Here is a 144,179-nt window from a genome sequence, read left to right as displayed (position 1 = left end):
AAACTGTGAATCTGTGGAGGGCATGTTGTTATATACATACATTCAGCTATTGATCACTTTGGAGCATTAATGAGTGTTATGTCTTCTGCAGTTTAGTACATCTGTATTTCTACTCAGTGATGTTTCATATCATTTGGTAATCCAGTTTTTGAGTATTGCTGAAAAAAACATAGAAATGTGGAAACATGGAAGATAGGAGCAAAAGGAGGCCATTCAGCCCTTTGAACCTGCTCTGCCATTCTTCACGATCATGGCTGATCATCCAACTCAACAGCCTAATCCTGCTTTGTCCCCATAACCTTTGATCCCATTCGCCCCAAGTGTTATATCTAACCGCATCTTAAATACATTCAATGTTTTGGCATCAACTACTTCCTGCAGTAGTGAATTCCACATGCTCACCACTCTTCGGGTGAAGAAATGTCTCCTCATCGCTGTCCTAAATGGTCTATGAATCCACATACTGTGGTCCCTTCTTCTGGACACACCCATCATCAGGAACATCCTCACTGCACCTAACCGGTCCAGTCCTGTTAGAAGTCTCTATGAGATCCCCCTCGCATTCATCTGAACTCCAGAGAAAACAATCCCTACCTCATCAATCTCTCCTCATATGTCAGACCGGCCATCCCTGGAATCAACCTGGTAAAGCTTTGCTGCACTCCCTCAAGCAATAGCATCCTTCCTCAGAAAAGGAGACCAAAAATACACACAATATTCTAGGTGTGGTCTCACCAAGGCCCTGTATAACTGCAATAACACATCCCTGCTCCTGTACTCGAAACCTCTCACAATGAAGGCCAACATACCATTTGCCTTCTTTACTGCCTGCTGTACTTGCATGCTTACCTTCAGCGACTGGTGCACAAGGACACCCAGGTCCTGCTGCACATTCCCCTCTCCCAATTTACAGTATTCTGGGATGTAGATTATCAGGCCCTGGGATTTATTGGCCTTTAATCCCAACAATTTTCCCAGCACCAATTCCCTACTAATATTGATCTCCCTCGGTTCTTCCCTCTTACTACATCTCACCTTCTCCAACAGTTCTGGTATTTGATTTGGTCCATCTTTAGTGGAGACAGAACCAAAGTATGTATTCAGTTCCTCAGCCATTTCTTTATCCCCTATTATATATTCCCCCATATTTTTTGCTGAAGGTTTTTATCTTGTACTTATTCCTTACAAGAACAGTGAAATAAAGGGATAGAGTCATCAGCATGGTGAATAATGTGATTTACAGTTAAATGCCATGCCCTTTTGATAGACAGGCTTTAACTGGTTAGAGCATTATCCAGAGAAATGATCCCCAATGCAGTTGTCACCAATTTTGTTGAGTTGAAACATGTACAGCGTGGGTACATGCTCCTCTTACCTGCAAAGAATTTAGCCCCCATGTATCCAAACATCCGTAAGGAGTCCCAGGATGACATCTAAAGAGTATCCTAACTCCCTAAAATAGTAGCTACCTCTTCAAAAAAGTACCCTTCCTATTCAAGTGACTTCACAAATTTAAAGCTATTCCTAAAATGTCTAATTAACACACACTATAGTTCAATCTCCTGACTGATGAAAGTAAAACAGGACTGAAAGCAGCTTCTGCTTTATACAGAGAAAGTTAGAACTGCTGATGCCAGAGTCAGAGTGAACACAGTGTGGAGCTGGAGGAACACAGCAGGCCAGGCAGTATTAGAGGAGCAGGAAAGTTAACGTTTCAAGTCGGGACCCTCCTACAGGATAGGATCTTTGGAAGTCATTTTCTGCTGAAGTTGACATGAAGCGTCAGCTTACCTGCTCCTCTGATGCTGCCTGACCTGCTGTGTTCCTCCAGCTCCACACTGTGTTAGCTCTTGCTTTATATGTGTAGCTGCCTCCTAGAAATGAGCTGTACAGTTTTGCAACTGCCCATGCAGACATCACCCTTTTGAAAATAGTCAACGCTGTGTTTTGGGGTGTTGCGATTTATTGAGTTTGACCCCTGAAACTGTTTTTATATTGTTGTGAACATTGAGACTTGGCTGTTTAAACTGGTAGCCAACTATTGGAATCTTCAAACCATTGGTCTCACAGGAATGTAGCTGATTTAGTCACACAAATATATTATGCACAGCGATCGCCAACCTCTCATCTGCCAGCAATGATGATGATCCTGCCATCAGAACTTTGGAGAGGGCAGGCAGGGCTTGTTTTTATGGTCGAGCCAGTTGATTATGGAAAGGCACAGTCTGTAAAGGTAGAATAGAATAGGAATAACTTTATTGTCACGCACTCAGTACAGTGAAAAGTTTATAAGTCGTCACTTATGGTGCCATCTTACATTCAAAGGCACCCAAGTGCAGGATCGAAAGAACAGAGTCCTAGGGGAAAAAAAATAGAAAAATGAAGAAATAAGAAGTTCAGAATAACAGGCCTGCTAATGCAGCCCTCACTGGAACCAAGCCTCTAGTCCATGATGGGCCTTGACTTCACACCTTACCAGTCTACACCTCAAAGCTTTTGGGGCTGGGTGAAGCTGGGGGTCCACACTGAGGCCTTTCTGGGTCACAGAGAGACTGACACACTGTGCTGGATCACAGAGAGACTGACACACTGTGCTGCGTCACTGAGCGACTGACACACTATGCTGGGTCACAGAGAGACTGACACACTATGCTGGGTCACAGAGAGACTGACACACTGTGCTGCGTCACTGAGCGACTGACACAGTGTGCTGTGTCACAGAGAGACGGGCGCACTGTGTTGGGTCACTGAGAGACTGACACTCTACGCTGGGTCACTGAGAGGTGGACACACTGTGCTGGATCACTGAGAGATGGACACACTGTACTGTGTCACTGAGAGATGGACACACTGTACTGGGTCACTGAGAGATGGACACACTGTACTGGGTCACTGAGAGATGGACTCACTGTACTGGGTCACAGAGAGACTGACACACTGTGCTGGATCACTGAGAGATGGACACACTGTACTGGGTCACTGAGAGATGGACACACTGTACTGGATCACTGAGAGATGGACACACTGTACTGTGTCACTGAGAGATGGACACACTGTACTGTGTCACTGAGAGATGGACACACTGTACTGGGTCACAGAGAGATTGACACACTTTGTTGGGTCACTGAGAGATGGTCACACTGTGCTGGATCACTGAGAGACTGACACACTGTGTTGGGTCACTGAGAGATGGACACACTACACTGGGTCACTGAGAGCCCGTTATACAGGGTTACCAAGAGATTGCAGGCCAGCTTGCCGGGAGATAGCTACGTCTAGATAGAGGCCAGGAGTTGAGGACGTCATCAAGGAGAAAGAAGAAAATCAAATAACAAAAGGGAAAAGAAATGCAAAAAAAGAAAAGAAATGGATAGAGCAAACCAGCTGTACATGAGGTGTCCTACTGTGCCGCCATCTTGGATCTGAATCTTCATTTGAGCAAAATGCAGCTGCTTCACAAATTCTAACAGAGCTTGCATGCACTATGTGCAAGTATTATTACACACATGCTGGGTCACTTTCCTGGAACTTCCTTCCTAACAGCACCCTGTGTGTTTCTACACTCCATAGATTGCAGCAGATGAAGAACAAGCTTCGCCTACACCTTCTTCAGGCCAATTAGAAATGGACATTGCCCCTGTATCCCACGGATGAGTAACGAAAATATGTACATTTTTCCTGAGCATTTCAATATCACCTGACTTCCTATTGTAATGTTGTTGCCTCTATTTTTTCTTTACATTAAACCATAAGGCATAGGTCCGGAAATAGACCATTCAGTCTATCATATCTGTTCCACTGAGGAAGGGTCACTGGACTGAAATATTAATTCTGATTTCTTCTTCCCAGATGCTGCCAAACCTGTTGAACTTCCAGTAGCTCCTGTTTCTGTGCCTGATCTACAGCATCCGCAGTTCCTTTGGTTTTGATGTTGCTCCACTATTCAATGAGATTGTGATTGATTTGACAATTTATACCTCCTGCCTCTTACCCATAAGCCTCGATTTCCTTTCTGATTAAAAATCTATTTCCGTCTTGAATGCGCTTAATGGATATTTACTCCATGCATACCCCTTGTGGTTTTATAAACCTCTATAAGGTCAACGCCCTGCCTCTGATGGTCCAGGGAAAATAACCTCAGCCTATTCAACCTCTCCTTATAGCTCAAGCCCTACAACCCTGGCAATGTCCTTGTAAATCTTTAGGAGAACGCGGGGATAGCGTTATTATACGCTCCTTGTATCATAAGGTCACATGTTGGGTTGTTTGATGGCCACACAATATTGAGCACCATTCGCTGTCCCTCCAATACTGGAGCCCTCCACATCCAAATGCAGCAAGATGTGGTTAAATCCAGGCTTGGGCTGACAAGAGGCAAAACGGCACACAAGGACAAGTCTTTAAAGTTAATTAAACAAAGCCCAGTTTCATTGGTGCAAAGAGAAAGTTGGGCTAAGATTGGTTGAGTAGATAGACTTCACAATATGGTGTTGAGGAAGCAGTGTGAAACACTAAAAGAAACTTTTTTTTTACCAAAAATACATCCCATTGAAAACCAAAAGCTCAGCGAGTTAAATCAATCCTTCTCTGTAAAATAAAATTATAGATGACTATAGGGTGGAAAGAGGAGAGTTACAATGTAGCAAAGAATAATAAGTTTGAGAATTAGAAGTCTTAGAAACCGACAAAGCGTAATCAAAAAGTTAGAAGATAAAGGAAAGGCACTAGCCCATGAGAAATGCTGAAATCTATTATGAAGGAAGCCTATTTTAACAATGCACTTAGAAAGTCGTTGCCTCATCAGACAATGTTATTTTGTTTTACAGAAAGTAAATCATCATTGACAAATTTATTGCAGTCTCTTTACACAGAGAGTTGTGAGAGCATGGAATGGGTTGCCAGCAGCAGTTGTGGAAGCAAGGTCATTGGGGTCATTTAAGAGACTGCTGGACATGCATATGGTCACAGAAATTTGAGGGTGCATACGTGAGGATCAATGGTCGGCACAACATCGTGGGCTGAAGGCCCTGTTCTGTGCTGTACTGTTCTATGTTCTATGTTCTATGTTCTATGTTCTTGGAGGTGTACCCTGCCAGGAAAGTGAACAAGAACCAGAATATCTGCTTTAATTCTGCTAAGCAAAACAGAACTGTAGGTCTGTTATGAAAGCAGAAATTGCTGCAGAACCCCAACAGATCTAGCAGTGCCTGTGGAGAGAAACGCAGTCAACATTTTGGGGCCAGTGACCGTGTCAGTGGTTATCGAGGAATAGATGGAATATAATGTGGGATGTATGAGGTTCTAGCACTTTGGTTCTAGCAATTAAAAAGCAGAACATTTCTCGTGAAAGGCACGTAACTTGCAAATGTGGATATTCACAAGAACCTGGGTGTACTCAGGAAAGGAATGCCATTTGCAGGCGGGTGCAGCAAACAAATAACAAAACAGAGAGTATAGTTGTGTTTCTTGCAAAGCAGCCAGAGCACAAGAATAAAGTCTTTCTATTACTCTTTGTGACTTTTGTAAATCGTCTCCTGGAATACTCTGTGCACTTTTGATCTCTGCAACTATGAAAGGAAATATTTGTATTGGAGGCAGCACCTCAAAGTAATTTGGTCTCTAGGATTAAACAGTCGTTTCATTATGAATAAATTGAATTTATATGCTCTGGAGTTTATGAGAATGTGAAGTGGTCTCATCGAACAACAGAAAGTTCTGAAGGGATTTGATAGAGTAGGTACTGAGAAATCGTTTCCAAAAGTGGAGAATCTAGAGCGACAGGGACCATAGCCTCAGGATGAGGCCAGTCCGTTAGGACTAAGATAAGGATTTTTTTGTGCCTTCGAAGTATTGTGAATCTTGTCAATTGTATACCAGAGCCTCCAATAAGAATATATTTTAGATAGATATTTAATCTCTGAAGGAATCAAGGGATATTGAGAATGGGCCATAAAGAATGGCCATAAGACCACAAAACAAAGGAGCAGAATGAGGCCATTTAGCCCATCGAGTCTAATCCGCTATTTGATCGTGGCTGACATGTTTCTCAATGCGATTATCCTACCTTCTCCCCATAACCCTTGATCGCCTTTCTAATCAAGAGCCTCTCCACCCATGATTATTAGGAATGAAGGAGTAAGCTTGAGGGGCAGAATAGCCTCCTCTTGCACCAATTTCCCATGCTCCAATGGTCCAGCTTTCAGGGTGATTCCAGGAGGAAATTCTAATAAAGTTTGCAAATGGCTCATCCCAGCCCAAAGTCTCAAAATGGGGCCACATGAACTTGTACAAAGGTTTTGGGAGAAGGGCACAACTTGATACTTATTAATTATGACAACAGTGCCATCTGGTGACCAAAATAGAGATGACATGAATGTAACTCCCAGAGAAAAGCCATAAAGTGGAGGTGTCAGTTTTGGACTGGGGTGAACAAGGTCAGAAATCATGCATAAAGCCACCTGGCGAAGGGGCTACGCTCCAAAAGCTTGTGTTTTTGAATAAACCTGTTGGATTATAACCTGGTGTCGTGTGATTTCTGACCTTATCCACCTGAGAAAGAATATCTGAACTAGATTTATACGATTACAGCATTTTACAGTACAGAAAGAAGTCATTTGATCTATCCTGCCTCCATTGGCTCCTGAAAGAGTCACCCAGCTAGCCCCATTCTTCAGCTCTATCTCTAGAGCCCTTTAAATTCATCACTAAAATCGGGAAATGCTGGAAACACTCAACCGCTCAGTGAGCGGCTACAGACAAAGATACAGAACTAACTCTTCAGGGATATAGCCTTTTCATGTATGAGGTCTGGCCCGCTGAGGTTTTCCAAGAGTAAAAACCCACTGTGTTTGATTCGTAGTGCAATGCAGCAGTGAGTCACTGAAGGAAGAGGCTGTGGGCTTGACAGTCAGTCAATGAATGGTGACTAACATGATCCATGTCTATAGATTGAATCGTACTTGGGATAATGGTTAGTCTGCCATAATCATCTACCTCTGCTGTCAGCATCTTTGTATAGAGCCTGTGGCAGCCATTAAACCAATCATTTGAAACAATGAATCACAGAATCACCACATTATTACGGTGCAGAAAGAGGCCATTGAGCCCATCATGCCTGCACCGATTTCTATTATCTAGTGCCAATCTTCTGCCTTTTCCCTGTATCTCCACTCATAATTTCAGTCCAAGTAGTCATTCAATACCCTTTTGAATGAGTTAACTGAACTGCACCAATTTCAGTGCATTCTATACCCCAACTAATTGCTACGTGACAAAAGTTTTTTTTTCGCACATCGCTCTTGCTTTATTTCGCAAATCATTTTAAACCTACACCGTCTTGCTCTTTTTTCTTTCATGAATAGGACAGGATGTTGCCTGGAATGTAGGGTTTGAGTTATAGGGAGAGGCTGTAAAAGCTGGAACTTTTTCACTGGGGCATGGGAGGTCGAAGGGTGACCATATAGAAATTTGTGAAATCATGAGGGGAATAACTAAGATGAATAGCAAGAGTGTTTTCTCTAAGGTGGGAGAGTTCAAAACTACGGGCATGTTTTTAAGATGAGAAGAGAAAGATTTCAAAAGGACATGAGGGTCAATATTTTTACAGAGTGTGGTTCGTGCGTGGAATGACCTGCTGGAATAAGTGCTGAATGCGGGTACCTTTAAAATGTTTAAAACACATTTAGATAATTACATGAGTAGGAAATGTTTGGAGAGACATGGGTCAACTGGCCAGGCATGTGGGACTAGTTTACCTTGGGAACAGAGTTGGTGTGGACGGGCTGAGCCAAAGGGCCTATTTCCATGCTGTATGACTCTATGGCTCTATCTAGGCTGTCCAGCCCACTCATGAATTTGGAAATCTCTAACAGATCTCCTCTCAGACTTCTTCTCTCCAAGGAGAACCATCTCAACTCCTTAAATCTATTCTCATAACTGATATTTTTCATTCCTGGAACCGTTATTCTATATCACTTTCACACCCAGTCTCCAATCCATTCCCACCCCTCCTATAATGTGGTGCGCAGTGCTGTACACAATACTCCAGCTGAGATTCAACAATTGTCTTATACAAGTTCAGCATTACCGCTTTTCTCTTATACTTTTTGGCCCTATTCAAGTCGTCACCATAGCCCTACCATACATAGGGCTGGTCTCTCATCAGAGAGAGAAATGACCATATCTCACCAAGCAGAGAGTTTGAGAAGGAAAGTACTTCATGGTGACCTTGGGAATTGAACCCACGGTGTTGGCATCACATTGCTTGGCAAACCAACCATCCAGCCAACTGAGCCAAACCAACACCCATGACCCTATTAATAAAACTCAGGACACTATTACTTTGTCCACCCGTTGTGTTATCCTCAATAAACTGCACATATACACCCTTCTGCTTCTGCTGACTTGTATGTCCTAGAAAAAGATACAATTGAAATACCTGAAGTCAAATATATTCATCATGCACTGACAGAGAAAAAAAATACTTCACCTACGTCCTGACAAAGTGAGAGCTGTGGTAGAGGTGCAGTAACTAATGAGTGTGAAAGCAGTGCATCTTGTGGTACACACTGTACTGACATTGTGTGCCAGTGATCGAGGGAGTGAATGTAGAAAGTTGATGGATAGGGTATGAATAAAGGCCGCTTTGTCCTTGATGGTGTGCAATATCTTGAGTGTTGTTGGAGCTTCAATCATTCAAGGAAGAGGTGACCATTCCATCACACTCTTGTCTTGTAACTTGTATATTCTGCGCAGGCGCTGGGAAACAGAAGGTTAGTTATTTGCTATAGAATACCCAATGCCTGACATTGTGTTGCAGCCACTGTATTTATCTGGCTCTTCTAATTTTATTTCTGGTCAATGGGGATTCTGTGTTGGCAATGTCATTTAAAATCAAAGACAAATGGCTTGATCTTCTTACTGGAAGTGATCAATATTTACATGTGCATGCAGACATACCTGTTAGAAGGAGGAGTAGGCTGTTCAGCCCCTCGAGCCTGCTGTGCTGTTCAATAAAATCCTGCATGATATGATTGTAACCTCAAAATACCATTCTTGTCTACAAATGATAATCTTTCAAGTCTTTGCTCGACAGGAATCAACCTAGCTCTGCATTAAAAATATTTCAGCCTCCACCACCTTTTCAAGAAGTTCCACAGACTTGGGGACCTTTGAGGGAAAATATCTTCTACAAGTGCAGGTCAGATGCTCAGAATATTGCGATGAGTATCTCACCTCCCAACTCACCAGAGCCTATCCACCACCTGCAAGTCAGGACTGTGATGGATTACTCTGCAGTTGCCTGGATGGCACAGCCCCAACAACACTTAAGAAGCTTGACACCATCTAGGAAAAAGCAACTAACATGATTGGTACCACATTGTCAAGCATCCTCTCCCTTCGCCACTAATGTTCAGTAGCAACAGTGTGTATTATCTACAAGATGCACTGCAGAAATTGATTTAAGATCTTTAAGCAGCACCTTCCAGACTCACAACCACCTCCATCCAGATGGACAAGGACAGCAGATTCATGGGAATGCCACCACCTGCAAGTTTCCCTCTGAGTCACTCACCATCTTGACTTTGAAACGTATCACTGTTCCTTCAACGCTGTTTGGTCAAAACCCTGGAACTCCCTCCCGAAGGGCAATATGAGTCAACCTACAGCGTGTAACTGCAGCGGTTCAAGAAGGCAGCTCACCACATGCCTTCTCAAGGGCAACTAGGGATGGGCAATAAATTCTAACCGAAAGTAAGGCCCATGTCCCATGAGTGAATATAAGAAAAAAGCAATGTCCAGCAAATCCACTGGTTCCCTGTTATCCACAACCATCATTAAAAAACTTGATTAGGTTGGCCAAACATCATTTGCCTTTTGCAAAACTCTGTTCGCTATGTTAATTATCCAAGTACTCTGTTTTAACTGCTTTAATAACAGCTGGCAATGATTTCTTGATAGCAGACATTAAGGTAACAAGCATGCTATTTTCTGTTCAGAGATAATGGGAATTGCAGAAGTTGGAGAATCCAAGATAACAAAGTGTAGGGCTGGATGAACACAGCAGGCCAAGCAGCATTTTAGGAGCCCAAAAGCTTTTGTGCTCCTAAGATGCTGCTTGGCCTGCTGTGTTCATCCAGCCCCACACTTTGTTATCTCTGCTATTTTGTGTTTTCTGTTCGTCTCTTTTTAATAAAGGTGTTACACTCACTGTCTTCTGGTTTATTGGGACAGCCCTTCTAGATCAAGGGTATTTTGGAAATTTAAAAATAATGCATGGGCTATCTCACTATCCACTTTTTTGAAGACCCTAGGATAAAGTTAGTCAGGAACTGGGCACTTACTGTTCCAACAATTTATTCAGTACCACTTCTCTGGTGAATTTCCTAAGCTTCTCCCTTCCTTCCATTTCTGGATTTATCACTGCTTGTGGGATATTCCTGTTCACCTGCAATTTCTTTATTTTTCAGCGTTAATTTTCCAATCTCACTTTCTATAGGAACAGTGCTCACTTTATTAACTCTTCTTCATACATTTTTAGAAATTCTTCCTCCCTGTTTTAATGTTTCAAGCTAGCTTTCTCTTCCACTCTTAACTTTTCTTCCTTCCTAATTTTTTGGTCAGTCATTGTTTTTTCTATGTTTTGTCCAATCTTCTGACGTGGCAATTATCTTAGAGTCATAGTCGTAGAGACGTGCAGCAGAGAAACAGATCCTTATGGTTCAACTCATCCATGCTGACCAGATATCCTAAATCAATCTAGTCCTATTTGCCAGAATTTGGCCCATAACCCTCGAACCCTTCCTATTTCTGTACCCATCCAGATTTTTGAATCTTGTTATTATAGGAGCCTCCATCATTTCCTCCAGCAGATTATTTCATACATGCACTGCCCTCTGCATGAAATAATTGCCCCTTAGGCCCCTTTTAAATCATTCCCCTCTCACCTTAAACCCATGCCCTCTAGTTTTGGACTCCCTCACCCCAGGGAAAGACCTTATCTATTCACACTACCTGTGCCCCTTGTGACTTTATAAATTTCTATAAAATCACCCCTCAGCCTCCAACACTCCAGGGAAAATAACCCCAATCTATTCAGCCTCCCCCTATAGCTCAAACCCTCCAACCCTGGCAACACCCTTGTAAATAATTTCTAAATCTTTTTAAGTTCCACAACATCTTTCCTATAGCAGGGAAGCCAGAAGTGAACACAATATTCCAAAAGTGGCCTAACCGAGGTCCTGTACGGCTGCAACATGACATTCCAACTCTTATACTCAATACACTGACCAATAAACAAACATCCTCTTCACTATCCTGTCGACCTGCAAATTTACTTTCAAGGAGCAATGAATCTGCACTCCCCAAGGCCTCTTTGTTCAGTAATACTCACTAGAGCCTTACCATGAAGTGTAGAGGTCCTGCCCTGATTTGCCTTTCCAAAATACAACACCTCACATTTATCTAAATTCCATCTGCCACTCCTTGGCCATTTACAATAATATGTTTTTTCTCTTTGTTTGACGCTATCTTTGTCATTTCTATTTAACCACAAAATGGTGAGTCCATCCCTTGGAATTTTTATGACGCATTAGATTATTTTTAGAAAGTGTATGGAATATATCTGCATTTCAAAAAAACCAAAAGAACTTCCGATACGTTAAATCAGAGAGAAAAATAGGAATTGCTGGAGACGCTCATCAGGCCTAGCAGCATCTATGGGCAGCAATCAGAATTAATATTTTGACTTGAGTGACCCTTCTTCATTACTGATGGTAGCGACGAAAATGTCGATTTGTATGCAGAAGACAGGGTGGGGAGTGGGCATAAAGAATAAATGATATGTGGGGTAAAGCCCAAACAGAGAGAAGTGCAGTTACACAAAGGAGTGGATAACATTCTGGCTAGGAGGGTGGTAGCTATTGGTGTAGACTGTTAGTGACGAACAATGTGTAGCGTGGAATAGCAAGCTATATGAAAACAAGGCCTGGTGCGTGGGGTAGAGAGCTAGGACATGGGACAGTTTAGGACCTAAAATTATTGAACTCGATATTTATTCCGGAGAGCTGTAGGGTCCCCAAGCAGAAAATGAGGTGCTGTTCTTCTAGCTTGTGCTGATCTTTGCTGGAGCCCTGCAGAAGGCCTGAGACAGAGATGTTGGCTACGGAACAGGGTGACATGTTAAAGTGGCAGGCAACAGGAAGCTGACCATCTGTTTTGCGAACAGAACACAAGTGTTCTGCGAAGCAGCCACTCAACCTATGCTTCGTTTCCCCAATGTAGAGCAGATCACGTGGTGAGCAGCGAACGTACTCGACTAGATTGTCTGAAGTGCACACAAAGTATCTGGAAGATGCATTTGGACCCTTGGATACTGAGGAGGGAGGAAGTAAATGGGCAGATGTTGGACATTCAGCAGTTACAGAGGAAGGTGCTGTGAGATTGTAGGGGGCTGTTGGGAGTGAAAGAATAGTGGACCAGAATTTCCCTGAGGGAACAATCCCTGTGTAAGGCTAACAAGGGAGAGGAGGGAATATGTGCCTGATGGTGACGGAATTAGGAAAAAATTCGGTTATTTGGCACTTCAAGAGAGCTGTAAAGTTCAAGAAAATCATGATGGATCTGTTTGTGTTCTCGCTTTCATCTCCCCATGTAACTCCAATGAACTTTGATTCTATTGTCTAACAAAAACCTATCCACCAAACAAAAATAAAGAGCAAAGAATGCCAGGAAAAAAAGAAACTAAATCAGAAATTGCTGGAAAATCTCAGCAGAACTGAAGAAGGGCCACTGGACCCAGAATGTTAACTCTGCTTTCTCTCTACAGATGCTTTCAGACCTGCTGAGACTTTCTATCTATTTCTGACTTTGTCACTAAAATCCTCCCCACCTCTGCTTTAAAAATATTCAATGACCTGCCTACACAAAGGTCAGATGCAGAGAGTTTCAAAGTCATGCAATGTATTTTAAAAATTTACTTCAACTTGTTTCGCAAAAGCTCTGAGTTCACCTGTAGAGGATAATAAAATATGAGGCTGGATGAACACAGCAGGCCCAGCAGCATCTCAGGAGCACAAAAGCTGACGTTTCGGGCCTAGACCCTTCATCAGAGAGGGGGATGGGGTGAGGGTTCTGGAATAAATAGGGAGAGAGGGGGAGGCGGACCGAAGATGGAGAGAAAAGAAGATAGGTGGAGAGGAGAGTATAGGTGGGGAGGTAGGGAGGGGGTAGGTCAGTCCAGGGAAGATGGACAGGTCAAGGAGTTGGGATGACGTTAGTAGGTAGGAGATGGAGGTGCGGCTTGGGGTGGGAGGAAGGGATGGGTGAGAGGAAGAACAGGTTAGGGAGGCAGAGACAGGTGGGGCTGGTTTTGGGATGCAGTGGGTGGAGGGGAGCCGGCACCTTCCCCTGCAACTGCAGGAAATGCTAAACTTGCCTCCACACCTCCTCCCTCACCCCTATCCCAGGCCCCAAGATGACTTTCCATATTAATCAGAGGTTCACCTGCACATCTGCCAATGTGGTATACTGCATCCACTGTACCCGGTGTGGCTTCCTCTACATTGGGGAAACCAAGTGGAGGCTTGGGGACCGCTTTGCAGAACACCTCCGCTTGATTCGCAATAAACAACTGCACCTCCCAGTCGCAAACTATTTCCACTCCCCCTCCCATTCTCTAGATGACATGTCCATCATGGGCCTCCTGCAGTGCCACAATGATGCCACCCGAAGGTTGCAGGAACAGCAACTCATATTCCGCTTGGGAACCCTGCAGCCCAATGGTATCAATGTGGACTTCACCAGCGTCAAAATCTCCCCTTCCCCCACCGCATCCCAAAACCAGCCCAGTTCGTCCCCTCCCTCACTGCACCACACAACCAGCTCAGCTCTTCCCCTCCACCCACTGCATCCCAAAACGAGTCCAACCTGTCTCTGCCTCCCTAACCTGTTCTTCCTCTCACTCATCCCTTCCTCCCACCCCAAGCCGCACCTCCATCTCCTACCTACTAACCTCATCCCACCTCCTTGACCTGTCCGTCTTCCCTGGACTGACCTATCCCCTCCCTACCTCCCCACCTATACTCTCCTCTCCACCTATCTTCTTTTCTCTCCATCTTCGGTCCGCCTCCCCCTCTCTCCCTATTTATTCCAGAACCCTCACCCCATCCCCCTCTCTGATGAAGGGTCTAGGCCCGAAACGTCAGCTTTTGTGCTCCTGAGATGCTGCTGGGCCTGCTGTGTTCATTCAGCCTCACATTTCATTATCTCACATTTTATTATCTTGGATTCTCCAGCATCTGCAGTTCCCATTATCGCCTGTAGAGGAAGTGGGCGTCTGGATGTACCAAATGCCTGTCACCATGACTCTCTGAAGAGTCTTTAGTTCAAAGGGTCAGTGCAATTGACCTGGATGCTGACCTCAGCTATCTGCACATGTCTGCAATTCAATTCCATGACGGGAGACAGCGCCCTCCTCCATGGATCTTTCAAAGGCATATGAGCTGCTTACTATTCTGCTGTTTTTGATCCTAATATTAAGGGTACAACCTTAGTTTATTTGTGAAGAAAAAAAAGAGTTAATGTTTTGGGTCGTGTGACTCTTTCTCAGAACTGGTCACTGGATGCTGCTAGACCTGCTGAGCTTTACCAGCAACTTCTGTTTTTGCTCCTGATTTACAGCATCTGCAGTTCTTTCGGTGTTTATTTATTTGTATTTGTCTTGGGTGTGTGCTGTGTGATTCACATCTTGCTAGACATTCCAGGGTAAGTGTGTGAGTAAATAATTTCCCTTGTTTTAACCCATAGCCTTCTGCTTCTGCTGTCTTTTAAATGGACTACTTAGTCAGGGTTTCTAGAGCGCAAAGACTAATTTTTCAAATTTGAACTACACTGATTATGGACAGAAGGGAAGGGGAATTGAGTGTTTCAGTTTATCTCTCTTCCATCTGTAACGCTAACTTTTAAATCATCCTTGAATAAGCTGTCGGTTAATGGTTTCTCTTCCTTCTCCTGGACTGTTTCCTGTGGTATCCCTCAAGGGTTTATTCATGATCCTTGTCAGTTATATTCTTTTGCTTGCAACTTCAGTCAAAAGCACAGTGATAATTTTCATCAATAACTTCTCCAGAAAATTCTGATCATCTTTATTTTCATCTGTAGGCTGATGACACCCAGTTCTACCTGCTACTCTAACATTCGAACATTACGTCTAATTAACCATTCAGAAAACTGAAGTGATTGCTTCTGAACAGTAATGCAAACTCTGTTTCCTAGCTACTGACTGCATCCCTTCACCAGGCAATAGTCTGATATTAAGCCAGTCTGTTCACAACTTCTGCCACTTTTGATTCCAAAATGAGCTCCATCACTAATATGGCCAATTTCCACACCCATTAAGTCTCACAGTCTTGTCCCTCCCCAGCTCATGACCTGATCAAATCCTCAGCCAGGCCTTTCTTCACTCCAAACTGACCTATGCTGATACAGTCCTTGCAGACTTTCTACATGTATCATCTACAACTTGAGGTCACCTGAAACTCCAGTACATTCATAACAATGCATATCACTGTCACAATCAACCCCCCAATGCTTTCTGGTCTGCTTTGACTCCCACTCAAACAGAACCTCTAGTTGAAAATTCTCATTCTGCTTTTCGTGTCACTTTGACCTTGCGCCTCCCTTATCTCGTGTGATCTCCTCCAGGCCAACAAACTTCCAAGATATCCATGCTCCTTTTATGCGGGACACTTTGTGCTTTCCTGGTTTTTAATCACAACACTGTTGCAGTAGCTCCTGAAGTGAACACTTTGAAATACCCTCATTACTCTTCTACTCCTCAGTTTCCTCCTTTTGAAGAAATTCCTGAAACCTTCCCTCTTTTTTGAAGCTCTCAGGTATCTACCCTATACCCATTATGAGTTCAGAGATATACCTAATATTATAATGCACCTGGAAAGTATCTAGGGTTGACACAGTGTGGAGCTGGAGGAACACAGTAGGATGGGCAGCATCAGAGGAGCAGGAAAGTTGACATTTCAGGTCAGGGCCCTTTTTCAGAAATTCATTATTTTCTTCATTTTTTATGAAGAAGGGTCCCGACTCAAAATATCAGCTCTCCTGCTCTTCTGATGCTGCCTGGTCTGCTGTGTTCCTTCAGCTCCACACTGTGTTATGAACAAAAACAAAGTTGCTGGAAAGCTCAGCAGGTCTGGCAGCATCTGTGGAGGAGAAAGCAGAGTTAACGTTTCAGGTCTGGTGACCCTTATTCAGAACTGATGGTAATACACTGTATTATCTCAGGCTCCAGCATCGGTAGTTCTTACTATCGCAGGATGAAGTATCTAGGGATGTTTTGTTATGCTCATAGAAATATCTCAATATAAGTTGTTCTTATTGTTATCCCTAATTGCCCCTAAAATGTGTTGGGAAGTTACCATCTTCCATATGGCAGCGTCGTCTACTCGTCCATCCAAAAGAGTGACATGGCGTATGACTGAAGGTCACAAGTTTAGAATCCCTACAGTGTGGAAGCAGGTCATTCAACTCATTGAGTCCACACTACCCCTCTGAAGAGCATCCCACCCAGACCCATGCCTCTAGCCTAGCCTTGTCGGCCCAAATTTCCCATGGCTAGCCCAACTATCTCTGTACACTATGGGCAATTTAGCACGGCCAATCCACCTAGCCTACACATCTTTGGACTGTGGGAGGAAACCCAAGCAGACAGGGGAGAATGTGCAAACTCCACACAGACAGTCACCTGAGGGTGGAATTGAACCTGGGTCCCTGGTGCTGTGAGGCAGCGATGTTAACCACTGAGCCACTCTAAGCTGGAGCTGATCATTTCAAGGTGTCATTAACATCATCCCAACATGTCGGAAGTAGGCTAGACTGGATAATGATTCCTTCCCTGGTGGGCATTAATGAACCAGATGGAATTTTACAACAATCTGGCTGTTTCATGTTACTGTTGATGATGCCTTTTCTGTACTTCCAGTTCTAATAGTTTATTGAATTTGAACTCACCGCTGCTGTAGGGAGGTTTGACTTTGTAATAATAGGATTTTTGTCACGTCCAGCAGCATAGCCATAGATTACCAGGCCAATGCTTCCAATGAAAGGTATTGTCCTCGTGTGGTGGAGTGTGAATTGAAATCAATGCTATCAGAAGCTATGAAAATGCAAACAGAGTAGATAAGCAAAAGAAATGATTGCAGAATCAGACAAGGAAGTGGCTCCTTACTGGTGTAGACATCAGCACAATAAATTCATCATTCAATCTTTCTCACAAACCTGTGTTACAGATGGAATATTTAACATATAGAACATAGAACAGTACAGCACAGAACAGGCCCTTCAGCCCACGATGTTGTGCCGACCATTCATCCTCATGTATGGACCCTCAAATTTCTGGGACTATATGCATGTCCAGCAGTGTCTTAAATGTCCCCAATGACCTTGCTTCCACAACTGCAGCTGGCAACGCATTCCATGTTCTCACAACTCTCTGTGTAAAGAACCCACCTCTGACATCCCCTCTATACTTTCTTCCAACCAGCTTAAAACTATGACCCCTCGTGTTAGCCATTTCTGCCCTGGGAAATAGTCTCTGGCTATCAACTCTATCTATGCCTCTCATTATCTTGTATACCTCAATTAGGTCCCCTCTCCTCCTCCTTTTCTCCAATGAAAAGAGTCCAAGCTCAGTCAACCTCTCTTCATAAGATAAGCCCTCCAGTCCAGGCAGCATCCTGGTAAACCTCCTCTGAATCCTCTCCAAAGCATCCACATCTTTCCTATAATAGGGCGACCAGAACTGGACGCAGTATTCCAAGTGCGGTCTAACCAAAGTTTTATAGAGCTGCAACAGATCTCACGACTCTTAAACTCAATCCCCCTGTTAATGAAAGCCAAAACACCATATGCTTTCTTAACAACCCTGTCCACTTGGGTGGCCATTTTAAGGGATCTATGTATCTGCACACCAAGATCCCTCTGTTCCTCCACACTGCCGAGAATCCTATCCTTAATCCCGTACTCAGCTTTCAAATTCGACCTTCCAAAATGCATCACCTCGCATTTATCCAGGTTGAACTCCGTCTGCCACCTCTCAGCCCATCTCTGCATCCTGTCAATGTCCCGCTGCAGCCGACAACAGCCCTCTATACTGTCAACGACACCTCCAACCTTCGTGTCGTCTGCAAACTTGCTGACCCATCCTTCAATCCCCTCATCCAAATCATTAATAAAGATTACAAACACCAAGGACAGAGCCCTGTGGAACCCCACTCACCACTGACTTCCAGGCAGAATATTTTCCTTCTACTACCACTCGCTGTCAGCTGTTGGCCAGCCAATTCTGTATCCAAGCAGCTAAGTTCCCCTGTATCCCATTCCTCCTGACCTTCTGAATGAGCCTACCATGGGGAACCTTATCAAATGCCTTGCTGAAGTCCATATACACCACATCCACAACTCGACCCTCATCAACTTTTCTAGCCACATCCTCAAAGAACTCGATAAGGTTTGTGAGGCATGACCTGCCCCTCACAAAGCTGTGTTGACTGCATTTGATCAAGCCATGCTCTTCCAGATGGTCATAAATCCTATCCCTCAGAATCCTTTCTAACACCTTGCAGACGACAGATGTGAGACTTACTGGTCTGTAATTGCCGGGGATTTCCCTCCTTCCTTTCTTGAAGAGAGGAATTACATGTGCCTCTCTCCAGTCCTCAGGTACGACTCCAGTGGAGAGCGAGGATGCAAAGATCTTCGCAAGTGGCAAAGCAATTGCATTTCTCGTTAACCAAAGCAGCCGAGGACAAACCTGGTCCGGGCCTGGCAACTTGTCAATCTTAACGTTTGACAAAATTTTCAGCACATCAGCTTCCTCTATCTCTATCCATTCCAGCATGCACACCTGCTCTTCAAAGGTTTCATTCACTACAAACTTTGTTTCTTTCGTAAAGACAGAAGCAAAAAACTCATTTAGGGCTTCCCCTACCTCCTCAGACTCCACACACAAGTTCCCTATGCTATCCCTGATCGGCCCTACTCTTTCTTTAACCATTCTCTTATTCCTCACATAAGTGTAAAATGCCTTTGTGTTCTCCCTAATCTGTTCTGCCAAGCCTTTCTCGTGCCCCCTCCTGGCTCTCCTCAGACCATTTTTGAGCTCTTTCCTCACCTGCCTGTAATCTTCTAGAGCTGAGTTTCACCCTAGCTTCCTCCACCTTATGTAAGCTACCTTCTTCCTTTTGACGAGAAGCTCCAACGCTCTCGTCATCCAAGGTTCCTTTATCTTACCCTTTCTTGCCTGTTTCAGAGGGACATATTTATTCATCACTGGCAACAACTGTTCCTTAAACAGTCTCCACATGTCTATAGTGCCTTTACCATGGAACAATTGCTCCCAGTCCATGCTTCCTAACTCATGTCTAATCGCATCATAGTTTCCTCTTCCCCAATAAAATATCCTCCCATTTTGCCTAATCCTCTCCTTCTCCATAGCTATGTAGAATGTGAGGCAGTTATGGTCACTATCACCAAAATGCTCTCCCACCACAAGATCTGATACCTGCCCCGGCTCGTTTCCGAGCACCAAGTCTAGAATGGCCTCTCCTCTCGTCGGCCTGTCAACATACTGCGTTAGGAAACCCTCCTGAACACACCTTACAAAAACAGCTCCATTCAAATCTTCTGCTCGAAGGAGGTTCCAATCAATATTAGGAAAGTTAAAGTCACCCATTACAACAACCCTACTACGTCCGCACTTTTCCAAAATCTGCCGACCTATGCTTTCTTCAATCTCCCTGCTGCTATTGGGGGGCCTGTAGTAAACCCCTAATGACGTGACTGCTCCCTTGCTGTTCCTAATTTCCACCCATGCTGACTCAGTAGGCAGATCTTCCTCAATGATGGAAGCTTCTGTAGCTGTGATTCCCTCTCTGATTAGTAGTGCTACACCCCCTCCTCTTTTTCCCCCCTCCCTATTCTTTTTAAATGTTCTAAACCCTGGAAGATCCAGCAACCATTCCTTCCCATGAGAAACCCATGTCTCTGTTATGGCCACAACATCATAGCACCGGGTACTGATCCATGCTCTAAGTTCATCACTTTTATTCCTGATACTCCTTCCATTAAAGCAAACACACTTTAACCGATCCCTTGGTTCCTTCCCACTAGCTGGTCTACCTCTTGCTACTGCCTCACCTGCATCAACTCTCACCTCCGGTATACAGCTCAGGTTCCCACCCCCCTGCCATACTAGTTTAAACCCTCTCGAACTACTCGAGCAAACCTTCCACCCAGGACATTGGCCCCCTTCCAGTTCAGATGCAACCTGTCCTTCTTGTAAAGGTCCCACCTTCCCCAGAAGGCATCTAGAACATAGGTGCCTTATTCTTGAAAAACTTCAATTACAGAGAAAATGTGGCAAAATTTATCAGGTATAAGTATCAGGACTCAAAGGGCCACATGGCCTGCTATTTCTTTGAATTCATAGGGCTGATGCTCAGGTTCCATGCTTATCATTAACGAGGTGGTAATGGTCTCAAATTCACATTGACTTTATGACCTCATGGTGACGCAACACGGCCATTTTGAAGCAGGTCTATCACCCTATGTTTAAAGCATTTACCTGTTTCAGGATGTTGACACAAAAATCAAGATCCTTCTTCTTCAACTCTTTGACTGAAAGCCATTCTTAATCGCAGCACCACCATATTCACCATGGGTAGGTGCAGGAAACAGGTCTTAAATCCATCTCATTCCCAGAACAGATAGTGAGCTCTATGCAATTGACATCAGTCTATTGACCAGTCAACTGAACCAATCAGACCCTTGAGGAGCCAATTTGCCAAAGGCTTGTTATAGTCTGGAGCTTGGGACAGCGATGGTAGAGGTTCCAACTTCTTCCAGTAGCATTGTTGACCAAAGATGTCCTCCTATTCAGGTGCATTTGAAAGATTTACATGTTGACATTCAATTTATATATGAACACACCTCCCTTGGCCATCAAGTCCTGGAGTGGGACCTGAACCTGGGTCATCTGTACTACTGACAAGGATACCACAAGATTACACGGAATCAAACACTCCATTGTCATTTTAAGTCAGAAATAATCAGAATGCGTGCTGTGCAAACTGCCTCAAACAACCCTGTAACTCATTCATGGCAATGGAGCTACTATTTAGAATGTTATTGCAGAGTTGACAAGGGGACCAAATATTGGTGGGCCTTAAACCAATGGGCTGCATCGCCATGACCCGTTAGGGCATTGCAGCTCTTGAACTCGATTTAACTAAAGCTGGGGCCTCAAACTCTTCATTTCACCTCAGGTCAGTTAACTGAAACTCAGAAATCAATCCTGTTTCCTGAAGATATTAGCTAAATAAGTCAGGTGCATAGCAATATCTGGTTCACCATGCACTAAGCTGAAAATTGCCAACCGAATTTTTAATGCCTGATGTGTCTTGCATACAACGAATCAGGCATTACTGGTTGGAGTGCTGTGCTGACAACGTACATTCATCGAGGAATCACAGGAATGTAGACTGATGCAACATCATAATTATTGTTGACACCGTATTGAAACTTAAGTCGAAGAAAGGCTTTCAATCACAATGGAATGTACCTTTCTGCTCCCTGTTTCATTGCTCAACAATAAACTTTCATTCAGCTTTTTATTTTTACATTTATTCATTTATTCTTTTCATTCTTTCTTTCAAATCTGGAATTAAGAGTCTAATGATGACCATGGATCTGTTGTTGATTGTCAGGAAAAGACCATCTGGTTCACTAATGCCCTTCAGGGAAAGAAACTGCTGTCCTTACCTGGTCTGGCGTACGTGACTCCAGACCCAGAGTAATATGGCTGACTCTTGACTGTCTTCTGGGCAGTTAGGGATGGGCAATAAATGCTGCCCAGCCAGCAATGCCTTCTTCCCATTAATGAATAAAAAATAAATGTGATGGGCATCTCTGGTAAGAGCCAATGTTCATTGCCAGTTCCTAATTGCCATTGAATAGAGGGGCTACCTAAACCAGTTCAGAAGGTACTCAAGGTTCCAGTGAGTTTGCAGTCAAAAACAGACAGAGATATGGTAAAGATAGTAAATCTGCAGTTCCCATTATCACTGATACAATTTTAACCTCACTGCGAAGCCTCTTCCAGGGATGCCTAACCTGAAGAAGTTACCCTCCTCCCTCCGGACCAACCTCAGGGAATCTCTCTCCCACTGCAACTCTCTTGTAATCTCTTCAGCCTTGATACCGCTCGACCATGTCCCTGGACTGACCTATCCCCTCCCTACCTCCCCACCTATACTCTCCTCTCCACCTATCTTCTTTTCGCTCCATTTTTGGTCCGCCTCCCCCTCTGTCCCTATTTATTCCAGAACCCTCACTCCATCCCCCTCTCTGATGAAGGGTCTAGGCCCGAAACGTCAACTTTTGTGCTCCTGAGATGCTGCTGGGCCTGCTGTGTTCATCCAGCCTCACATTTTATTATCTCGGATTCTCCAGCATCTGCAGTTCCCATTATCACTGGTAAAGACAGTAGACTGCTTTCACCCAAGGGCATTAGCAGAGTTAGTGGAGAAGATGGCTCAAGCTGCCTTCTAGAACCACTGCAGTGCATGTGCTATAGATAAATCTACAGGGCTGTGAAAGAGAGAGTTCCAGGTTTTAACCCAGCAACACTGAAGGAGCAGCAACAGATTTCCAAATCAGGATGGTCAGTCACTTGAAGGGGAATGTGCAAGCGGAGGCATTCCCATATATCTACCACCCTTGTCAATTCCTTGTGAAGTCAGAGAATGTAAATTCTACCAGCGGACCCTGCAGGAATTGAGCCCGTGTGCCTAAACGCAAGGTCTCTGAATTACTAGCTTAATGACATCATCACAAAGTAACCACCTCCCTAACTCTCCTCATAACTAAAGACCTTCAGTCCAGGCAACATCCTGCTAAACCTTCTCTGCATCCCCTCCAAAGCCACCAAATCCTCCTGGTAGTGTGGTGACCAGAACTGTAAGCAACATTCCAAATATAACCTGCGTAAAGTTTTGTACAGCTGCAACATAACTTGCCAATGTTTATAGTCGATGCCCTGGCTAATGAAGGCAAGTGTGCTGTATGCTCTCTCGAACACCTGCCTGACTCTCTCAGTTTTATACATTAGAAGTCATAGAATCCCGACAGTGTTGAAGCAGGCCCTTCAGCCCAACAAGTCCATACTAACCCTCAAAGCATCCCACCTTGACCAGTCCCTTTGTAACCCACCTAATCTTCACATCCCTGGACACTATGGGCAATTTAACATGGCCAATCCACCGAGCCTGCACATCTTTGGACTGAAATCAGAGCACCTGGAGGAAACCCACGTAGACACAGGGAGAATATGCAAACTCCATGCAGACAGTTGCCTGAGGCTGGAATCAAACCTGGGTCCCTGGTGCCGTGAGGCTGCAGTGCTAACCACTGAGCCACTGTGCCACCCTGGCATTTATTTTGCTTTTATCCCTTCAAGCTGTGTTGTGCAATTTTGGGAAAGCCTTCACAAGCACAATAATTTGAAATTTCCTTTTGCAGTTTTGCCGGAAGGCACAATATATTTGAAATAAACATCACGTTTGAGTGCTGATGCTCTGTATTCAGCCCTGTTGTCTGCATTCCCTCAAATCATTGGTGAATTCTGAGAGGAAGCTGTAGGAGGGGAGGAGGTACAGAGGGCGAGGGGCAAGTACTGAAAGAGGAGGGGGTGAGATGAATGGTAATGCTCAGCCTATCACGCACTCCATCTGATGTTCTATCCCACTGATCTCATGGTTTTGCTTATCTGCTCACTGCTGTAAAATGAGAAGCCTCTTCTTTCCAAACGGCTTTATGTTGGTGATGAGAAAATAATTTCTAGATTTAGCAAATGCAATAAAAGTTGTGCACGGTAGTGAGCCTGCTTGAACATGTGCAAGATTAATGCTTTGTTAGTCAGATACTAGCTAAATGTTAACACAGCGACCTTCCACAAACAGTGGTGTGATAATGACTGATCTGTTTAAATGGTGCAGCAATATTAGCCAGGACATTCAGGTAGCAATGTGATCAGCTGCTTGGAAATAGTATCATGGAACCATTTAGGATCAAATGGGAGGGCAAACAGGACCTCGGTTTAATTACCCATTTGAAAAGCAGCACTGTCGTCTAACAGTGCTATGCTCTGACAGTACAGGCAGACCTCAGGTCCCATTCCTTACTCCGTTTGCAAATGTATTTGTACACAGGAACAAAAACAGAAGTTGCTGGAAAAGCTCAGCTGGTCTGGCAGCATCTGTGAAGAAAAAAAATCAGAGTTAATGTCTCAAAACTGAGGAAGGGTACCCCGTCCAGCAACATTAACTCTGATTTTCTCTTCACAGATGCTGCCAGATCCGCTTAGCTTTTCCAGCAACTTCTGTTTTTGTTCGTGTCCATTTTCTTCCCCACTGATTCATCCTACCCTTTGCGCTGATCAATCCCCTCTACCCCCACCTGCACTCACCTATCACCATCCCACTTACCTTTCCCCAGCCCCACACCTCCTCCCTCTATTTATTTCCCAGCTCCCTTTCCCTCCCCCATATCTTAAGAAGGATCCTGATCCAAAACGTCAACTTTCCTGTTCCTCTGATGCTGCCTGGCTGGCTGAATTCTCTTCCTTCTTCTTATCTCTTCCTTTGAAGTTTGATTTTTTTTGAGGTTCCGCACCCGAGTCTTTTTTTAAACAAAATTCTTTCATTTAATAGAGACATTACTGGCAAGGCTGGCATCTGTTGCCCATCCGTAACTATCCTCGAAGTGAGTGGACTGCTAAATCCTTTCAGAGGACACGTTAAAGCCAAATAGATTGCTGTAAATTTGCAAATTAAGAGCTAGATTTCTTTCCCTAAAGGAAGTGAGCCTATTGGTTTACTTGACATTCCATGATAATTTACAGTACCGTTACTGAGATGACCTTGAGACCACACTCAGAAGATTTATTAATTGTATTTTAATTTCCCTTTCTGGGGAAGGGTCATCGGACCTGAAACGTTAACTCTGAATTTTTCCTTCACGGATGCTGCCAGACCTGCTGAGCTTTCCCAGAAACTTCTGTTTTTGTTCCTGATTTACAGCATCTGCAATTCTTTCGGTTTTTAAAAAGATGGACAGGTTGTGTCTGGTCAAGGAAGTGGAGATGAGAGGGAGAGTTGGTCATGGGATGATGCCGGCAGTGGGAGATTTTAAAAAGTGGTGAATTCCATGTCTAGGCCATTGGGCTGCAGGTTCCCGGGGAGGAATATGGGGGGCTGCTCCTCCAGGTTCCGGGTGGTGTCATTGTGGCACTGGAGGGAGCCCAGGATGGACATGTCATCCAGGGAGCGGGAGAGGGAGTTAAAATGGCTGGCCACCAGAAGATAACAAGGTGTGGAGCTGGATGAGCACAGCAGGCCAAGCATCATCTTAGGAGCAGGAAAGCTAACGTTTTGGGCCGAGACCCTTCATCAGAAATGGGGGAGGGGAAGAGGGTTCTGAAATAAATAGGGAGAGAGGAGGAGGCGGATCGAAGATGGATAGAGGAGAAGATAGGTGGAGAGGGGACAGACAAGTCAAAGAGGCGGGGATGGAGCCAGTAAAAGTGAGTGTAGGTGGGGAGGTAGGGAGGAGATAGGTCAATCCAGGGAGGACGGACAGGTCAAGGGGGTGGAATGAGGTTTGTAGGTAGGAAATGGGGATGCGTCTTGAGGTGGGAGGAAGGAAAAGTGAGAGGAAGAACAAGTTAGGGAGCTGAGCTGGTTTTGGGATGCACTGGGGGAGGGGGAGATTTTGAAGCTTGTGAAGTCCACATTGATACCATTGGGCTGCAGGGTTCCCAAGCGGAATATGAGTTGCTGTTCCTGCAACCTTCGGGTGGCATCATTGTGGCACTGCAGGAGGCCCAGGGTGGACATGTCATCTAAAGAATGGGAGGGGGAGTTGAAATGGTTTGCGACTGGGAGGTGCAGTTGTTTATTGCGAACTGAGCGGAGGTGTTCTGCAAAGTGGTCCCCAAGCTTCTGCTTGGTTTCCCCAATGTAGAGGAAGCCACACCGGGTACAGCGGATGCAGTATACCACATTGGCAGATGTGCAGGTGAACATCTGCTTGATATGGAAAGTCTTCTTGGGGCCTGGGATAGGGGTGAAGGGGGAGGTGTTGGGGCAGGTATAGCACTTCCTGTGGTTGAAGGGAAAAGTACCGGGGGTGGTGGGGTTGGAGGGGAGTGTGGAGCAGACAAGGGAGTCACTGAGAGAGTGGTCCCTCTGGAAAGCAGCTAATGATGGGGAGGGAAAAATGGCTTGCGTGGTGGGGTCAGATTACAGATGGCGGAAGTGTCGGAGGATGATGCGTTGTATCTGGAGGTTGGCGGGTGGTATGAGAGGACTAGGGGGCTTCTGTTTTGGTGGTTATTATGGGGATGCGCTGTGAGGGATGAGTTGCGGGAAATGCGAGAGACACGGTCGAGGGCTTTCTCGACCACTGCAGGTGGGATGTTGCCGTCCTTGAAAAATGACGGCATCTGAGATGTACAGGAGTGGAATGCCTCATCCTGGTAGCAGATGCGGCGGAGGTAAAGGAATTGGGTATAGGGGATGGCATTTTTGCAGGAGGGTGGGTGGGAGGAGGTGTATTCTAGGTAGCTGTGGGAGTCAGTGGGCTTGAAATGGTTATCAGTTTCTAGGTGGTTGCCCGGGATGGATACAGAGAGGTCCAGGAAGGTGAGGGAGATGTTAGGCATGGCCCCCGTGAACTTAAGGTTGGAGTCGAAGGTGTTGGTGAAGTGGATAAACTGTTCGAGCTCCCCGTGGGAGCGCGAGGCGGTGCTGATACAGTCATCAATGTAACTGAGGAAGAAATGGGATTTAGGGCCAGTGTAGGTACGGAAGAGGGATTGTTCCACAGAACCTACAAAGAGGCTGGCATAGCTTGGGCCCATGTGGGTGCCATGGCCACCTCCTTTGTCTGTAGGAATGGGAGGAATTGAAAGAGAATTTGTTGAGAGTGAGGACGAGTTTGGCTAGATGGATGAGGGTGTCGCTGGAGGGGGACTGGGTGGGCCTGCGGGAGGAAGAAGTGGAGGGCCTTTAGGCCATCTGCATGAGGAATGCAGGTGTATAGGGATTGGACATCCCTGGTGAAAATGAGGTGTTGGGGACCAGGGAATTGGATGTTCTGGAGGAGGTGGAGGGCATGGGTGGTGTCATGGATGTAGGTAGGGAGTTCCTGGGCCAAAGGGGAGAAAATGGAGTCCAGATAGGTGGAGATGAGTTTGGTGGGGCAGGAGCAGCCGGAGACAATATGTCGGCCAGGGCAGGCGGGTTTGTGGATTTTGGGAAGGAGATAGAAGTGGACAGTGCGGGGTTGGGGAACAATGAGGTTGGAGGCTATGGGTGGGAGCTCACCTGAGGTGATAAGGTTGTGGATGGTATTGGAGATGATGGTTTAGTGCTCGGGGATGGGATCATGATCCAGGGGACGGTAGGAGTAGGTGTTGGAGAGTTGGTGTCTGGCCTCGGCAATGTAGAGGTCAGTGCGCCATACTACAACTGCGCCTCCCTTGTCTGAAGGGTCTTTCCTGCTCCTAAGATGCTGCTTGTCCTAATGTGTTCATCCAGCTCCATACCTTGTTATCTCGGGTTCTCCAGCATCTGCAGTTCCTATTATCTCTGGCGACCAGATGATGTTGTATTTGTTGCGTACGGAGTGCAGATGCTGGAGAATCAATGTGGAGGAGGACACATCAGGAGGAGCAGATATGGTAGATCATGTTGATGGACATATAGGTGAACCTCTGTCTGATGTGGAAGGTTTGCTTTGGGCCTGGGATGGGGTGAAGGGGGAGTTTAGGGGCTGGTGTAGCCCCTCCTGTAGTTGCAGGGAAAGGTGCTGGGTATGGTGGTGCTGGTGGGGAGTGTGGAGCAGATGAGGGACTTGCGGAGTGAGCGGTCCCTATGAAACGCAGACGGGGAGGGGAGGGAAATATCTCTTCGGTGGTGGCGTCAGATTGTCGGTGCCGAAAGAGGCAGAGAATGTAACGCTGGAAGCAGAGGTTGGTGAGATGACACGTGAGGTCCGGAGGATTCTGTCTTTGTTTTTGTTGGGGGGAGGGTATTTGAGGGCAGAAGTGTGGGAAATGCAAGAGATGAGTTTGTTGCCATTTTTGATCACCGGAGGAGAGAAGTTGCGGTCCTTGAAACTTCAAAGAAAGCCCGTGTAGCAATGAAAACAATTATAATCTAGTGTTGTGTTCATAAACTCGAGAGAGACTGATTGCTCAATCTGTTCCTGATGAACTGAATGTGCGAAAACCTGCTCTTTAAAAATGATCTAAGGTGCAACTCATTTCCTAAATGACTTGAGGAAACTATTTCTGTTCACTTTGTCAGAACATGTCATGCAGAAGGGGTGGCCAGAAAGCACAGTGCGTTCATTCTAAATGGCCCCTCAGGATATACACATTGCAACCAGCAAAGTTTCCAAACTGGCAAATGTGCCTTTGCCAGAAAACTGACAAGAGAATTGGCCACATTCTATAACAATTCTTACGAAATAAAACATGAGACTCTTTGACTGTGGCACCTGGGTGGGGAGACGGTGTTGGTTACTATAAGAATGGAAGTTGAGTTGGGACAAGTGTGAGGGGGTGCTCATGCATAGATGAAAAAAATGTGGCAAAAAGAAGCCCCTTTGAGTAATAGTGTCATCGAGTTGTACAGCATGGAAACAGACCTTTTGATCCATGCTAACCAGATATCCTAAACTAATGTAGCCCCATTTGCCAGCATTTGGCCCATCTAAAATCTTCCTATTCATGCATCCATTCAAATACCTTTAAAATGTTGTAATTGCACCAGCCTCTACCATGTCGTCTGGCAGCTCTTTCAATGCAAGCACCACCCCTGCATGAAAAGTGTCCCTTAGGTCCCTCTTAAATCTTTCTCCTCTCACCGTAAACCTATTCCCACTAGTTTTGGACTCCCCCAGCTCAGGGAAAAGACCTGGCTTACCTCATGGTTTTATAAATCTCTGTAAGGTCACACCTCAATCTCTGATGCGCCAAGGAAAATAGCCTTAGCCTATTCAGCTTCTCCTTATAGACCAAACCCTTCTACTCTGTCAACATAGTCAAGAAATCTTTTCTGAACCCTTTCAAGTTTCACAACATTCTTCCTAGAGGAGGTAGGCTGGAGTTGCACTCAATACCCTAAAAATGGCCTAACCAATGTCCTGGACAGCTGCAACATGACCTCCCAACTCGTGCACTCAATGCACTGAACCATAGAGGTAAGCATACCAAACACTTTCTTCATTATACTGTCTACCTGCGACTCCACTTTCATTCGTGTTATCTTTTATTCTTCCATGCTTTGCAAATGGCTGGGCCTGCATTTGTTGCCCCTTCCTAACTGGTTTTGAAAAGGTGATGATGAGCCATGGATTTGATCTGCTGCAGTTCAGACGGGGTGTTACACATGTAGAGCTGCTGGAAGATGATTACGTGATATTATTCCAATTCAGAATGACGTGTGACTTGGATGGGAGTTTGCAGATGGTGAAATTTCCAAGTGCTTGCTGCTGTTGTCCTGTTAGCTGGCAGAGATAATAGGTAGCATTTTCCCTGCCCCTGCACAAGGTGGGCAGTGATGAGTCAGTTGGGAGAATAGGGAGCAGCATTGGGAGAAAAATGAGATTCCTGCCATGAAAGAAACAGTTTGATTTTGCACTTAATGTTTGAATGACGAGACAAGTATCTCATTAGTGAGTGCCAAGAGGCCAATTTTTACATTAATATTCGTATTAAGGTCTGATTATTACCTAATCTCGCCTCAAGTTTATGCAGTTTGCTATTCTGCTAAGTGGCATAGAGAAACCAAATGGTGAAAATTCCCAGCAAGGTGCCTGGCAGCTCCAGCTCACTGTTGTTCCTCCAGACTGCATTCTTGGGCAACAGTCCCCAATGTCTCAAAGTAGTCTCCATGAGTAGTGGCACTGTCCACAGACATTGGCATTGGGTATGTACCAGCCTCACCACACCCTCTTGGATCATCTCTAATCCATTTATTCACTTCAATACTGTACACTGGAATGCATCGACATCCTTCGTGATATTCCCACTCCCACCAGGCTGCTTTGCATGTAGGGACAAGCACACATCTCATGAGTTACAGCACAATCTGCCTCAGGGCCCCTTGCTTGCTGCATTCATTCATTCATTCTGTTCTCCTAAGGCAGTCAATCAGACGTGTAATGATATAAAGTAGCAGGATGTTTATGAGTGCGGGGTTCTGTTTCCAATGAAATGTCACCTTTGTCACCTATTGCCCGCAGAAGGTTTGCTTTTTTCTGTTTCCCTCACACTATGGGAACTGGGAATGACTAGCCATGCTGGCAGTGATTGACGTGGTGAACAGTTGACCTTTATTTGTTGGGTCTGTGGTGGAAATCCCAGAAAACCCTGGCAGTGGTGTGTACGTCTGCTGCAGGTGAGCACGGGATAACCAGTGCAGAGCAGTAGAGGTGTAGTGCATGCAGGATCAGGCGGGCAGTGGAGGGTAGCATGAGATAAGTTGGTAAAGGCTGCTGAGGGAAGCATTTTATGAAACTGGCTGAAACGGACACCTAGCTGTTCTGGTAAAATTAAGAACATAGGCCATCCAGCCCCTCAATTTTGTCTTTAACCTTCCTCAAAACACAAAAGAACATTGTTTATTGTGTCAAAACTTCCCCCTTGACTTTAAACCAAGACCCAGGAGGCACTCATTTCCATAATGTAGACATCATTTGCACAGTAATGAAGCACATTATATACTAAGCATTAGGGACCTTATTATAGACACAAAGGAACAGAAATGGACTGCTCACTCCCCTCTCAAGCTTGTACATCAAATAAGCAGAACACACTAGGGCTCAGCTGGCTGGAGTCCCAGTGAGCAATACACACCGCTGCCAAACTTGTGGATTCAATTCCTGTACCAGCTGGGCTTACCATGAAGATTATCTTCACAGCCTCACCTGAGGCACGGTGACCCTTATGCTAAACTCACCGCCAGTCATCTTTGTCTGTGTGCGGCTCTGTCTCTAGTGGGAGAAAGCAGTCCTCTGGGACTCCAGTGATTTTACATTTACTGATCTGTGCCTCAGCCCTAATTGCCTGGCTTTGATCCACATGCCTTGATACATTTTAATCTACCAAAATATTATCAAACTCAGTTGAAATGATTCAGTGCATACAGTCATTTCTGGAAAGGATTCCAGACAATTTTATGTCTTTGTTGCAAAGCAGCTGCTTTCAGACGTCCGCCTTGAATGGCTCAACTCTAATCTTGGTAATTTTGCCTCAGCCTCCTCATTCTGGAGTTGGTCCCATTCCCTTTGCCAAGGAAAGCGTCTCTCCTTGTCTGCTCTGCAGAATCTTTCCTTGATATTGAACATTGCGCTAGTTCGATAAGTTGATGCAAAGTGCTTTTGACTTTGCATTGATATACATTGCATTATGTAATTCAGGGATTGGGCGATTCAAGTTCAACTTTGGCAAAAAATATAAAACTGCTGTTAAAAGATATAGCCATCTGCCAGTTCAACTTTGCAGAGATTGCAAATAACAAAATTCAAATACCAAATAGCAAATAACAAAGATTCTGCAGAACAAAATTTAAAAATTCCAAATGGACATCAATCAAACACATTGCAAAAGCGCGATATTCTTATGTTTGAACGGAGCTCTTCCAGACTCAGAACACTCTCAGTAAATCCTGAATCTGGTGCTGAAAGAGTAGGGAAATAGGTACAGTAGGCCATTCAATCTATTGAGTCTGTTCCCCCACTATTCAATGAGGTTATGGCTGATCTGTGACCTAACTCCATATTTCTCCCTTTGGCCCACATCCCTTGATACCTTTGATGAACAAAAATTTGTCTATCTCAGTTTTAAAGATTAACAACTGATCTAGAATCCACTATCATTTGTGGAAGGGAATTTCAACCTCTCCCACCCTTTATGCTTCCTAACATCTCTCCTGAAGTATCTGGCCCTAATTCTCAAACTATGCCCCCGATTTCTAGAATTATCAACCAGTGGAAATCATTTATCATTACCTTCCCCGTCTTTTTCAGTTAATATCAGGAAGACATTGATCAGATCAACCATTAGCTTTTAAATTTTACAGAAAACGGGCCTAATTTCCTCATATCTCCTCATAACTTAAATCCTGAAGTCCAGGTATCACTCTTGTAAATCTACATTGTACTCTTTCCAAGACCAATAAGATATCCACTGTAATTAACTTCATTGCATCTGGAAGGTATGTTTCAGGGATATTGCTATGATAGCTGTATGTTTTCGCAAACATACACAGGATGAGGAGCACACCTCAAAGCCAAAGCTCCAAATATACAAACAGCCCTTCTGATGGTATCTGTGGGTGCAATTTTCCTCTTTATTGAGATGGTGGGAAGGAAGAATAATGAGGCAGGTTCACCTTAAAGAGAAAACCTCCCTCTTTTCATCAACTCAGCAAATGCGAGATGATCTATTGGGCAGTTTCTCAACTTGTGTGCAAATATAGCCCTCCATGTTGTAAATGAATTGGCACTTGCTGGCCTCAGCACTCCCCAAATACTTACCACTCCGGCAGGTGTGGCTAGCTTTCTGACAAGGAAACCATGGTAGTTTGCTTGTTGGTTAGGGGGGGTCTCTAATTGGCACAATATGGAAGCAACTGACTGTATGGATGGGAGAGCAAAAGGGTGGTCTGCTGAAGGGTAAAACAAACAGCTCTTGTCTTTGCCTCTGACACCTCAATCCATTCTCTCTGAGCATCTCACCCTGTGACCTGAAGGTGGTACTGACTCAGCATCATAATCTGGACCTTCCGATGAGTAGGTCTCAACTGGCAGGTATCAGGGTCCAAAAGGCCAGCAGTGTCTGGCATCCAGATAGCAAGGGTCAAATCCAGTGACCAGGCAAAATACTCATCCTTGCTTCCCTGTCTGCATCTAATGGGATGATTCGTGGGTGATTGGATAGATATCTCACTAGTATGGGCTATGAGTGTTGGGTGGTATGTGTTATTTACCAATAAACATGCTGGCCCTCATACTTCTAAAAAAGTGGGAGAATTCACGACCTTATGTCTAACAGCTATAACATTTGAAGCTATATCATCGTTAATGACTTTTAGGTTCAAGCATCAATGCAAGAACTCATGCACAAAATCCAGGTAACATTCCACTGGAGCACAATGGAAGTGCTGTACTGTGAGCAGCAGTATCTTTTGGATGAGATTTTAAACTAGTGAATGTGGATATAACATATCTCTTTCTGAAAAAGGCAAGGGGAGACTTCCTGGTGCCCTGGGTAGTTATCCATTACTAAATGAACAGGCTATAGTCATGGGGACTTTCTTTTTCATTAAGACTGAACAAATCAAATCAGACAAATTAGTTTGGAAGCTCAATTCATGGAATACATGCATTTGAGTTTTCCAAAGTGTTGGATTATGAAATCAATAAGAGAAGATGCTACTTTATGTTCTGTGCAATAAGGCGGGTTAATTAATAAACTCAGAGTAAGGGATTCTCTTGGAAAGAGTAATCTTAATACATTTAGCTTCATATGGATTTTGTGAGTGGGGTACATAAAATCTGAAACTAAATGAGTGAATATTAATAAAGTAGATTATATAGGTGTGAGGAGTGAGTTGACTAAGGTGGATTACAAAATTAGATTAAAAGGCATAACTTTAGTTGAGCAATGGGAAACAATTAAAGAAATATTCCAAATTCCTTATAATATGTTCTGTTGAGAAATCAAAATGAGTAGGTATGATCTAATAACCCTTACAGAGATATGGCTGTAAGATGCCATATTGAGAGCAGCATGGATCTTGCTGCTGCTCCTGAGATTGCAGGCTTACTTCGTGGTTTTTTTATTGTTATTACATTTAAGTGGTATAAGGCTATTTTATTTTGATTTATTTTTGATCTTTTACATGAATAAGAAATGTTTTGAAGGATATGAGCCAAGCACAGGCAGGTGGGACTAGTTTCATGTGAGATTATGGTCAGCATGGACTGATTGGACTGAAGGGTAGGTTTCCATGCTGCATGATTCTATGACTCTATCTGAATCAGTCAATGGTGAGGCCACATCACCTTTATTCCTTTCCATGGGACATGGACTATGCTAGAAGTACCAGCATTTGCTTCACGTTCCTAATTGCCCATGAACTGAATGGTCTGTTTGACCATTTCAGAGGGCAATCAAGAGTCTACTGCTGTGAGTCTGGAGTCACAAGTAGGACAGACTTTGTAAAGATTACAAATTTTCTTCCCTATCGGATATTTGTGGACCAGACAGGTTTCTCCAAAATTCAACGGCCATTTCACCATTACCAATTCAGAGATTAGATTTCAAATGCCAATCATATGACAGTCCCAGTGCCTTTATTACTGGGATTTGAGCCTGCGTTCCTAAAGCATTAGCCTGGGCTGCTGGATTGCTAGTCCAATGGTATTGCCATTATACTGCAATATCCCTTTAAAGTAGTTTATATAGAAATATAGAAAATAGGAGCAGGAAGGCGCATTCGGCTCTTTGAGCCTGCTCTGCCATTCATCATGATCATGGCTGATCGTTCAAGTCAATAGTCTAATTCCGCATTCCCCCCATAACCTTTGATCCTATTTGTCCCATGTACCAAATCTAGTTGCCTCTTGAATACTTTCAATGTTTAGGCATCAACTACTGCCTGTGGTAATGGACTACTTCAGACAATAGTAGTCGCCTATTTTAACTCGGGAAGGACAGGTTCCCTTATGGGGAAAGATTGCCAGCCATGGCTTTTATCTGCTGGAGTCTGGAAGAGCTTTCCACTTGTGGGAGATTCTAGGACCAGGTGGTCACTATTCAAATATAAGGGTCACTCATTCAGCAAGGAGATAAAGGGAATTTTTTTTCTCTCAGAGGTATGAATCTTTATAATTTTTTTCATAAAAGGTCATGAATGCAGAACGTTTAAATATTTGTGAAGACAGAAATAGATAAATCCTTTCTAAACCGGGGATGAAAGGTTATATGAGATGGTTAAATTAAACCTTGCTTCTGCAATCTAGATGAGAAGGACTAACTGCCCCTTTATTTTGAAGTTGAATAAATCTGTTGCTAGCCTTTCCCAAGACCTTGCTGGAAAATTTTGAGGAAATAAATGAGTCTTTTGGCACTTGACTGTTTATGGCATATGCTTGATTCAGATGGCTTTTTCTATTTCTTCCCTCATGCTTGGCCACCATTCTGCGTGTAGAGCTCTCGTTTTGCATTTTGGGATGCCTACATGTTCCGCAGGGAGTCCCTCTAACATCCCTTTTTCATCGATATCAGTATACTTCGTCTATGTTCTCAACATAACAGATTTTGCATTGTTAAATGCTGTGTTTGTTCATGATACCCTTTGAGTACTTGATCTTCTGGGCCATATTTTGGCCAACTTTTCAGACAGAAATATCTGTCCTACTTGCATTCCTGATAGGTTTTCGAGTTGCAGGATTTGCTCAAAGCTTCCCCACAGTTGTTAGTCATGAACTGGCAAATGCAATAGGCTATGACTCCACTTCTTTGGTAAGAACTAAATGGTATTTGTCTGCTTGATCCACTGCTGCCCATGAGAGTGCACCAGTCATTACTTATGCATTGTTGGAATATACACTATTATGTAATAGTGCCTCGTCAGTCTAAGTCTGAATCATTGTATCAATGATAGCACCATTTTTCAATTCTAATACTGCTATTAATGACATATATTTCAGCTTATCAACTTACAAGACAGATCCAGCAGAAGGAACGGCACAGGGCTACATAGTTGAGAAGGAGCTGCCCTCGGACTTGTCAACGTTGATTCTGGAAACCATTAAATCATCTGACATCAGGTCAAATTAGCAAGAAAACTTCCTGCTCATTAAGATGTGCCAAGAATGGCTCAGGAGCATCACCAGTGACCGAAGCGGTCATGTCCTAAAGAACATAGCTGCCAGTTTGCGTCTTAGTCATGGTGAAGAAACCAACAAGAGGGAAAAGCAAACTTGACCTTTGTTCATGAGATCAGAGATAATGGGAACTGCAGATGCTGGAGAATCCGAGGTAACAAAGTGTGGAGCCGGATGAACACAGCAGGCCAAGCAGCATCTCAGGAGCACAAAAGCTGATGTTTTGGGCCTAGACCCTTCTGATGAAGGTCTAGGCATGAAATGTCAGCTTTTGCGCTCCTAAGAGGCTGCTTGGCCTCTTGACCTTTGTTCACGATGGTATCAGTAAGACCACTGCATTGTGGAGAAGAAGCTTCACCTTCAAATTAAGAATACCCTCAGTCATGTTGTACCACTGTGCTAAATAGGGCAGACTTTGAACAGATCTAGCAGCTCAAGTATCAGCATCCATGAGGCGTTGTGGCCCATCAGCAGCAGCAAAATTGTACTTCAACACAACGTATAATATCAAGCCTGACATATCTCCCACTCAACCACAACCTTCAAGCCAGGGGATCAATGCTGGTTCAATGGAGAGTGCAGGGAGGCACGTCAGGTGCGACACCAGGCATACCTAAAAATGTGGTGTCAAAATGGTGAAGCTGCCAAACAGGACTACTTGTGTGCCAAACAGCATAAGCAGCATGTGATGGACAGAGCTAAGCAATTCCGTACCAATGGATCAGTTGATCAGTTCTAAATTGTGCAGTCCTGCCACATCCAGTTGTGAATGATGGTGGATAATTAAACAACTCCCTGGAGGAGAAGGATGCTCCAAAAGTATTCCCATTAGGGAGAGCCTAGCACAAAAGATGGACAAAATACAAGGTTGAAGCATTCGCAACTTTCTTCAGCCAGAAGTACTATGTGGATGATCCATCTCAGGCTCCTCCAGTGGTCCCAGTAGCACCAGTGTCAGTTTTCAGCCAATTCAATTCACTCCGTGTAATGCCGAGAAACAGTTGGAGACACTGGATACTGAAGGGATTCTGAGTTCTGACAACATTCTGACCATAGTACTGAAGATATGTGCTCCAGAAATTGTTGGCCTAAACGAAATTGTCTCAGCACAGCTATAACACTAGCATCTACACAATCATGTGGAAAATTGTCCAGCTATGTCTTGTACATAAAAAAAACAATAAAAATCCAACCAGGCCAATTATTGTGCTGCTCTTGATTATCAGTTAAAGTGATGAAAGGTGTTATCAATAGCGCTATTAAACAGCACTTGCTTAACAATAACCTGCTCACTGCTGCTCAGTTCAGGTTCTGTTCGGGCCTCTCAGCTACTGACCTCATTACTGCTTTGGTTCAAGCATGAACTAAAGAGCTGAATTCCGGAGGTGAGATGAAGTGACAGGCCTTGTCAGCAAGGTCACATTCAACTGAGCGTGGCATCAAGGAACTCTACTGAAAGTGGAGTCAATGGGAAAGAGGAGGAACATTCTCTGCTGTTTGGAATCATACCTGCCACAAAGGAAGATGGCAGTGCTTGGTGGAGGTTAGTCAACTCAACTCCTCACATATCATCCCACCAACCTCCGCATCCAACGCACCATTCTCCGCCACCCACAATCCACCCCCACAACCAAAGATATATTTCCCTCCCCACCCTGATCTGCCTTACATAGGGACATTACATGGAGTGAATTTTGAGAAGATTTGTGGCTCAGGTTGAGGTTCTGGATGTGAGTTTGGTCGCTGAGCTGGAAGGTTAGTTTTCAGACGTTTCGTCACCATTCTAGGTAACATCATCAGTGAGCCTGCAATGAAGCGCTGGTGTTATGTCCCGCTTTCTATTTATCTGGTTAGGTTTCCTTGGGTTGGTGATGTCATTTCCTGCGTTGGTGATGTCATTTCTTATTCTTTTTCTCAGGGGATGGTAGATTGGCTCCAAACCAATGTGTTTGTTGATGGAGTTCCGGTTGGAATGCCATGCTTCTAGGAATTCTCGTGCGTGTCTCTGTTTAGCTTGTCCTAGGATGGATGTGTTGTCCCAATCAAAGTGGTGTCCTTCCTCATCTGTATGTAAGGATACGAGTGATAGAGGGTCATGGAGTGAATTGAATTGGCTGAAAACTCCTTGGGAGCCTACAATCCAATGGTCTCAATGTGGACTTTACCAGTTTCGAAATCTCCCCATCCTGGCCTCATCCCATGACCAATTCTCCCTCTCATCCCCACTTCCTTGACCTGATACAACCTGTCCATCATCTGTCCTACCAATCCGCTCCTCCCACCTCACTGACTAACTCCACCACTCCATACCTGCACTTACCTATCACCATTCCACCTATCTTCCCCAGCCCCACTCCTCCTCTCTCTGTATTTTGCAGCTCCCTTCCCTCTCCCCCATTTCTGAAGCAGGGTCCCAACCCGAAATGTCAACTTTCCTGCTCCTCTGATGCTACCTGGCCTGCTGAGTTCCTCCAGCTACACAGTGTGTTATCGCTCACTCCAGCATCGGCAGTTCTTACTGTCTCTTAACTCCATGAAATCTGCAGGAGTCCCTCAGGGTAGTGTCCTAGGCCTAACCTCAATGACCTTCTCTCCATCATAAGATAGTAAATGGGGTTATTCACTGATGATTGCACAATGTTCAGCGCCATGCTCAACTCCTCAGATATTGAAGCAATCCACATCCAAATGTACCAAGATCTGGACAATATCCAGGCTTGGGCTGACAAAGTTGCAAATTACATTCACGTCACATAAATTCCAGGCAATGACCATTTCTAACAAGAAGAATCTAACTACCACCCCTTGATATTCACTAGTGTCTGAATTCTCCCACTATCAACATCCTGGAGATTATCATTGTTGTATGTGAAGTATTTTATACAGATGCTTCAGCAGTTAATTATTCGTAAAATGCATTTCCCCATGTGCTCTTTCTGTTTGAGGCCTACAAAGGACTGCATTTTAACCTTACTTTTAATAAAATAGTCGCAGGTTAAAGAAACAAGTCTTACACAACAAATTAAGTTAACCTTCCCACAAACTAGGCTTCATTTGAATAATTTACTACCTTTTTATCCTTCCTATCAAATTTTTTACTCACTCACTTATTCTTTTGCAGTCTTGCTATTTCCTCTTTATTTACTTTCCATCTATTTTGGTGTCACCAGTAAATTGATACAGATTGTAAATAGTCGAGGACCAATACTATGGTATTCGTCTGAGTGACAACTTACCAATCAGATAAGGATCCATTTATGCATATTGTCTGAACTTAAACAAAGAACAGCAGATGCTGAATATCTGAAATAAAGTCTGTAAAAATGACCCTGATCTACCAAATTCCTGCCACTTCAACACACCACCCCATTCTCTGGCCAATGTCTCTGTCTCAGGTTTCTGCAGTGTTCCAGTGAGGCTCAGTGCAAGCTGGAAGGACAGCATCTTACTTTCCATTTGGGGACCATGCAGCCTTCAGAACGCAATACTGGTTTCAATAACATTAAGTATCTGAACACCTATCATGTCTTTTATCCACATCCCAGGTCCCTTCATTATGGGCTGCTACAACACAGAAAATCCATTTCCACCTACTCAATATAGCCATTATCAGTTTTCTCCTTCCTCTGGCTTACTACCAGCTATTTTTTTTTGGCTTAACTTTCTGTTTCTCTGAGCTCCAACTCCACTTCTCCATTTACTCCTTTTTCCTCACACCTGCTTTCACCAACACATACATCATCTTTTCCTAGTTACTATTAGGTCTGAAGAAGGGCCACTAGACTCAAAATGTTAAATCTGCTTTCTCTCCACAGATACTGCCAGAGCTGCTGAGTTTCTCCAGAAACCATTGTATTTGTTCGTGCCTATCATTTGTCATAAAGTGGCTGAGTCATACAGCATGGAAGCAGACCTTTCGGTTCCACCAGTCCTTGCTAAACTAGTCACATCTGCCTGCTCCTGGCCCATAACCCCCCAACCTTTTCTATTCAATCACTTATCCGAATGTCTTTTCTATTCAATCACTTATCCAAAGGTCTTTTCTATTCAATCACTTAGCCGAAGGTCTTTTAAACAATGTAACTATAGCTGCACCCATCGTTTCCTCTGGAATTTCATTCCACACACCGACCACTTCTCCGTGAAAATGTTGCTCCTCATTTCTTTTTAAAATTTGTTTCCTCTTATCTTAGAAAAATGACCCTAAGTCTTGAAATACCCCAACCCTAGGGAATGACACCCACTATTCACCTTATTTATATCATAATTTTATAAGGTCACCCTCAAACCGCCCTGCTCCAGAGCAAATAAGCCCAGCCTATCTAGCCTCTCTTTACAACTGAAATCCTCCACGCCCAGAATCAGCTTGGTGAATCTCTTCTGAACCCTTTGCGGCAGCTTAACTAAACCTTTATCCATGCTAACACATGACCCCCTACACTGTGTGTTCTGATCTTCTGTACCAACCTTTGATATCGCATCTTATCAAATGTTTTTTGGAAATTAAAGTACATCACATTTACCACTCTTCTCTATCTAACATGCATGTTACCTATTTAGTTAAAACAAGTCATAGATCTGTTAAATATGCATATTCAGTGTTTTCAGCTGATGGACAAATATTCAAAATCTCCTTTGTAAAAAGAGTTTCGTTTTTAAGACAACAACAAGAACAACAATAACAGCAGCCAGTTCAGAGGACGAGTCACCGGACCTGAAATATTAGCTCTGTTTTTTCCTTCATAGATGCTGCCAGACCTGCTGAGCTTTTCCAGCAACTTTGTTTTTGTTCCTGATTTACAGCATCTGCAGCTCTTTTGGCTTTTGTTTGTTTTTAATGCCTTCATTTTTATCTCCCTGATCACTGGCAATACTGCTTTGGAAATTAGTTCGTGTTTCATAGTTATAGAGTTATAGAGAGGTACAGCACAGAAACAGACCCTTTGGTCCAACTCATTCATACCACCAAGATATCCTCAATTAATGAAATCCTATTTGCTAGTATTTGGCTCAGACTCCTCGAAACCCTTCCTATTTATGTATCCATCCAGATGCCTTCTAAATATTGTAATTGTACCAGCCTCCAGAATTTCCTCTGGCAGCTTGTTCCACACATGCATCACTCTCTGCATGAAAAGAATTGCCCCTTAGGTCCCTTTTAAATCTTTTCCCTCTCACCTTAAACCTTTGCCCTCCTCTTTTTTACTCTCCCACTCTGGGGAAAAGACCTTTGCTGTGGACTTCACAATTTTATAAACTTCTATAAGGTCACCCCTCAGCCTCCGATGCTGCAGGGAAAATAAGCCCCAATTCATCTTGAGCAATATTAACATTAATTTCAAAAGCAGGAAGAAAGAAACAGACCTGGAAGAAATGTGGGAGAAGCAAAAAGTAACAAAGGAAATCAAACCTAAACAAAGCATACGAAGGCAGAGAGTAAAAGAAAATTGGAATGAGAAAATAAAGAGAGGAGACAAGAGGAAGAGATCACGGAGGGAAGAGATGCATATTTTAGGGGAGAAAAGAAAGGAGTGACTAGAGATGATTAAACGTGGAGGGGAGAGAATAGGATGCAAGAGAGTAATTAGGAGGTAGTTTGTTACTGCCCCTTTTGGCTTGTGCTCGGATCGTGTGTGTGTGTTGCAGAGACAGACAGGAGAGGACACACACACACACACGGAGCTCCTGCTCCCTCTGGGTACCATTCCCAGTCCTGTCCTCCCTGCATCCCAGACGCAGCTGAGCCTAGCACCAGTCACATTCCCCGGAACAAGGCGAAGCTACCGATCAACGGCAGAAAATCAAAACACCTCGGCTTTTCACTTCATCGCTGGTTAAAGATAACAACTATTTCGGAGAGAATAGTGAACGACCCGGAGAGGGTAAGTTTTGTGTTTGCAATGTGTGCGCGAGTGTTGTCTTAACTTCTAAACTACTAAGATTTTTATTTTCTTTACACCATCTAATAATATTGACATTGCTGATGTGTTGCACAGTAGAGTCAGGAGATAGTTATATTCACGTGTCGGGATGGTTTGGAAATGTTGCAAATGATCAGTGTTTTAATAATGACGCATCCAGAAGGCTGTGTTTGCGATTTAATTCCTGCTCAGAACTGCGGAGTGAAATGTTGGAGATCGTTGCTGAAAGTTCCCTGCAATGATGAACTAGCAAGGTGAAAATTGCAAATTTTAAGAAACGCAGGTTGTCACCGAGAGAGAGAAAAGATGTGGAAACAGACCAGAAATAGATTCGCAAACATTTTATTTAAGTAAATGCGATTATTTGTTTCTGTTTTGAAGTCGACATATTTGTGCATTTTTAGGTTTGAAACATGGATGTGGGCTCGTGGCTTTTACGTTTTACCCCACATTTTAATGCAGAATAGATTACTGTATTCTTTTAAACATTTTGGGGTGATTAGTAATTGGATAGCTGCACCCCCTATGGCATTATGCTGCTGCCTGTCATCCTGGTTGTTTATGTATCCCATGGAGATTCATTCTGAACTGCTTTGACCGAGAGTAACCCCGCTCTTGTTTGCTTTCTGGTAGATGGAGAAGATGGTCGTTACTGCTTTCCTTTTGGCAGGAGGCAGAAGCGAGGAACTCGTTCTCCGCCGAAAGTGTAATCTCTTAGCAGTTTTCTTGTACAGCCACATCGTTTCGGAGAAGTCTCTTGACATGGACAGTAAATGTTGCAGGGCAGCTTTTGGTGTTGTCTCTTTGTGCGCCCAACTCCCTTTAAAGAAATTCAGAAAAACATCACAGGAAAAGCAAGCCCATCAGATAAAGTACACCTGCCCTGGTCCATTTATTATTATTGTTGTTAAAAAAGACAATTATTAGCATGATTCTAGTGTGTGCTATGACTTGTACCAGGGAAGTGTTTTGTAGATGTTTTCTAAATGGTAGGTTGGTATGAGAACGAGATTGCCTGAGGCAGGTTACAGGTAGAGTGGGCTACTGCCATAATAGACTGGGTAGTGCCAAGCCCTTCCCCCCCCAGTCTCACCCACCCCAGCCCATTCATCCTACAGAATTGGGATGCCCAGTCATCTCAGGTATCTTTTGGGAAGAAGGTTGGTTGAGGGGTAGAAAAGACTGGAAGGCAGGAGGGGCAGTTGAAATTCTTGCCTCCTCGCTCTGCACTGTGCCTGGTTTCATGTGTTTGGATGAATCAAGATGTTCCAAGATCCATAAATGGGATAAGTTGACTTGAGCAGTAGCCCAGAACTCTGGAGCAATAATTCAGAGGCACAGGTTCAAATCCCCAGCTGGGGAATGTCAACTCATTTAATTCAGTAAATATGGAATATGTTGGCCATGGAACTACCTGATTGATGTCCTCTCATCCCTGTTAGGGAAGGAGACTGCCATCCTTACCTGGTCTGGCCTACATGTCACTCCAGACTCACAGCAATGTGGTTAATGCTTAACAGCTGTCTGGGTAATGAGGGATGGGCAGTAAATGCTGCCCTAGCCAGCCACTTTCTGTGAATGAATAAAAAAACTAAACATTCCACTGAATCAGCAATGCCCATCCAGGAAGGAAATAAGCTGGTATGGCCTATATAAGATTCCAGGCCCACAGCAATGTATTGACTCTTAATTGTCCTTTGAAATGTCTGAATAAGTCATTGCCATCACCATCTATGAAAGAGAGGCACTAAATTCTTGCCAGCCTATGAATAAAGAGCTTTGAAATCAATGGAAATTCTATTTGAAAAATATCACCCATACTTTCTGAAACATTTACTGTGATCAAGTCTTTTTGTCTGTCGTTACAGGACAATATCGGGAGAGAACCCATGACGGACCCTAAATCAGTCTGCGTTTCAGTAGATGAAGTGGTCTCAAATGGAATGGCCACCCAACACGCCCCTATCTTTCAGATGCGTTTAAAGAAAGTGGAAAATGGGGTGACAGAGGCCCACCACTTCTCTTACTTGCCAAGGCGGCTTGCAGTCACTATTGAGTTCAAAAACATCTCATACTCTGTCTCTGAAGGCCCATGGTGGAGGAAGAAGGGTAAGGAAAGATATTGCCTGGAAATATTTAGTGAAAGTTCCATACTGGGGAGACAGTATGCACCGATGGAGATCAAACAATGTTGGTTACATTGAATTATAATGAGCTTGTCCAATTATAATGCAACATCTATGTATAGTATGGGTGTGCTTACATGGATTGTTTATATATTCATTGCAGTGCTGGCTCAAATACGCAGACTGTTGCCCAATTTTATGACTGGGTTTGAAGCCACTTGCAATTACCCTGTTACACCCACAGGCCCTTTCAAAAACACTTCGCAATCGGTTCATTGCTCTTGAGCTGCAGAGTTTGTTGTTATTTAGCCTCATTGATACCAAAGCAACATTAAATGAAAATGGCGACTAAAATTAACATGCATTGGTTGCAAAGAACCAATGCTGCCCTAGTAGGTTCGCAACTCTGTGTCAGCGAGTAGCAAGGGATCATTTGTCTTACTCTCACCTCAAAAGTCATAGTCATAAAAAGTCATCGGAGCTCAGATGTGTCAATTAGGTGATGGGTAAGAAATGCCCCTCTTGCTAATAAGTTTTGCATTTGTGCCTTAAGGGTTGTTGGGCAGCTGCAATATTGGCAGGGACTCTGTAGGGAGGAGGTGAGATCCCATAAAGATCCACAAGGAATTGCAGAGGGAGTGGGGGAGTGAGGGAGAGTCTCGGAGTGAGGGAGTGTGGAGATGAAGCAAGGGCAAAGCCCCTCGGTATCTTGAGGTGCTCCATCTGGCTTACAAAAATAAACAGTTTGACCTTCCCTTTTCTCTGGCCATTTCCTGATTCCTGAGCATCCCATGTGTGGTGTTTAACATTATAATCAGTACCTGACAGCTGGTAACTTGATTGCAGTAGTACTTGTTATTAACGGAATCAGCTTTGCCACTTCCTCAGGTATAGCATTTCAGATCCCAGCTTCTGTGAGTGGAATTATTCTCATCTTGCTGCTAGACCATTTCTTAGCGATTTTAAATCTCTGACTTCTGGTTATTAACTCACTCACCAAGAAAAATAATTTGTTTCTAATTACCCTGCCAAAACCTCACCTCATCCTGAGATCCTATACAATGTGACCTTATATGAAGAATAACTTTTCCAAAGTCATAACAGAAGTAGCTGTTCCTTCGTAACTCTTCTCTACGCTTATTAAATCGTTTACATCGCCCTTGAACTATGTATTTTTTTAATTAAGGTGTTACTGCCTGGGCCAGCATTTATCGCCGATTCCTAATTGACCAGAGCACAGTTTAGGGTCAACGATATTGTTATGGGTCTGGAGTCACATAATGGCAGATTGGCTTTGCAAAGGACTATAGTGAACGAGGTGCATTCTTATGACAAAAACAACGGTTACCATTAGGCTAGCTGTTTGGTGGCATAGTGGTTCAGTGGTTAGCACTGCGGCCTCACAGCACCAGGGACCCGGGTTTGAATCCAGCCTCGGGCAACTGTCTGTGTGGAATTTGCACGTTCTCCCCATGCCTGTGTAGGTTTCCTCCCACCGTTCGAAGATATGCAAACTGGATGGATTGGCTATGCTAAATTACCCATAGTGCCCAGGGGTGTTTGGGTTAGACATGGGAAATGCAGGGATAGGGGATGGGCCTAGGTGGGATGCTCTTTGCAGGGGCAGTGTGGACTTGGTGGGCTGAATGGCCTGTTTCCACACTGTAGGGATTCTGTGATTCTATTTACTCTAGATTTGTACTGCATTCGAATCTCAGTATCTGCCATGGTATGAATTGAACCTCTATTGGCTGAACATTAACCCAGGAGTTCTCGATACTAGCCCAGCAACATTACCCCATCTAAACACTCATTTATAATGTTTGAATTTGACATCTTTACTTTCATAAAATGTGTAGCTGCAAATGCTGGAACAAACCATGACAGAAATTGTTGGTGAAACTCAGCAGGTCTGCTAGCATCTGTGGAGAGAAAGTACAGTTAATGTTTCAAGTCCAGTGACCCTTCTAAAGAAGAGCTAACTATGTTTCCTTTCCACAGATGCTGCCAGACCTGCTGTGTCTTTCTCCAGCAATATCTGCTGGCGTTTTTTTTATTGTTTACATTTATGTTTAATTATTCTATTTATCAAACCAATGAATCAGTACACTTTCGTTTTTGTTTTGAAACACGCTATCAACCTGCCGTACCACCTTTAAGGATTTGTGTAAATATCCACCAAAGGTTCCTTTTCCCTGCAACGAAACAATTGTGCTTGACCTCCGTGATTTTTTTTGTATTACAGCTATTTATAACGTCGTATTAAAAAGCCCTGCAAAAAAAGTCCTCTAATATATAGGGAGAATTTGACTGAGAACCAGGTGCAATGCACCATAATGTAACACAGCAGCTTACTTTCTGGTTACTGTTGGTCATTGTCTGATAGTAACCTCCAGCTGAAGCTTAGTAAGTGCTCAGGAGCTGATTGGTTCTCACTGTGCTGTTGCCGGGGAGAAAGAATATGTATCCAGCGGGATCAGATTTCCTAAATAAACGAGAGCGTAGATTCACGAGCTGGTGTTTTCTTTTTGCTTTTGTTAGCAAGCAGAAGGAATAAAATAATAAAATTAAACAAAGCAGAGAAAAAATGTCTGTTGTGATGGCATCACAAAGGGAAAAGGGAAATATATAGCTGTTTAGGAAGTGGGAGAGGGACAGAGAGAGAGAAACAGAGAGAGAGAGACAGAGGCAGAGACAGAGAGATGGAGAGAGAGATGAACGGAGAAACAGAGAGAGACGGAGAGACATAGAGAGTGCGCAACAGAGACAAAGATACAGGGAAAGGGATAAAGAAAGAGAGACAGAGAGAGAGAGAGAGAGGGACAAAAGGAGAGAGACAGAGAGTGTGAACAACATGCTGTTTGACTTTCACAATCAATGGGACTTGGTACCTGTCAATGGTAGCACAATTCCATAACAGTGACTGAAATCAGGCACATCATGGGTTTATTTAAGCTCATTATTGTGCTCAGCTATTCACTTGACTACATTATTTCTGTCAGGCTGAATGACAGCTTGAACTAATTCTGTCATGAGGAAGAATGTGCAAAATTATTGTCGCACTCCTACCCTTAACACTGACTTCCTCGATTTGGACTCTACGTTTTACTTTGATACTGAATTCCCAATTCACGTACAAGAGCCCATCTTTGAATTGCTAATGATTAATTCTCTTTGGATGCAAGGAAAATCTGACATCAAAAATTTTGATCCAACATTCTTATTGTTACAAAAGCAGCAAATGTGCTTGCTGCATCACTTCATATTTTAAAAGAAGATAAACAGGACAGTCTAGCTGGGTTTTCCCAAAGATATTCTGGTTCCAGCTGTTCTTGGAACCAAATGAAAATCTGATTGTGTGTGACAAAAGGACAGATAAAAAAATGTACATGGCACGATACTGACTTCACTTTACTTCATTGACACCTTTTAGATTTGCACTTCGTTTCTCTGCACTGTTTTCATTCTCGCTTTGTCCACTGAACCTCCTCTGCTGACACCTTGTTGGGTTATTTTGTTACAGGACCCCATTAATTTGCTGGACTTTTCATTTCCTTACTTTTCCAATTTTTTTTCCCCTTAGAGTTTATTCTTGAGAACCTTGTACCTCGGTACCTTTACATCTAACATGGCACCATAATGTGGCAACCTATAAACTTTTCATTGCACTTTTCATTTGAGTACATGTGACAATGAAGCTCCTTTAATTTAATTCAATTTCTGATCCATTCATCAGACATGAACTGAGACAGTGAATGCTGGGAGGGGAGGGTAGGAAGCAGGTAGGAAGGAAACATCACCATCAAACATGATCCCATCTCCTACATACTCTGACACTCAAATACATTTATGCCCACTTGGCACGCCACACATACAATTCTGCCATATAATATGCAAACTCTACACTCTCATGCTTACAGACATCAGCAAAAATGGGCAGAGATAATCACCAGCACACCTATACAAACATTTTGACAAAGTAATACTTAGGATCATATAGAACCCGTACAGTGTGGAAGGAGGCCATTTGGTCCACTGAGTTAGCACAAACTCTGCAAAGAGCAATACGTCCACTGCCCCCACCTCGACTCAGCTCCTTACTCTATACCCACAACCCCACGTTTACCACCTAGCCTGCAAATCTTTGGACTGTGGGAGGGAACTGGAGCACCCAGACGAGAATGGGAAGAATGTGCAAACTCCACACAGACAACAGCCCGAGGCTAGAACCCAGGTCTGAGGCGCTGTGAGGCAGCAGTGCTAAACACTAAGCCACAGTGTTGCTCAATAAGTCATATTTATATTTATATAAGGATTTAAATATGAATGTAAATTATTGGGAAACACCTTTAAATGCAATAAGATGCCCCATAACACAAATGAGGAGTGTTACAAATCAAAATATGAGGCATGCATGCTCGTGCAGAGTCTATGCAAGGATCATATTTACTTGTGCAAAAGGTCATTCTACATTGGTGAGAATTCACATCCCAACATTGCTTTCCATATAATTTTCCATATATATTTGCAATATACACGCCAGCAGGAGGAGTTTTGTGGTACAATTCCCACCTCTGGAGCCACTTCAGCCACTCTTCAAGTCCCACCTACTGAAGAGGTGTGAAAGAACACCCCTGAACACGTTAATTCCAGAAAAAAAATCTATGTTCCAGCAGGAGGACAATGCAAAGATATGACCATTAAGACTTATTCACAGAATAATTCGATAAAAGTTTCCAAAAGTATGCTCCCCAATAGTCAGTGAATGACGTATTGCCGAGTGCCAAGACCAAATGACAGATTTATTAAAGAACTTACGTTTATGTTACACCTTTTGCACTGTGAAATGTTCCAAAGTATTTCAGAATTTTTACCAAGTGACATTTGGGACAATTGATTTCATCAGTCGTGGCATAGAGTATAAGAGCAAGGAGGTAATGTTGGAACTGTGCACAGCATTGGTCAGACACATTTGGAATACAGTGTGCAGTTCTGATCACCTCACTACTGGAAGGATATGATAGCATTAGAGGGGCTACAGACTGGGTGGGCTTGGTTTGTTTATTTCAGAGCAGAGAAGACTGAGGGGGTACATAATTAAGGTGTGTAGGATTATGAGAGGTATTACAGGGTGAATAGAGATCAGCTGTTCCCAGTTGTTGCTGGGTCACTCCCAGAGGGCATTGATTTGGGTTATGGGGTGGGAGATTCAGAAGGGATTTGAGTAAAAACTTTTTCACTTAGCGGGTGCTGGGAATCTGGAATGCACTGCCTGGGAACGTAGTGGAAACGGGAAACCTTACAACTTTTAAAACTTGTTTGGATGAGTCCTTCAAATATCATAGCATTCAGGGAGTGCGGAAATCAAGTTTAGCTCACTTTTGGTGGTAGTTACGTCACTGCAGACTCGAAGGGCCTTTTCTACGCTGTGTGAATCTACGAAACATTTGATATGGAGGTTGGCTGAAGATTGCCAGGCAGATGGCAAAAAGTTTGGCTGAAGCGGTAGCCTTAAGGAGCACTTTGAAGGGTGAAAGGGAAATGGAGGGGTGGAGAGGTTTAGGGAGGGGAGTATAGCATTGGCAGTGGCAAGTTACAAAAACCAGTGGAGACCTTGGTGATGCAGAGATGTCAAAGGCTGAAGAGACATGTGGAGGAGTGAAGCCACGGAGTGAATGACAGGAAGAGTTAGAGTTTTTAAATTCAAGAATATAGAACAAAAAAATGAACGATGGAGATGATCCATAACTCAGCTGTAACCTAGTTGAACAGCAGGAACATCTCTATTGCTGAATGGCCTTCTCCTGCTCTGATATCTTTCGGAATTCTTTTAAAAGTTCCTATAAGCTGAAAGCAAACACAGGCGCACACAACATAGTCGGAAGTTGAGAGGGTATATGGCGGATGTAACAAGCACTAAACCATGTTTCCTGTGACTTTTAAACCATTTAAATCTGGGAGATCCCTGATATTCTTCCTTGGCATTGGGAATGAAAAAAAATATCTTTTAGTGGCCTGCCACTTGGTTATTAAGACAGATAGTGACAATCTCCCTTTAATTTTAGAAATAAATGAAAGTATATCCCTTTGTCTGGAACCTTTAAATTATAGACTTTAAAAGCTAGCAGACAAGACTTGGTTTCTTAATTTTCAAATTAAAACTAGACTTCATTTTGCAACATGAACCATGAAATTATAGTGTGGATCATAGTACAAATAGTCTAAATGAAGACCACAAAATTTGTGGAAATACCTCTACCCTGAGTTTGAAAGATGTACATTTAGAATGTGGTAACTCTTCAAGAAAACTGAGATTGGTAATGTTAGTTGAATCCTTTAATAGGGACAAATACATGATGTGGAGGTGCTGTGTTTGACTGGGGTCGATAAAGTCGTAAGTCACATGACACCAGCTTATAGCCCAGGTTTATTTGAAATCACAAGCTTTTGGAGCGCAACACCTTCATCAGGTGAAGTGTGAGAGAAGCGCGCACTCACAGAGAATTTATAGGCAGAGAGATCAAGGGCAGAGAGATCAAAAGATCATACACATCAGAATGGCTGCTTCCCCACTGCAGAGATCTCCATGAGATTGTGAAAGGGATAGGCTTATTCAGGCTATGTGCTTTCCAAAGTTCCTGCCTCAGCTCCTGTCTTAACCATGAGCCGCTGAGCCTGGGGTGCGTCACTAAATGTGTCGATAGACCAGAGCAAGCGATTTTACTCCCACTTGGGAATGCCTTACGGAGCATCAGTGCCCCTCTCTGCCAGAAACAAAAACAGAAATTGCTGGAAAATCTCATCAGGTCTGGCAGCATCTTAGAGAGAAAGCAGAGTTAACATTTTGGGTCCAGTGACTCTTCTTAAGAAGAACCTCTCACCAGCTCTGGTGAAAATCCAAGAGCAGGAATATCCCCTCCACCACCTGTGTTTGGGGGCAGATTGAGGCCCTGTGCTGAGTGTTGGCAACAATTAGCTGACATAGACTTGGAAATCTGGTCTAAACAGAGGGTGCAGTCGCTCACGACAGAGGCTGGGGAGTCAGTTCTCAGAATTGATGGAACCGACAGAAGACCCTCCAGCAATAAAACCTATGCAGACTGCCATTTAGGTGAGCTGGAGAGAAGGAGAGAGAGGGAGAGAGAGAGAGAGAGACAATCTGACCGCCTCTCCCAATACCGTTTTTGGTGAAACTGAAAAGAACTGGGTACCATGGCTGGACTCCTGCTGTGCTGGTGGAAAGCCATTAAAGGCAGGTAGCTGAAGCATTTGTGCGCACATCCTCGGGCTGATCCAGGGCCATTGTCTTCCTCCTAACGTTGGCTGCAACTTGGGAGAGTGCATCAGGGCACTGTGTCTATCGGTGGGTGATAGAGGAGTGAGGAGTCCTGAACGCCGACTGGAATTTTCCAGCCTCCCCCCAGTGGCCTGGATTAACGTCTGCATTGAGATTAAAAGCTACCTTGCCATGCCTTAGGCTCAGAGGAGGGGAATGAATGTTGTTTGTGGGAAATGTCAGCATTCCGTGCCTAGCAAGGTTCCCAGATAAGTAGTGTGGAGCTGGAGGAACACAGCAGGCCAGGCAGCATCAGACGAGCAGGAAAGTTGACATTCTGAAGAAGGGTTCTGACCCAAACATCCTGCTCCTCTGATGCTGCTCGGTCTACTGTGTTCCTCCAGCTCCACATTGTTATCTCAGATTCCAGCATTGGCAGCTTTTACTATCTCCCAGATAAATAGCTGGGCTTCCACGGTTTGGGCTTGAATCCCCACATTGACCTGAAAATACTGACCCTGGAGTTAAAATTCAAGCTTGAATGCCCTGGAAGACGTTTCTAGAAATTGCTGTCTATGGGCCTCCAATGCTGATGGATTCTCAAAGACCATCGCCTCCTTAGAGAGATCAGTGATATTCACACTCAGTTGGCATGCACTCCTTTATAATAAAGCAAACCTTCATTTGAACTAAGAGTAGTTATTATTAAAATCATAGCAGTGCAAATGAGAGGGATTGGTAAAATGGGACGTCAGCCTTCTGTGTGTGATGAGTGTCTGTACGCAGTGTTGCCAAACATCTGCCCTCACTTTCTCTCAGAGTTGGGGCTCCTGAGTTATCAGCCTATTCATTATCCCTTACCTCTTTTGCCCTGCCCTGCCCTAGCTTGTTGCCACAGCTTGTTATAAATTACCCAGGGCACAGAGATGATGGGGCAGCCCCCAATGGACAGACAAATACTATCTGTCACCATCTTTCTGAACATAGCTGCAGTGGACAGTGGACTGCTCGCCAATGTTTTATTAGATCACGGCCATTCCTTATTAGAGCCTCCATTTCACCATTTCCCTTCAACTTTGGGATCAATCTTGTTTTTTGAAGCCCGATGAGTACCATCCCCTTGTTTCAAAATTCACAGCTCTCTAAGGGAGTGGGTTCCCGATTTCTCTTACTGTCGGTATGGAGAAGGTGCACCCTGATTTCCCTCTTAAATTGTTTGACTCTAGTTTTATTTCTCCTTGTTCTTGATTGTCCCTCCTTTAGTGGAAGAGCCTTCCAGTTGGCTGGATGGCTGATTTATGTTGCAGAGTGATGCCAGCAGCTCAGGCTCAATTCCCACACAGCTTGAGGTTACCATGAACATGACTCTTCCTTCTCACCCTCTCCCCTCGCCTGGGGTGTGGTGACCCTCAGGTTAAGCCACCACCAGTTGTCTCTCTCTAATAAGAGAGTGGTTCACTAGGATTATGGTGATTTCACTTTTTATTTCCCGCATTCTCCCCAGCTTGAGAAAGAGAGGTTAGTATGTGCAGAGTCCAAACGCATTGGTTAAACGGTTAGTGTTCACCATCCCATTTTGAAATAAGTATCATCGATATATTCTCAGATTATACATGTGACTGGGCAAGGCTAGTCTTTATTGAACATCCATTGTTTCCCTTTGATTCTGGAGGCTAAGCAGAGAGGCACTAAGGTGTGGGTACAATTTGAAGGACATTGTGATGGCACAGTACACAGGGCACGCCTTAAGGCCGTTCTTTCTTCCTACCCTTTCACCAACTGAGGGAACAGCCAGTCAGTTTCACCCAGTTCCTATTGCCCTGCAGTGGCAGGTGGCAGTGGAGGTGAACTAAGGTTTTTAATCACCACTTTATTGTGCTAAGCCCCTGAAAAAGCCTTAGAGTTTTAGTGAGCAACCACCCTGACCTTGCTGTGTGGTTTAGAGTTCTGGTCTGGTCAGGGCTGTGGGTGGAGTGGGGTGGATGGGAAAATGGTGGTTAGCTATCTGACCTGTTTAATTGCCCCACTGCTGTAAATGTGTTTGCCTGGGCCATTGCGGGCAAGCTAGTTGCTGTAAAATTCGCGTCTGAATTATACCTTATGACCAGGTCATTTGACCCTATCATTTAATTCTGCTATTTGTCCTCCACACGTGTATAGTCCTAATCCCAAATACCCATCCTGTTGTCTTGGCCTCTGTTTTAGTCAGTGCTTCTGCTACTGCTCTTCTCATAGCATCACCACTTTTTCCCTGAACCATTTAGGTTTAATTTTGTACCTGTACATCTGTTTTAGATTCTCAGTCTTGAAAATAATAGCTGGGAGCAGGATTTGAATGAGGTTGTAGCATTGTGCATGGGCGGTTCAAACTCTCTAACCTCAGCACTGGGAAGCCCAGTGAGTGTCTATTTAATATGTCGATATCAAAAGACAGCTGCCCAGCGGATCCGAACAGAGATATGGGCTACGGGTAAATGTACCAGAAAATAGCCCATCACAAGGTAGTAAGTGCATTGGAGAGTAGGAATTTCTCTGGCAGGTTGTCATATGATACAAAAGTGTGTAAAGGAAGGAGTTGGAAGGTTGCAGAATTGTGTTGGTGATAAAAATGATTTTGCATCTTTTCTTTGGGACACTTTTCTCCTCTTGACCTAACAGACTTCCTGACCCCTTTTGCATTCGTTTCAAAGTTACATTGAGGCTTCAGCTCAGCTCACAAGTAAAGATTGGAGTTGGGATGCTGAGGGCAGTGTCCAGAGAGGTTATGGGGATGGTGTTGGTTCATAATGATGATGCCATTCAACTCTGAGCTGTGACATTTAAAGAAAAACTCATTTCTAAACACATTTTGAACTAACAGTGCTGTTAAGGCCCGAGGGAGTATTTAGATCAGAAATGCAATCACTCATGGGACATCCATTTTATAGCTAGTTAAAGAAAGACATAGTATAAGCAAGCCTGTTGTCCTTTGAGTTCATGACATGTGGTCAGAGAGAGATGCGATTGATTACTGAAGAACTGTTTAGAAGCACAGCTACTAAAAGTGGAATACAGAAATGTTCAAAGCCTCCAAAATGTGCTAAAAAACACAGGAAGTTGCAAAAAAGGAACAAAGAAGCAGAACATTGAGTAACCTCTTTTTAGTTAGATCATTTCTGAGTAAGACAAAATGGCTGCAAACTTTCCTCTCCTAACTCCAGTCAGAATGACAGAAAATGTGAAACAGAGCTAGCAACGTTTCCATTCATAAAGACAAAATTATGAACTTGTGAGAGATTTTATTAACAAACCAGAGAAGCTGAGTGGCTACACTTTTATCACTATGGGGGATAGACTGTTACAAATGGTATTTGAGCCTAAATCTCCCAAGGGCAAACAAAATGGACAGCAGAAATTTTGAAATTCCTGAAGGCGTGTTTTGATTCCTGAAGGAACACAAGTTTTGAATGGTACATGTTCAACATTAAGACTCAAGGTAAGAAAGACTCCATTGATCAATATGTAACATAGCTGCTGAACCCTGTGACTTTGTTCCATGAGAAGATGAATTAATTAAAAACTGGATTGTATTTAGCATGTGAAATCCTGTAGCATGAGCACATCTACTGAAGGAAGACACGTTTACTGTCAGGAAAATGGTCAACATGTGCAGAAGCACTGAGGTTTTAAAGCAACAGCAATAGTATATTCACGGCAAAACAGATCAGGCCTTGCAACACGCTGATAGCCATTCCTAGCCACAAGTGAGGAGCAATCATAGGGAAAGGGTAGGATGCACATACTGTGGAGGGCATCTCATGAAGGAACAAAGGTCACAAATTATTTGTGTCTGTCAGAATGATAACGATAAAAGGAGAACAACTAATCAGCATAAAGACACTGGAATGTCATGCACCATTCACACCTTTCACAGCCCTCTCCAGAATGGATCAACATCCAACAAGGAAGCCCCCAAAAGTAAGGTTGAGGCCACATGATGGGTCGATACTCATATCGAGAGGACAGGTTACTCTGAAAGTCCAATGCAAATGCATGTCATAAACGATACACAAAACCCATTCATTTCAGCTGGAATGCATCTCAAACTGGGACTGTTAATGCCTGATGTTCCAAAAGAGATTTTCAAAGTATCTCAGCATAGTAACCATTGACTGCAGGGCATATCCTAGAGGAGTAGAGCGTGCAGGAGAGACATGTTCCTGTGAAAATGGGGAATAGAAAAGGCAAGATTAGGGAACCATGGATGACAGGTGAAATTGTGAGACTAGCCAAGAGAAAAAAGGAAGCATACATGAGGTCTAGGCGACTGAAGACAGACAAAGCTTTGCAAGAATATCGGGAATGTAGAGCGAATCTGAAATGAGGGATTAAGACGGCAAAGAGAGGACATGAGATATTGCTGGCAAACATGGTTAAGGAAAACCCCAAAGCCTTTTATTCATATATAAAGAGCAAGAGGGTAACTAGAGAAAGGATTGGCCCACTTAAGGACAAAGAAGGAAAGTTATGCGCTGATTCAGAGAAAATTGATGACATTCTTAACGAGTACTTTGCATCGGTATTCACCAAGGAGAGGGACATGACGGATGTTGAGGCTAGGGATAGATGTTTGCTTAGTCTAGGTCAAGTTGACATAAGGAAGGAGGAAGTGTTAGGTGTCCTAAAATACATTAAGGTGGACAAGTCCCCAGGTCCGAATGGGATCTATCCCAGGTTACTGATTGAAGCGAGAGAGGAAATAGCTGGGACCTTAACAGATATCTTTGCAGCATCCTTAGACACGGGTGAGGTCCCAGAGGACTGGAGACTTGCTAATGTTGTCCCCTTGTTCAAGAAGGGCAACAAGGATAATCCAGGTAATTATCGACTGGTGAGCCTGATGTCAGTGGTAGGGAAGCTACTGGAGAAGATACTGACGGATAGGATCTATTCCCATTTGGAAGAAAATGGGCTTATCAGTGATAGGCAACATGGTTTTGTACAGGGAAGGTCATGTCTTACCAACTTAATAGAACTCTTTGAGGACGTGACAAAGTTGATTGATGAGGGAAAGGCTGTAGATGTCATATACATGGACTTCAGTAAGGCATTTGATAAGGTTCCCCATGGTAGGCTGATGGAGAAAGTGAAGTCACATGGGGTCCAGGGTGTGCTAGCTAGATGGATAAAAAACTGGCTGGGCAACAGGAGACAGAGAGTAGTAGTAGAAAGGAGTTTCTCAAATTGGAGACCTGTAACAAGTGGTGTTCCACAGGGATCTGTGCTGGGACCACTGTTGTTTGTGATATATGTAAATGATCTGGAGGAAGGTGTAGGTGGTCTGATCAGCAAGTTTGATGACACTAAGATTGGTGGAGTAGCTGATAGTGAAGGGGACTATCAGAGATTACAGCAGAATATAGATAGACTGGAGAGTTGGGCAGATAAATAACAGATGGAGTTCAATCCAGGCAAATGCGAGGTGATGCATTTTGGAAGATCAAATTCAAGGATGAACTATACAGTAAATGGAAAAGTCTGAGGGAAAATTGATGAACAGAGCGATCTGGGTGTTCAGGTCCATTGTTACCTGAAGGTGACAGTGCAGGTCAATAGGGTGGTCAAAAAGGCATATGACATGCTTTCCTTCATTGGGCAAGGTATTGAGTACAAGAGTTGGCAGGTCATGTTGCAGTTGTATAGGACTTTGGCTCGGCCACATTTGGAGTACTGCGTGCAGTTCTGGTCGCCACGTTACCAAAAGGATGTGGATGCTTTGGAGAGGGTGCAGAGGAGGTTCACCAGGATGTTGTCTGGTATGGAGGGTGCTAGCTATGAAGAGAGGTTGAATAGATTAGGATTAATTTCATTAGAAAGAAGGAGATTGAGGGGGCACCTGATTGAGGTCTACAAAATCATGAGGGGTATAGACAGGGTGGATAGCAAAAAGCTTTTTCCCAGAGTGGGGGACTCAATTACTAGGGGTCATGGGTTCAAGCTGAGAGGAAGAAAGTTTAAGGGTGGTGGGTGCCTGGAACGCATTGCCAGTGGAGGTGGTAGACGCAGACACGTTCGCGTCTTTTAAGATATATTTGGACAGGTACATGGATGGGCAGGGAGCAAATGGACACAGACCGTTAGAAAATAGATGACAGGTTAGACAGAGGATCTTGATCGGCGCAGGCTTGGAGGGCCGAAGGGCCTGCTCCTGTGCTGTAGGTTTCTTTGTTCTTTGAGTAAACTTATATATTTGCAGATTGAGGATGGCTTCGTGGACAATATCACCTTGAAGTGAATGAGAGTTTAAGATCAGTTCAGCATCTGCCAAGCAGACTTCCAGCTTCTTCAAGACCCACCTGAAAGACAAGACAGGAGAGTTGGAAAAAAGTGGAACAGTTAGGAAAGTGACAACTCCTACAGGATGGATCATCAGCGCAGTAGAAGTGAAATAACATGGGAAACTGACAGTGTGCGATGATCCAAAGGATATAAGTAAAGCTCTGAAGAGGCCACACTACCTCAATCCCAAGTATTAAAGGAATTCTGTCACAACCTAGAGTCATAGAGCTGTGTAGCACAAAAACAGACACTTGGGGCCAACTGCTGAGCAGATGTCCTAAATTAATCCAGGCCCATTTGCCGACATTTGGGCCATATCCCTCTAAAGCCTTACTATTCACTAACCCATCCAGATGTCATTTAAATGTTGTAGTCATACCAGCCTACAGAATGTCCTCTGGCATCTCATTCCATACACTCACCACCCTCTGTGAAAAAGTTGCCCCTTATGTCCCTTCCAAATTTTTCCACTCACACCTTAAACCTTTGCCCTCTAGTTTTGGACTCGCCCACACCCGGGAAAAGACCTTGGTTATTCACCTTAAACATGCCCCTCAGGATTTTATTAACCTCTATAAAGTCACCCCTCAGCCTCCAATGCTCCTGGGAAAATAGCCCCAGCCTATTCAACCTCTCCCTGTAGCTCAAACCCTCCAACCCTGGCAACATCCTTGTAAATCTTTTCTGAACCCTTTCAAATTTCACAACATTCCTTCCTACAGCCGGCAAACCAGAATGGAATGCGGCATTCCAAAGTGGCCTAACCAATGTCCTGTAAAGCCGCAACATGACTTCCCAACTCATACACTCAATGTAATGGCCAATAAAGATAACATTCCAAATGCCTTCTTCACTAACCTGTCTACCTGTGACTTTTAATAAACTGTGAAAGCATCTTTACTACTTTAGATTTGAAAGATTTTTTACTGACAAATGAATGTGGGTGAAAGTAGCAGTGTTCTCACCACATTTTGGATGCAGTTCAAGAAACACTCATGACTGTGCATGCCATTTACCATTTCCATAGCTTCAGGGGTGTATCAACAAAACAACATGAGATAGTGATCTTTTCAGAGTGGAAGCTATCGTGGATGATCAGGTAGTTTGAGGATGTGGAGCAGACTGCAAACTATAAACTGTATGATTGCTGAAAAGAGCTTGTCTTTTGAACCTGAAACTGAACGAAACAAAAGGACATTGAAAGATGTCCAAATGTTATATGTAGGCCATGTACTGACAGCAAAATGTCTATGCCCAGATTGCAAAAAGGTGAGAACTGTAGCGATAATGCAGCAACTACCAGATGTGAAAGCAGTGCCACAATTTGTTGGACTTATCAGCTGTCTAGCAACAGCCTTGCCCATTTTGTTGTTGGGGTGTGCTCTGCCAAGGAAGCGCAGGGGCGTTGAGGCACAGAATAAGAAGCAACGTGGTGTTAAAATCAAATACCTAGTCGTGGCAATGACAGAGCTGAAACTAAAGCTGACACAAAGGATGAGATAACAAGGTGTAGAGCTGGATGAACACGGCAGGCCAAGCAGCATCATAGGGGTAGGAAATTGTGTGCAGTGTGACACTGGTGAGATGGGATGTAGAGCAATCTGAATTTAGCAAGGATAACCAGTTGCATTTGCATCCAAGACATTAACACATACAGGACAAGGTGGTGTGTTGACATAGAAGGTAACTGGAACCCCAGGGATGTTTTTGCAGAGAGAAGGTTGGTGTTCTGCCAAACAGCTACCTAGTCTGTGCTTTGTTTCCCCAATGGAAAGTACGTCTGAGGCCTCGGACAATGAGGAGGGAGGAAGTATTAGATAGACAGGACTTGGGGAAGTGCGAGGCCAATTGGAATTGATGGGAAGAGCTATCAGGAAGTGGATGTTTATATTTGGGGGCTCACCAAAAACAAAGAGGCTGGACCTGTTTGGGGAGCAACCATCTTTGCCTTTGGCTGGGATAGGGGTTGTGTTACTTGTGTGTGGCTCCCCCTCTGGCTGGGTACCTCCTGGCACTGCCCTGGTTCTTTGAAAGTGGAGGGGCATCTGGAGTGAGGTTAAGGTCCCTTGTTCCCCTGTAGCCATGCTGTTGGTGAGCTCCAACGTCTGTGGTGATAGAGTGCAGGTGTGTGCTGACCCTGAGACTGCTGAACTTGGACCTCCATGACAACCACCAGCCAGAAGCACACATGCCTGAGGCCACAAGATCCCAAGCATATTACTGCATTCCTGCAGCCTTCATATAGGTAAACCTCTGTCACGGACACATCTACCTGCTGCTCCTGTGTCTGCTGATACATTTGCATCAACTACTTAATTGCCAACAACATGGGTGCTCTGCAGCCAGGGGCCTAGGCTCCTGCAGACCTCTGAGTGCCAGCTACCTGAGATAGCTCTCTTTGGACCAGCTGCCGAGATATGAAGTGCTTCATTTTGGAAGGTCGAATTTGAATGCAGAACACAGGATTAATGGCAGGATTCTCGGCAGTGTGGAGGAACAGAGGGATCTTGGGGTCTACGTCCGTAGATCCCTCAAAGTTGCTACCCAGGTTGATAGGGTTGGAAAGAAGGTGTATGCTGTGTTGGCTTTCATTGGCTGGGGAATTGAGCTTGAGAGCCGTGAGGTTGTGCTGCAGCTCTATAAAACTTTGGTTCGACTACTCTAGGAATATTGCATTCAGTTCTGGTCACCTCATTAAAGGAAAGATATGGAAGCTTTACAGAAGGTGCGGAAGAGATTTACCAGGATGCTGCCTGGATTGGAGGGCAGGTCTTATGAGGAAAGGTTGAGAGAGCTAGGGCTTTTTTCATTGGAGCAAAGAAGGATGAGAGGTGACTTGATAGAGGTGTACAAGATGATGAGAAGCATAGATAGAGTGGATGATCAGAGACTTTTTCCCAGGGTGGCAATGACTATTACAAGGGGGCATAATTTTAATGTGATTGGAGGAAGTTATGGGGCGATGTCAGAGGTAAGTTCTTTGCACAGAGGGTGGTGGGCATGTGGAATGCGCTGCCAGCAATGGTAGTGGAGTCAGATGTATTAGGGACATTTAAGCGACTCTTGGATAGGCACATGGAGGATAGTAAAATGTAGGGTATGCAGGGTAGATTGAACTTAGTAGGATAATTTGGCACAACGTTGTAGGCTGAAGGGCCTGTACTGTGCTAATCTGTTCCATGTTCTATGTGCCAACTTGCAGCGAGGTGTCCTAGCTCAGATCTAGATAATACAGGCATCGAGGTGTCACCTGTGCTGGTGCGGGTAGGAGTCAATTCTTTTCAGTTCTCCTCTGAAGCTTTGACTGTATGACTGATGCGTCATTTTCTCAGCTGGAGGAGAGGTTGTCTTAGTGACTGTACCACCATGGCCAGCCACTCCTGCTTGCACAAGATGAAAGAGAGAAAATATTATGAACCAGGCGGTAGAAATTGTTACATGTTACTTAGTTGCTGGGACATTGGCGTTTCTCTGTCACTACAGGACCAGTCCTGGCCTTTGTCTGCCAGTTACATTTTTTAGTGGAAGGATAATCCACACCAGCCCTGTTAAACTGCCAAAAATATGGTTTTAATTGCCATCTGTTCGACCCTTGCTTTAAACCATGTTGTGCAGCCAAGTTGCTAGGCAGTGTGTAAAATCTGATTATTAATTAAATCTGCAGAATCGATTCAGACCAATTGTGAGCCCCACAACACAAAAGGCTTAGAAGCAGGACATGGCGGGGTCAGGGGGTGGTGCGGGGGAGGGTGTCTGGAGGGAGGGGAGGTGTCATTAGAATCAACATATAAAGCATTGAGAATGACCTGAAGCAATTGAGGAAAGAAAATGAAAAGGTCCCTCTCTGATGAAGGGTCTAGGCCCGAAACGTCAGCTTTTGTGCTCCTGAGATGCTGCTTGGCCAGCTGTGTTCATCCAGCCTCACATTTTATTATCTTGAAATTCTCCAGCATCTGCAGTTCCCATTATCTCTGAAAAGGTCATTCAGCCTGGTTTGTGTTTGTGAAATGCCAATTGTTTACAATCAAGAGACAGATAACAGGCTGAAAACGCCCAAATAGCTCAGGGGAAATGACGTGTGTTTACTTTACTCCTGCTTTATTAAAGGGATATGCTCATGCTTGGTCAATGCCATTGTGTAAACTGATCTGGATTAACTACAAGGTCCCACTGTCTATCTGTCCTGAGTTAGTTGTTTTCAACTGAATGGTTGGCTGCAGCATCTGATCCTGGTCCCTGCTGCCAACTAGATAAAGAGGCCCATATAAACATAGGTTCCTGGTAGGCCTAGGCTGAGTTGTGAGACCCACTCTGAGGATGGATAGTGCGTGCTGGCTGATGCTTTGAATTGAGGAAAGGTTATTCAGTCAGATAATGGAGAGACACCATTTCTTGAACAGTGAGCAGTGGTAAAGCGGAGTGAACCACTGTTTTCCCAAAAATGCATCTTGTCACTACTGCTAATTAAAGACTTACATTTATATAGTGCCTTATGCAACTTCAGCACTCACAAAATGCTTTCCAGCAAATGAAATACTTTTGAAATGTAGTCACCGATGTGATGCAAAAGACATTATCTGGAGCTACATCTCTCCTCTCGCAGAGGCTCCCCCTTTGGAAAGGAGCATTAGAGTTCCTTTGGCAATAATGGGAACTACTGATGCTGTAGAACCTGAAATAACAAGGTGTAGAGCTGGATGAACACAGCAGGCCAAGCAGCGTCAGAGGAACAGGAAATTTTCTGAAGAAGAGTCCACACCCAAAACATCAACTTTCCTGCTGCTCTGATGCTGCTTGGCCTGCTATGCTCATCCAACTGTACACCTTGTTATCTTATGTTATAGCTCCTCCATTGTCCTGGGAAAAAAAAAATTCCGATCCAGCATCCCTCAAAATCCAGCTAATCTGGTTGTAATGGCAGTACTATGTGTTGGAGCTCACTATCTGCAAATTGACTGTTCTTTCCTAAGTCAAACAGTGATAATTATAATACACTTACGGTCTATGGTCTGAAATATCACTAATTAGCAATACCTACAGCTTCATTTACAAGTGATAGAGGCAGATATATGCAAAGGGGTTTAGAGGAATATGGGCCAATGCAGGCAAATGGGACTAGTTTGGGAAACCTGGTTGGCATGGAGGAGTTGGGTCGAAGGGCCTGTGTCTGTCCTATGTGACTCATGATAATACATCAGGACAAAGTAATCAATTGCTTTAAATCACTGTGAGATGACATGGGGTTGTGAAAGGCCCTATGTAAATGCAGGCTCTTGTTTTCTCAAGGAGCTGATTATACAAGTCAGTATTGCCCTCACAAGTGTTTGGTGGGCCATTTTAAAATTTTCAGTGCACTGAAATTTCTGCTTTCCGCTGACAGCTAATGGTCTGCTGTCCAAATCGTAGGCTGAATCCTCAGCAAGTGAAGTCCGAACAGCATTATAGTACCCTTTTCCAATAGATAAAGGATGACAGTGCATTAGAATGCTTTCCCAAGAAAGACCAGTCTTGCAGCTACTAGTTTCTATGCTGTAGCCTCTGCACCTGCTCCTCTCCATTGAAAAAAATGCACTCTGATCTGAAATGACAGTAGGAGCGTTATTTTCTGTCCGTTCTAGAAAATGCTGTTCTGCCAGCAGTTGCCTGTAGCCAGGCTGGAGGGTGGTAATACAACCTGAGGGTATGTGGTGTGACATACGTAGTGCATTAGGTGAAAGTGATTCCCCATTCTGGCTGGGGGATTGACTTGAACATTCATGCCCTGCAGTTAAGTCAATGCGTACGAATATGGGTCACAGATTGGGTTTTGAAAATTCTGTCTCGCTAAGCGTGTAATATTTCTGCAGTAATAAGGTGGTGTATTTTCAATTTTGCATACTGCATAGTGTGCGTGGACTAAAACAAATAGACTTTTATTTAACCCTTTTCAAATCAACCTGTTCAGAGATGTTATGACTCACTTCAGGAATAGGCAAGACTGGAAACCAGGCCTCCTGGCTCAAAAGTAGGGATAATATCTCTGCAGCACAAGGTCCCGAAACAAATGAGCATTCAGAATGATCCAGGGTTCATACGAAGCTAATGTGAAGGTGTCAATAATAGAGCGACCTTGAATGTAACTAAGACTATCTTTGCAACAAGGTGGGGATCCATTTTAAACTCTCACGTTATAGGCTGACAAAGCAACTTTATCTGCTTATTTTGAACATGTGCATTGGTCTGTCCTTGACATCTGAATGTTTCATCTCTCAGTCCCACCCCGTACTTATGCACCAGCTGTGATTGCTGTCAAAGCCCCTCTTCTTGTCATGTACCCTGTCAATGAAGCATTCACCAAGGACTCTGAAGTGGCCTGGCCCTCTCCTTTGCCTTGCTGATGTTTAATGTCATTCCTGATGGAGTCCAGCAGGAGTTAGTGTTGGGCGAGATTGCCCGAAGATGTTGATTCCTTGCTGGGACACCGTGATGGTCTTGCTCCAGCTAACTGTGAGTGACTGTAGGAGATCAGCTGTTTGTCTAGTGGGGCAGCAACATGGCAGAATTGAATCTTCCCCCTGCTTACATCTACAAGCCTACCTATCAAGGCAGAAGGGGAGCTGGGCTCCGTTCGGTTCCTGATTTGACTATTTGGTGCATCCTCACTGCTGTCCACAGCTACACTTGCCTAAACAACACAAGCGGGAGGATCAATTCTGGAACATTCTTGAATGGCCTGGTGTGATAACACACAGTGTAAACTGAATGCGTTACTGAGCCATTCCTTTCTGCCATAGAGCGTGAGCAAGCTAGCATTCAGACTGTGCTGAGAATAACCAGGTCATTGAACTGCAGTGAACCTGAATCTCCCTGATAGAGGCCTGGAGCGATTAAAGGAGTTAAGGCCTAATTGAATTTTTCAGTATAATCCCTAGCCTGGTATGTAAATTGCTGAGTATCGCTGACTGCACAAATTTAGGACATTTTTATTTTCCCACAAGACTGCCAAAACTGCCTGTAACTCTTTCATATTCCTCAGACTCCTCACTAAGTGTCAGATGTTCTTCCATGTACTTTTACCATGGAAAACCTGTGCTTTACTTTTGTTTTGTAGCCTTCTCACTTCCAGGTAAACACTTTATTGGGACATGTTTTAAAGATGCTTCATTGTTTTGGCAGTGTTGCAGAGTCTTGGCTTACAATGTAAGACGTTCATCTGTATAATAGCTTCAAAGACCTCAGCATGACCCAAATGCTCATTACAACTAAATTGGGTACTTTCAGACCATAATCACTCTTGGAATTTTTACAAAAATACATCTTGTCATTACTGCTAATTGAAGACTTACATCTATATAGCACCTTCTGCAACCTGAGGACTCACAAAATGCTTTCCAGCAATTGAAGTTCTTTTGAAAGTAGTCGCCGATTTAATGGGAGAGACTTTACCCGAAGCTACATCTCTCCTCTTGCAGAGGGTTCTCCTTTGGAAAAGAGCATTAGAGTTTTTTTGTTGTCCTGGAAAAATTCCTCATCTAACATCCAATACGGCACCCAAACAATTTCCCACAAAACAGCAAACTTGGCAATTGACCAGTTCGCCCGAATGTTGGTGTTGGTTTAAAGATTTTCCAAGATAATGGGCACGTCTGCCCTGCTCCTTTTCCAAAAGGATCATGAGACCTGCTATGTCTGGCCATAAAGACTGAACAGGGCATGGTTTTAGTGCTTTGAAAGACAGCACCTCTGACAGTGCAGCACTCATTCACTGTTACAGTGATTCACCAACCTGGATACGCGCTCACGTTTCTGGACTCAAGCCATTAGCTGTCTTGATTTGGAGGCAGGCACCCACAGCTGATGCAAACAAATGTAGCTTCGTGCCTAAATCCTAAACGTGAGACATTAGTGATGAAAATGGGGTGATTGGTAGGAGGTAGTGTTTGAGTGAGGTTGATTCTGCTGGGGCACTGCGAACTTCATGTCCCCAGCAGAAGCCAGGGCGGGCAAGGAATTAACGTCAACATGAAGATTTACACGTCAACGCGCTGCAGCTTTCTACTTTAACTTGTTGTTGGGTGCCAAATGGACTCCTTCTTTAACTATGGAGTTTGGAATCTGATAGTGTCATTAGAGGTGCAACCTGAAAATTACTGTTGATCCTAATGGACAGTAACATAGTGCATTCATACAACTTGCCCCTTTCAGCTTCTTTATTGCAGACTTTAACCTGGGGTTGGATTTTTGCTGCTGAGGCCAGTCCCATGTGGAGGTGAGTTTCCTCGTCTGTTGAACTTGCCTCCGTAGAAATTCCTTTGAAAGTCACGCACTTCACTTTGGGGATGCATGTTTGGGACAGATCTGCTTATCCAGAAGCCAAGCTGAAGTGGCCCCAGGGTTTACTCCACACCTGAGCAGGTTGTTAAAAAGCCGGTGTTGGTTCCTTAGAACTTTATTCCCATTTTATTAAAGCCTGTTAGGGTTTCTATACCCCCTCAGCTGTCCTTGCTGTCCACATCCTCCTTGCCAATCCTTACTGGCTCATGTTCCCCATCCACACCTATGTAGCTCCTGAGTGAATTCATGCCACGTCTCTTCATGGTCCCTCGTACATTCACGATAACTCATGGATCTTCCATATCCAGTCTAAATTTATTTCATTCACTTGTGGGATGTGGGCATTGCTGGCTGGCCAGCATGTATCGCCCATTCCTAGTTGCCCTTGAGAAGGTGGTGGAGAGGTGCCTGCTTGAACTGCTGCAGTCTTCCTGCTGTGGGTTGACCCACAATGCCCTTAGAGAGGGAATTCCAGGATTCTGACCCAGTGACAGTGAAGGAACAGCATTATATTTCCCAGTCAGGATGGTGAGCGGCTTGGAGGGGAAGTTGTGGGTAGTGGTGTTCCCTTGTTTCCGCAACCTTTGTACTTCTAGGTTTGAAGTGGGCTTTTTAGGGATCTTTGGTGCATTTCTGCAGTGCATCTGTAGATAATACACTGCTGCTACTGAGCGTCAGCGGTGGAGGGATTGGATGTGGTGCCAATCAAGATCTGGAAGTATTGGAGTTACACCACACTCGGGGAGGTGGGGAGTATTCCATCGCAGTCTTGACTTGTACCTGACCGGTGGTGAACAGGCTTTGTGGAGTCAGGAAGTGAGTTACTCACCACAGCACTCCTAGCCTCTGACCTGTTATAAACATCATGTATATTATATACAGAACCAATGGGCCTTATAAGCGTGGCATATCTGAGTAAACAAAAAAAAACTCCATTCACAAGTCATTGTGGACCAGGAAGTTATCAATAATGGATGACTCAAACACTTCCACACTTCGTCTCCTCGGTGCAAATAAACATGGAGTCATTGACAAAAAGAGACTGCAAAAAGAACAACACTTTCATCCTACTGGAAGACTTATTGACTCTTCTCAGAGCCGTGAAAATTTACCTCAGCCAGCTTGTTCTGTTTTGACAGCTGGAAGGAATTGTTTGATTGACGTCTTTCTGTGGTTATACTAAGGTGTTGTCAGACCTGTTGAAATTGTTCCATTTGATATTTATTTCAAATTTCCATTATCCGTGGTCTCAGAATGATGTTATAATTTTGCTACATGTAACATATTCTTGAGATCTGTTGGTGTCAGAGAAAGAGTAACTCAACCTTTTGATGGCTTGGAGACTCTGAGAGGGCTTTCCACATATTCTCCCCCCTTTACAATGGAAGAGTTCATCTGTTTATGTGTCTCTGCTAGGACCATCTGTTGCATTGGGTAGTGAGCCTTCTAAGGCACTGTTCTCGGTATGACAAAGAGATGGCTGGAAGAACACAGCAAGCCAGGCACCACCTAGGGAAAAGGAGAAGTCAACATTTCAGGTAAGGATAATACTTGAAAATCTTGACTTCTCCTTTCCTCCTCAGATGCTGCTCGGCCTGCTGTGTTCATCCAGCCCCACAGTTTGTTATCTTGGATTCTCCAGCATCTTCAGTTCCCATTATCTCTGATGTTATCAGGAGTGTGGGTGATCTGCAGAGTAAATATTCTATTAGCACCTGCCACAATTTATAGTTGACCCCTTTCCAAAGTGGACTCGGAAATGCTGGAGAGTCAGGGTTTGCAGCTGCATGTAGGGGCGAGCCTGAGACTGGAAGGGGCCCGTACACAAGTGCTACCTCAGTCACAATCCCACCACCCCGCACCCCATCCACAGGCAGTTTTCCTGGAGGGCGGGATCAGAATTAGCACAACTACCCAGCTGAAGAGGGTGGGCTGCCAATTAAGGACATGGGTGGCATGGCGGCTCAGTGGTTAGTACTGCTGCCTCACAGTGACAGGGTTTGATTCCACCTTCGGCTGACTGTCTGTGTGGAAAATCTTTTTCACTGTCCACTATGCCACCTACTTTGGTGACGTCTGCTTTCTTTATTCTCATCCAAACCATTGAAATAAAAGTAAAAAAACTCTAAACCCAACACCGATCCTGATGGCATACTGCTGGTCACAGGCGTCCAGACCAAAAGAACAACCCTCCACCACTCGTCTCTGCCTCCTACCTTCAAGCCAATTTTTTTCCAATTGTCTAGCTCCCACTGGATCCTGTGTGATCTAAGCTGACTGGCCAGTCTGCCGTGTGGAACCTTGTTGAACACTTTGTTGAAGTCTGTACAGACAATGTCAATTGCTCTGCCTTCATCATTCTTCTTTGTAAGAGTTTTTGAAGAACAGTCAAGTTAATGAGGCAAGATTTCCTACACACAAAGCCATATTGGCTATCCCTAATTAGTTCTTGTGTTTCCAAATGCTTGTAAATTCTGTCCTTCCAACAATTTACCCATCGCTGACGTAAGGCCCGCCAGTCTATAGTTCCCTGGCTTTTCCTTACAGCTTTTCTTAAATAATGGCACCACACTAATCACCCTCCAGAATTCACCCATGGCCATAGGTAATACAAATATTTTAGCAAGGGGCCCAGCAATCTCTTCTCTAGCACCTCACAAAGTTCTGAAAACCACACTCATACTTCAATTTGACTCCTCCTAGTCCAAAGTGAGGCAGTAACCACCTCAAATGCACATTGAAACCTGATCAACAACACGATCAAAATTGTTCAATGTGCTCCAGTTTCCTCCCACAGTCCAAAGATGTGCAGACAGGGTGCATTGGCTGTGGTAAAGGTGGGTTTTATGGGGGTAGGGTCCTGATCTGGGTAGGATGGTACTTTGGAGGCTCAGATTTGATGGTGTGAGTAACCTTTACTGGAGGGATTCTGTGATATCTTAAGGCCTAATGCCTATCCCTGAGGCTTTGGGGCTCTCCATAAGGGTGACCTGGCTGCTGAATCTGTTTTTGACACTGACAGTTTAGGAAGTTGGAGAGAGGCTGCCTCAAAATGGAGGGACCTTCTTTCTTTCAGTCCGAGTCCAGAATGGCACTTCTTCAGAATCTAATCTGACAGGCCTTCTATTGGAGCTGAAACAGAAATCTCTGGGAAAATTCAGCAGGTCTGGCAGCAACTACAGAGGGAGAAATAGAGTTAACATTTTGGTTCCAGTGACCCTTCTTCAGAACTGTAGTTCTATCCAACCTACAGCTTCAGGAGCCTGATCCCTGCCTTGTTGGACAATGATTCCATCTTAACTTTTTATCTACCTGGCATCCTCTTTCTGGCCTCTGACTACCGTCCTCCATCAACCCTGACCACCTAGTTGCTTGCTATTTCAACTCACCTTCTTGCTATATCAATCTCACATCCTTTCTGCAGTGCTCCGATGAAGTAAATTGAAGGAGCAGCACTTCATTTTCCACTTAGCCAACATTGAGCTCAACAACTTCAGAGCAATGAACAGTCTTCTCCACCTCCCCCCACAAAGTGTCGTGTTTGCATGGTTTTGCTCTCAGCAGAGCTAATGTATTGTTCACTATTCACACCTACCATTAACACCTATTCTTCATCTATATACCTCCTCCACTATTGTTAGCACTCCCTTTTGTCTTTTGATGTGGGTACCCTCGCCATCCCTTTTGTCCCCAGTTTAAAAAAACACCGTTTTCCAGCCCATCAGACCATACGACCATGAGACATAGGAGCAGAAATGAGGCCTTTCAGCCCATTGCATCTGCTCTGCCATTCAATCATGGTTGATAAGTTCCTGAATCCCATTCTCCTGCTTTCTCCCCTTAACCCTTGATCCCCTTGATAATCAAGAATGTATCTATGTCAGTCTTAAATATATTCAGTGACATGGCCTCCACAACCTTTTGTGGCAGTGAATCCCACAGATTCGCCACTCTCTGGCTGAAGTAGTTTCTCCTTATCTCCTTTCTAAAAGGTCTTCCCTTTACTCTAAGTCTGTGCCTTTGGGTCCCAGTCTGTCCTACCAATGGAAGCATCTTCCCAACATCCACTGTGTCCAGGCCATTCAGTATTCTGTAACTTTCAATTAGATCCCCCTCATCCTTCTAAACTCCATTGCGTGTAGTCCCAGAGTCCACAAACGTTCTTCCTATGTTAAACTTTCCATTTCCTGAACCTTTCTTGTGAACCTCCTCTAAACCTGCTCCAGTACATCCATCCCACTTTGGTCCTGAAAAAAGACTCATATTGGACTCAAAATGTTAACTCTGTTTCTCTCTCCAAAGGTGCTGCCAGACCTGCTTACTTTTCCAGTACCACCTGTTTTATTTCAGAAAAGCTATAACATCTGCGGCACTCTATTTTTGTTTGAAGGTAACCCATTGTTGCATGGGTCTTTCCTACACATTGTTGGTTTGTGACCGATATCCTCTCAACCTTTAACCTGACATCAGGATCGCAAAAGCAAAGGACAAAATCCTTGACCAACCTCAGGGAATCTCTCTCCCATTGCAACTCTCTTGTACTCTCCATCTTCGGTCCGACTCCCCCTCTCTCCCTATTTATTCCAGTTCCCTCTCGCCATCCCCCTCTCTGATGAAGGGTCCAGGCCCGAAAAGTCAGCTTTTGTGCTGCTGAGATGCTGCTTGGCCTGCTGTGTTCATCCAGCCTCACATTTTATTATCTTGGAATTCTCCAGCATCTGCAGTTCCCATTATCTCTGATACTATTTTAACCTCACTGCGAAGCCTCTTCCAGGGATGCCTCACCTGAAGAAGTTACCCTCCTCCCTCCGGACCAACCTCAGGGAATCTCTCTCCCATTGCAACTCTCTTGTACTCTCCATCTTCGGTCCGCCTCCCCCTCTCTCCCTATTTATTCCAGTTCCCTCTCCCCATCCCCCTCTCTGATGAAGGGTCCAGGCCCGAAACGTCAGCTTTTGTGCTCCTGAGATGCTGCTTGGCCTTCTGTGTTCATCCAGCCTCACATTTTATTATCTTGGAATTCTCCAGCATCTGCAGTTCCCATTATCTCTGATACTATTTTAACCTCACTGCGAAGCCTCTTCCAGGGATGCCTAACCTGAAGAAGTTACCCTCCTCCCTCCGGACCAACGTCAGGGAATCTCTCTCCCATTGCAACTCTCTTGTACTCTCCATCTTCGGTCCGCCTCCCCCTCTCTCCCTATTTATTCCAGTTCCCTCTCCCCATCCCCCTCTCTGATGAAGGGTCCAGGCCCGAAACGTCAGCTTTTGTGCTCCTGAGATGCTGCTTGGCCTGCTGTGTTCATCCAGCCTCACATTTTATTATCGACAAAATCCTGTGGCGATCGTAGAAAAGCATTCCAGTTGCCAGTGCACACATTGGATAGCAAACAAATTAATTAAGTTTTAAACAAACTATCCATGTTAACACTCATGCTCCATATGTTTTTGTTTGCTTCAATAGGTTACAAGACTTTACTGAAGGGTATCTCAGGGAAATTTAGCAGTGGAGAGCTCATAGCTATCTTGGGTCCCTCAGGAGCTGGAAAATCAACGCTCATGAATATTCTGGCAGGTTACAGGTAAGAAGAAATTAATCCAGCTGCTGAGAAAGCTAGCGACCATCTCAACATTACTAGTAACATGCTCCCCATGAAATATTCAGCATGTTTGGAACCCACATCCTGACAACCAATCAGTTTCTCTTTTAGGAAGTGGGTACATTACGGGACAGGCACCTGATATTCAAGTATATTTTGCTCGTCCTCCCTCTGGACCCACACTTCAGGAAGAGCTACTTGGCTGAGGATTGTCAGTCCCTAGGTGGATTGCACAGAGGAAAGGCAGTGGGGTTTTTAAAAGAGGGGAAGAAAAGCTTTGAGTGATGCCCACCCATTGTTGTCCAGGCCATGGTGTACATTGCATTATAGGCACCAAGTGCGTAAAAAATAAAAATGGACCTGAAATGAAAGCATTCAATAATTTGGCTTGCACACCATGCTTTAATTTCACTTCCAGTTGAGTCTTGCACAAGACATCTCTGTATTTACAATGGATATGTAAAGCAAGCGTGGGGCTGTGATTTATAAACTCTGGACAACAATTGATATATCTGCATTACTGGTTAGTAAATGTGTTATATTACACAGTGCACTGTACATATGTACTACACATAGTGAACGATGCCATTGGACCTTCACTTCTGGGTTCTTATAGGTTTCCTGTCACTGATGGTTGGAAAAGTCTTAATCTAAAGTGAGTTTGGTGATACTTAGCCTGTTCAGCCATGGGCATAGATCCAAACTTTGAGTTTTCTTCAAGAAAAGAGACAGGCTCTCAAAGCTGTCCATCTTGTACTGATCAAGACAGACACAGGAATGATAAATTTTGAAGGGAGCGACAAATTTATATTGCATGAGAAAAGTGGTCTGATTAGTTGGCAAGTTGATTCAGATGGGTGGAAGCTTTGCCATGGATAATGCACCAAAGAACCATTGTCCCCTATGCTTCTCTTCAATTTAAGATAGGCACAATGCCTGAACGTCTTTCTATTTTCCCCGCAGAGAACGCATTTCTTGCATCAGAGATGATGGGAACTGCAGATGCTGGAGATTCCAAGATAATAAAATGTGAGGCTGGATGAACACAGCAGGCCAAGCAGCATCTCAGGAGCACAAAAGCTGACGTTTCGGGCCTAGACCCTTCATCAGAGAGGGGGATGGGGGGAGGGAACTGGAATAAATAGGGAGAGAGGGGGAGGCGGACCGAAGATGGAGAGTAAAGAAGATAGGTGGAGAGAGTGTAGGTGGGGAGGTAGGGAGGGGATAGGTCAGTCCAGGGAAGACGGACAGGTCAAGGAGGTGGGATGAGGTTAGTAGGTAGCGGGGGGTGCGGCTTGGGGTGGGAGGAAGGGATGGGTGAGAGGAAGAACCGGTTAGGGAGGCAGAGACAGGTTGGACTGGTTTTGGGATGCAATGGGTGGGGGGGAAGAGCTGGGCTGGTTGTGTGGTGCATTTCTTGCATCCCTGGATATAAATGTTTGCACCTTGGCAGAAGTGTGATTAAAGTAGGGTTGAGAGCCTGACTGATAAAGAAAACAGAAACAGTTGGAAAAGCTCAGCAGGTCGGGCACGATGTGTGGAGAGAAATCAGAGTTGAACTCAATATTGAGTCCAGAAGGCTGCAGGTACCCAAGTGGAAAATGAAGTGTTGTTCTTTCAGCTTGTGTTGGGCTTTGCTGGAGCACTGCAGCAAACCTGAGACAGAGACCTTGGCCAGGAGACAGGGTGGTGCGTTGAAGTAGCAGGCAACTGGAAGCTCAGGGTTATCTTTGCAGACAAAATGCAAGTGTTTTGCAAAGCGATCACCTAGTCTATACGTCGTTTCTCAATGTAGAGGAGAGCACATTGTGAGCTGTGAATGCAGGTGACCGGATTGAATGAAGTGCAGTGAAGTGCTCTTTCACCTGGAAGGTACATTTGGGCCCTTGGTTACTGAGGAGGGAGGAAGTAAACAGACAGGTGTTGCACCTTCTGTAGTTACAAGGGAAGTTGCTGTGAGAATGTGGGGTGTTGGGAGTGTAGGAAGACTGGACCAGGGTGTCCCAGAGAGAATGATCCCTGTGGAGGGCTGACAGGTTTGACAGGAGGGGAGGGGAATATGTGTCTGGCAGTGGCATCCCGAAGGAGGTGGTGGAAATGGCAGCTAACGATCCTTTGGATGTGGATCGGATGGGATGGTAGGTAAGGACAAGGGGTACCCTATCGCTCTTGTGGGAGGGAAGAGAGAGGATGAGGGCTGGATTGTGGGAGGTGGGTCAGAGCCGGCTGAGGGCCCTGTTGACTATGGGGCTGGCGAATCCTTGGCTGAAGAAGAAGGTGGAAAAGGCTCCCCGTTTTGAAGTTTGCATCGTCAGAACAGGTTTGACAGAGATGGAGGAACTGGGAGAATGAAATAGAGTCTTTACAGGAAGTATGGTGCGAGGATAAAAAGTCACGGTAACTGTGGGAGTCACTGGTTTGTAATGGATGTTGGTGGCCAGTCTATCCCCAGAAATGGAAACAGAGATGTTGAGGAAGGGAAGGGAGGAGTCAGAGATGGATCAGGTGAAGGTGAGAACAGGGTAGAAGTCAGAAGCAAAATGGATAAACTTTTCCAATTCCAGAGGAGAGAAGGAATCGGCACCAATGATATCATTGATATACAGGAGACAGACCTGTAGGTGGGGGCCAGAATAGTTCTGGGACAAGGTATGTTCCACGTACCCCACAAAGGGACAGACATAACTGGGGCCCATGCGGTACCCATGATCACCTTTTGACCTGAAGAAAGTAGGAGGAATTAAAAGAGACATTGTTCAGAGTGACAATGAGCTCAGCGAGGCAAAGGAGGGTGGTAATGGATGGGGATGGTTCAGGCCTTTTATTCAGCAAGAAGCGGAGAGCCCTGAGACCATCCTGATGGGGGATGGATGTGCAAAGGAATTGCACGTCCATGATAAAGAGGAGGCAGCTGGAGTCTGCGAGCTAGAAAGTCCGAAACTGACATAAAGCATCAGAGGAATCATGGCTGTAAGTAAGAAGGGACTGGGCAAGGGGAGTAAAACTGAGTGAGGTAGGAAGAGATGGGTTCTCTGGGGAAGGAGCACGCAGAAGCAATGGGTCTGCACAGGCAGCTCTGTTTGTGGATTTCAGGAGGAGTTGCATTGGACTGGGTGACCATGAACCTGGAGACAGTGTGGTCTCAAGTGGAGATTGACACCCGTCCCACCACCACCCGATAATTAAAACAGAAACACCCAGGGAGGCTTGTCTTGCCTCGCCCCGTAATCTGTTAAAAGAACTTGTCTCTCGCATTATAAAGGAGTGAATAAATGAAATTAAGTCCTTTCACTCACTCTATAATCAACAAGTAACAATTTATTTATCTCAATTCAACAGTGAAAAAAACTAATGGAGCTACTAACAAACTGAACAATTCCCCCTTAACCGCTAATTGTTCCCGAAAAAAAGACTCTAATGGTATCCTGGTATGGTATACAAGTACCATTTTCATAAAACAAAATTTAAAGAAAACATTTAATCTCTTGAAATTATATCCAGGATATGTTTTCTGGAATGCTCCATGCCCTGTCTGCTGATCCTTGGCCTGGGACACCTTTCTCTATCAGATTCCTGTGTCAGGAACGCTTCTCTCCTGTGACTTCTTATGTCAGGAATATTTGCTAAGATTGCTGCTATGCCGTCGGTTAGATGACAGTTATTCTCAGAGCTTAGAGAATTCTATGAGACCCAATGATTTTCTCTTTAGAGCTGATGGGTTGTAAATTCTGGTAGATAGTAGTTTATGTCACACTGATTTTCAAATGACGTCTTCTTTTATACCCTTGATGGCCTGTCAAATCCTTACAATAGGATTGGTCCTAATTTTTCAAAACCATCAGATTTAAATTTAATTGGTTATTAGTCTCTAAGTGCCTGGCATAAGTCAGTTGGCTGATATTCAAACTGGTTGCCTAAACAAATTACTGCCTGGGCTGTTAACCACATAGTTCCCGAAATAAGTGTTTCAATTTCAGGAACTCTGTGTATCTCCTGCTTCTTGCAGACATTTTTTTTTCTCTGAAAACGCAGTAAATTTTAAAGGGACCGTGCACTCTTACCCCTATCGTTTTACAAAGGCCAAATTCTAATTCCCTGCCTTGCAATCCACAAACACCTCTACCCAACTTCACAACAAGTAGGGGGAGATCACTAGATGAAATAAGGTTAATGACCATTGTGGACACAGTAGCCTGATGGTCCATGATGGTAGGGTCATGGTCTGGGGAAGATAGGAGGAGGTGCCTGAGAGGTAGCACTCAGCCTCCACAATGTAGGAGTCAGTCTGCCAGGCAACAACAGCACTGCTTTTGTTATCAGACTTAATTACAAAGTCAGGATTGGATCTGAGCACATGGATTGCAGTCAGTTCAGGGGAGGGTAGGTTGGAATGGGTGAAGGGGGCGGAGAGATTTAGGTGACCAATGTCATGTTGACAGTTCTTGATGAACCAGTTGAGTGCACAGGAAGGCCAGAGGGACAGATCCACGTGGAATGTTGGAAGTGAGCAAAGGCGTATGTGTTACAGGGGAAGGACTATGGTCTCTTGCCTGAAAAAATGGGCACGACGGTGAAGGTGATGGGAGAAGAGTTCAACGTCGTAATTGATATTGATAAGGTGATAGGAGAAAAATTTAGAAAAGACATCAACGGCAACATTTTTCACAGAGTGGTTCGTTTGTGGAACAAACGGCCAGGAAAAGCGATGGATACAGTTACAATGATTAAAAGACATTGGATAAGTTCATGAGTAAGAAAGTTTGGAGGGATATCAGCCAAGCACAGGCAGGTGGGACTAGGTTAGCTTGGGAATGTAGTCAGCGTGCACCATTTGGGCTGAAGGGTCTGTTTCTGTGCTGTATGACTCTGTGACCAAACTCAGAGTAATGCTGGCTGAAGTAGTAAGTGTAAAAATACTAGCAGTACAATCATCAGGAGGTTTCCACGAGGTTTCATCACATGGTGTGCCTTCCTCCGCACCCTTTCTAATTCTCACTAGCTATCTCCAATAGGTCAATCCTTATGATGTACTGCAATCAGAATGTGAAAAAAAGACCTTTTGCTAGCTTTTTGGATAATAACTGTCAATCAGAAAGACTTTCGCCCCATCTGCTATATTTTTAGAAGTGAGTTGGATAATTTGGTTTATTGCTCACAAACAAAATCAGAAAGCGCCGGACAAACTCTGCAGGTAAGGCAGCGTCTTTAGAGAAAAAGCGGAGTTAACAGTTTGGGTTCATTTATTGCTGGTTTTGTTTCACTTTCATCTCAATGTTGTTCTGGAGAATGGCGTTTAAGTTCACCATTGCCAGAAAATGCAAGGGAATAGCCAAGGGAAATGCAGGGTTACAGGGATAGAGTGGGGCTGGGTCTGGGGGGAACGCTGTTCGGAGAGTCGATGTAGAGTCATAGTACCATAGATGTACAGCATGGAAACAGACCCTTTGGTCCAACTCGTCCATGCTGACCAAATTTCCAATATAAATGTATTCACATTTGAAAGCATTTGACCCATATCCCTGTAAAGCCTTCCTATTCATATACCTATTCAGATGCCTTTTAAATATTGTGGAGGTGCCGGTGTTGGACTTGGGTGGACAGGGTCAGAATCACTACATGGACCACCCCTTGCATGAAATTTTCCCCTTAGATCGTTTTTATATCTTGCCCCTCTCACCTTAAACCTATGCCGACTAATTTTAGACTCCCCCACCCAGGGAAAAGACCTAGTCTGTTTACCCTATCCGTGCTTTTCATGATATATGTCCGTTTATATGGTTTATTGCTTACAAACAAAATCAGAAAGTGCTGGACAAACTCAGCAGGTAAGGCAGCATCTATAGAGAAAACGTGGAGCGAATGGTTTGGGTTCATTTATTGCTGGTTTTGTTTCATTTTCATCTCGATATTGTTCAGGAGAATGGCATTTAAGTTCACCATTGCCAGAAAATGCAAGGGAATAGCCAACATGTCAGCTCTCAGCATTTGTTGCTCCACAGAAAACAGTCCCAGCCTTTTCAGCCTCTCTCTCTTGCTCAAATTTGCCAATTTTGGCAACATCCTTGTAAATCTTTTCTGAGCCCTTTCTAGCTTCAAACATCCTTCCTATAGCAGGGAGACGAGAACTGCACACAATAGTCCAAAAGTGGCCTAACCAATGTCCCGTGGAGCTGCAACATGACCTCCCAACTCCGACACTCAGTGCACTGACCAATAAGGCAAGCATACCAAATGCCTTCTTCACTATACTATCTACCTGCAACTCCGCTTTCAAGGAACGATGAACCTGCACTCCAAGGTCTCTTTATTCCATAACACTCCCCCAGGACCCCCAATGAGTTGAATAGCCTGCTTCCACACTGTAGGGATTCTACAATTGTGCCACTTCTTTTTGTCAACCAATCTTGTTTTTTGTGATTAATTCCAGGGAAAGTGGAATGAAAGGTGAGCTCCTGATTAATGGACACCCGCGAGATCTCCGATCTTTCCGGAAGGTGTCATGTTACATCATGCAAGATGACATGCTGCTCCCTCACCTCACTGTTCATGAGGCGATGATGGTAGGTCTACGATTAAGGGGCACTGTACTCCAACAACAACAACAACACCTCACATTTATTGCATTGAAGGCGCCGCATAAAATATCTCAAGGCACTTTGTGGGTACACCATTGGCCAACATTGGGCGCTGAGTCACATGAAATATTAGCACAGGTTGCCAAAAGTTTGATCAAGGGGGTTACGTTAAAGGAGGAGAAAAAGAAATAGAGAGTTAAAGAGATTTACTGGAGTAATTCCAGTGTCTATGGCCTTGAAAGCTGTTGGCATGGCTGTCAGTGATGGAGCAATTAAAATAGGGGGCATGCAAAAGGGCAGAATTAGAGGAATGCAGAGACATCAGCTGTGTAGCGTGGAAACGGACCCTTCCGTCATGCTGACCAGATATCTGAAATTAATGTAGTCCCATTTGCCAGAATTTGGCCCATATTCTTCTAAACCTTCCAGATGCCTTTTAAATGTTGTAATTGTACCGGCCTCCACCATCTCCTGAGGCAGCTCATTCCATACATGCACCAGCCTCTGGGTGAAAAAGTTATCCCTATGTCCCTTTTGTATCTTGCACCTTAAACCTATGCCCTCTAGTTTTGGACTCCCCCACCCCAGGGAAAAGACCCTGTCTACTACGCTATCCATACCCCTCATGATTTTATAAATTCTGATGCTGCAGGGAAAGTAGCCCCAGCCTATTAGCCTCTCCCGGTAGCTCAATCCCTCCAACCCTGGCAACATCCCTGCAAATCTTTTCTGAACCCTTCCAAGTTTCACAACATTTTTCCTATCGCAGCGAGACCAGAACTACACACAGTATTCCAAATATGGCCCAACCAATGTTCTGCACAGCTGCAACATGACCTCCCGACTCCTATACTCAATGCACTGACCAATAAAGGAAAGCATACCAAACACTTGCTTCACTACCCTGTCTATATGTGACTCTACTTTGAAGGAACTATGAACCTGCACTTCAAGGTCTCTTTGTTCAGTGACACTCCCAAGGACCTTATCCTGAAGTGTAAAAGTCCTGCCCTGATTTTTCTTAACAAAATGCAGCACGTCACATTTATCTAAATTATATTCCATCTGCCGTTCTTCGGCCCATTGGCCGACATGTTCAAGGTCCCATTGCACTCTGAGGTAACTTTCTCTGCCGTCCACTAAGTTTCCAACTTTGGTGTCATCTGCAAACTTACTCACTATACCTCCTACGCTCACATCCAAATCATTTATATAAATGACGGAAAGCAGTGGACCCAGCACCGCTCCTTATGGCACACTGCTTTCTTTCACTTTAATTGATTCAGAAACTTGCCATGGTGCAGGACTTAACTGGGCCCTGAATGTAGGTCATTCAGCCCATCCGTTGGTCACTATAAGGCACCTGTTTTCAAATTCCTTCCTGATGTCACTCCTCTGTAACTCCAACTTTCTTCACCCATAACACAGTTGCGCATGCCCAATTCTGATTACTCCACATTTCACCATGTCTCCAAATGCCTAGGCGCGAAGCAACATGGCGGATCTGAATCTTTGTGGCCATATTGGCCACCGCTTTATTGAAGACTTCATTGACGGGTCTGGTCTGTTCCTCCTGATGGCAATGCTGTGGATTCAGTGGTGTCTATACCAGTGGGAGCTTGGTGACTCCGGTTCATTCCTTACGGCTGTGTCAGCAGTGTGGCAGCTTCAGGTGGTGACTGAAGCAGTGATGGCCTGAGCGATGGCGACTTGGTGGGTCTGCTGTGCCCCTTCTTGGTGGTGATGCAGTGGCTTCGGTGTTGGTGTTTTGGCAGTGGCTACATGGTGGATCTGGACCAGAAAGCCTCACTTCGGCAGCCTCGGGCACAGCTTCATCCTGTAGCCACTCCATGAACACAGATTGCCATGGAGGGAGCAAAAGATAAACTTTGTCTTAATTTAGTCTCAATTATTTATTTTTATAATTTCTAAAATTAAAATGGCACCGAATTGAGGCGACTTAGAAACATTTCGCTGCATTTTCATAAATGCAAGTGACAGTAAATTGCAATCCTAACCTCTAAATTCCCTCAAAAAACATCATCTCTACCACCTTCTTCTCTCTCCATTGCTTCTTTGACAAAACACTTGTTACCTGTTCTAAGTGCTGTCAATTTATTCACAGAGTGCAATCTCTATTCCTTTATTCATCCAGGGGATGAGGGCATCACCGGCCAGACAGTATTTATTTATTGCCCATCCCTAATTACCCAGAGGGCAGCTAAGAGTCAACCACATTTCTGTGGGTTTGGAGTTATATGTAGGTCAGACCAAGTAAGAATGGCAGTTGCCTTCTCTAAAGGACATTAGTGAACCAGGTGGGCTTTTCCTAACAATCAACAATGGATTCATGGTCATCATTAGACTCTTAATTCCAGATATTTATTGAATTCATGTCCCACCATCTGCCGTGGCAGGATTTGAACCAGACTCTCCAGAGCATTATCTGGGTCTCTGGATTAACAATCCAGTGATAATACCACTAGGCCATTGCCTCCCCTGTTATCTTTAGTTGTATCTCATAGATTATGAGACTTAGCTGTACATTTAATCTGACAATGCACTTGCAAGATGTCTTATTCGAAGTACTCTACAAGTCAGTTAAACTAGAGCTGACCTAACCTTCAGCTTCTCTTTCATGCCTTTATTTTTATACCTACGTACCCTTATGGAAACAAATCTACCCTGATCCATGTCAATCATAGAAGTGTCAAGTGCCTGCTCCCATCAATGATTTAAAGTAATATTTATTGATGCAGAATGAATGGGCCAAATGGCCTCTTCTGTGCTGTATGATTCTGTGAGCCACAGACATTTGGAGTTCTTCCTGATTTCAATTCTGAAGTGCCCAATTTTAAGAATATGCTTCCGTGTTCTGGATTCTCCCAGAATTTATGGAGGGATAAAATTGAGCCATGTTGCATTGATTTTTCAAAAGCCATCCAATTTTCAAAATCATAGAAGTGTCAAGCAAGAAAAGTGTGCACTTTTAAAAGCATAAGTGCACTAACTGTTTGTGCAGTCAAGAGATTTTCTTTATTCATGTCAGAGGCAGCTGTGAAGTCATTTGCAAATATATATAGGGACTCTTGTGACGAAGTGGTAGTATTCCTACTTCTGAGCTACAGGGCCCAGGTTCAAGTCCCACCAGTTGCAGAGGTGTGTAATAACATCTCTGAGCATTTTGATTCGAAAGTAGCTTTGAAGGGCCGAAAGCCTCATTCAGGTTCTTTCTGAAATGCGAGCAGTTCTGAAGTTCTGTACCTGAGTCTGTTCGCACATTGGTTTGTATGCTAGTCGGAACACAGTGCAGGACAATAAAAAGCAGCTGTTTGTAAGTACAGAAAACGTTCGTATGTTGGGATCATTAAAATTACACTGCTGTATGAGATCGCATTCATAATTGGGAGTGTTCTCCAGTTGGATGTTCATAAATCTGGACCCCTCTCTATTGATTTCCTCAGGGCGGCATGAGGAAATTTTTTTACCATGAGGCCTCTATACAATCTGTTGAGTTTGGAAAAAACAATAGAAGCATGTCGACTTTTTTCTAAATGGGGAGAAAATTCAGAAGTCTTAAGTTCAAAGAGTCTTGCGAGTTCTAGTCCAGGATTCTCTCAAGGAAAACTTGCAGGTTGAGTCAGTAGTCAGAAGGCAAACGCACCTTTGGCATCTATTTTGAGAGGATTTGAATATAACAACAGGTATGTACTTCTGAGGCTCTATACGGATCTGGTTAGGCCACATTTAGAGTATTGAGCACAGTTTTGGGCCCCATATCTTGGGAAAGATGAATTGGCCCTGGAGTGGGATCAGGGGAAGTTCATGAGAATAGTCCCAGCAATGAAAAGCTTAACAAATGAGGAACGTTTGAGGACTCTGGGTCTATACTCAATGGAGTTTAGAAGGATGAGGGAGAATCTAATGGAAGCTTACAGAACACTGAATGGCCTGGACAGAGTGGATATTGGGAAGATGTCTCCATTGGTAGGAGAGTCTAGGACTCGAGGGCACAGCCTTGGAGTAAAAGGAAGACCTTTTAGAACAGAGATAAGGAGAATTGTCTTCAGCCAGAGAGTGGTGAATCTAAGGAGGCTGAGAAGGCCAGGTCATTGAGTAGATTTAAGACAGAGACAGCTAGGTTCTTGTTTGTCAAGGGGATCAAGGGTTATGAGGAGAAGCCGGGAGAATGAGTTTGAAAAATTTATCAGCCATGATTGAATGGTGGTGCAGATTCAATGGGCTGAGTGACCTAATTTCTGCTCCTATGTCTTATGGTCATATAATTTAGTTTAATTTCCTTTGTAACATATTGTTTCTATAACAGCAATTATACTGTCACTTTTGTGCTGGTGTAGGTAGATATCTGGTGTGAATTGATAGAACGGAACATGCTAATGATAAGCCTTGTGAGGATGCTTCTGGAGGCTAATTTATACTGTGTTGAGTTTGCATCTTCTACAGCATAGCTTCTGCCTCCTAGCATGGCACTGCTCTTTATAGATGCTGATGTCAGAACTGAAGCTGTCATCTATTTATATTTTGCATTTTGCATTTGTCGTCTTTCAGGTTTCAGCTAACCTGAAGCTCCAGGAGAAGGACGAAGGTCGAAAAGAAATGGTGAGTCCCTGAGTTTGAGATATTTTCTCCGACTTCTTCCATTTTCCCATTTTGCTTTGCTGATCTTGCAAAGGAGGCACCACAATCCAATTATCCAACCAGCAGGTTAACTGTGACAGTGAAAGCAAAGCAGAAATAGATCATGCGTGAAAGAAAGAGCTTGAGTAGAAGTTCACAAAATTTTGAGAGGCATAGTTATTCGGAGTCTTTTAAGAGAGAACTAGAGAATCCCTACAGTGTGGCAACAGGCTATTTGGCCCAGTGAGTCTATGCCTCAGAAGAGCATCCAACCCAGATCCAACCCCATCCCTTTATCCCTACATATCCCACGGCTGAACCGCCTAGCTAGCATATCCCGGGACACTTTGGGCAATTTAGCACCTACACATCTTTGGACTGTTGGGGGCAAACTGGAGCACCCAGAGGAAACCCATGCAGACACGGGTAGAATGTGCAAACTCCACACAAACAGTCGCCCGAGGGTAGAAGCAAACCCAGGTCCCTCGTGCTGTGAGGTAGCAGTGCTAGCCACTGAGCCACCGTGACATCTCAGGGTAGAACTGTTCATTAGTCGAGGACATAGGTTTAAAGTAAAAGGAAGAAAGTTTACAGGAGATGTGAGAGGCAGGTTTGTGTCACACAATGGGTGGTAAATGCCTGGAATGGACTGCTAGGGGAGATGGTGGAGACAGATACAATGGTAATGTTTAAGAGGCATCTTGACAGATATATGAATAGTCAGGGAATAGAGGGATGTGGACAACATAGAGGCAAAAGGTTTTTAATTTAGAACCGCATCATATGTTGGCGCAGGCCCACTGAGTGGCCTGTTCCTGTCTTGTACTGTTCTTAGTTCTTCTTTGTTCATTGGGTCCATCACAACTCCTTCCTGCAGTTTTCAGTTTAGTGTTTTGCCACATCCTGAACCTACTTTTCATTTGCCTGTTGGAAATGTCAAATAATTTGGCCTGTTATCTCTACAAAAGAGAATACTGAGGGCTGATCTACTCGGGGACTTAAAGATTACTGATAGGGTAGATATAGGAAAGACACCATGACTTAGAAACTAAGATTTTTTGGAACTAAAAGAACTGCGGATGCAGTAAATAAGGAACAAAAACAAAGTTGCTGGAAAAGCTCAGCAGGTCTGACAGTATCTGTGTAGGAGAAAAAAGAGTTAATGTTCCGGGTCCGATGACCCTTCCTCAGAACTGATGGTGGCTGGGAAAACGTCAGTGTATATGCAGAAAATAGGGAGGTGGGTGGGGTAGGGAGTAAATGATATGATAGAGCCCAAAGAGAGAGAAAGACAGTTGGACAGACAAAGGAGTTGCTAACGATCAGGCTGGGAGGGTGAATAGTTGTTCATGGGGACTGTTAGTGACTAACAACAGAGGGTGTGTAATGGCAGGCTATTTGGTAACAAGGCCTGGTGTGTGGGGTGGGGGACTGGGACATGGGAGAGTTTAGGCCCTAAAATTATTGAACTCAATATTGAGTCCGGGGGGCTGTAGGGTTCCCCAAGCGGAAAATGAGGTGTTGTTCCTCCAGCTTGCGTTGGGCTCCACTGGAACACTATAGCAAGCAAGAGACAGGGATGTTGGCCAGGGAGCAGGGTGGTGCATTGAAGTGACAGGTAACAGGTAGTTCATGGTCTTTTTTGCAAGCAGACGCAAATGTTCTGCAAAGCGGTCATTAAGTCTGCGCTTCGTTTCCCCAATGTAGAGGAGACCACATTGTGAGCAGCGAATGCAGTAGACTAGATTCTTGGAAGTGCAGGTGAAGTGTTGTTTCACCTGGAAGTTATGTTTGGGCCCTTGGATAGTGGGGAGGGAGGAGGTAAATGGGCAGGTATTGCACCTTCGCCGGTTACACGGGAAGGTGCCGTAGGGCGTTGGGGAGGTGTTGGGGATGAAGGCAGTATGGACCAGGGTGTCCTGGAAGGAACTGCCCCTGCGGAAGGCAGACAAGGGAGGGGAGGTGAATATGTGTGTGGTGATGGCATCCTGCTGGAGATGGCGAAAATGGTGTCTGATGATCTTCTGGATGTGGATGCTGGTGAGGATAAGGGGGTCCCTATCGCTGTTGTGGGAGGGAAGCAAAGGGGTGAGGGCAGAAGTGCAGGAGATGGGTCGGACCTGGTTGAGGGCCCTGTCAACAATGGAGCTGGGGAATCCTCGGTTGAGGAAGAACGTGGACATTTCGGAGGCTCCCTTGTTGAAGCTGGCCTCATTTGAACATATGCGATGGAGACAGAGGAACTGAGAGGAGATGGAGTTCTAACAGGAAGTCGGGTGTGAGGATGTATAGTCCAGGTATAAGATTTTTGGAAAGTTGATTGATAATAAATTAAAAGAAATTTTCATGGAATGAGGGTGTCACTGGTGAAGCCAGCATTTCTTACCCATCCCTATGGCCAAAATCCCAAACTACCGATTCAGAAACAGCTGAGAGTCAACTACATTGATGTGGGTATCGATTCCCCAGATAAGAATTTTTTATTTATTCATTCATGGGATGAGAGTGTCACTGGCTAGGCAGCATTTATTGCCTGTCCCCAATTGCCCAGAGGACATTTAAGAGTCAACCACATTGCTGTGGGTCTGGTGCTCAACCAGGTAAGGATGGCAGTTTCCTTCCCTAAAGGACATTCGTGAATCAGATAGTTTTTTTTCGATGAGAATTGACAATGGATTCACGGCCATTGTTAAATTCTTAATTTTGAGATTGTCATTAGACTCTTTTGTGAATTGAATTCAAATTCCACCATGTGGTGTGGCAGGATTCAAAGTGAGGTCTCCAGAACATTATCTGGGGCTCCAGATCAGTTCTAGTGATAATATCACTCGGCCATTCCCTACCCTGTGAATGACAGAGATCGCTCCCTAAAAGACAGGAGTGAACCAGGTGGATTATTTTTTAACAACAACCTATATGGTTGTTAATTTGATTCCAGAGTTACTTATTGAATTCAGTTTTCACCATCTACCATTGTTCAATTTGAACCTACACCCCCAGAACTGGTCTGGCTCTCTGGATTACCAGTTGAGTGACATCACCCACCGCATCCCCTATGGGAAAGTCAGATGAAATCTAGTTACACAGAATGCGGAAAGGCATGATGGCTCAGTGGTTAGCACTGTAGCCTCACATTGCCAGGGACCCGGGTTCGATTCCCACCTCGGGCGACTGTCTGTGTGGAGTTTGCACGTTCTCCCCGTGTCTACGTGGGTTTCCTCCGACAATCCAAAGATGTGCTGGCTAGGTGGATTGGCCATGGTAACTTGCCTGTAATGTTCAGGGGTGTGTGGGTTATAGGGGGATGAGTCTGGGTGGGATGCTTCAAGGGGCGCTGTGGACTTGTTGGGCTGAAAGGCCTGCTTCCACACTGTAGGGAATCTAATGCATTTAACCCATGGTGAATCTGAGTTGTGAAGCACAGAATCATTTAAGTGTGGGCTGTATAAGCATGTGAAAGAGAATAGAAGAGACGATAATGCTGATGAGGTTAGATTAAGCTGGGTGGAAGGAATCGTATCAGTGATAATGGGGACTGCAGATGATGGAGAATCCAAGACAACAAAATGTGAGGCTGGATGAACACAACAGGCCCAGCAGCATCTGTGCTCCTGAGATGCTGCTGGGCCTGCTGTGTTCATCCAGCCTCACAGTTTGTTGTCTTGGGTGGAAGGAAGCTTGTGTGGGACATAGGCTTAAGCCAGCATGGACCACTTGGGCCCAACGGCCAGCTTATGTGCTGTAATTTGATACAGTTTTATGCTCGGCTACCACTACCTCATTTGTCACCTTATGGAACAACTTCTTTTCAATGCCTCAGTTTAGAGCGAGTTCTCCACGCACCATCTGGTTCAGCTCAGACTAGCTTTCCTGAATTGCATCCTTCCTTTGAGATCATGTTTTCAAAGCTGATGTGAAAGACATGTATAAGGCTGGCAGCTGTTCCCTATGACCTGTCCTGTAGTGATACCACATCTGTTGCCCAATAGGTGAAGGAGATTCTAACAGCACTAGGCCTGCTGGAATGTGCCGACACACGGACTGGCAGCCTTTCTGGAGGCCAGAGAAAGCGCCTTGCCATTGCCCTCGAGCTGGTGAACAACCCCCCTGTCATGTTTTTTGACGAGCCCACCAGGTACCTTTATTCTTTCCTTTGATTTTCACGCGAGTTTCATGAATTGTGCGCGGAGCTGGCAATTTTAGACTGGCGTTAATTCACAGCCATTGATGCGGAAAATCCAAGCTATGCTCTGGACGCAACCGTGAAGCTGGTGTGCGTTGAGGAGGAGAAGCATTTAAAATTGAGTGGTGCTTCTCCCAGTCACCAGTGCTTTTCTCAAGTATTTCACAAGCGGTGATTTAGATCTCTGATGATTCAGCTCATTTCTGCCTACAGGTTTTTGCAGGATGTGAAACGGCTGCTGCGAATAGCAATTAAAAATTCACCTGAATGGAAAGCGCTCCTGAGAAGTGTTGATAGAAACACAGAAAATAGGAGCTGGATAAGGCCATTCCTTCTAGCATGGAAAGCTGTTGGGGCCAGTTTGTTCGATATACTCAAAAGGGAGCTGGATAAGGCCCGTGCAACTAAAGTGATTAAGGGGTATGGAGAGAAAATGGGAGTAGGATACTGAAACTGCATGATCAGCCATGATCATATTGAATGGTAGTGCAGGTTGAAGGGCTGAACAGCCTACTCCTGTATCTATTTTCTATGTTTCTATTCAGCTGTTTAAGCCTGCCATGCCATTGATGGCTGATCATCCAACTCAGTACTCTTTTCCTGCTTTCTCCCCATACACTTTGATCTCTTTACCTCTAAGAACTATATTTTCAACTCATTCTTGAAAATATTCAACGTATTGGCCTCGCCCATTTTCTGTGGCAGAGAAGTCCACAGGTTCACCACTGGATGAAAGGAAAATCTCTCCTTATTTCAGTCCTAATTTGCCGACACCACATTTTTTTCCTGGTCATCAAGAAAATTCTTCCTGCTAGTTCTGTTAGAATGGGTACAGTACTAAATTCTTTCCTTGATGAGTTAAAGGGCAAAATATAGTGGAATGAGCATTTAGTGAAATTCTTGGAACTATTAAATGTGAAGATGAGACTGCTTATAGCTTTATAGAAAGCAAACTTGTTGAACATGCCCCTGTTTTGACTGGTAGTATCACAAAATGGGGCAATGTAGGTTTGTACTAGAGAGTTGTCACAGTGAGTGCTATATTATTGTAGTGACTGCCTAATATTTACAGTATCCCCTGTCTAACGTCACCATCCCTTCCTTTGTTTGCAGTGGTCTGGACAGTTCTTCCTGTTTCCAGGTGGTTTCTCAAATGAAATCTTTGGCTCAAGGTGGGAGAACTGTCATCTGCACCATACACCAGCCCAGTGCAAAACTGTTTGAACTGTTTGACAAGGTAAGTGATGTGTTTTCACTCTTTTGTTTGATTCAAGAATTCCAGGAAATATGTCTCCACTAGTAGGAGTGACTAGGATGCAAGGGCCGAGCCTCAGAGTGAAGAGGTTTAGAACTGAGACGAAGAGGAATTCCTTCAGCTGGAGGGTGGTGAATGTGCGGAACTTATTAGGCACAGAAGGCCGTGCAGGCCAAGTCATTGAATGGATTTAAGGCAGGAGATGGATAGGGTCTTGATTAGTAAAGGGATCAAGGGTTACAGGGAGAAAGCAGGAGATTGAGGTTGAGAAACATGATGGATCATAGAAAGTGATCTTTACTCAGAGAGTGGTAAGGGCATGGAACGCCCTGCCTGCCAATGTAGTTAACTCAGCCACATTAGGGGCATTTAAACAGTCCTTGGATAAGCAGATGGATTGTGATGGGATAGTGTGGGAGGATGAGCTTTGATTAGTTCACAGGTTGGTGCAACATCGAGGGCCGAAGGGCCTGTTCTGTGCTGTATTGTTCTATGTGAGGAAGCAGACCATTCAGCCCATCACGTCCACACTGACCCTCTGAAGATCATTCTCTGCCACACCCTTCCCCTTCCCTATCCCTGCATTTCCCACTTACCCTGCACATCCTGGGACACTATGGGGCAATTTAGCATGGTGAATTCACCCAACCTGCGCACCTTCGGACTGTGGGAGGAAACCGGAGCACCCGGAGGAAGCCCACACAGACACAGGGAGAATGTGCAAACTCATTTGCAGACAGTCACATGAGGATGCGATTCCTCTTTATCAGGAAGGATGTTCCAGAACTGCTGGAGGCAGCAGAAAAAAATTCCTGAAACAAACACAAAAATCCCTGGAGAAACTCAGCAGGTCTGGCAGCATCTGTGGACTGAGAAAGCAGAGGTAACACTTTGAGTCCAGTGATGTTCTTCAGGTGCTGCCAGACCTGCTGTGCCTTTCCAGCAATTTCTCTTTGTTTCAGATCCTCAGTGTCTCCAGTTCTTTAATTTTTAAAAAGTAAATATAATGGTTTATCTCCTATCATGGTTTCTTTCCCTGTTATCTCAAAACTGTGTCCTCTGCTAATCAAATGGTTCTGTGGGTAGAAGCAGTTTACTCATTCTGTATTTTTTCACAACCTTTCATAAATTTGAGCTCCTTGATTGAAATATTCTCTTAACCATAGCTGTTTGAAATACAACAATCCCAGCTTGTGATCTCACTTTGCCCCCCGCACTGTCAGGCACTCTCTGGCTCCTTCCTGTAGCAGGTCGAAATAGCAGTCAGTGCGGTCACTTACCCTATCTGTTTCAGGGTTAATTTTTTCTGAAGAAGGGTCCCGACCCGAAACTTCAGCTTTCCTGCTTCCCTGATGCTGCCCAGTCTGCTGTGTTCCTTCAGCTCCACACTATGTTGCTTGACTCCAGCATCGGTGTTCTTGCTATCTCTCAGGGTTAATGTTACCTATAGCTGCCAGTCTTAATCTTCCTGTGACCCAGAAGCATACATTCCCCTTTAAAGGAATGGGGATGATCATATACCTTACTGTAGCTTTGTCTCACAGTGTCATGCAAACCAGTAAGGGCTCAGGGATCATTTGAAGGGGAGATTGAGAAGCAGGGATCACCTTACCCAAGCGTGGAATTCACAATCCCCAAAAAAATCTCCCTGCCTCTGAAATCAGGGCAGAAATTATATATTTAAGGATAGGGCCCTGAGGAGTGTTGGCAAACAGAGATCTTGGGGTACAGGTTCACACTTCCTTGAAGATGGAGTCACGGATAGACGGGGTAGTGAAGAAACCATTTGGTACACTTGCCCTTATTGGTCAGTGTGTCAATTACAGGAGTTGGGAGGTCATGTTGCTGCTGTATGGGACCTCGGTTTGGCCACTTTTGGTTAAGCTTAATTGTGGTCTCCATGCCCGAGGAATGATGTTGTTAAACTTGCAAGGTTGTTGCTGGGGTTGGAGAGGTTGAGCTATGGGGAGAGATTGAACAGGCAGGGTCTATCTTCCCTGGAGCATTGGAGTCTTAGGGGAGACCATATAGAGGTTTATAAAATCATGAGGGGCATGGATAGGGTAAATAGCCAAGAACTTTATCCCACGGTAGGGGAGTCAAAAACTAGATTAGAATAGGCTTAAATTGAGAGGGGAAAGATTTAAAAGGGACTTGGAGGGCAACGTTTTCATGAGAAGGGTGGTGTATGTATGGAATGGACTGCCAGAGGAAGTGGAGCAGGCTGGTACAGTACAACATTTAAAAGGCATCTGGATGGGCATATGAATAGGAAGGGTTTAGGAGGATATGGTCCAAATGCCGGCAAATGGGACTGGATTAATTTAGGATACTTGATCGATGTGGACAAGTTGGACTGCAGGCCCTGTTTCTGTGCTGTACATCTCCATGACTCTATGACTCTAGGCCGCTGACTGACTCTTCACCTTTCAATAGGGAATAGTGAATTTCATGAGCTAACTACTACAGTGCAGTTTCTGTTCTGATTCCCTGGTTCATTGCCAGGGATGGTGCCAGCAAAATGGAGCTGATACTGGTTTTGTAAATGATGACTAATGCTTGGCAGCGGAATCCTATAGCAGTGCCATCTTTCAGCATTTTACTGGGCTAATGGTAAGATTCTTGGTAGTGTAGATGAGCAGAGAGAGCTCGATGTCCATGTACACAGATCCTTGAAAGTTGCCACTCAGGTTGGCAGGGCTGTTAAGAAGGCAAACAGTGTTTTAGCTTTTATTAATAGGGGGATCGAGTTCTGGAACCAAGAGATTATGCTACAGCTGTACAAAACTCTGGTGCGGCCGCACTTGGAGTATTGTGTACAGTTCTGGTCACCGCATTACAAGAAGGATGTGGAAGCTTTGGAAAGGGTGCAGAGGAGATTTACTAGGATGTTGCTTGGTATGGAGGGAAGGTCTTACGAGGAAAAGCTGAGGGGCTTGAGGCTGGTTTCGTTATAGAGAAGAAGGTTGAGAGATGACTTAATTGAGACATATAAAATATTCAGAGGGTTAGATAGGGTGGATAGGGAGAGCCTTTTTCCTAGGATGGTGACGGCGAGCACGAGGGGGCATAGCTTTAAATTGAGAGGTGAAAGATATAGGACAGATGTCAGAGGTAGTTTCTTTACTCAGAGAGTCGTAAGGGAATGGAACGCTTTGCCTGCAACGGTAGTAGATTCAGTGATAATGGGAACTGCAGATGCTGGAGAATCCAAGATAACAAAGTATGGAGCTGGATGAATACAGCAGGCCAAGCAGCATCTCAGGAGCACAAAAGCTGACGTTTCGATCCTAGACCCTTCATCAGAGAGGGGGATGGGGTGAGGGAACTGGAATAAATAGGGAGAGAGGGGGAGGCGGACCGAAGATGGAGAGAAAAGAAGATAGGTGGAGAGGACAGTATAGGTGGGGAGGTAGGGAGGGGTTAGGTCAGTCCAGGGAGGATGGACAGGTCAAGGAGGCGGGATGAGGTGGTAGGTAGGAAATGGAGGTGCGGCTTGAGGTGGGAGGAAGGGATGGGTGAGAGGTAGGGCAGGTTAGGGCGGCAGAGACAGGCTGGGCTGGTTTTGTAATGCAGTGGAGGGAGGGAATGAACTGGGCTTTTTTTGGGATGCAGTGGGGGGGAGGGGATGAGCTGGGCTGGTTTTGGGATGCAGTGGGGGCAGGGGAGGTTTTGAAGCTTGTGAAGTCCACATTGATACCATTGGGCTGCAGGGTTCCCAAGTGGAATACGAGTTGCTGTTCCTGCAACCTTCGGGTGGCATCATTGTGGCACTGCAGGAGGCCCATGATAGACATGTCGTCTGAAGAATGGGAGGGGGGGTTGAAATGGTTCGCCATTGGGAGATGCAGTTGTTTGTTTCGAACCGAGTGGAGGTGTTCTGCAAAGCGGTCCCCAAGCCTCCGCTTGGTTTCCCCAATGTAGAGGAAGCCACACCGGGTGCAATAGATACAATATACCACATTGGCAGATGTGCAGATGAACATCTGTTTGATATGGAAGGTCATCCTGGGGTCTGGGATGGGGGTGAGGGAGGAGGTGTGGGGGCAAGTGTAGCACTTCCTGCGGTTGCAGGGGAAGGTGCCGGGTGTGGTGGGGTTGGAGGGCAGTGTGGAGCGGACAAGGGAGTCGCGGAGAGAGTGGTCTCTCCGGAAGGCAGACAAGGGTGGGGATGGAAAAATAGCTTGGGTGGTGTGGTCGGATTGTAGATGGCGGAAGTGTCGGAGGATGATGCGTTGTACCCGGAGGTTGGTGGGGTGGTGTGTGAGAATGAGGGGGATCCTCTGGGAGCGGTTGTGGTGGGGGTGGGGTGTGAGGGATGTGTTGCGGAAAATGCGGGAGATGCGGTCAAGGCCGTTATCGACCACTGTGGGGGGAAAGTTGCGGTCCTTGAAGAACGTGGACATCTGGGATGTGCGGAAGTGGAATGCCTCATCCTGGGAGCAGATGCAGTGGAGGCGGAGGAATTGGGTATTGGGGATGGAATTTTTGCAGGAGGGTGGGTGGGAGGAGGTGTATTCTAGGTGGCTGTGGGAGTCAGTGGGCTTGAAATGGACATCAGTTACAAGCTGGTTGCCTGAGATGGAGACTGAGAGGTCCAGGAAGGTGAGGGATGTGCTGGAGATGGCCCAGGTGAACTGAAGGTTGGGGTGGAAGGTGTTGGTGAAGTGGATGAACTGTTCGAGCTCCTGCGGGGAGCAAGAGGGGCGCCGATACAGTCATCAATGTAACGGAGGAAGAGGTGGGGTTTGGGGCCTGTGTAGGTGCGGAGGAGGGACTGTTCCACGTAACCTACAAAGAGGCAGGCATAGCTTGGGCCCATGCGGGTGCCCATGGCCATCCCCTTTGTCTGTAGGAAGTGGAGGAAGCGAAAGAGAAGTTGTTGAGGGGTAGGACGAGTTCGGCGAGGTGGCTGAGGGTGTCGGTGGAGGGGGCTTAGTTGGGCCTGCGGGACCGGAAGAAGTGGAGGGCCTTGAGGCCATCTGCATGAGGAATACAGGTGTATAGGGACTGGACATCCATGGTGAAAATGAGGTGTTGGGGGCCAGGGAATTGGAAGTCCTGCAGGAGGTGGAGGGCGTGGGTGGTGTCACGCAACTCATATTCTGCTTGGGAACCCTGCAGCACAATGGTATCAATGTGGACTTCACCAGCTTCAAAACCTCCCCTTCCCCCACTGCATCCCAAAACCAGCCCAGTTCTTCCCCTCCCTCCACTGCATCACAAAACCAGCCGAGCTCGTCCCCTCCCCCCACTGCATCCCAGCCCAACCTGTCTCTGCTTCCCTAACCTGTTCTTCCTCTCACCCATCCCTTCCTCCCACCTCAAGCCGCACCTCCATTTCCTACCTACCACCTCATCCCGCCTCCTTGATCTGTCTGTCTTCCCTGGACTGATCTATCCCCTCCCTACCTCCTCACCTGTACTCTCCTCTCTACCGATCTTGTTTTCTCTCCATTTTCGGTCCGCCTCCCCCTCTCTCCCTATTTATTCCAGTTCCCTCTCCCCATCCCCCTCTCTGATGAAGGGTCTAGGCCTGAAACGTCAGCTTTTATGCTCCTGAGATGCTGCTTGGCCTGCTGTGTTCATCCAGTTCCACACTTTGCTATCACGGTAGTAGATTCGCCATTTTTAAGTACTTTTAAGTCGTCATTGGACAAGCAAATGGACGTACGTGGAATAGTGTAGGTTAGATGGGCTTGAGATCGGTATGACAGGTCGGCACAACATCGAAGGCCGAAGGGCCTGTACTGTGCTGTAATGTTCTATGCTCTGTTTCATACTTTGTTGGCATATGATGCACTTCAGAACAAGTCATTGCAATTAGGCAGTAATTTCTCAGTAACTGAGAAGCCTTGATGAACACCCAACAGTGTATAGTTGATGGAATCCTTATTGTTTTGCCAACAGAAGAAAGGGGATCAAGCAAATCAAAAAGTAGATCCGTGGGTTGGATTTTGAAGTATCTCAATGGTGTGGAAAGTATGGGTAGGAAGCATCTCTGCTAGGTCGAGAAGGCAGGAAAGAATGAGTTTCCTGAAGTTACGTACCACTTCTTGTGAAGCCCCCAAATAAAACAAAGAGCTGGAAATCTCAAACAAAATCACAATTTTCTGGAGAAACTCAGCAAGTCTGGCAGCATCTGTGGAGGGAGAAACAGAGTTAATGTTTTGAGTCCGGTGATTGTTCTTCTTGTGAATTCCCATTCTACCCCAATGTTTGGAGCACTAAAGACAGCATCAAAGGGAAAATGTAGCAAATGGGAACATTTAAATGCCAGGTAAATAATGGGATGCCTTGAGAGTCATTATTGTGGTAGGTATTGCTGAGTAAAATATTGCTCCGAACACCACATGTACCATATGGCTGTTGGAGCTATCAAGCAGCGCTGTTAGATTGGAAGAACTACACAGATCTCCCCTTCCCCCACTGCATCCCAAAACCAGCCCAGTTCTTCCCCTCCCCCCACTGCACCACACAACCAGCCCAGCTCTTCCCCTCCACCCACTGCATCCCAAAACCAGTCCAACCTGCCTCTGCCTCCCTAACCTGTTCTTCCTCTCACCCATCCCTTCCTCCCACCCCAAGCCGCACCTCCATCTCCTACCTGCCAACCTCATCCCACCTCCTTGACCTGTCCGTCTTCCCTGGACTGACCTATCCCCTCCCTACCTCCCCATCTATACTCTCCTCTCCACCTATCTTCTTTTCTCTCCATTTTCGGTCCGCCTCCCCCTCTCTCCCTATTTATTCCAGTTCCCTCACCCCATCCCTCTCTCTGATGAAGGGTCTAGGCCCGAAACATCAGCTTTTGTGCTCCTGAGATGCTGCTTGGCCTGCTGTGTTCATCCAGCCTCACATTTTATTATCTTGGATTCTCCAGCATCTGCAGTTCCCATTATCACATGGAGAGCTAACAGCTTCTTTCGCTTACTGTTGTGGTTCGAAGTAATTTGTTTGTCTTTTATGATGCCAATCATCAGACTGGGAGTATTGTTGAGTTCACTCTTTTGTTATTTTTGTGATGTGATCTTCATAGAAGCACAGAGCAGACTTCCAAATAAAAACCAAAAGAACTGCGGATGCTATAAATCAGGAACAAAAACAAAGTTCTGAGGCAGGGTCACCAGACCCGAAACGTTAACTCTGTTTTTTCCTTCACAGTTGCTGCCAGACCTGCTGAGCTTTTCCAGCAACTTTGTTTTTATTCCTGAGAGCAGACTTCCCGCTTACTTTAACACCACTTTTATTCCTAATATGTACATGATTGTAAGACTCCAGAACAGTATGCTCCAAGCTGTACACGTTCCAATCTTCTAGCAGGGGCTAAACACATGACTACTGCAGTTATAATTGCGTCAGAGCTCACCTCACAGGCTCCATTAAATGTTTGTTAAAATAAACCCACACTGGGTCTTAAAGCCGATGGAAGTGCAAACAAATAACCTCATCCTTATACCTCTCCCCCCATTCTAACAAGAGCCACTGACCCTACCAAATGTGTCCAACTGGATTGCAGTTGCTGTGTGCGGAGAGAGTGCACTCTCTGAATTACATTGAGGTGAGAAAGATTATTGCAGTGTCTTGCAGCCACCCACAGCTGCTTCTTCATAGATAAGGGTTTATTTGTGGTGGAACCCCCAATTTTTGGTCCATTGTAAGCCACTAAAAACAACTTGGATCTTGTAGCATTCAAGGCTTCAAGAGCAGAAAAGCAAGGAGGTTTTCTTGAACCTGTATAGGTTGTGTAGCTTCACAACCTCACCTGCAATATTGTGTTCAGTTCTGGGCACTGTACTTCAGGAAGGTCGTGAAGGCATTTAGGGAGTGTTCGCAAAGTACCCATGAGAATAGTTCCAGAATTCAACTATGTGTATGGGTTGTAGAAGCCTGAGAGGCGATTTAATTGACGTATTCAAAATCTTGAGTGGTCTGTACAGCATAGATAAGGAGATAGTAAGAACTGCCGATGCTGGAGTCTGAGATTACAAGGTGTGGAGCTGGATGAACACAGCAGGCTGGGCAGCACCAGAGGAGCAGGAAAGCTGACATTTTGGGTCGGGACTCTTCTTCAGAAAATAGGGAGAAGCTTTTTCCACCCAGAGGTTGTTGAGGTTCAGAAATGCACTGCCTGACACAATAATTGAAGTGGGAAATGTTTAAAAAGTTCCTGGGCGACCATTTGAAGTATCATAATGTTCTATGTTCTATAACATTGAAATCTATTGGCCTAATGCAGGAAACTGGGACTAGTCTGGGTCGTAGAATATTGTTGGTAGGGAGAATTAATAGGCCAAAGGCCCTCTTCTGTGATCTATGATTCCATGATTCAATGATTCTATGAAGCTGTTCCTGTTGGTTGAAGGGTTGAGAAACCAATGGTACTGCTTTTAGGTGATTGGCAAAAGATGTTACAGCAACTTGAAGAAATGTAAATTCCACAGCATCTAGTTGGGATCTTGAGTCTTGGGACCTTAGGGATTGATCCAGTCGTTGCCTTCAGAAGAAAAATTAGATAATTCTCTGAAAAGGGAAGCCTGCAACGGCAGTAGATTCGCCAACTTTAAGTACATTTAAGTCGTCATTGGACAAGCATATGGACCTACATGGAATAGTGTAGGTTAGATGGGCTTCAGGTTGGTATGACAGGTCGGCACAACATCAAAGGCTGAAGGGCCTGTACTGTGCTGTTCTATGTTCTATGTTCATTTCAAGAAAATGAGCAAGGATGAGGGAGTGGAAAAAAATGAAGTTCTCTTGCAAAGAATGATGGACTGAATGGCCTCTTCCTCTGCTATTGTGTGATTCTGAGATCCGCAGAATGAGATTGAGCAGAATAGCCTGTAATGTTCAGACCAAATTGAGCAATAGTGGCTGAGCCTTGACCTGGTGGAAGGCTGCTGTCATTTACGTTTGTGCTCTCCTTTTGACTTTATTCAGCTCTACGTACTCAGCGAAGGCCAGTGCATCTACCGTGGAAATGTTTGCAGCCTTGTCCCATATCTGAAGGAGATTGGTCTGCATTGTCCCACCTACCACAACCCTGCTGACTTCGGTATGAACTGATGTTGTGCACAGAATGTGTTGATTTTCTTGTAGTATATTCGACACCTGCCCCTGAGAGGACAGATGAAGCCTTGATTTAACGTTTTTCTTGAATAGGTATCACCTCTACCAGGAGTCCTGTCCTCGGGCTCCATTGGAAGTATCAGAACAGACCTTGTGCTCAAGTCTCTAGGCTAGACTGGGACACAAAGTCTTCTAACTTAGAGGCACTCAACCATGGACATGACTTGTGAGCATTTCTATTCACTACATTGTGCACATGACTAAAAATGGGTGGGTGAGAGTCGGGGCTGAGGAAACTTGAATAGTTAATAATGTAGAACCTGACTCCAGTGTATTGTCATATTTCAATGGCTGATGTGTCCCATTGCTCTGTGATGAAGTGAACAGACTCAAATTAGGCTGCCTCAGTGTTGCAAGGACCCAGATTAAAATTGTTAATGATCGCACTGATTTCTCAGATGCCAGAGTGTACCCATCCCTAATCTCTGACCCACTCTGCTCAGCCCAATCAGTACCAGGAGGCACTGGTATAGTGGTAATGCCACTGTGATGAGTAATCAGAACGCCAGGGTAGTGTCCTGGGAATACAGACTTGAAATCCCCCACAGTGGGTAGCACAAGTTGAAATCAATAAAACAAACTGGAATTTTAAAAGAAATTAGCCTAAAGGCGACCAGTGTCGATTGTGATCAAAAACTATCTCTTTGCCGATGTCCTTGCAAGAACTTTGGGTCCTGTCTATCGTACATGTGAGTCTGTACCCACAGCAATATTGCTAATTCTTAACTACCATTTGAGTGATGAGGAATGGGAAATAAACTGTAGCCCAGGCACTGACACTCACACCCCATGAGTGAATAAAGGACAGAATGTCCCTGCCCACCCCCAATGTCTGATGGCCCACACCATTTCCGCCCCTGCACTCCAGTCACAGCCTCTGTCCTGATAGCTTTCTGATCACAGCCTCCCACATATTCTGAGATAACGAGGTGTCGAGCTGGATGAAAACAGCAGGCTGCGCAGCATCAGAGGAGCAGGAAACCTGAAGAAAGGTCCAGACCCGAAACATCAGCTTTCACAGATTCACAGTTATCACAGATTCTCCAGCATAGGCAGTTCCTACTATCTCCCACATATTCTGTCTCGCTCCTGATTGTGACCTGTCTCTGTCCCTCAACCTCCCCATTGTGGCCTTTCCCTCTCTCTTTCTCCCCCTCCTGATTGTTTCCTACATTCTCCTTGACTCCCCACCGTACCATTTGCAGTCTCCATCCACCTTTATTCCCCACCTGCCCGGTTGTCCATTCGACCAGTGCTGCTGAGGCAGGGGCAAGACCAAAAGATGTTGCCATTAAGATGAGCTTGCCCCTTCCCTGCCTGGATACTATGCCTGACTATGTCCTTTCTAGCCTCTTTGGCACTGTAATTATCAGGGACGTTTTGGGTTGACTCCTCGAGCGAGAGAGATCTGAGCAAACCTAGTTACATAGAACATAGAACAATACAGTGCAGAACAGGCCCTTCGGCCCTCGATGTTCCGCCGACCTGTGAACTAATCTAAGCCCCTCCCCCTACATTATTCCATCATCATCCACATACTTATCCAAGGACTGTTTAAATGCCCCTAATGTGGCTGAGTTAACTACATTGGCAGGCAGGGCATTCCACTCCCTTACCACTCTCTGAGTAAAGAACCTGCCTCTGGCATCTGTCTTAAATCTATCACCCCTCAATTTGTAGCTATGCCCCCTCGTACAAGCTGACGCCATCATCCTCAGAAAAAGACTCTCACTGTCCACCCTATCTAATCCTCTAATCATCTTGTATGTCTCTATTAAATCCCCTCTTAGCCTCCTTCTCTCCAATGAGAACAGACCAAGCCCCTCAGCCTTTCTTCATAGGGTCTGTGCTCCAGACCAGGCAACATCCTGTAAATCTCCTCTGCACCTTTTCCAATGCTTCCACATCCTTCCTGTAATGGGGCGACCAGAACTGCACGCAGTATTCCAAATGAGGCCGCACTAGCGTTTTGTACAGTTGTAGCATGACATCACAGCTCCGGAACTCAATCCCTCTACCAATAAAACCTAACACACCGTAAGCCTTCTTAACAGCACTATCAGACTGGGTGGCAACTTTCAGGGCTCTGTGTACGTGGACATCAAGATATCTCTGCACATCCACACTATAAGACCACAAGACATAGGAGTGGAAGTAAGGCCATTCGGCCCATCAAGTCCACTCCGCTATTTAAATCATGGCTGATGGGCATTTCAACTCCACTACCCTGCACTCTCCCCGTAGCCCTTAATTCCTTCTGAGATCAAGAATTTGTCGATCTCTGCCTTGAAGGCATCCAACGTCCCGGCCTCCACTGCACTCCGTGGCAATGAATTCCACAAGCCCACCACTCTCTGGCTGAAGAAATGTCGTCTCATTTCAGTTTTAAATTTACCCCCTCTAATTTTAAGGCTGTGCCCACGGGTCCTAGTCTCCCCGTCTAACGGAAACAACTTCCTCGCGTCCACCCCTTCTAAACCATACATTATCTTGTAAGTTTCTATTAGATCTCCCCTCAACCTTCTAAACTGTAATGAATACAATCCCAGGATCCTGAGCCTTTCATCATACGTTAAACCTACCATTCCAGGGATCATCCGTGTGAATCTCCGCTGGACACGCTCCAGGGCTAGTATGTCCTTCCTCAGGTGTGGGGCCCAAAATTGGACACAGTATTCTAAATGGGGCCTAACTAGAGATTTATAAAGCCTCAGAAGCACATTGCTGCTTTTGTATTCCAACCCTCTTGATATAAACGACAACATTACATTCGCTTTCTTAATCACGGACTCTACCTGCAAGTTAACTTTTAGAGATTCCTGAACCAACACTTCCAGATCCCTTTGTACTTCTGATTTGCGAATTTTCTCACCATTTAGAAAATAGTCCATGCGTTTTCCAAAGTGCAAAACCTCACATTTACTCACATTGAATTTCATCAGCCATTTCCCGGACCACTCTCCTAAACTGTCTAAATCTTTCTGCAGCTTCCCCACCTCCTCAGTACTACCTGCCTGTCCACCTATCTTTGTATCATTGGCAAGCTTCGCCAGAATGTCCCCAGTCCCTTCATCCAGATCATTAATAATATAAGGTGAACAGCTGCGGCCCCAACACTGAACCCTGCGGGACACCACTCATCACCGGTTGCCATTCCGAAAAAGATCCTTTTATCCCAACTCTCTGCCTTCTGTCAGACAGCCAATCCTCAATCCAAGCCAGTAGCTCACCTCGAACACCATGGGCCCTCACCTTGGTCAGCAGCCTCCCGTGAGGCACCTTATCAAAGGCCTTTTGGAAGTCTAGTTAGATAACATCTACTGGGTTTCCCTGGTCTAACATACTTGTTACCTCTTCAAAGAATTCTAACAGGTTTGTCAGGCACGACCTGCCCTTACTAAATCCATGCTGACTTGTTCTAATCTGACCCTGCACTTCCAGGAATTTAGAAATCTCATCCTTGACAATGGATTCTAGAATTTTACCAACTACCGAGGTTAGGCTAATTGGCCTATAATTTTCCATCTTTTGCCTTGATTTTTTCTTAAACAAGCGGGTTACAACAGCAATTTTCCAATTGTCTGGGTCTTTCCCTGACTCCAGTGACTTTTGAAAGATCACGACCAAAGCCTCCTCTATTTCCTCAGCCACCTCCCTCAGAACTCTAGGATGTAGCCCATTGGGGCCAGGAGATTTATCAATTTTTAGACCTTTTAGCTTTTCTAGCACTTTCTCTTTTGTAATGCCTACCGTACTCAACTCTACCCCCTGGCTCTCCCTAATTGTTGGCATACTACTCATGTCTTCCACTGTGAAGACTGATGCAAAGTACTTATTAAGTTCTGCAGCTATTTCCTTATCTCCCATCACTAGCCTTCCAGCATCAATTTGGAACGGCCCAATGTCTACTTTTGCCTCTCGTTTGTTTCTTATGTATTGAAAGAAGCTTTTACTATCATTTCTAATATTACTAGCTAGCCTCCCTTCATATTTGATCCTCTCCTTCCTTATTGCTCTCTTTGTTATCCTCTGTCTATTTTTGTAGCCTTCCCAATCTTCTGATTTCCCAGTGCTCTTGGCCACTTTATAGGCTGTCTCTTTTTCTTTGATGTATTTCCTGACTTCCTTTGTCAGCCATGGCTGTCTAATCCCACCCCGGATAATCTTTCTTTTCTTTGGGATGAACCTCTGTACTGTGTCCTCAATTACACCCTGAAACTCCTGCCATTGTTGCTCTACTATCTTCCCCGCTAGGCTCTGCCTCCAGTCGATTTTCGTCAATTCCTCTCTCATGCCCCTGTAATTACCTTTATTTAACTGTAACACCATTACATCCGATTTTGCCTTCTCTCTTTCAAACTGCAGACTGAACTCTACCATATTATGATCGCTGCCTCCTAAGTGTTCCCTTACTTTAAGGTCTTTTATAAAGCTTGCCTCTTTACATAGCACTAAGTCCAGAATAGCCTGCTCCCTTGTGGGCTCCATCACAACCTGTTCCAAAAAGCCATCCTACAAACATTCCATGAATTCTCTTTCTTTGGATCCACCAGCAACATTATTCACCCAATCCACCTGCATATTGAAGTCCCCCATGATCACCGTGACCTTGCCTTTCTGACATGCCCTATCTATTTCTCCGTGCATCTTGCGCCCCTGGTCCTGATCACTGTCAGGAGGTCTGTACATGACTCCCACTGTAGTTTTTTGCCTTGTGGTTCCTCAATTCCACCCACACAGACTCCACATCTTCTGACCCTATGTCATTCAGTGCCGTAGATTTAATTTCATTGTTAACTAACAAGACAACTCCACCCCGTCTGTCCACCTCCCTGTCTTTGATATGTTGTGAATCCTTGGATGTTTAACTGCCAGTCCTGAACTCCCTGCAACTATGTCTCTGTGATGCCTATCACATCATAATCATTCAAGAGGATTTGTGCTGTTAATTCATCTACTTTGTTGCAAATACTATGAGCATTTAGATAAAGTGCCTTAATGCTAACTTTCTTATCATTATTAGAGAGGTTGGAAATCCCAAGATGTCTTAAGCTATCCTTCCTTTTTGCTGTATTCCTAGTCTGCCTCGAGCTTAAATCTACCTGTACACATGCTGTCCTGTTGCTTATCTTTCCATTTAACTCCATACTCCCTGTCTCTTTCACTTTCCCTTCCCCCCGACTCAGAAGTTAAAGTTCTACTGACCACCCTATTTATCCTTTTCGCTGGAACACTGGTTCCAGATCGGTTCAGGTGGAGACCATCCCAACGGTACAGATCCCCCCGGTTCCAAAACTGATGCCAATGCCCCATGAAATGGAATCCCTCTTTCCCACACTAATCCCTTAGCCATGTGTTTACTTCCCTAACTTTCTTTTCCCTATGCCAATTGGCACGTGGCTCGGGCAGTGATCCGGAGATTATGACCCTTGAGGACCTGTACTTCAATTTCTTTCCTAGTGCTTGATAATCCCTGAACAGGTCCTCTACCCGAGCTTTGCCGATGTTGTTAGTCCCAACATGGACCACAACAACTGGATCCTCCCCCTCCCGCTCCAATACCCTTTCAACCCTGTCGGAGATGTCCCGCACCCTGGCACCGGGCAGGCAACACACCATGCGGGACTCCCGATCCGGCTTGCATAGGATACTATCTGTCCCCCTAATTATAGAATCCCCTATAACAACTACCTGTCTTTTTGCTCCCCCTTTTGAATGGCCTTCTGCACCACAGTGCAGTGGTCAGCTGGCTCATCCTGTCCACAGTCCTTTTCCTCAACCGTACAGGGAGCAAGAATCTCATACCTGTTGGTCAAGGTCGAGGGCTGAGGCTCCTGCACTCCTGCATTCTGAATCCCCCTGCCTGCCTCACTTACAGTCACACCTTGTCCCTGAACACTTTCGGAATTTGAGTTATTTAATCTACTGGGTGTGACTGCCTCCTGAAACAAAGTGTCCAGGTAACTCTCCCCCTCCTGGATGTGCCGCAGAGTTTGAAGCTCAGATTCTAGATCATTTACTCTGATCCGGAGTTCTTCCAGCAACCAGCACTTGCTGCAGATGTGGTCGCTGCCATTCACAATGGGATCAGCCAGTTCCCACTTCATACAGCTACAGCACATCACCTGTCCAGCCATTACTACTTATTTAGTTAGCTTTTACAACTTATGTATTAAATGCTTTCTAGTACTTCTCTGCTACACTCTTTTTTAATTAAGCAATTAAACTTTTAATCAATTACACAATACACAAGGATATGAATTGAAAAGCCTTACCTTAACAACACACGAGAGTCCTTCTCGGTTAGAGCTCCCGCTCTTTCTGCTGCTGGAACAGGAATGGAGGACTCCGACGGTCAAGGTAAGTATTTGCTAATCTTTAAAGCAGCGACTCACCCACCTGTAAGCCTCTGATTGACGCTCCCGCTCTTCCTGCTGCGAGTCTGTGGACTTTTAATTAGGTTAGAGGAGGAGGGAGGGAGGGAGGTCCTACTGTGTAGGACCTGGTGCTTCAAGGTAAGTGCTTAAATAACAGTCACTTACCTTCTCAACTGCCTGTCTGCTCTGACCTCACTTCCGCCCGGCTCCCGCTGCTCTCTGCTGAAAAATAACTACCAAGAATCTTTCCATTGACCCCGTATTCTGCCTTCCTATTACTCTTCCCAAAGTGAATCACCTCACATTTATCCGCATTGAACTCCATTTGCCCCTTTTCAGCCCACTTCTGCAGTTTATCCAAGTCTCCCTGCAACCTGCAACATTCTTCCACGCTGTCCACCACTCCACCGGCTTTAGTGTCATTTGCAAACTTACTAACCCATCCACCAATCCCTGCATCCAAGTCATTTATAAAAATGACAAACAGCAGTGGTCACAAAACAGATCCTTGAGGCACACCACTAGTGACCTGACTCCAGGCTGAATATTTTCCATTAACCACCACTCGCTGCCTTCTTATAGAAAGCCAGTTTCTAATCCAAACTGCTAAATCTCCCTCAATCCCATGCCTCCGTGTTTTCTCCAACAGCCTACCATGTGGAACCTTATCAAAGGCTTTACTGAAATCCACGTACACCACGTCAACTGCCCGACCCTCATCCACATGCTAGTTCAGCCACCTTAGGAAACACATCTCCCTTGGCATTTGAGCTGGCTTTTTTTTTGCTGAAATTATTAATGGGGTAATTTTCTCCGGAGAAGAAAACAGTCATTCAGGCAGAAGCAGCTTCCCAGCTGTAAATATAATCATTTCTGCCACTTGAGGTGTAAGGGCGGCACTTACGAATGTATCTTGCTTGTTCCCATAGTGATGGAAATCGCGTCTGGTGAATACGGTGAGCAGAACCCCAGGCTGGTGAAGGCGGTGCAGGATGGGAAGTGCGATACTGACTGTAGGCTGCGTGAAAACACTGACAAGGATCTCAACCCTTTCCTTTGGCATCAGCCATCCGTTGAGGTATGGTAAACCCTGAACGTGAGGCATTTCGTATCCCTGAATGGCCAAAAAGTTTTGTGGAGATGAACACAAATTTCATGCAGCCCAAACCATTTATGCCACAGGGGAACACGGTGTTGAATGGTTGGCGAGTTGACTCTGGGGTGGGACAAGATGTTGCCATTTCTGCACAGCAACAGAATCTTTTATTTCTCAGCCATTTTCAAGTCCTGTGCCACTGAGTTAAGTATTTACGACCAAAAGGGTTTCACCACATTTTTCACTCTATCCTTGACAGTTTTGGTCTCCTAAGTTCCCCCACCAATTGTATCAGTTGATTTTAAGTTATTCCTTGCCTTTGCTAATACCTCCATCGGTATCGTTTAACGATGATGCAAGGGAGGATGTAGGAACTACTGCGTGCTTTTCTTTCCCAGGCACGAACACTGGCCATACTAAGTTGGTAACTAAATTTCCATGTGAAGTAACTGTACCTGTGACATCCCCACTGCCGCATGAAAGTGGGGCCTATAGCTGCCAACGTACATGTGACTTAGCCTTGGAGGAGCCTGTTGCTACATGTTGAGCCCTCAATCTTGAATGAAGAGGCTGGGGCAGAGCTCAGGGACTAACAATTCCACTACGCCTGCTTAGGTATGCTTTGTGAAGGTATTTGACTGACTGCTATTTAGTTCTGTGTGGGAAGGAGTGATCACAATGAGACTTCACTTCAGCTCACACTAAGACACAGGCCCAAACAGAGAGATGACCAGCGGCTGGTCTTTATCTTCTTCTCCCATGGTTGGTTTGGTTATGAGGGGGGCATTTCAATGGTTGGGATGGTGTCACTTTTAGTTGACCAAGTCTGTGACCCTGTCACTAATTTAGGCCTCTCGGCACTGCTCCTGGTATTGAGCCAGCAGTAGTTGGGCCTATTGTTACCCTGAGAGAATTTAAGCAAGCCTAGTTGTTTGTGTCTCCAGGAGAGTAAGACCAAAAGTGGCTGGACCCTTCGTCAAAAGGCAGCCAGGACTCGATCACGGCAGTTGGAGCCAAGAAAGAATTGGGGCCGCACTGAAAGCATTCCCCTGTGTGCTCCCTGCTAAGCTCCCATTCCCTCTTCCCCCTGACCCTTACCACAGAAAGTGCCTCCTGCCATCACTTACCCCTGGCCTGGATCATTCCACAAGCCTGGGCCTCCTCAGTCGCCATTTCTCTGTTACTTCTGATTGACCACAGCTCCTGGCAGGCTCCTAGTCAGAGGTTCCGATCCTGTGAAAGACCCTGCAGCTGACCTATTATTTGCCCAATTAGCTTGTAGTTTTTGTGGGTCTTCCCCAAAGAAAGTAATAACTCTTTAGGCGGAGAAATCCCTGTGGCCTGCCTAAAATTCTTGCCTTGTGCAATGATGGAGAAATATCGTAATGTAGAGGAACCCATCCTCATATTGAGGCTGAGGCCTATTGAGGAGCAGAATAGAGATAATGTTTACACTATCATCAACTCCCTCATAGAAAGTGAGAGATTTGTTTATTGCTCAAAACCTGGCTTTTTGACCATGGGTTAGACTCGGGTGCAAACAACTATGCGCTAAGAATAGAAGCCAGTGACACATAATGTACCATTCTGAATCGGAAGGCCTGCATCTGTACCTGGAGGTGGTTTAGTGTGGAACTGAAAGGGAGGCCAACTTTGAGACATGTCATCCCTGTCTTGGTCCTTCTATAACACAAGATTAATACCAGAAATCGTGTGAAAGAATAATAATGAGACAGAGCTGAGTTTCTTCTTTCTGTTGTGCAGGACCCATCTCCCTCAGAAGGTTGTCACAGTTTCTCTGCCAGCTGCCTCACCCAGTTCTGCATTCTCTTCAAAAGGACTTTCCTGAGCATCATGAGAGACTCGGTAAGAACTGTGCTTTCACCAACTGGGTAAAAACACTACTCAAAGTTACTGGGTAGTAACTGTGCCTTCTGTTAACAAGAAACAATCCCACCCTCTAATATGCAGTAATAGATACTGATTAATACCAGCAGTCTTGTTTCCTCAAAAATCTTATTAATCAATGACAACATTCTCATTTACTCACATAGTTGGCCACTAAGTACCTTGGGTCTATTTCCCCATTCAGTTGGATCATGACTCATCTATATCTTAACCTCACTTTAGTGACCTTGCCTAATAAATCTGCATCACAGCATGATAACAATATAATATCTTCACGAATGTTCCATTTTCTTCGTCTGTTTTGCAGTTTACATCCTCTGCTCTGTTCAGTGTACCTGTTTGCCCTCCTTGCTCCACTCCACTGTTGGTTAGAAAATCTTAGGCTATTGCAGTCCCTCTCCCTCTCAGTTTGATTGCCTTGTTTCCCAATCTCAAACCTGCACTCAAACTCCAACCACCTGTTGACGGACAGAAGCAGAAAATACAACGAGAACATGATCAATAGGCATTCAAACAGTTATCCCAGCTTCAAACAAGGCAAAGCACTGGCGTTTGTATAAGTGCATGAGCTCCTGGAAAAATACAATGTCACTGTGTCCAGCCCAGAAGATATAATCTTGGCACATTGAGTAATTATCAAGGTGGCACAGATGACACATCCAGGTTATACAATAACCAAATATCTGTCTTACAAAATGGAGAACAAAAACAGAAGTTGCTGGAAAAGCTCAGCAGATCTGGCAGCACCAGTGAAGAGAAATCAGAGGTAACGTTTCGGGTATGGTGCCCCTTCCCCAGAAGAGGGTTCAGAAGGGATTTACTAGGTTGTTGCCAGGAATGGAAGGTTTGCGATACAAAGTAAATTGAAAAGTCTGGGACTATTCTGAGGAAGGGTCACCGAACCTGAAACGTTGACTCTGATTTTTCTTCACAGATGCTGACAGACCGGCTGAGCTTTTCCAGCAACTTGTGTTTCTTATCCTCATTTACAGCATCTGCAGCTCTTTCAGATTTTATATAAAATGATGACTGATTACAAAAGTGCTATACATGACAACAGCCTGATATTCTTAATGCATGACACGCATCCATCCACAAAGAGCACCCTGCAAAGTAAAGCTACACAACTGTGTTATGGCATTTTTATCTGGTCATGCTGTATGTTCACAAAGTGGTACTTAAATATAGAAAGACATTGTACTTGTATATATTAATCAGAACATGTTTCTTATTCTTCATATGCATAAAGAGGGATATATTGCCCAGGTATCAGAAAGACAGTGCACAGTTAAGGCAGCAGGGTAACGTCACTATATATGACACTTTAGCATAGGAGGTGTCCATCTTCCTTCCTGTGCATTCAGTTAATCAACGGGTAGCCAGCCTGATAGCTAGTTAACTATGCATGTCGTATAACAGTAATCCAATCAGTATATGACCTCAACTACATGTGTAAGACTGAGATTTCATCTTAGCGTGCAGCCATAATTATGAATAAATTTCCAGATATCTGACTCAATTAGAACCTGAGGCTTTGTGGTATATTTTATGTAGGCTAACAGAAAGAAGACTATAATCATGTCATTTGGGGTGGCTCGGTGGCTCAGTGGTTAGCACTGCAGCCTCACAGTGCCAGAGACCCGGGTTCGATTCCAGCCTCGGGTAACTGTCTGTGTGGAGTTTGCACATTCTCCCTGCATCTGCGTGGGTTTTCTCCGGGTGCTGCTGTTTCCTCCCACAGTCCAAAGATGTGCAGGCTAGGTGGATCGGCCATGCTAAAGTGCCTGTAGTGTTGAGGTGTGTGTGGCTTATAGGGGGATGGGTCTGGGTGGGATGCTCCAAGGGGCAGCGTGGACTTGTTGGGCCAAAGGGCCTGTTTCCACACTGTAGGGAATCTAATCTAATTTAAACATCAATGGCAGATGGCATATAATGAGAGAAAATTGAGGTCAACCACTTGGGATGTGGGAGGAAAAGATGTATGAAGTATTTCTTAATTGGTAAGAAGTTAGAAGATGTGGGTGTACGAAGAGACTTGGCTGTCTTTGTTAATAAGACTATCATGCAATTGCAGCAGGCAACGAGGAAGGCTTGATTGCAAAAAGATTTGTCTACAGGACTAATGAAGTTGTGTTTCACTTGTTTAGAACTTTGGTTAGACTGCATCTGGAGTGCAGTGTGCATTTTAGGTCCCCTTTTCTCAGGAAGGATATCACTGTCATAGAGACAGTACAACAAATGTTCATCAGACTTGTAGTATTATCCAATGAAGAGAGGTTTGGAAAGTTTGGTCTGTATTCTCTAGCATTTTGAAGAATGAGAGGTGATCTTGTTGAAACCTGCAAAATATTCAAAGAGTACAGACAGTAGAGATACAGGTTTAGATGCCTGTCCTGGTAGGGAAGCCTAGAATCCATGTGAATACTTTCTAATTGATTTGCTGAGAGATATTTGACACCTCTAAACCAGGTAGGGCTTAGAACCAGTGTACACTATTTCAAAACCGAGTAAGCCAGTTTGGACTGAGATAAGAAGAAATTGTTTCACTCAGAGGGTGTGAATCAACCCCAGACATTTGTGGAAGCTCAGTTATTGATTATGTTTGAAGCAGTGATTGGCAGGTTTCTAATCATCAAAGACTTAAAGAGATAGTGTTGGAAAAGTGCATTGAAGTAGGTGATCAGCCATGATCACATTGAGATTCGGGGCAAGCTAGATGGGCCGAATGACCTGCTCCTCTGTTACTAATTATTGTAAGGTGCACACACTGTACCAATTGATAGTATAAATAAGTTGAACATGGTTAGTTAGTTGGCATTTTGGAAGAACAATCTGGCCTTCATTGCACAGACCTTTGAGTATAGGATTTGAGACGTCGTGTTGAGGTTGTACAGGATGTTGGTGAGACGTCTTCTGGAGTGCTGCAGATCTGTTATATAATGGATGTTATTAAACTGGAGAGAGTTCAGAATGATTTACCAGACTGTTGCCAGGCATGGAAGGCCTGAGGTATGAAAGCAAACTGGAAAGACTAAGAAATAGTAGGAACTACAGATGCTGGAGAATCTGAGATAACAAGGTGTGGAGCTGGATGAACACAGCAGGCCAAGCAGCATCAGAGGAGCAGGAAGGCTGTCGTTTCGGGCCTTACCCTTCTTCAGAAAGGATGTAGGCCTGAAATGTCAGCCTTCCTGCTCCTGTGATACTGCTTGGCTTGCTATGCTCATCCAGCTCCACACCTTGTTACCTTGGAAAGAGTAAGACTTTTTTCAATGGACCGTAAGAGACTGAGGGGTGACCTTATTGAGGTTTATAAAATCATGAAGGACATAGACAAGGCCAATGGCAGATGTCTTTTACCCGAGATGGGGGAGTTCAAAACTAGGGGGCATATTTTTAAAGTGAGGGTCGAAAGACCTAAAGAGGACATGAGCTGCAATTCTTTTTTACAGAGTTGGTTTGTGTTTGGAATGAACTGCCAGAGAAAGTGATAGTAGCAGGCACAGTTACAATGTTTAAAAGACATTTGGATAAGTTTATAAATAGGAAAGGTTTGGAGGGATACGGCCAAACGCAGGCAGGTGGGACTAGTTTAGTTTGGGACTATAGTCAACATGGACTGGTTGAACTGAAGGGTCTGTTTCTGTGCTGTGTGACTCTATGACTCCATAACAGACAGCTATCACTTTCTCAGCCTTAGATTCTGAGTACGTGGGGCTTTTAATTTATAATACAGAAGGTGCTATGGCATAATGACTAACTTTGTAACTTGAACGACAGATTTGCAGATTTTGAATTTGGTGAGTAACACTTTATATGGCAACTATGAGATCTCCGTCTGATATTACCTCAGTGAGGAAGAAAATATCATGCTTGGAGAAGAGAGGAGAAGATGAATATGATATGTATTGTCATTAGCTAGGAACTGTTTCTATGGCGAGACATCTAAAGTGGTGATCTAAATTGCACCATTTCAACACAATGTCTTTCAATAATCTTATTCTCAAACTTGGGACTGAATCTTGTTCAGAGCTCATGAAACTGTATGAATTTTTTGATGGTCTGAACAACCTTGAATGCGACTTGTATCTTCAAAATGGGTCGATAGCACATTCTTTGTTTTCATCAGGTTCTGACTCACCTCCGCATCACCTCGCATATTGGGATTGGTTTGTTGATCGGTTTGCTGTATCTGGGCATTGGGAATGAGGCAAAGAAAGTGCTGAGCAATTCAGGATTTCTCTTCTTCTCCATGCTCTTCCTGATGTTTGCAGCACTTATGCCAACTGTCCTCACCTGTGAGTATCTTTTCTCTGGAACAATTATCAGTGCGGCTGAGTGAGAACTTCCGAGGCTGCCGCTACCTTTTTGTTAGATGCATTCACAGAATGTGGGCACTCCTGACATATTAGAGCCTGACCTCTTCTAACTGAGGGTCTTTACTGAGGCATTATATAGGGAGCTCATAGAGTCAACTATATTGCAGTGAGCCTGCAGTCAGAAGGATAGTCGATTTATTTCCTTAAAGAGATTAACAAAAATAATCTATTTTCTTACTGAAGTTTATAATTGCACATATCAGCCTTTATGTTTAAGTCCAGATTTATTCAATTAATTTAATTCCCTTGCTGCTGTGGACAGTTCTAAACTCATGGGTGACTTTTATTAGCAGGTATTAGGACCCTGATATCGGGACCACATGCAGGTCCTCACTCTGATGATGTCTGAGTAGTACCCACCTGTCTGGTTTTGTCACACACAACCAATTGCAAGGGAAACCAAGCGGAGGCTTGGGGACCGCTTTGCAGAACACCTCCGCTCAGTTCGCAACAAACAACTGCACCTCCCAGTCGCAAACCATTTCCACTCCCCCTCCCATTCTCTTGATGACATGTCCATCATGGGCCTCCTGCACTGCCACAATGATGCCACCCGAAGGTTGCAGGAACAGCAACTCATATTCCGCCTGGGAACCCTGCAGCCATATGGTATCAATGTGGACTTCACCAGTTTCAAAATCTCCCCTTCCCCCACTGCATCCCTAAACCAGCCCAGTTCATCCCCTCCCCCCACTGCACCACACAACCAGCCCAGCTCTTCCCCCCCACCCACTGCATCCCAAAACCAGTCCAACCTGTCTCTGCCTCCCTAACCGGTTCTTCCTCTCACCCATCCCTTCCTCCCACCCCAAGCCGCACCCCCAGCTACCTACTAACCTCATCCCACCTCCTTGACCTGTCCGTCTTCCCTGGACTGACCTATCCCCTCCCTACCTCCCCACCTACACCCTCTCCACCTATCTTCTTTACTCTCCATCTTCGGTCCGCCTCCCCCTCTCTCCCTATTTATTCCAGTTCCCTCCCCCCATCCCCCTCTCTGATGAAGGGTCTAGGCCCGAAACGTCAGCTTTTGTGCTCCTGAGATGCTGCTTGGCCTGCTGTGTTCATCCAGCCTCACATTTTATTATCTTGGAATCTCCAGCATCTGCAGTTCCCATTATCTCTCAATTGCAAGGTGGATCTGCTTTAAGCGTAGAACCACCTTCCTTCCAGTTTTCAGATGATCCATTGCCTCCAGCCTCTCCATTTCCACTCACATTTTTTTCAGATCCTCTTTCCTTCGTAAACACCGATGTAACGAACTCATTGGAACTTAGGCGTTGGGAGCAGGGATTAGGTGATTTGGCCCTCTGAGCCTGCTCTGCCATTTGTTAAGATCTCAAATCCACTTTCTGGTCTGCTTCCACTTCCGCAAATCCCTTAACTCCATTATCTATCAAAAATCTATCAAACTCAGCCTTGTATAAGACTCAGCCTCCACTCATTCCTGGGGAATCAAATTCCACAGACTAACAACCCTCGCAAAGAAATGATCTCTTCACCTCAAAAGGGAGATCTCTTACTCTAAAGCATTGTTCTAGTCTCTTCCACATGAGGAAAAGTCCTCCTAGTATCCATCCTAGAGTAACTTGTTAAGTCTTGTTCTGGATGCCTGTCATCCTCTCTGTCCCAACCAGACCCATTACTGACATAATGGGAACTGCAGATGCTGGAGAATCCAAGATAACAAAGTGTGGAGCTGGATGAACACAGCAGGCCAAGAGAAAAACCAGCCCAGTTTGTCCCCTCCCCGCACTGCATCACAAAACCAGCCCAGCTCGTCCCCGCCTCCCTAACCTGTTCTTCCTCTCACCTGTCCCCTCCTCCCACCTCAGGCCGCACCTCCATTTCCAACCTACCAACCTCATTCCGCCTCCTTGACCTGTCCGTCCTCCCCGGACTGACCTATCTCCTCCCCTCCTCCCCACCTATACTCTCCTCTCCACCTATCTTCTCCTCTATCTATCTTCGGTCCGCCTCCCCCTCTCCCCCTATTTATTTCAGAACCCTCTCCCCATCTCCCTCTCTGATGAAGGGTCTAGGCCCGAAACATCAGCTTTTGTGCTCCTGAGATGCTGCTTGGCCTGCTGTGTTCATCCAGCTCCACACTTTGTTATCTCAGACCCATTACTGTCTGCTTACAATTTACAAACAGTAGAAGATTTTTGGAATCTCTTTTCAGTGGTTGCCACTCTACTGTCATACTCTCTCTTTATCATTAGAACCGTACAGTGCAGATCAAGGCTATTTCATCCATGAAATCTGCACTAACCCACCAAAGACCATCCCACCCAGATTCACTACCCCCAAGCCTATCCCCATAACATACTTTAACATGCCTAATCCACCTAACCTACACACCACTGGATACAATAGGCAGTGGAGCATGGCCAGTTTACCTAACCTGCACATCTTTTGTCTGTGGGAGGAAACCAGAGCACCATGCAGAAACTCACACAGACACAGTGAGAACGTGAAAAATTGCACACACAGCCACCCATGGCTGGAATTGGAACCTGAGCCCTGGCACTGTAAAGCAGCGGTACAAACCACTGAGCAACCGTGCCACTCCACTTTGACAAGCTTACTTTCTTCTTCAACTCACACTGCTATATTTGACCATGATCTCAGTGAGGAATCACCTGACATGCATTGTCTACTTTCTCTTTGTATTGGGTTAGAAGTGAGACTCATTGATTTCCTGTTGCTTCTCCATGGGGATGTCTCCTTCCCAAGACCCCGCCTCCTGGAAAATTCTGTGGAGGTAGCAACATGTTTGCTAACTGCTTACTACATTCCTGTGTAGAATCCCTGGACGATCAGCCTTCTTAATTCAACTCCGTGGCAAAATCCAGCCCCATCGCACCATCTCTTCAGCTTAGGTCTTTCTACTGCCCTATCAAATTTGCCAGCCTTTCATCCCCTATACCTTTTGATTAGCTGTGAAGGAGACAGCAGTTTGAAAATGACTTTTAAAATGATTTCAATGTTTCTGAAAGAGGAGCTTGGACTGGGGATTAAATTATCTTCGACTGCATTTGCTCGATTCAGCTCTTGAACGCTGTAAAGCTGTATCTTGACAAGTCTGTTTTCAGCATCTGCTCTGGGGAGAGGGAACTGTTGAAGCTACTGGTGTAGTTCCTCACCAACTAACGACTTGTGAATGAAATCATAAAGGTGTGATCCTGCTGCTCATGTATCACTATGAAGTAAAAGAGGGAACTCCACCCACACCAATCAGCCCTGTCCCAGAGACTCAGGGGTTACAGGTGAAGGGTCAGTGGGCTGCAACTCGTTCCTGAACTAATATGTAGCTCTGGGATTGATCTGAGTATGTTGCTTTTCCATTTTTACAGTTCCGCTGGAGATGGGAGTTTTCCTTCGAGAACATCTAAACTACTGGTACAGCTTAAAAGCCTACTATTTGGCAAAGACAATGGCAGATGTTCCCTTCCAGGTGAGGCATTGGTAAAACTCATTGGTCTGCTGGCCTGAAGTCCAGTTAGTTACTACTGTATCCCCCTGTCTCCTCTCATGTCTACTTCTCGCATCCTTTCATAATTTTAAACACTCCTTTCTTATCAACCCTCTTCTAATGATGTTATTTATTCATTCATAGGATGTGGCATCGTTGGCTAGGCTTATGTTTGCTACCTATCCCATCAGCTTTTGAATGGTGACAGTGACCTGCCTGCTTCAGTTACAGCAGTCCTTGGGGTGTACAAACGCACAGAGCCATAGATTCATTGAAACCTGCTGCACAGAAAAAAGGCCTTTCCATATTATACTACAGTTGAGAAAAAAGACCCGGGTGCAGACAATGACAGGATATGGGACTCACACATATTATCAGAGGCCACAGAGGGAAAAATACTTGGTCAGTGCATCACATAGCTTCCAAAGCATGATTGTGATAAATAAGTGAGAACTTGGCCGACCTCTGCTCATAGGAATGAGCGCCTCACCTGAAGTGCCAGCTGTTTCTTAAAATAAACCGAACTGAACTATGCAGGAATTATTCAGCATGTTTATCACTCCTTGTTGAAAAATGTCCAGATTTCAGAGCAGACTTTACCTTTTCCTTCATTTGAACCCACTCCCCTCTCATTCTGGTCAGCCTAATTTAATGCAATGCTTTATCGTTAGATATCGGGGGCACCGATGTGTACTCATACTCTTTCAAGACTGAACAGGCCACATTTATCCTTATTGTTCTTCTAAATCAGTCCTGCTTCTTTTCACGCCCCTTACCTGGTTGATCTTAGCTGATTTAATGTCAGATCTCATGGCAAGGGAAGGGAAAATCGGGAATCGCTGAGTGGAAGAATTGGGTAGAGCTCTAAGGCATAAAAGCACGGGATAGAGGGGTTAACGCATACCGATGGAACTGTGTTGAGATTGATGGATTTGATCTGATTTTGTAGGTTATGTTTCCTGTGGCTTACTGCAGCATCGTATACTGGATGACATCACAACCCTGCGACGCCCTGCGCTTCGTTCTCTTTGCAGCTTTGGGGACCATGACATCATTGGTGGCGCAGTCTTTGGGTCTGCTGATTGGAGCAGCATCCACATCCCTCCAGGTCAGAGGTCCTAGACTGATCCTTTGCCATTGACAATTACTTATTGGGTGGTTGCTTTCGGCCGTTGGTCACTGGTGTTCCCACTTTGGGCCATTGATCACTGGTGTCTCCACTTTGGGCCATTGGTCACTGGTGTTCCCACTTTGGGGAGTTGGTTATTGGTGTCCCCACTTTGGGGAATTGGCTGCTGGTGTCTCCACTTTGGGCAATTGGTCACTGGGGTCCCCACTTTGGGGAATTGGTCACTGGGGTCCCCACTTTGGGCCGTTGGTCACTGGGGTCCCCACTTTGGGCCGTTGGTTACTGGTGTCCCCACTTTGGGCCATTGGTTACTGGGGTCCCCACTTTGATCCATTGGTTACTGGTGTCCCCACTTTGGGCCATTGGTTACTAGGGTCCCCACTTTGGGCCATTGGTCACGGGTGTCACTGCTTTGGGCCATTGGTCGCTAGTGTTCCCACTTTGGGCCATTGGCTGCTGGTGTCCCCACTTTGGGCCATTGGTCACTGGTGTCACTGCTTTGGGCCATTGGTCACTGGGGTCCCCACTTTGGGCCGTTGTTCGCTGGTGTCCCCACTTTGGGCCATTGGTCACTAGTGTCCCGACTTTGGGCCGTTGGTTATTGGTGTCACTGCTTTGGGCCATTGGCTGCTGGTGTCCCCACTTTGGGCCATTGGTTGCGAGTATCCCTGCTTTGGGCCACTGGCGCCTCCACCAACACTGCTTTGGGGACCAGGGGTGGCTGTCTGAGGTCAAGACAAGAAAGGAGAGAGGGAGGAAAATAAAAGAAAAAGAATGGGTGGAGCAGAGGAGCTGGAGCTGCCCTGACTGGTTCATTTTGATTTCAAAAGATTTTTTCTCTGTTTTTCTCTTTCTCCAATTCTCTCTATTTCTGCTTTTTGCTATATTTCTCTCTCTCTCTCTCACCATTCCTCTCTTTCACCACACCTTTGTTTTCCCCTCCACCTCTCTCTCTCTCTCTCTCTGTCTCTCTTTCTCCCTCTCTCTCCCTCTCTCTCTCTCCACTATGTGAAGGCAGTGATGTCGCGGTGACATCACTGGCTAGTTATCCAGAACTCCAAATTAATGTTCCAGGGACATAATGACTTCCACCATGCCAGACGGTGACATTTGAATTCAATATAAAAAAAAATCTGGAATTGAAAGCTAGGTTAATAAGGAGTATGTGACCTTTGTTGTAAAATCCCATCAGCTTTGCAAATGTCCTTTAGGGAAGGTGACCCCTTGTCTTTATCAGGTCTGGCCTATATGTGACTTCAGACTTCAGCAATGTGGTTGACTCTTAACTGCCCTCTGAAATAGTCTTAGCCAGCCATTCAGATCTGTGGCCATTAAAAACTGGCCCTTCCAGTGAAACAAAAAACCAAGAACAAATTTTCCACGTATCCATCAAAAGTTATGAATCTGGGTTCACAAGTCAGAACATTCCACATTTCAAAAGGTCACATTGTTGGAGGTTTATAAGGGAAAGCTAAATGTTGACCTCAAGTGTGAATAGCTTCCAATGTTTACAGTGTGGAAAAGCAAAACACTGCAGGTGCTGGAATTCTGAAAGCTCAGTTGGGAAGTCAGGAGGTTTGTAAATGATTAGTACAGTGAGATATTATGATCTGTGATGTACTCTGTGAAAGAATGATGGAAGTAGCTTCAATTTGCAAAAGAGAATTGGATTTTTACTTACAAAGATAAAATATACTGGGCTGTGTGGTAAGTGCGTGGTTAGTTGGCTAACTCCTGTGAAGTGCACAGTGGGCTGAATGGCCTCATTCTGTATCCTTTTATAATAGATGGCATTCCTTTCCTCTTCATCTCCATCACTTTTCCACCATTCACCAAAAAAACTCCTTGTTAACCCCCTTTGTGCATGGCAAATACTGCCCCAAATTTAGCAATCCGTTGGTCTCATCGACTCTTTTCCTTCTGTCTACAGGTGGCAACATTTGTAGGTCCAGTTACTGCCATTCCAGTGCTGCTCTTTTCTGGATTTTTTGTCAGTTTCGACACTATTCCCAAGTATCTCCAGTGGATGTCGTACATATCTTATGTCAGGTAAGCCGAACATATTGGGGGTTATTGTAAAAATGAAAAAATGTCACCATTAACACCCAAAACTAACTGCTGTAGGTGGAGATAATGGGAACTGCAGATGCTGGAGAATTCCAAGATAATAAAATGTGAGGCTGGATGAACACAGCAGGCCAAGCAGCATCTCAGGAGCACAAAAGCTGATGTTTCGGGCCTAGACCCTTCATCAGAGCTCTCTGATGAAGGGTCTAGGCCCGAAACGTCAGCTTTTGTGCTCCTGAGATGCTGCTTGGCCTGCTGTGTTCATCCAGCCTCACATTTTATTATGCTGTAGGTGGAGTTGGTTTATTTAAGAACCTTGTATAAACGTTGGGACGATTGAATTTGCTTGTGTCAAACAATAAGATTGTCTCTGGTGGAGGGGCCTAGTCAGTAATACATAAATGTTAATGATGAGGCTGTAAAGTGGGCACCAGTGTTCAGATTGCTGAAAGCCTGAGGGTGACATTGTCTGGAAGTATTTGTTGGCGACGGAATGTTGCTTATAGGTACAGGTAGAGTTTTAAATGATCAGTGGTGGCACAGGGCCAAGGGCTTCCCACATTGGTTGACAGTGACAGTCTAGGGTTGAACAAGAGACATGCAAAGGTATGCAGGTTGTCATTCAGTTTCTCTCCATTCCCTTTGTGATCAAGTGATTTTGATTGACTACTCAGGGACTCAGTAGCAATTGATAGGATCCATATGTGCTGTATAAGGGTCAGCCTGGCTAAGTCATATCAACTCACCTCTGAATCAGAACGTTATGAACTCAGTCCCATTCCACAGACATGAGCATGTATTCTAAGCTGACGCTCCCAATCTGACTGAGTTGCAATGTTAGCAGGAGGAGGAGATATCTGCCCTCAGGTGAAGGTAAAAGACCCCTTGGCACGATTTCGAAGAGCAGGGGAGTCCTCCCTAAAGTGTGTAAACATCTCTAGAAGAGTTCACTTCTCAATCTGGAAACAGTGAGGGAGCTGGCAGCAAGTGGGAGAGGGGTGCATTTTTTCAAATGGAAATTGAAAGACCCCTAGTGTCGACACTTTCTGGTGTTGTCCTCATTAGACCTTCATTGTTCTTAACAACTCATAATCTGTCTTTTGAACAACTGGCAGATGGCTGATTTGTGTTGTCTTTGCTTTCTGCAGCATTTCAACATCTTATGATATCTATCCCTCACTAAACATCAATAAAACAGATTACCCAATGACTATCTCACATTGCTGTTTGTGGGAACATTCAATGCACAAATTAGCTGCCACATTTCCTACATAACAACACTGACTACCCTTTGAAATGTATTTCATTGACTGTAAAGTGAATTGGGGTATCTGAGGTTGAGGAGGGTGCTGAGTAAGTCAAAGACTTCAAAATCTGTAGAAGGAGAGGACTTGATGGGCAGAATGACCATTTCCCATCCCTGTTGCATTTGTGAAATTCTTGCATTGCCATTTTTCACCCAAAAACTAACCAGACCTCTGCCCTCCTTTAGATATGGATTTGAAGGCGTCATCCTGTCTATCTATGGTCTTGATCGTGAAGATCTCCATTGTGAGAAAGATGAGACGTGCCACTTCCAGAAGTCGCAGGCCATTTTGAAAGAGCTCGATGTCGAACATGGCAAACTCTACATGGACTTCATCGTCCTGGGGATCTTCTTTGTCACCTTGCGCCTCATAGCCTACTTTGTCCTGAGGTATAAGATCCGGGCTGAGAGGTAGATCAGGTGGATACCTCTGAACACCAGTGTTGACACTTGCGCCTCAGGGAATTTCCGCCATAGACATAAAGTGTCTAAAACCCCTCCGGTATTGAGCTCTAGGCAGATACCAGCTTTGGCTCTGATTATCTGGTCATTTCTACAGTCACGTAATGAAAACAAAAATGTTGACTAAAGCCCTATTTTGAAGCATCTGAATTTTGACATGGTGCCAAATGTTCTCACCACATGTGATATGCTCTGACAATTGATTCCTGAAGCGCATCAGGGCAACTGAAGCTACATAGCAGAATCCAAGCATATCACAGTACATTTCTGGCTCTCAAGAGCAAAGTTGTCTTTCCTTTACTGTCCTGTCAGGGGGAAAGCTGGGGTTAGGGCTGGTTTAGGGATAAAGCTGCTGGTCAGCTTTGCTTCAGGACTGTGGGTTGGGAGAGGGGAATGTTGTCGAGCATGGGTGGAAAAGACAGAAAATGCTCTGTTTGTAAGTCACGCAGTGCTCTCAACCATGAGTTGGGTCTCATAACTTTCTGGTGCATTCAGACATCCGACATCTTGAACTTGTCCAAGCCAATGTAGAAAGAGCAGAGATCCAACTCATGCCCTGAGAGAGAGTCCCTGAGTTGTCAGTCCTCTGTACAAATCTCACAATTGGCAGAGAGAGGGTTTGAAATCTGTAGAATATTAATTTGGGCTGCCAATCCAATCACAACAGTTTCCCACTGTGTTAAAATTACCCATTGGATTTCACCTCTCTGAAGGACAATTGTGGCTAAGTGAGCATTGGTTTCAGTGTGTATTTAATTCCACCTCTGTCCCTTTTTTATTTAAAAGAGCTTGCACTTTGGGCAGCGTTGGAGATTCTTCATAGTCTCCACAATGGTTTCATGACCTTTGCCCTTTCAATCTGATGATGAGCTAAAAATATCGAGTATTTGGCGGATGGGTCAGACGCATGCATTCAGTTTTTAAAATAAAATTGCAATGTGTGGGAAAGGCAGGATCCACAGTAATCTGCCCTTCATCCCATCTTTCTATTTTGTCAGTTGGATGAGTCAAGTTAACCTTCATCTTTGAGGCCTGAGAGGCGTTCAGCGAGTAACATCGGAGAGGGTGGATTTATAGCTCTACAAATGGGCTGTTTTGAAACAAACTTTGTTTAGCTCACTAACCAATCTCCTTATTGATAAGATATTGTCCAACAGAGACAAACAGCGAGAAGCTGAGGTGGTAGGTAGTATCGGGTTTAAGGGTAATGACCTTGTACACATTTAGATATGCTTAAGTAAACTTTCACCGATAGTCCCCAATGTAGATGCGTGAACACCTCTAGAAGAGGCAATTTCTTGATCAGAAAATGGTGAGCCAGCTTGGCAGTAAGTTGGAGAGGGGTGAATTTTTAAAAAATAATTGTGTAGCCACCTTCCTGATGTTACTCTCATTAGACCCTAACTGCTGTCAAAAACCCATAACAGACTCAATCTCATTTTTGAATTGCTGGCTGATCACTTAACCATTACTGAGCCACGGTGACTTTGCTTTCTGAAACATTTCAGTGGCATTTGATTCAACTGAGTGGCAGCCATTTTAACTCAGCATCGAGGTAAACCACCCCCCTCCCCCCACCCTTAGCTATTCCAATTATCATTCGCATCAAAGAACAACTGTTCAGGACTTCCGGGACTCCTTCCGAATTATTCCAGCCTCTTTGAGCACTGCCGACTATAGTATAAATTTGCAATCTGTTTCTCAACACTGAGGTGCTTCTGTTTAAAATGTGCTATTTTTTGTTTGAAAATGGTCATTCTCTGTCATATAGCAGCGATGGTGCTCTGACTGGAAGAAGGGATTTTGAATTTGGACGTTTCCGTGCTTATTTGTGAATGATGAGCCCTGGAATGAAGGGAGGGAGGGTAGGTGGATTGAAAATACAAATCTGCAATGGTCTCATCGGATGTTGCAATTGGATGGGATTGGGGAAGGGTTGAGTTACCTACTCCTGCAGAATAAATAGAATCTAGAGGGGAGGGGAAGGTTCTTAAGCATTAGGCTTTTGTTTTCTATATCTTGGGAGCACTTCGAGACTGTTATTGTACACTGATAAATAGAAACAGACATGAGCATTCATTCATCTGGTAAAGTGGTCACCATGTTTTCTGTTTTTATGTCCAGCAACAGCACTCCTGTGAATACTTCAAGATTTTTTAAAATTTCATTCATGGGATATGTTGTCCATTCCCAAATGTCCAGAAAGCACATTGCTGCAGGTTTTATTATCTTGGAATTCTCCAGCATCTGCAGTTCCCATTATCTCTGATACTATTTTAATCTCACTGCGAAGCCTCTTCCAGGGATGCCTAACCTGAAGAAGTTACCCTCCTCCCTCCGGACCAACCTCAGGGAATCTCTCTCCCATTGCAACTCTCTTGTAATCTCTTCGGCCTTGAAACTGCTCGACCATGTCCTGAAGCAAACCAGGTACCACAGCCACATCACCTTCCTCAGCACCTGCCTACGGAACCAGATCATCCCCAAGAGACTACAGTCCACATTTCAGCCTTCCCAATTTGGCCCCAACCGTGACCACCTCTACACCCAGAAAATTCAGACCCTTCAGAAGCGTTTCTCCCTGCGAGTCCTGAAACAGACACTCGCAGCCATGCGCCGGCACCTCCAGACACTGCAATCCAGCCTGCCCCAGCTCAGAGCCTCCCTCTCCCAGACCTGCAAAGGACCCCTGCTGTTTTTCATCCTCCGCAGGATCCACAGACTGAACGCCCAGTTCCACTCAGCTTTACTGGACACCAAAAATCATAAGGACAACCAACGCACTGGCCCCTGCCACCCACAAGAGGATTCCTGCGCCTCCCAAATCCTGACTCTGTCCCTGCCCCTCCCCCACCATGCACCCGCCGCCATTGACCATGAGGACACGGCCGGAGACCCCACCGATGACGTCACATCCGCCTCCGCCGGCCACACCACTTCCGGAACCGCTGCTGCAGTCACCAGCTCCACGTCCAGGTACAACACCCCACACACTACCCTCACCGCAGCTGCTGCCGCCCACCCCGATCCTCCAACCGCCGACGGAACCCCGCCCACGGTCGACGCCAACGGAACCCCGCCCACGGCCGGCGAAACCCCGCCCACGGCCGACGCCGGCGAAACCCCACCCACGGCCGACGCCGACGGAACCCCGCCCACGACCGACGGAACCCCGCCCACGACCGACGGAACCCCGCCCACGGCCGACGACCTCTTCGCTCCGCCCACAACCTCCACAGCCAGCAACCCCAGAGGAGACAGCCACCCTGAGCCCTGCCGCATCTTCACCATCCCCCCAGACCTGCCACTAACTGAGGATGAACGGTCAGTCCTTAGTAAGGGGCTCACCTTTGTCCCCCTACAACCACACATCAACGAATACCAGTCACGGTTGGACGTAGAGCAGTTTTTCCGCCGTCTCCGCCTCCATGCCTACTTCTTCAACCGGGAACCTAACCCTCCCTCCACTGACCCCTTCACCCACTTCCAACACAAGTCCTCCTCCTGGACACCACCCCCAGGCCTCCTACCCTCCCTCGACCTCTTCATCTCCAACTGCCGTCGAGACATTAACCGCCTCAACCTCTCCACCCCTCTCACCCACTCCAACCTCTCCCCCGCAGAACGGGCAGCCCTCCGCTCCAACCCCAACCTCACCATCAAACCCGCAGACAAGGGTGGCGCAGTGGTAGTATGGCGCACTGACCTCTACATAGCCGAGGCCAGACGCCAACTCTCCGACACCACCTCCTACCGCCTCCTCGATCATGACCCCACACCCGAGCACCAAACCATCATCTCCAACACCATTCACGACCTCATCACCTCAGGGGACCTCCCACCCACAGCCTCCAACCTCATTGTTCCCCAACCCCGCACGGCCCGTTTCTATCTCCTTCCCAAAATCCACAAACCTGCCTGCCCTGGTCGACCCATCGTCTCAGCCTGCTCCTGCCCCACCGAACTCACCTCCACCTATCTGGACTCCATTTTCTCCCCTTTGGTCCAGGAACTCCCCACCTACGTCCGTGACACCACCCACGCCCTCCACCTCCTCCAGAACTTCCAATTCCCTGGCCCCCAACACCTCATATTCACCATGGACGTCCAGTCCCTGTACACCTGCATTCCGCATGGAGATGGCCTCAAGGCCCTCCGCTTCTTCCTGTCCCGCAGGCCCGACCAGTCCCCCTCCACCGACACTCTCATCCGCCTAGCTGAACTCGTCCTCACACTCAACAACTTCTCTTTTGACTCCTCCCACTTCCTACAGACTAAGTGGGTGGCCATGGGCACCCGCATGGGCCCCAGCTATGCCTGCCTCTTTGTAGGTTACGTGGAACAGTCCCTCTTCTGCACCTACACAGGCCCCAAACCCCACCTCTTCCTCCGGTACATTGATGACTGTATCGGCGCCACCTCTTGCTCCCCAGAAGAGCTCGAACAGTTCATCCACTTCACCAACACCTTCCACCCCAACCTTCAGTTCACCTGGGCCATCTCCAGCACATCCCTCACCTTCCTGGACCTCTCAGTCTCCATCTCAGGCAACCAGCTTGTAACTGATGTCCATTTCAAGCCCACCGACTCACACAGCTACCTAGAATACACCTCCTCCCACCCACCCTCCTGCAAAAATTCCATCCCCTATTCCCAATTCCTCCGCCTCCGCCGCATCTGCTCCCACGATAAGACATTCCACTCCCGCACATCCCAGATGTCCAAGTTCTTTAAGGACCGCAACTTTCCCCCCACAGTGATTGAGAACGCCCTTGACCGCGTCTCCCGTATTTCCCGCAACACATCCCTCACACCCCGCCCCCGCCACAACCACCCTAAGAGGATCCCCCTCGTTCTCACACACCACCCTACCAACATCCGGATACAACGCATCATCCTCCGACACTTCCGCCATTTACAGTCCGACCCCACCACCCAAGACATTTTTCCATCCCCTCCCCTGTCTGCTTTCCGGAGAGACCACTCTCTCCGTGACTCCCTTGTTCGCTCCACACTGCCCTCCAACCCCACCACACCCGGCACCTTCCCCTGCAACCGCAGGAAATGCTACACTTGTCCCCACACCTCCTCCCTCACCCCTATCGCAGGCCCCAAGATGACATTCCACATTAAGCAGAGGTTCACCTGCACATCTGCCAATGTGGTATACTGCATCCATTTTACCTGGTGTGGCTTCCTCTACATTGGGGAAACCAAGCGGAGGCTTGGAGACCGCTTTGCAGAACACCTCCGCTCAGCTCGCAACAAACAACTGCACCTCCCAGTCGCAAACCATTTCCACTCCCCCTCCCATTCTCTAGATGACATGTCCATCATGGGCCTCCTGCACTGCCACAATGATGCCACCCGAAGGTTGCAGGAACAGCAACTCATATTCCGCCTGGGAACCCTGCAGCCTAATGGTATCAATGTGGACTTCACCAGTTTCAAAATCTCCCCTTCCCCTACTGCATCCCTAAACCAGCCTAGTTCGTCCCCTCCCCCCACTGCACCACACAACCAGCCCAGCTCTTCCCCCCCACCCACTGCATCCCAAAACCAGTCCAACCTGTCTCTGCCTCCCTAACCGGTTCTTCCTCTCACCCATCCCTTCCTCCCACCCCAAGCCGCACCCCCAGCTACCTACTAACCTCATCCCACCTCCTTGACCTGTCCGTCTTCCCTGGACTGACCTATCCCCTCCCTACCTCCCCACCTATACTCTCTCCACCTATCTTCTTTACTCTCCATCTTCGGTCCGCCTCCCCCTCTCTCCCTATTTATTCCAGCTCCCTCTCCCCATCCCCCTCTCTGATGAAGGGTCTAGGCCCGAAACGTCAGCTTTTGTGCTCCTGAGATGCTGCTTGGCCTGCTGTGTTCACCCAGCCTCTCATTTTATTATCTTGCTGCAGGTTTGGTGTCTTTACCCAGATTAGATAAGGGCAGCAGTTCCCTTCCCTGAAGAGCGTTAGTGGAGCAGGTGAGTACTTCCCAACCATTCCAGCATCATTAGTTACTTAACTCCAGACTTTTTTGTTTCAAATTGAATTCAATTTCCACTGCATTAGGATTTGAACCCAAGTCCCTAGAACATTCGAGATAACAAGGTGCAGAGCTGGATGAATGCAGCAGGCCAGGCAGCATCAGGGTAGCAGGAAAGCTGACGTTGCAGGTCGGGACCCTTCTTTTTCCCGAGAGCATTAACTGAGTCTCAGTAGCCTGGTGATAATATACTGGGCCACTGTCTCCCCTCTGGTGAGGCTTCGATAGACAGTGAACTGTGTTCTTCTGCATCAGGCTGACCGACAAAGTGCTGCGCACTTGGAAGTATTGTCTGAATCCACGAATTGGAGTAACTCAGAGTGATATTAACAGTGCTGCTACATTGCTTAGGTGGCATTCCTAATTGACTCTGTTAAAGCAGTGAACAATAAAATCGCCAATGCAAGCGAGAGAGAGACAGAGTCAATAAAATGTGAGGTCTCAAGGCTGTGTGTGATAAAAGTGGAATTATAGACTGCCCCCTTTAATGTTGACCCCAATTCACTGGAATGAAAATCACTTCTTCCTCAGCACCAATGTCAAACCTGTCTCATCTTGATCAAACCTGAAACACCAGACTGAGGAGATAAATGCTCCACTTCACTCAGGAAGATTGTAACAGAAACAAGAAGAACGTTTCTGAATAAAACACAGAAAATACTAGAAGTACTGTTCAACATTGAAAAGATAAAGATCCACATTATTGTTTTGGGTGCGGTATCTTTTTACTGAGTCAGGAGGCTATGCTGCTTCTCTTATAGGACGGAACTGACTACGTGCCCAATTTTAAAGAGGCATGACTAACCAAACTAAACAAAAACAGAACTTCAAAGAAAACTTAAAGTATTATTTAAAAACTAAAAGAACTTGAGATGCTGTAAATCAGGAACAAAAACAGAAGTTACTGGAAAAACTCTGGAGGCCTGGCAGCATCTGTGAAGAAAAATCAGAGTTAATATTTTGGGTCTGGTGTCCCTTTCTCAGAACAGGACCCGAAACATTAACTCTGATTTTCTCTTCACAGATGATGCCAGACCTGCTGAGCTTTTCCAGCAACTTCTGTTTTTGCTCCTTCACATATTATTTCCTGGTCAATGATGAACTCCAGTGCTCAAAGGTGATGGAAGGCTGGGTACGCCACATGTTCTTGTCCAGGACACTCAGGCACAGACAGAGCTGCTGAGTAGATGCAGCAAGTCAGGCTGAGGCAAACCGCTCAATAGTCTGATGCAGCAACCTACTGATGGCTGCTTTGGCCAGGCCCTTAAACAGCCAATAAGGAGGTCTCCTGATCAATCTGCTCCCCTCCAAACTTGATCCAAAAATTGGGAATAAAGTGCAACTGGGAGTGGAGGAGCTGTCCTCTGTCTGAAGCCTGTAAGTTCAAGGCTTGCTGCAGGTTGTGATCGCATCATCTTCACTGATGCTTCACTGTTGCTTGTCGGAGGGGTCCTTCGATGAGGTAGCAAACTGACATTGATTCAGGTTAATGCAGTTGTTCTTCTGGCGCTAAAAGAAAACAAAAGAATATAGGAACAGACCCTTCGGCCCTTCAAGCCGGTGCTGACACAAGATGCCTTTCTAAGCTAAAAACCTTTTTGCCTCTACATGAAGAGCAAGGGACAATTCACCCAGTGTCCTCACCACACATTCCCCCATTAACCAATTTCAAGAACATTCACCTAGAATCATAGAATCCGTACAGTGCAGAAAGCGGCCATTTGACCCATTGTGTCTGCACCTACCCTCTGAAGGACTTTCCACTCTATCCTTGGAACCATGCATTTGCCATGGCTGACCCACCATGCCCAGACATCCCTTGATACCATTGGGTAATATAACATGGCCGGTGTACCTAACGTGCACATCTTTGGACTCCCCTCTGGTAAATTTGTGCAAGATGGCTGCTTACAGTATTATCCAATTAGCTGCAGGTGTCCTGAGAGTGCAAAAGGTGCTGAATGTATGTAAATTATTTTTCTGGACTTTTGATGAAAGGAACATATGAATTTCCAACAAATGCTGTGTTTCTCTTTGCTGTTTTCACTTGGAATGGCTCAGGATCAGCTGGTGTCTGAAATGGAAGATCACAGTGGAAAAAGGCACTGCTTTCAGTTTAGTGTTAAGGCTTATTCCAGAACTAACTTACTGCACATTTATCTCAGCTCTGGGAGTGATTAAATCTGACATTGAGTGCCAAGTGTTCCAATACTGACCTCTGTCACTCCTAAGGCAGCTCGGAGTGCAATAGCGAGAAGGTTTCTTTCTGGACTACGATAGCGAAGAATGGGTACAGTCTCCCTTTCATGGTGGAAACTGCTGTAGTCCTCGAAAAGTATTATTCTGTAAAATTTACGCCACAGAAACAGGCCATTTACCCCAACTAGCCTGTGCTGATATTTAAGCTTTACAACCCTGTCTTACCCTACCTCACCAAACACCTTTACTGTGTTCTTTTGTTTCATTCTCCTTTGTCTGGCTCCGTTTTGCCAAATGAGCTTGAGAAACGAGAGTTTGAAAACCTAGCAGACAAATAGATTAACAAAATCTTTTCGACAATGTGCTGATAAAGGGCCAGTTGCAATATTCAAGGCACAGTAACAGTGGGCAGGTCACCTGGTCCATGGAATTGGAAATAGCAATACTGCATGCATAAGATACAAAGCAAATGTATTTGGTATGGCTCCAGGAGTCCAGTCTGTCATCGCTGCTAATACGGAACCTTGTCTGAGATTGACTAATGCTGAGAACAAGCAAAAATCAATGCAAGTAAAACATTTAATCAAGGCAAAATTTGTAAAAACTTTGTATTTTTCTTGACTGGAATGACATTATTGAACTATGACCTATCATGGCCCTTTGCTTTTGGGAAGAGGGCTCTATTGCATTACTGTAAATAGTTTAGGCACTTAGAATGCAACATATGTTACTTGAATCTCTTTGCACGTTACAATGCAGTTGTGTCGTTGTAGACAGAGCGTTATCTTGTCAAAGGCTGTTGCTGCCTTGTCTCATGATAAAGCTGTACTTGCTCAGGTTGTTTGTGAGACCAGTTTGAGAAACAAAGTCCAGTAAAAGTTGTACTGGTGCATTTCTTTTGGGGGATTCACCAGAAATATTGTAAATGTTAACAATTATATGGTGATACGTAAAATAGCCTGCATCATTTTACAATACCTTATTTTGGAGGAAAGGAAATCATCAGGACTTCCATAAGTTGAATGGGCTCACTGTATTAAAGTTCACATTAGAAATGTCAATGGGAGGAATGTATTCATGTCACTAGCTCCCTATTAATGGTCTAATGAAGAAAAGGATAAAGCCTTTGTGAAAATTACTGTCATCACCGTATGAAAATATGATCACTTCTCATAGGTCTTTCAAGGATTTTACCAAGGAGACATTGGTAAATCAGCTTTCATTATCACCTTAAATATTGCTGAAGAAAGAGACAAACTGTTAAAGTTTTCCATGTTGTGCTCATCAGGATAGATGCAAGAATGCCAAGTTTCAAAGGAAACAGCAATTTATACTACATGATAACCAGTCCATGTTTTACAGCATAAGGTCTAATATTAGATGTGATTTCAGGATTGGATAACACTTGCTCAACAACTCCAAGTGTGCAAAGAATTACACCAGCAACCAATTTAATATTATTAGCTGTCCTCACTTAGGTTTGATAAAAGTTACTGTATTGATACATAGAAACATGTCCTCTGCTGGATTAAAGGAACACTGTATATTTTACAAAATATATCTAAAGTATTTCTACAGTAGTTCCCAAAACAATTTCCACAGCAGTGCTTCAATGGATCAAAGTCAATTTGCCATCCATTCAACACTCTTTTCTCATGTCGCTCCCTTTGAAATTTGTAACTCTTGCATGTTTTCTAGTGAGTATAATACAAATTGGTAAATGCTTTTTTCAACACAATACAGGCTTTTCTGTTGCATGATGATCAAATGTCATGCAAAAATATTTACCCCCTCCTCTTGGGTGCCACCGTGCTCAGTCACATCTTTGGGACCATTAGAGGTGAGTGTCCTGAAGATTGATCTTTTGTCCCTGGAGATTTCTGGAGCATTGGGGATGCTGTTGGTGCATGTGTGTTCACATCCCTTATTTGAGCCTAGTTTTGTTTGGTCAGTGTTGACCCCACGTGTTGTCACAACAACAGCATAAACCAATGAAAATTATTATTACTTCGCTGGATCTTCAATTTTATTTACCAAAAAAAACTTCATTCATAGAAACTACTGAACTCACTCAGTGTTTGTTGAGATGTTGAATTAGGACTCAAGGAGGCCAATTTGGCAGTATTGTGAAGCATGTGCTTGCTTCTTTCAATGCTCTTATTTACCCCAGGATCTCTGGAATGTTATAGCAACTTAGATATCACATCTATTCACTTTAAAATTTGTTTTGTTTTGCCAAACAGCTAGAACAAACCTGGTGACAGAACTGTTTCCATTTTAGATACCTGTATGAACAATTATCGAACAAAATATGTTTTAATGCTTTTTAAGATGTCAAGTATATCTCAGTGTGTAATTTATATGTCTGGTCAGGGTGGGGGTATTGATTAGATGTATTTATGTTGACCAGTGATATATTCTTTTTGCTTAAAACGGAACAATTAAATAAAACAAAAATCAGTGTTTTTAAGAAACTTGTGGCATTTATTTCAAACAATGCTTTTTTTTAATGCTCCCCTTCAGAATGTATAATCTATTGTGTCAAACACCAAGACCCTATACATGGATAATGGGAATTACTGATGCTGGAGAATCTGAGATAACAAGGTGTCGAGCTGGATGAACACAGCAGGCCAAGCAGCATAAGAAAACCGTTTTCTGAAGAAGGGTCTAGACCCGAAACGTCAGCTTTCCTGCTCCTCTGATGCTGCTTGGCCTGCTGTGTTCATCTAGCTCTACACCATATACATGGATATGTTTAACAATAGGAACATCTGATTACTAACATGATAGTTCCCTTTTTCCATTTACACCCACCAATTAAAAATTTTAGAGTATTTTTATTTCCCAATGTGTCTTGGGAACTCTGTGCAGTCTTAGCCTATGTGATGTAACCAAACTCTCAACATATTTTGATTCTATTTAGTCCGAGACACTACGGAATATTTTTCTTCAAATTCCCAGAAATTTTAGCAGAGCTGCTTTGAAGAACTGCTTCATTCAAGTCAAGTTTATGTTGAGACTATGGCTTTGGGATTCAACTATCTGGGAATAATAGGGAAAATGGGATTATTCTCCTTAGAGTAGCTTAAGGTGAGGTTTAATAGAAGTTTTCAACATCATGAAGTGTTTTGATGGAGTAAGTAAGATGTTTCCAAATTATAGCTCATGGCTCATGTCAATATGAATGGGATGGCATGGTGGCTCAGTGGTTTGATTCCAACCTTGGGGGCTATCTGTATTGGTTTTGCATATTCTCCTCATGTCTGTGTGGGCTTCCTCGCACAATCCAAAGATGTGCAAGTTAGGTGGATTGGTCATTCTAAATTGCCCATAGTGTCCAAGGGTGTGTAGATTAGGTGGATTAACCATGGGAAATGCAGGAATATAGGGATGGGGGTGTGTCTAGGTGGGAAACTCTTTGGAGTGTGATTATGGACTTGACAGGCTGAATGGCCTGCTTCCACACTGTAGGGATACTCTTAATATTTTGCATGTAGCATTTAGTTCTGGGAAGATTATTGCTATAAAGTCTAAGTAATTAACACTAAAGTAATTAGAATCGGTGAAATACAGAACACCTAAAATAAAGAAAGGCCAAGGAGATTATTAATGTTTGTATCATAAAGTCAGAAGAGATGGAGCTATAAAATTGCTGATGAACCTGCTTAACTGGAGGACAATGTGACATGATGACTGCAATGAAGTGGAGCCCAGAGAGATGCTTTCGTTTTGAGAGCTAGAGCTAAATTAGTTTAAAGATATCCTGCGATTCCTGAATCCCACACATTCACTTTAAATTTTAGTCAGCAAGCTGCTGTGATCTGGAATGTATTGTTGGAAGGTTGGTGGAAGCAAATTCATTTGTCACCTTGAAGAAGAATGTGATGTGTCATTGCGAAAGGGAATAAAAAAAAATTGCAGGGCTATGAGAAAAGATCAGAGTGGGATTAATTTCAAAGAGTTGGCACAGGGATTATGGGCTGAATTTTTTTAATCCATCGTACGTGAACATCACTGACAAGGCCACATTTATTGCATGCATCTCTAAAGGCACTTGAGAAGGTGGTACTGAGCCACTTGTTTAAAACATTGCATTACTTATGGTGTAGGGACACGCATGATGCTATGAGGAAGGGAGTTTCCAGATTTTGACCTAATGACTGAAGCCAAAGCAATATAATTGTGAGAATTTCGTTTTGGCTTGGAGCGGAATGTGTGAGCATGATTTTCCTACATATTTGCCCTCCATGTCCTTCTAAGTGAGTACAATTCTTCAGTTTGGAAGGTTCTGTCAAAGCAGTCTTGTGGAGCTGCTCCAGTGCATCTTGTAAATGGTACACGCTGCTGTGACCATGTAGAACATAGAACATTACAGCACAGTACAGGCCCTTCAGCCCTCAATGTTGTGCCAACCTGCCATACCAATCTGAAGCCCATCTAACCTACACTATTCCATGTACGTCCATATGCTTGTCCAAAGACGACTTAAATGTACTTAAAGTTGGCGAATCTAATACCGTTGCAGGCAGAGCGTTCCATACCCTTACTACTCTCTAAGTAAAGAAACTACCTCTGACATCTGTCCTATATCTTTCACCCCTCAATTTAAAGCTATGACCCCTCGTGCTCGACGTCACTATCCTAGGAAAAAGGCTCTCCCTATCCACCCTATCTAACCCTCTGAATATTTTATATGTTTCAATTAAGTCATCTCTCAACCTTCTTCTCTCTAACAAAAACAGCCTCAAGCCCCTCAGCCTTTCATCGTAAGACCTTCCCTCCATACCAGGCAACATCCTAGTAAATCTCCTCTGCACCCTTTCCAAAGCTTCCACATCCTTCTTATAATGCGGTGACCAGCACTGTACGCAATACTCCAAGTGCAGCCACACCAGAGTTTTGTACAGCTTCACCATAACCTCTTGGTTCCGGAACTCGATCCCTCTATTAATAAAAGCTAAAACACTGTATGCCTTCTTAACAGCCCTGTCAACCTGGGTGGCAACTTTCAAGGATTTGTGTACATGGACACCGAGATCTCCCTGCTCATCTACACCACCAAGATTCTTACCATTGGCCCTGTACTTTGCCTTCCGGTTACTCCTACTGAAGTGCATCACCTCACACTTGTCCGCATTAAAGTCCATTTGCCACCTCTCAGCCCAGCTCTGCAGCTTATCTATGTCTCTCTGCAACCTACAGCATCCTTCGCCACTATCCACAACTCCACCAACCTTAGTGTTGTCTGCAAATTTTCTAACCCATCCTTCTACGCCCTCATCCAGGTCATTTATAAAAATGACAAACAGCAGTGGACCCAACACCGACCCTTACGGTACATCACTAGTAACTGGTCTCCAGGATGAACATTTCCCATCAACCACCACCCTCTGTCTTCTTTCAGCAAGCCAATTTCCGATCCAAACTGCTATATCTCCCACAATCCCATTCTTCTGCATTTTGTACAATAGCCTATTGTGGGGAACCTTCTTGAACGCCTTGCTGAAATCCATATACACCACATCAACCGGTTTACTCTCATCTACCTGTTTGGTCACCTTCTCAAAGAACTCAATAAGGTTTGTGAGGCACGACCTACCCTTCACAAAACCGTGCTGAATATCCCTAATCAATTTATTCTTTTCTAGATGATTATAAATCCTGTCTCTTATAACCTTTTCCAACACTTTACCAACAACTGAAGTAAGACTTACTGGTCTATAATTACCAGAGTTGTCTCTACTCCCCTTCTTGAACAGGGAACCACGTTTGCTATCCTCCAGTCATCTGGCACTATTCCTGTAGACAATGACAAGTTGAAGATCAACGCCAAAGGCTCGGCAATCTCCTCCCTGGCTTCCCAGAGGATCCGAGGATAAATCCTATCTGGCCCAGGGGACTTTTCTATTTTCACACTCTGTAGGATTTCTAATACCTCTTCCTTGTGAACCTCAATCCCACCTAGTCTAGTAGCCTGTATCTCAGTATTCTCTTCGACAACATTGTCGTTTTTGAGAGTGAATACTGTTGAAAAATATTCATTTAGTGCTTCCCCTATCTCATCTGACTCCACACACAACTTCCCACGACTACCCTTGATTGGGCCTCATCTTACTCTCAAATGGATGGAATGATATTCTAAAGTGGTGGATGGGGTGGCAGTCTGACAGGTTGCTTGATTTTGGATGACTTGGAACTCCACCCAGACACGTGGAGCTTGTTCCTTCGCTTGTAGACAGTGGATAAAACTTTGAGGAGTCAGGTGTGAATCACATACAACTCCTCAGTTCTAACATGCTGTACTTGTCACGGTAATGATATGGCTAGTTCGGTTACATTTCTGGTTAGTAATTCAGTGATGGTAATGTTGCTAATGTTGCTGTTCCAAAGGAAGATGGTTAGAGATGTTTCATCGCCTGGCACTTGTGTGACATGAGTGTAACTTGCCTGTACTGTATGGTGTAGATGTGAGCGTATTCATGTGTTTCTATCTGAGAGAAAGAGACAAGGAGAGAAGAAAAATTACCACTGACCACACACTTATTGTAGTCTTCCCTCTATGGCTATGTTAAGTTGAGACAATGACAGAGTATCTTTCCTCATCCCACATTTTTTTTGGTTTCTCAATAATAATAATCTATGATATTACACAATAGTGCATAATAGTGATGTATAATTTAGACATAAGGTGTAATCCCCCGGCTGCCTCTTCAGATTTGAATGAAGTCTCCCTCCAAATCTATTGTCAAAATTGAATCTGAACAACTGAATGTGTTTGAATGGTCTGCGTTAGAAATATCTGAAGCCCCCAAAATCAATCCCCAGGTCACTCCAATGACCAGTCCCAAAACTCTGTCATAAGCAGCAATGCTCCCTTATCTTCAGTCCCACTTTTACATGTTTTCCAGTTTTATCATGACCAAAAATTTAGAAACAGAATTTCATCTGAGATGGGTACGGTTCTGATTGAAGCAAAGGTTGTTGAATATTGAAGCAATGTGCTAACTATAGTTGAATAATAATGTGATATCAAATCAGATTCAAAAGAATTCCGAAGATTATCAGCCATTCACATGGTGAGTTTTAACTGTGATTCTGCTGGAATCCTTAAAACAGCAGGCATGCAATGTGATGTTGCTAAATATTAGGAAAATGTACAACTTGCAAATCAAACTAGGTCAGTGTGCCTTAATTTTCATCAACAAAGCATCACTCATAATCCAGAGAAGTATTTTTCAAATGATGCAAAAGAAGTGTAAGATCTTTCCTTGGTCAGCAGTATTAAAGTGTTAAGCCAGAGAATGTGCTAATTCAAATTGATTTGGTTCTATGCCTTGCTACGCATGTTGACCTTGTATTGATTCAGGAAATAAACAGATGCTGAATATTCAACATGGCATGCACTGTGCTCCCAACCAGTCCATGTCACTCGGTGTGTCATCCCACATTGATTAGGCAACTGGTGCCTGACATCTCTCCCAAGCTCCTTTCTGAAAAGAGGTTCACAGATGACTGCAGCTTGTGCTGTGTGACTTTGCCAGGTGCTCAATAACCAGAAACCAACCCATAAAATAGGCCAGCAGAAATTAGAGTGTCAATTTAGCCTGAACTAAGGGAGGCAACAGGGAGTGGTATTATCGCTAGGCAATTAATCCAGAGACACATATAATGTCTATGGATCCGGGTTCAAATGCCACAATGGCAGATGGTGAAGTTTGAGTTCAATATAAATTTGGAACTGAGATTTTAATGATGACCATGGAATTGTTATCGATTGTCAGTCAAACCCAGTAATGGTTCATTAATGCCCTTTAGGGAAGGAAACTACCATCCTTACCTGTTCTGGCCGAAGTATAACCCCAGACCCACAGCAATGTAGTTGACTCTTAACCGCCCTGTAGGCAATTAGGGTTGGGCAATAAATGCTGGCCAGCGACACACTCATTCTATTAATGAATTTAAAAAAAAAAAACGAGAAGAAAAACCACGCAAAACTTTGGAGTAACACATATCTGTCCAACTCATCTTGTACACGTTGTGGATTTCCAGTATGTTGTTTTCCAAATATTACTGCCTTTTCACAATTTTTATCCCTTTGGGATCACATAGACCGAGTAGCCTGTTCCAAATTTAGGTTTCAACATCATTTAAATGAGTTTCTGACGCTCACTACTCCGAGCCATGACCTTCCTTTCATACTATCAATGATAACATTGTCATGACACTGATGCCTTCGGCTATTTCAGCCCATGTGTTGCTGAAGCTCTTGTTGACACAATTATTTTCTCCAGACTCATCTGTTCGAGTATTTATACATGTTTGTACGTGCTGGAACTCTGAAATAAAAGGAGAAATCTTTGTAAGTACACAGCACTTCTTGTGGCATCTGAGAAGAAAGTAAAACATTTCAAATCAATAAACTTCCATCAGAATTGGTGACCGAAGGTCACACACACAAAACATTTAATTGACTGAACGTTCAATTGAGATGGCATTTGAGGCCTCTATTTAACAATTCATCAGAAGGACAAGACCACTAACTGTGTAGCATTTCCACAATAATATCCTGAATGATCAGTCTCAGTAGTAGAAGTTGAGTTTTGACCTCTGGTTTCAGAGGTGCATGAGGTACTACTCAAACAAGGGTAGTTCCTATACAGAGGAGGATCCTTTTTCATTTTGATGTTTCTTTCAAAGGTTTAAACATCATTGACCAGGCCAACATTTATTACCCATCCTGAGTTGCACTAGAGAATAAGTTGGTGAGCTGCCTTCCAAGTGCTACAATTTATTTTGTGTAGCGAGATCCACAGTACCATGAGAATGCAAATTCTAGAACTTTGACCCAGTGACAGTGAAGAAACAACAATGTCATTCCAAGATAATGAAATGTGAGGCTGGATGAACACAGCAGGCCCAGCAGCATCTCAGGAGCACAAAAGCTGACGTTTCGGGCCTAGACCCTTCATCAGAGAGGGGGATGGGGAGAGGGAACTGGAATAAATAGGGAGAGAGGGGGAGGCGACCGAAGATGAACAGAGGAGAAGATAGGTGGAGAGGAGTGTATAGGTGGGGAGGTGGGGAGGGGATAGGTCAGTCCAGGGAAGACGGACAGGTCAAGGAGGTGGGATGAGGTTGGTAGGTAGGAGATGGAGGTGCGGCTTGGGGTGGGAGGAAGGGATGGGTCATTCCAAGTCAGGATGGTTCATGTGATTTGACTTGCTGTCTGCCATGCATCATGTGCTTTTGACCTTCTAGATATTGGAGGCCTTGTGTTTTGAAGGTGCTGCTGAAGAAGCCTTGGTGAGTTGCTGCAGTGTATCTTGTATTTGGCACACTCTGCCACTGTGTGTCAGTGATGGAGGGACTGAATGTAGTGGAAGAGGTGCCAATTGAGCAGGTTTCTTTGTCTTTGTAGGTACTGGGTGTTGATGAAACTGCACTCATCCAGGCAAGTTTAGAATGTACCGTAGTGCTCTGGAATTGCGCCTTTTACATGATGGACTGGATATTGGGAGCCAGGAAGTGAGTTAGAACAGAATTCCCAGTCGCCGACCTGCTCCTCTCACCATGGTAACAAAGTGTGGAGCTGGATGAACACAGCAACATCTCAGGAGCACAAAAGCTGACGTTTCAGGCCTAGACCCTTCACACTGAGCCCTGCTGCGTCTTCACCATCCCCGCAGACCTCCCACTGACTGAGGACGAATGGTCAGTCCTAAGCAAGGGACTCACCTTTGTTCCCCTCCACCCCCACATCAATGAATACCAGTCACGTTTGGACATCGAGCAGTTTTACCGTCGCCTTCGCCTCCACGCTTACTTCTTTAACCGGGAACGTAACAATAGACAATAGACATTAGGTGCTGGAGTAGGCCATTCAGCCCTTCGAGCCAGCACCACCATTCATTATGATCATGGCTGATCATCCACAATCAGTATCCTGTTCCTGCCTTATCCCCATAATGCTTCATTCCACTATCTTTAAGAGCTCTGTCTATCTCTTTCTTGAAAGCATCCAGAGATTTGGCCTCTACTGCCTTCTGGGGCAGAGCATTCCATATATCCACCATTCTCGGGGTGAAGAAATTTTTCCTCAACTCAGTTCTAAATGGCCTACCCCTTATTTTTAAACTGTGTCCTCTGGTCCTGGACTCACCCATCAGTGGAAACATGCTTCCTGCCTCCACAGTGTCCAATCCCTTAATAATCTTATGTGTCTCAATCAGATCCCCTCTCATCCTTCTAAACTCAAGAGTATACAAGCCCAGTCGCTCCAATCTTTCAACATATGATAGTCCCGCCAGTCCAGGAATTGACCTTGTGAACCTACGCTGCACTCCCTCAATAGAAAGAATGCCCTTCCTCAAATTGGGAGACCAAAACTGCACACAATACCCCAAGTGCGGGTCTCACCAGGGCCCTGTACAGCTGCAGAAGGACCTCTTTGCTCCTATACTCAATTCCTCTTGTTATGAAGGCCAGCATGCTATTAGCTTTCTTCACTACCTGCTGTACCTGCATGCTTGCTTTCATTGACTGATGTACAAGAGCACCTAGATCTCGTTGTGCTTCCCCTTTACCTAACTTGACTCCATTGAGATAGTAATTTGCCTTCCTGTTTAACCACACATTTATCCACATTAAACTGCATCTGCCATGCATCCGTCCACTCACTTAGCCTGTCCAAGCCACCCTGTATTCTCATAACATCTTCCTCACATTTCACCCTGCCACCCAACTTTGTGTCATCAGCAAATTTGCTAATATTACTTCTAATGCCTTTGTCTATATCATTAATATATATTGTAAACAGCTGTGGTCCCAGCACCGAACCTTGTGGTGCCCCACTGGTCACTGCCTGCCATTCCGAAAGGGACCCGTTTATCACTACTCTTTGCTTCCTGTCAGCCAGCCAATTTTCAATCCAACTCAGTATTTTGCCCCCAATACTATGTACCCTAATTTTGTTCACCAATCTCCTGTGCGGGACTTTATCAAAGGCTTTCTGAAAGTCCAGGTATACTACATCCACTGGCTCTCCCTTATCCATCTTCAAAGACACATCGTCAAAAAATTCCAGAAGATTAGTCAAGCATGATTTCCCCTTCGTAAATCCATGCTGACTCTGACCTATTCTATTACTGCTATCCAAATGAGTCGTAATTTCATCTTTTATAATTGGCTCCAGCATCTTTCCCACCACCGACGTCAGGCTAACCGGTCTGTAATTTCCTGTTTTCTCTCTCCCTCCTTTCCTGAAAGTGGGACAACATTTGCCACCCTCCAATCCACAGGAACTGATCCTGAATCTATAGAACCTTGGAAAATAATTATCAACGCGTCCACAATTTCTAGACCCACCTCCTTAAGTATTCTGGGATGCAGACCATCAGGTCCCGGGGACTTATCAGCCTTCAGATCTAACAGTCTATCCAACATCATTTTCTGCCTAATATAAATACCCTTCAGTTCATCCATTACCCTCGGTCCTTCAGCCACTACTGGATCTGGGAGATTGCTTGTGTCTTCCCTAATGAAAACAGATCCAAAGTATCTATTCAACTCATCTGCCATTTCCTTGTTCCCCATAATAAATTCACCTGTTTCTGACTTCAAGGGCCCAATTTTCGTCGTAACCATTTTTTTTCTTTTCACATACCTAAAAAAGCTTTTACTATCCTCCTTTATATTTTTGGCCAGTTTTCCTTCATAGCTCATTTTTTCTCTGTGTATTGCCTTTTTAGTTATCCACTGTTGCTCTTTAAAAGCTTCCCAGTCCTCTGGCTTCCCACTCATCTTTGTTATGTTATACTTCTTTTTTATCTTTATACAGTCCTTAACCTCCCTCGTCAGCCACGGCTGCCCCTTAGGATCTTTCTTCCTCTTTGGAATGAACTGATCCTGCACCTTCTGCATTATATCCAGAAATACCTGCCATTGTTGTTCCGCTGCCATCCCTGCTACGGTATTGAACCATTGAACTTTGGCCAGCTCCTCCCTCATAGCTCCATAGTTCCCTTTATTCAACTGCAACACTGACACTTCCGATTCTCCCTTCTCCCTCTCAAACTGCGGATTAAAACTTATCATATTATGGTCACTACCTCCTAATGGCTCCTTTACTTTGAGGTCCCTGATCAAATCCGGTTCATTGCATAACACCAGATCCAGAATTGCCTCCTCCCTGGTAGGCTCCAGTACAAGCTGTTCTAAGAATCCATCTCGGAGGCACTCTACAAACTCCCTTCCTTGGGGTCCAGTACCATCCTGATTCTCCCAGTCTACCTGCATGTTGAAATCCCCCATAACAACTGTAGTGATACCTTTGTGACAGGTCAATTTCAACTCTTGATTCAACCTGCACCCTACCTCCTGACTACTGCTTGGGGGCCTGTAGATAACTCCCATTAGGGTCTTTCTACCCTTAGAATTTCTCAGCTCTATCTGTACTGACTCTACATCTCCTGACTCTATGTCCCCCCTCGCAAGGGACCGAATATCATTCCTCACCAACAGGGCTTCCCCACCCCCTGTGCCCACCAGTCCTTTCGATAGCACGCATAGCCTTGTATATTCATTTCCCAGGCCCTGTCCACTTGAAGCCACATCTCAGTTGTCCCCACAACATCATAATTGCCAACTTCCAACTGAGCCTCAAGCTCATCCACCTTATTTCTTATGCTTCGTGCATTCATGTATAATATTTTTAATTTGTTTCTCCCGTCACCCTTCCTATCAATCCTTATTTCACTTGGCCATACTGTATGATCCCTTCTTGAGTTTTCTGCTCTGTTGATTCTGTTGTCCTTCTTAACCTCTCTTATTCTCACTTTCCCTTTAACTTCATTCTTAAATTTCCAGTTTGGCCCCTTCCCCCCCATTACTTAGTTTAAACACACCTGTGTTGCAGTGGCAAACCTGCCTGCCAGAAAGCTGGTCCCCCGATTATTAAGATGCAAACCGTCCCTCCTGTACAATTTATTCTTACCCCAAAACATACCCCAGTGATCCAAGAATTTAAATCCTTGCTTCCGACACCAGTCCCTCAGCTACACGTTCAGGTCCATTATCTCTCTGTTCCTGCCCTCTCCAGCCCGAGGAACTGGAAGCAAACCAGAGATAACCATCCTGGAAGTCCTGCTTTTCAGCCTTCTTCCGAGTTCTCTGAAGTCCTGCTGTAGAATGCTCCTCCTTTTCTTCCCGACATCATTAGTGCCAACATGCACCCCAGCTCTGGGTCTTCATCTTCACCCTCGAAGATTCTCTGCACTCTATCAGTTACGTCCTGGATCCTGGCACCAGGAAGGCAACACACCATCCTCAAATCTCGCCTGGTGCCGCGGAAAACCCTGTCAGTCCCTCTCACAACGGAGTCCCCTATTACCACAGCTCTCCGTGATGTCTGACTTCTCGGCTCTGCCTCTACAGCAATTTTTGACTCGCAGACCCTCCCACCCTCCCACCACTGACCCCTTCACCCGCCTCCAACACAAGTCCTCTTCCTGGACATCACCCCCAGGCCTCCTACCCTCCCTTGACCTCGAAAAAAAAGGAAGGGTCTACGCCCGAAATGTCAGCTTTTGTGCTCCTGAGATGCTGCTTGGCCTGCTGTGTTCATCCAGCTCCACACTTTGTTATCTTGGATTGTCCAGCATCTGCAGTTCCCATTATCTCTGATACAGTCCTCTCACCATGGTATTTGTTTGGCTGGTTTAGTTCAATTGCTGTCAAATGTAACCCCTAGGTTGTCGGTGAGTTGGGGATTCAGCAGTAGTAGTGTTGTTGAATGTCAAGGAGAGATGATTAAGTTCTGAGATTCAGATTAATGATCTTCCATCACATCTTTTTAAAACAGTGGAAGGAGGATCATAACAGGAAGAACAAGATTTGAGAGAGTGAAACCTGCCATTAATTAAGTGACAAGATATTCATGATACTCCAGCCAAAGAGGGTGGCGATGGATGTAGAGAAGAAACAAATGAGCTGTGAAGTGCAAAATTAAAAAAAAGCTGAGAACAACATGAAGGGTTAAAGAAAAAAGGTGAACAGTACCCCAGCAAACCAAAGGTGGAAATAAAAAGGATCATAATCTAACATCACAAAACTCAATTTTGAATCGAGAAGGCTTTGGAATGCTGAGTTGAAAAATAAGGTGTTTATTGGAATACTGCAGCAGACCATGGACAGAATGGTTAGAGTGGGAACAATTAAAATGAACAATTGGTGTTTCAGTTATTATTTCTACCACATGTGCCTGGTTATTGTGAAGAGTTTTGTTTTGTGTGCAGTACAGGCAGATCACACCATACAGTATAAAAATATAAAAAATTTGAGGATGCTGTAAATCAAGAGTAAAAATAGAAGTTGCTGCAAAAGCTCAGTAGGTCTGCCAACATCTATGAAAACAAATCGGAGTTAACATTGTGAGTCTGGTGAACCTTTCTCAGAACCATTTTTTCTGATTTCTCTTCACAGATGCTGCCAGAGCCGCTGAGCTTTTCCAGCAACTTCTGTTTTCATACCGTGTAAAGTGCATTAGGGTAAAAGAACAGAGCAAGGAATACAATGGTGCGGCTGCAGAGAAGGTGCAGAGATCAACAATAAATTTTAATTTTGTGAGGTACATTCAGAAGTTTAATAATGGGGGGAAGAAGCTGTTCTTGAATCTGTTGGTATGTGTGCGTAAACCTTTGTATTTTCTCCTTGATGGAGGAGGTTGAGGGCCATGCACTGGGACAGATCCGAAGTGTGCTCCAAGTCAACTACCCAGCCAATGTCTGGTCTGCCCAATGTAGAGGAGACCAAGTTGTGAGTAGTCACCGCAGTACACAATATTGAAAGGACCGTAACTGCTTCACTTGGAAGAAATGGTTAAAACATTGGGCAGTGCTAAGAGAGAAAGTGATGGTCGTTGCACCATGAAATATTTTGTTCATAAATTATCTTTGATGTCTACCCTATCACTTCTAGTCTGCTTGTTGCCTTTCCCTTCCACTGGCTTAAAGTCTTTTAAATCTCGATTTCTCTTCAGTTCTGATGGAAGTTGATCAGCCTGAAACATTCTTTTTTTCTTATTGTGGGTTTTTGGCATTTGCTGTTTTACTTTTGGCTTGGCTGGATTCTCTCTTATTTGAGATGGTCACTGCCTGTTACTTGTGTGGTATGAATGTTACTTGCCCCTTGTCAGATAAATCCTGAATGTTGCGCACGTTTGTTGCTGCATCTGTGTGTGGAAAGTTTCAATGTCTGAGGAGTCGTGAATGGTTTTTGAATAATCCTTAGCGAACAATGACTCAATTCAGTGATGATGGGAACTGCAGATGCTGGAGAATCCAAGATAACAAAGTGTGGAGCTGGATGAACACAGCAGGCCAAGCAGCATCTCAGGAGCACAAAAGCTGACGTTTCGGGCCGAGACCCTTCATCAGAGAGGGGGATGGGGTGAGGGTTCTGGAATAAATAGGGAGAGAGGGGGAGGCGGACCGAAGATGGAAAGAAAAGAAGATAGGTGGAGAGAGTGTAGGTGGGGAGGTAGGGAGGGGATAGGTCAGTCCAGGGAAGACGGACAGGTCAAGGAGGTGGGATGAGGTTAGTAGGTAGGAGATGGAGGTGCGGCTTGGGGTGCGTGGAAGGGATGGGTGAGACGAAGAACAGGTTAGGGAGGCAGAGACAGGCTGGACTGGTTTTGGGATGCAATGGGTGGAGGGGACGAGCTCCACTGGTTTTGTGATGCAGTGGGGGGAGGGGAAGGACTGGGCTGATTTTGGGACGCAGTAGGGGAAGGGGAGGTTTTGAAGCTTGTGAAGTCCACTGGGCTGCAGGGTTCCCAAGCGAACAACTGCAGCTCCCAGTCGTGAACCATTTCAACTCCGCCTCCCATTCCTCAGACGACATGTCCGTCATGGGCCTCCTGCAGTGCCACAATGATGCCACCCGAAGGTTGCAGGAACGGCAGCTCATATTCCGCTTGGGAACCCTGCAGCACAATGGTATCAATGTGGACTTCACACCAAAAGTATCAATTGACCTCTAATTTGTTTGTTCTATTTCTGATATACTTAACTTTAAACGCATTCTGCAAAAAAAACCCATTTTGTTTTCTATGTCAATGTTCAGTTGTGGCTTTTAAAATAAATGCCATAAAAAAGCATTAGAGAGAAACTCAGTCACCTCAAACACCAGAGAAGGCTATAGAAGCTAGAGAACTTGGAGAAATAAACAGTGATATCTTGAAAAGTGTCTATATTACAGAAAAGAATGTACTGGACATCTTAAAATGCACAAAGATGAATAAATCCCTGGGAACTGATTAGGTGTACCCAAGAACTGTGTGGTAAGCTAGTGAAGTGATTGCTGGGCGTTT

General features: G+C 44.8%; 1 protein-coding gene across 1 annotated transcript; it reads left to right on the top strand.

The window, feature by feature from the left end:
* Window positions 1-41,682: 41,682 nt before the first annotated feature.
* Window positions 41,683-119,531, top strand: LOC125456759 (ATP-binding cassette sub-family G member 1-like). Its single transcript, XM_059650144.1, has 15 exons — window positions 41,683-41,918; window positions 43,826-44,066; window positions 71,455-71,572; window positions 78,018-78,150; window positions 82,735-82,785; window positions 86,793-86,938; window positions 88,100-88,223; window positions 97,182-97,296; window positions 104,677-104,825; window positions 106,608-106,709; window positions 110,881-111,049; window positions 114,487-114,587; window positions 115,555-115,713; window positions 117,665-117,783; window positions 119,294-119,531. Exons 2-15 carry the CDS (start codon window positions 43,847-43,849, stop codon window positions 119,520-119,522), a joined length of 1,935 nt encoding a protein of 644 aa, XP_059506127.1. The 5' UTR covers window positions 41,683-41,918; window positions 43,826-43,846; the 3' UTR covers window positions 119,523-119,531.
* Window positions 119,532-144,179: the final 24,648 nt, after the last annotated feature.

This window comes from Stegostoma tigrinum, chromosome 12 (genome assembly GCF_030684315.1).
Source record: "Stegostoma tigrinum isolate sSteTig4 chromosome 12, sSteTig4.hap1, whole genome shotgun sequence".
NCBI lineage: Eukaryota > Metazoa > Chordata > Chondrichthyes > Orectolobiformes > Stegostomatidae > Stegostoma > Stegostoma tigrinum.
Note: the sequence above shows the minus strand (reverse complement) of the source record. Positions and strands in the feature narration are given on the sequence as shown.

What these genes read in the sequence shown, in the direction of transcription:
- LOC125456759 (XM_059650144.1), top strand. Translation starts at nt 43,847, where the DNA reads ATGACGGACCCTAAATCAGTCTGCGTTTCAGTAGATGAAGTGGTCTCA. An exon ending in AATATTCTGGCAGGTTACAG is followed by an intron (nt 71,573 to 78,017) that starts GTAAGAAGAAAT and finishes GATTAATTCCAG; the next exon opens with GGAAAGTGGAATGAAAGGTG. An exon ending in TATGCCAACTGTCCTCACCT is followed by an intron (nt 111,050 to 114,486) that starts GTGAGTATCTTT and finishes CCATTTTTACAG; the next exon opens with TTCCGCTGGAGATGGGAGTT.